This window comes from Maylandia zebra, linkage group LG4 (genome assembly GCF_041146795.1).
Source record: "Maylandia zebra isolate NMK-2024a linkage group LG4, Mzebra_GT3a, whole genome shotgun sequence".
Classification (NCBI taxonomy): Eukaryota; Metazoa; Chordata; class Actinopteri; order Cichliformes; family Cichlidae; genus Maylandia; species Maylandia zebra.
The window spans coordinates 36853800-36960803 of record NC_135170.1 but is presented as its reverse complement, the minus strand read 5'-3'; the positions used below and the strand labels follow the sequence as shown (position 1 = coordinate 36960803).

Genomic DNA, 107004 nt, shown 5'->3' with positions numbered 1-107004 from the left:
TGCTCTGACCCTTCCTGTAAAGAGCATCAGTGTTGTGGCTCCAGTCCAGTTTATTATTCAGGTGAACACCCAGGTACCTATAAGAGTCCACTATCTCAATGTCCACTCCCTGGATGTTCACCGCTGTCAGTGTGGTGGGTCTGCGTCTCCGGAAGTCCACCACCAACTCCTTGGTTTTCCCGGCGTTGATCAGCAGGTGGTTCTGCTGACACCAGTCCACAAAGTCCAGAGTCCACTGTCTGCACTCTGAGTCGTTGTTGTTTACCTGCAGTGATGTGCTCAGGGTCTACTTTAGCTAAAGTTCCTGGCATCTTTGGTCATTTCAGGATCAACAGGAGCAAATGAAAGATAAAACACATCATTTATTGTCTCTCAGCCAGCAGACCTGTTTGAAATATTTGAAGGTCAATGAGTCAGTAGATATTCATATATAGATGAGTATCAATTATTCTGACTGCAACTATTGTCCTTGGATGATTTACAGTGACGGCTTGTTTAGTTCATGAAGGCAGTATCAGCAGACTGTGACTGGCTGGCCGGTTAGTGTTTATCTTCACTGCATCACTTGGTGTACTTGATGTAATTGTACACCACACATACTCTGTGGAGGGTCACTCCCACTAGGTTATATCTAGGGATGGGTATCGTTTAGGTTTTATCCAATACCGGTGCCAAATCGGTACTTTTGAAACGGTGCCGGTGCTTAAACGGTGCTCAAACCGGTGCTTAAAGAATGGAGAACACAAAATTGGTCCAAAAACCTCTCATGTTCAGCTGGTTCACCAGGCCATCAGACTGCTGAACACGTCATAGACACCTCAGCTTCACTACTGGAACTTTAACATTATGCACTCCATACTGTACAGTAATGCCACTGTTTTGCACATGTCTCAACTCTGTATATTTTATATATTTTATTTATTGTTTACTCTATTTAATTTGTAAAATATGTGTACACACACACACACGTAGGAAAATATTTAGTATACACATCCAGAAATGCATATACTATTATATATTGTACATATATTTATTAGTTTCAGATGTAGCCATTCTTGTATTTTGCTTGTTTACATTATTGTATTTTGCACAACTCTGTTGCTTGTGAAGCTCGCACACAAGAATTTCACTCACATGTGCTGTACCAATGTACCTGCACATGTGATGTGACAATAAAAGTGATTTGATTTGGTTTTTGTAAAAAGATAATGTTAGCCTTTTCTGCAGCTATAGGGCATATATGGTATCACTCTTGGCTGGAAGCAGTGCATAAACAATGGAAAAAACACAAACTTTGTCCAAAAACCGCTCATGTTCAGCTGTTTCCCTCTTTTTCTTTGGTCATTTTAGCCTTTTTGGCCAGGGTGAAGGGAGTATCTGCCATCAAACAAGAAGACAGCCGCATGTAGCTATGATGATGTTTGCTAGTTCACCTTACATGCATTAATTTAATAACGTGGTTAGCCTACTCAACGTAAATTACTCACGCAGAGAAGAACGGCTGCTGCTGCTGCCATCATCATCCGTCATCATTTCTGCTACACTGGCAGGGCTAGGGGCCAGGACTCTCCTCTTCGTGTTTTTGGGTATGTTGCTAACTCCGGGTCCGATAACAGGCACCACACCGCAGTAGATGCGCTCGGTGTGAGGTCTCGCAGCAAGCTATCAAATACAGTGCATTTCTTGGTTTTTGGGGAAAAAAAACCGCTATGCGTCGCCAGGTGTTTCATCGGATTTGAGGTGTTACCTCCTTTGACAGTATCACAGTATCAGCTTAAAGCACTTGTTGCTGCTGAGTTTGCATCTTTTGCTGTGAAGTACAGCCAGACTTTTGACCGCTTCGCCTTGGGCATTTTTAATCTGTAGCTCTGCATAAAAGAACGTACGTACCTGGCCCCGCCTACTATCCTCGGAAACGTAAAATGATTGGCTAGAAGTGTATCACAGCTCAGGAAAAAAAAGCACCGAAATAAAGCACCGAAATGTGTGCTGCTTTTCGGTCTGGTTACTACCGTTTATGTCAGAACCGGTGCCATCATGGCACCGGACACCGGTACCCATCCCTAGTTATATCTGGGACTCTCCACCATTTGACCTTAGAACTGAAGAAGCTTCTCGGATGAGAGGTGAAACGTCTTCAAGCAACTTAAAGAAGTCCAGACGCTTTTCTTTGCAAGCTCCTTTGACTACGATGACCTGGATGACTGAGAACCTTCACAGACAATTTATTTTATCAACTTTCCTTCTGACGATGCTGTCTGTGTTGAGCGCTCAGTGGATCTGCGCTCGACAGTGCAGCCTAGGCGGAGTAGTCGAACGCAGATTCACTGAGCGCAGGGCAAGCTAGCAAGACAGAAGTTAAGCGCCTTGCAACATGGCAAATTGAACCTCCCCCACCCTCATTCAGATCTGGCGTTTGGAACTATTTTGGTTTTCATGTGACGTATGACCCTGAAGGTAAGCGCGTCATGGACTAAAGTAAAACAGTATGTCGGATGTGCCACGCAATGCTCAATTACATGGGTGGGAACTAGTGCGTTAGCGCAGTTAGCTCGTTAACGTGTTGACGCCGTCCAGCCCCACGCACGGGGCGATCCGCGGTAGCACGTTAACGGAGATTTGCCCTGTTGTGGCGTTAACGTCATTTCAGATTAACGCTGACAGCACTAGTGGGAACACAACGAATATGACTGCACATTTACTCTGACATCATCCTCGTGCAAAGACAAGTGGAAGCAGACAAAAACAACAAGCAGCATGCTACAAACTTTACCCGAGTCATTTAGACCAGCCGTCCCCAACCCCCGGGCCTCGGACTCGTACCGGTCCGTGAGTCGTTTGGTACCGGGCCGCGAGAGTTGAGGCTCAGGTGTGAAATGTTTGGTTTTCAGGGTTTTTATCGGTTTTCAGCGTTATTTTGTTATCGTTTTTATCGTCAGCTCGGTTTTCCTGGGTCTTTTCACGTGTGTTATGAATAAATCTTATTTTTTTCGGTACCGGTACTAGTTTTATTTTGTTGTATTTATCCGTGACACCTAAAAGGCCGGTCTTTGAAAATATTGTTGGGCATTGTCTGTGGCGCAAAAAAGGTTGGGGACCGCTGATTTAGACAGCCGTTAGCACAGGATTCTCCTTATGGGGACCTGATATGTTTAATATGCTGCTGAGAATATAGCCCAGAAGAAGCGTATAGTATAGCTTTTATTTTGGAAAGAGCCATTTCTCTGTAATAAACTTTCTTTTCCAAAGATGAGGGATTTCTCCATCAGATAGATTTTTTTATTATTATTATTTTGTTGTTTCAGCAACATTAAATTTAAAAACTGTACTTTTGAGTTAAAATATATATTTATAATTTTAATAAATGAGAAATTAAATTGTATCGAAAAAATATCGAACCGTGACACCAAAGTATTGAACCGAACCGTGAATTGTGTGTATCGTTGCACCTCTAATAAACATATATGGATAAAGCCAGGATTTTTTTTACATTAGTAATTCCTTTTGTACATATTTTTTATTGTTCTTGATAATAAATTAATTAAAGCAACAAAAGAACCTGAAGTGCCAGTTGGGAGCCGAAAGAGCCGGCTCTCTGAAAAGAGACGGAATTCCCATCACTACTGCCAGCACCTTTTGTTGGTGCTGAGGCTGCTAACAGCTGCCACATTTTCTGTGCTCGCTGCAACATGTTTTGCATTCAGATGATACCGTAAGGTTGAAGTGCTTCGGTGGTATGCAAACTCACTTTCTGCACAACACCACTTCTGTCGGGATAACGTTTTCTGATCAGTCCTAGCAACATAGCTCTGATGTGTGCATCAGTATAACTGGTTTATCAGGAAATCATGCAGTGGTCCCCTTTTGTCTTTGCTTGGAAAGCAAAGTGCGATTAAATGTGTTATTTCTGTCAAATCAGTTAACACATTAAATTCCCACTTTTTGAGTAGATACTTATGTTATTGTGTCTAACAACAATAACGACATATGTATAACAAGGTGCAATAATAACAGTGTGCAATACACATACACTTATTCTTTATGTTATTAAGTTTAGTTAAGTTACTGTGTGGTGTTGTGTTGACTGTCATGTAGGACCATGCAATGACAAGAGTTATTGTCAGAGTTCTCTGATGGACATCCACAAACTGAGTCAGTGCTTTTATTTATTTCACAGATCTTTTATACTAATTATTAAAAAGAATCAAACTGACACAAGAAACGACAACAACAACAAGAAAATCCAGCCTGGCGATTCAAAATAAAACCTCAAACCAAAACATAAATAATGAGGGAACGCTAAACAGCTGTGTGGAAAATCATGATTCACTGCTGCAGAGAGGGCAACACGCACAGCTGATCGGTGCTGTTTCACAGCTGTGTGTGTGCCATGAGCTTCTGGATCTCAGGATCAGTTTTCCCGTCCTCGTACAGCCGGAGCGTCGCGTCGGGGAGCGCCGTTGTTTTGTTTCTACACCTGAAAGCTTTCCTCTCAGAAACACGTCACACCCACCCACAGTCCTGATCTACGACACAGTCAGAGCCCACTCTGCATCGTCAGCCTCCTCTTCATCAGCAGGACCCTCTGTCCAGGAAAACTCGTTCACCTGACACACACACACACACACACCCCCCCCGTGTGAGGGTTTAATTAAAGGCATTAACCCCCCATACCTACCCTCCCACACACACAGTCAACAGGTGAGATTACCTGCAGGACTCCTTCAGTGTCATCAGCTAAAAACTGATCAGGGGTCTGTTTCACCTCCACCATCACTTTCCCGTTACCTGCGCACTCGCGCACACGCGCACACACACACACACACACACACACACACACACACACACACACACACACACACACACACACAGGTGAGCAGAGTCAGTGCTGCAGGTACGGCAGTATTTAAAGTATTTAGAGTACTGCAGTACCTAGAAGTATGAGCAGCACGGAGCTGAAGGCCTGAACCAGAGCCTTCTCTCTGACCAACCTCTGCAGCCTGCAGCACCTCTGCAGGAACACATCTGGACCTGAAACACACGCGCACATACACACACACGCACACACACACACACGCACACACACCTTAGACCAGAATAACCAGGCAGCAATGTTCAAAGTGTCGGGCTCTCCCTGCCCTCACCTGTGCAGGTGAAGCAGTCCTCCAGCACCGCAGCTCCTCTGCTCGTCTGTCCGTGATGAGGGAAGCGGAGCTGCAGCACGCAGCCGAACTTCAGCCTCCTCTGCCCGGCCCCTCCCCCCTCCTCCTCCTCGCCTTCTTCTTCGTTGGTGAGCTTCTTCAGCTGAAGCAGACAGACAGTGAGTCACCTGCACTCTCACTCGCTCACCTGAATACATCGATGCAGTGCTTACTGTGATGATGTCAGAGGTCCAGCCGTTGAATCCCAGGACGTGATTGGCCAGTTCCAGACAGTGTGCATGGCTCAGAACTCTGCTGCTGCCAGACAGGAAGTGAGGCGTCTGCTTGGAGCTCAACTTCACCTAAAACCCACAAATATGGCCAGGTGAGCTCCAGGAAAACACACAAAGGTCATCAAAGATGAAGAAAATGTCGTCACCTTCAGCGGCAAGTCGTCAAGCAGCGGGCGTCCGTCTGTGATGCGCTGAGCTGCAGCGGCGTGAGCCGCAGAGAAGAACTTGATGAGGGCGTAAAAACCAGGAGGGTGGAGCGGAGCGTTAGGGCTCACCTTCAACAGGTACACAGGACCGAAGGACGAGAAGACAGCATGCAGCTGGGCCTGACACACACACACACACACACACACAATATCAGGCAGCTGCTCAGATTGAGCACAGGCTGCAGGATGGTGTGTAACCGTGGTTACGGGGGATGCTGTGATGACACAGTGAAAGTTCTCAGGTTTTATATCCATGCAGTATCAGCTACTGCAACACTGAAGCCTTTTAAACGAAGTATACTGCATGTGTACACAGTATTACTGCAGTAACCTTGATAATACGGTGTGTCAGTGCTGGTACTGATGGTAACTGACGCTCCATGTTCACAGAGGACTGGTGCCATCTAGTGGACATCTCAGGACACTGCATGGGACAGTTTGTACGAAATAAAGTGCAGTGACATCAACAGAGTGATTATTAAAGTGCTCTAAAAATAAAATAGTGCAATAGAAAACAGCGATCAAGTAAGGAGGAAGACATGTGACTGTGTAGACAGATGTAATTGGTTGGAGAGCAGCAGAGGGCGGGTCCTCAGCTGGTGTTCAGTGCTGACTCTGATGACTGTTTACATTGTTCTCATAAGAGGACAGGAGAGAGCCGAGGAGGTGAAGAGTGCAGCAGGCTGGTGAAGAAGACCCGGGCGTGAAGAAGAAGATGATCAGCAGCAGTGAAAAGCAGAGGCTCTGAGGCGGAGCAGGGAACGCTGTTAAACTCGCCTACGTACCGTCAGCATCCCGTCTCACAGACGAACGCTTCATCACACTCATCTGTTACTGTAGTCATGACTGTTAAAAAGTTGCTGTTATCAAGTAAAACCCAAACATATTTCAGGGCTGGGCTAAGCCCCCAGGGCTTCAGGATCCTAGCAGCGCCCCTGTCCTGCATCTGTGTTTAGGTGGACAGTCTTCATTGGCCTTCATCATCATCATCATCATGACAAACAGGCCGCTGTTTCCTTTTGATAGATTTAGTATCAGAAGTATTCAGCGAGTAGCCAGGGTATCGCTGTTATCTTGATTCACTAATCCCAACATGGAGCTCACGTTATCACCTCGCTGTTAGCTCACAGTTTAACCAGCACGATCACGTCAAAGGGGCGGGGCAGTCTATAAAGGGGCCTTTGGTGGGTCATGTGACTTCCACAGAACTTGATTCTGAGAGTGCCACAAACCTCAGAGGTGCTATCAGACGGTGACTAGAAATCTGACAGGAAATGTTCTGAAGCAGCAGAAACTGGTTTCTGGCTTCACAGCTGCACAGTAAGGCTGTATCCATGGAAACGTGAAACTTCCTGTCCCACAGCCTGATGAAGGAGACGTGGGAATCAGAGCAGAGTGGATGGACGTGATTGGTCGAGCAGGCATGTGCTCTGCGCTCTCCGTCACTCTGACCACCACCTGTTTGACTCTGTTTCAGGATCTGAGGTTAAATATGAACACATCAATCTGATCTGGGGTCAGCATGTCCAGATATACATGCTTACAACACAACGATAATAATCCACCTGACTGTGATTACTGATGCTCAGCAGGAAAACAGAGATGTGACACACTGTTCGCACACAGCGCTCTGAGGGATGTTCAGGAATGGAGATCTGATTGGTCGGTGGGCAGTGACATCACTGAAATGCTGTGATGTGACCTGAATTCAGCACGCGCTACCTACTAACGACTCCTGCCTCACTCACCTGCAGCTCTTATGTCACATCCACTCATTTTACACCAGCAGCTCAAGACAGACCGTCACCATTTAATACAAACTGACGTCACCGTGTGTGCACTCACGTGGATGTGTGCCTCGCCGTGGGTCGGCGGGATGTCCCACACCAGCACCGTCTTATTGCTCTCCACGGGAACCCGGAAGTCCACGACCTCCGCCTCCATCCCGGCCGCACGTGTGCCGCTCCCCTGGACTGATAACGCGCTCAGCGGGGTCGCGAGAGGAGCGCGCTTCCGCTGAGAGGCGGAGCCTGCCACGGCAACCAATCAGGGGACAGAGCGACAATGTTCGACGAATCAGAGCGTTCTCCTACAAAACCAATCACTGAAGTCCACCCGCTGCCGGGCCTGACTCCTCTGAGGAATCTGGGGAAAGTTCTGGAAATCAGTTTGGCGTCATTTTAATGTTGTTCGTCACGAGTCTCACGGCTGTTATTTAACAATCCTGTCTCTGCTTTTCTATTTACGTCTGCTGTGTTGTCATAGTGATTATCGTGGAGAGATTGTTCAATGAAGCTTTTTTTGTCTGCTGAGACCGGAAGTAAGGAGTATCGGGATGAGCGCACGTGTCTGTCGCCACTCTGCTGTGTTAATAAAGTTTTATTTCCGAGTTTCTTTCTTGCCTCATCAGTGAGCTCACCTGGTGTGACGTCACTGAGAGTTTCCTGCACACCCGAAAGCGAAAACGACGATGACGTCAGCTGGGTGTTAGCAGAAAACAAAACTGCAAACCAAAATAAAAGCATGATGGTTTTCAGGTAAGGTTTGAATAAAGACTGCATGAAAAAACTCAAAAAGGAAAGCAGAAGGTTCACAACAGTAAGTGCAGAAACTTCGATTATAAAATACACAGACATCTACAAATCTTTATTTGGAAGTCCGAGCCGCAGCCTGTCTGCATCAACGGCGAGTGCGTGGAAAGGGTCTCCAGATTCAAGTTTCTGGGTGTGCACATAGACACAGACCTCCAATGGAGCTCTAACACCTCTGCGGTCTTAAAGAAGGCCCAACAGCGTCTCCACTTTCTGAGAATCCTCAGAAAAATGGACCTGAAGAAGGAGCTGCTGACCGTCTTCTACCGCTGCTCCATTGAAAGTGTGCTGACATATTGCATCAGTGTGTGGTTCTCCAGCTGCACCACAGCACACAGAAAGGCACTCCAGAGGGTCATTAATACGGCCCAAAAAATCATTGGACATCCTCTTCCCTCCCTGAAGGACCTGTACAGCACTCGCTGTCTCAAGAGGGCACGCAGCATCCTCCGGGACTGCACACACCCAGTCACCGGGTGTTTAAGCTGCTGCCGTCTGGCAGGAGGTTCAGGCTGCTGAGGTCCCGAACAAACAGACTCAAGGACAGCTGTTACAACAGGGCAACAGCCCTGATCAATGCAAATAGCTGACCTGACTGGATACCTCCCTGGACTTTTTTAGGGGGGAGGTAACAATGTTTAATACAATAACAATAATAATATTTATGTTTATAACAAGGTGCAATAATAATTAATGTGTAATAATAACAGTGTGCAATACACATACACTTCTTCTTCTTTTTTTATTACTAAGTTAATATACTGTGTTGTGTTGTTTGTGTTGCGTTGTGATGTGTCATATCGTGTTGTGTTATATGTAGTGCCGACGTAGGACAGTTTTCCAGTCTCATTGTACTACTGTACTATGTATGACTGTGCAATGACAATAAAGAGTAAAGAGTTAAAGAGTTTATTTATAGGAAACAGTGAACCGCACACACAAACAGCTTTTATTGTGAAATGCTGCTGCTTCCTGTCAGTGTGGAAAATGAAAGCGAGCGAATTCCACCCAAATGCTGTCATTCCTCTACCAATACACAGCTGATCGATCAATCAGTGATCGATCAGCCTGAGATCAATGAACTGATCACGTTAATAAGACAGAACACACACATCTGACCAATCACAGCTCACGAAGATGGACACTTCAAGACTTTCCAGGGTGCTTAAGAATATCCCAGGACTGTGAGGGTGAGGGTCCTCTAGAGGATTTCCAGGGTCCTTGAATATAAGAGCCTAAACACGCAGATTAAACACAAACTTGTATCCATGAATATAAAACCTCTGATTTAGAAACGAATAAATAAATAAACGTTACAAATAATTGATGCATTCAGTCCCCTCGGGACATTTGTAAATTACAGAGTGGGGACTTTTACCTGCAGACAGGTGTTAAAACCCGGCTCAGGTTCAGATCAAAGCAGTTGAAGTGTGTGTGACAACATTTATCCTGATTAAAGAGACGAGACTCTGAAAGCCCGCCCTTTCATATGGGCTCAAATTGTGGTCATAAATATTTTGTACTTGTAAATCGAATTTGTGTGTGTAAAAAGATTTGTGTGGGGATTTAGTCAAAAAATACGTGTGAAACTCTGCACTCAAGTTTCAAGTTACAAGTACGAATATTGACCCTGTTTTTCTTCATTTCATCTCATTGGCCAATGTCATGTCAATCACAAATTTAACTATCCAATCAAAGAACAGGTGGGTTTGGCTATTGGAGGTGTGCTTTATGGAGCTTCAGGTCCTAGAAGAGAATAAATGCCCTTATACATGCCAGCCCAGCGTCTTCCTTCATCACGAAGGAAAACAGTCTGTGGTCGTCTGAGTTTGGTGATTTATGTGTCACAGGTTTACATGCTTAATACAGGGACCTCCAAAGCCTTTTCAACAGCGCTGCGGACCTAGGGCGGGGGGCGGGGCAGTATTGTGGAAATGACAGTCTTTACTAGTGGGGATACTTACAAAGATTTCTTCATTATGAATTAGCATACATGTTTTTATTGAACATTTGAAGAACCAGCAAAAAAAAACAGAAACTCTTGTAGAGGACATAAAGTCAGAGATAGAAACGACAAGGAGCAGGTGCATCTAGTACAGGTAGAGCTGCTGCAAAAACCCACAGAGCCCAGCAGCCAGCAGCAAATTCTGGATCCTTGGCTTTTAGTTAGCAGTTAGCATTAGCAGCACATCCTGCGTCCGATGTGAAAGGACCTTTATGCTGCGCACTGTGACTCACAGCAATGGTCCCAGGTCAGCCCTGACTTTGTGTTAAATTAATCCTAAAGTAATAATGGTGTTTCTAACCACTGATATACCACAACTTTATCCTTTCAACAGCTACTGAAAGTTAGGGGACCTAGCTGCTATTTATATTTATATAGAGGTCCTCCAGCTTCAAACTGTATTACCCTTCAAGGACCTGCAGTTCAAAAAAGCGCCCCTCCGACAGCCAAACCCATCTGTTCTCTGATTGGATAGTTAAATTTGTGATTGACATGACATTGGCCAACCCGATGAAAGGAAGAAAAACAGGGTCAAAATTTATACTTGTTACTTGAAACTTGAGTGCAGAGTTTCACACGTATTTTTTGGCTAAGTCCACACACAAATTCTTTTTACACATACAAAACTGATTTACAAGTACAAACTATTTATGACCACATTATGAGCCCATACTTTCACAGCTTCTGTCTGAAAACTGAAACACGGAATTTTTGTTATGTTTTCTGTTTCCTGTTTGTAAAATAAAAGCCTGATCTCTGCTGGCAGCATGGACACGCACTCTCAGCACCGCACAGCATCTTCATCATCTTCATCATGGTCACCTGGACCGGTCTGCTCTTCATTCTCTGTGGCACCCTGACCTCTGCCCTCTGCTGTGATTGGCTCACACACTACAAAGCACCGATGGAAGAAGCCCGGGGCTTCCTCACTCGCATGGTGAGTACAGGTCCTTAAATTGGTCTTTAAAACATTCCAGGACATTAAAAACACTGCTTGGTTTTTTCAAACATGTTTCCAGGACTTTAATGATATTCCAGGACTGCATAAACATATTGTGTGAATACATAAAGAGATTCTGTATAAGAGGATTTTCAGGGTTTTTGAACTTAAGTTAGAGACTCTCAGCGCGTGTGTGAGTGGACACGCCCACTTCACTGCTTTCAGCCTACTCACAGGAGCAAACATGCACCCACACCCACTCTCCTTCACCTCCTCCCAGAGCCTCCTCTTCATCAGTGCTTCACCTCCTTTCACCTCCTCCCACACCAACACTTCACCTCCTTTCCGAGCCTCAGTCTGAACTGTTCTTTGTCTCCAGGTTTCGACCAACAGTCCAGCCAACAGCAGACTGAGGAGCTACTACAGGACTCTGGCCAACAGTACTCTGTCTTGCTCTGTAAGTACAAGTACTGTAGTACTCGTTGTATTATTGTGTGTAGTGACAGTGGTAATAAGTGTAGTACTGTGTGTACAGGGCTGCAGTACTGCGTCATGGCAGCTGCTCAGGAAGGAAACCAAACTGCGCCTGGAACAGCTGGAGCTGCTCGTGGCCTCCATCAGAGTTCCTGCTGCTGCCAGCAGGAGGCGCTCTGCAGCAACGCAACAGCAACGCAACACTGACACAATATCTGAAGACTGTCTCTGATGTTCCCCTCTCTATTTATTTATTTATTTATTTATTCAGAGTATTTATGTATTTATATATTTATGTAAACAAAGATCTTTTTTAAATTAAATGCAGTGAAAACTGGAGGATCTGCTGTGTGGCGTTTACTGACCTTCAGAAAATCACATGATGCTGATGATGATAAATATGGGATCAGAGGGCAGCTCAAATTCAAATTCAAATTCAAATTCAAATTCAAATTTTATTTGTCACACACACACAACCATACACAGTATGACATGGGGGTGAAATGCTTGTAGCTGTACAATGCCCGACCATTAAATGACAGAAGAAAAGTTCTACAATATTTACAATTTACTACAAAAATTTACAAATTAACTTAATTAACTCTCAGCTCCTGGACAAATCAATACACTGTCAATAGATATCAATAGCAAATAATATTCATCTATAATCCAGATAATCCTCTGCCCCTCCCTGATCCAGGGCCAGGGTGGGGCAGATCTGGTCCCTCAACAGAGGACGTGCTCCATCTTCAGGGATCACGCTCCATAGCCCTCCACGAGGTGTATGGCAGTGCTGTTAGCAGAGCAGCTCTGTATCCTCTCACAGAGAGGATGGGATCCTTCCCAGACGCCTTAACGCCCACTCACACCCTGTCATGTGACTTACCTCAGTAAGTCACATGACAGGATGGGACTAGGTTTCACAACATTGGCTGATAGTGACACCTGTTTTCACACCTTGGCTCATGTGATTAGGCGGAGGATCAACAGTGGGTCAGCGACCCCTTTAGAAAAACTCTCACAGGGCTTAAAACCTTGGACTCTGCACTAGTTGCTCTGAAAACTGAAGAAGCTTCTCGGACCAAACGTCTTCAAGAAACTTAAAGAAGTCCCGACGCTTTTCTTCCCAAGCTCCTTAGACTGCTTTGTGATTGGTTATCGTAAGAAAACAGCTCAGACATTTAGGACTCACTCAGCCTTTATTATCTCATCCACATGTTCACAGCTGCACAGCTCTGTGGTTTCATCTCACTGGACCACAGTAATGCAGTCGCCATGACGATTTCTGAGTGACATCATCACAAGTAAAAGTTAAGTTTGTGTCAAACATAAAGAGAAGGAAAAAAAGTTTAACATCGGGTTCAGACAACATCACAGACACACTGCTGACCAATCACAGCTCACCATTTTTTGGATGTCATCAGGAAGGAGGGGCAGGGAAAGAAATCCAAATTTCAAATAAATGTTGAGATTTAATCTGTGTTTGTGGATATAAAATGAGGAGAGAATCGAACTGACTGATGACTGATTAATTGATTGATCAATCAGCTGCAGGTCTCCTGCAGTGTGAACCCAGTGTTACTGGGTTAAGTGGGATTAATGGTGCACACTGCAGGTGCGGCTGTGGGCCTCAGTTATTGCAGATGGCGACCTTGAGGATGGGCTGGTAGGTGTCGGACATGGTGGCCCTGACAGTGATGTAGGCCCCCCTGTAGGCCAGACTCGGCCCCTTGGCTTTGCCCCTGACAAACTTTTGCTCCGACTTGTTGTACATCTCGTCGTAAAGGTGCTGGTCGCAGGCTTTGTCCATGTCGAAGACTCCCACCGCGTACCAGTTGGAGTAGAAGTTGAAGTCGTACGGCACCGAGAACATCACTGCGACCCTGCCGTTGAACTGCAGGGTGGACACGTGCTGGAGGTCGTAGGTGAAGACGGTCACAGAGCCACACGCCGTGTGAGGCTTCTTGATGAAGAGGGCGTTGCCGTTCTCGTAGGGGCTGAGCGTGGGAGGCAGGGGCGAGCTGCAGGAGCCGCTCACAATGTGCATGCTGGAGAAACAGGAAGACATCACTGCCGTTACACACACCTCACACCTGCAACACACCTGAACAACCGGCAGAGACCTGCACCCACAAGCACCGTCACGCTCAGAGACCATCCATCAGTGGCCAACTTAACCTTATCAGGGTTGCGGAGGGGCGGGAGCCTATCTGAGCTATCATAGGGCAAGAGGTGGGGCACACCTGGACAGGTCGCCAGTCTGCCACAGCTCTAACACACTCACATTCACACCTGTGGATGATTTAGAGTTACCAGTTCACCTAACCCCACTGACTGCAGGTGTCTGGACTGTGGGAGGGAGCCAGAGTACCTGGAGAGAACCCACACAGACCCGGGTACAGAAAGACTCTGGTCCGATGGTGGAGTTGAACCGAGGCAACAATGTCTTCATGTTGTGTACACACCTGAGGGGAGGATTGATTCTAAGGGCCAAACGCTGCAAAGACTCAAATCTAAAAGGCTCAAACAGAGCAGGAGGACTTTTCAGGCCGAGGTCTGAATCCTGTACACAACATCAAACATGGTGACGGATTAATTAAAGAAACTTTATCAGGAGTTTACTGTTAACGAGCTTGAGTGGAGATCTGTCGCATGAACAACAGCATCCAGCTTCATCAGCTGGTTTGCAGTGTGGAGGACCAGGCGGTCATCCACTTTAGATTGGAGATGGGTTTAAGACAGAAGGAAGTTAGGAAGGAAGTTAGGAAGTAAGGCAGGCTGTACAGGCTGCAGTGATCCGTCCGTTGTGGTGAGGACAGAGCTGAGCAAGAAGCCTGTGATTTGTGGCTTGTTCTGCGTTCCTGTCCTCGCTGATGATCATGACCTGGAGGTAGTGATCGAACGGAGCCTCAAAGAGTCTCCTCCACAGACTAGGGCATGCTGGACAGATTGCATCCCTCTGCTGGTTTGGGAAAGAGTATGGAACTGTTTTCTATATTTTAATTAGCCATTCTCAGACATTATTTAACGTATCTGACCCAAAATGGGAAATGGGTGGTGGAGCGGTGGGGAGAAGGGGTGGTGCAGGAAAAGCTAAAAGCCAAAACAAAAGGAAAAAAAATCAATTCAGAAAACAGAAGCGTTTCTGGGAACACAATAACTTAACGGACCAGATGCGGAAGTGTGTTGGTGAATACTAGCTGTGTCCCAAAACGTCGGCTGCATCCTTTGGAGGACCCGGCCTTCGCGGTCTACGTGGGCCGGGTCCTTCAAAGACCGAGAAGGCCGGAAGTGCGAGGCTGTGAAATGTGATGGTCGAGCCTTCAGATCTGCGTCACCGCTGTCTCGGTGGAGTTTAATAAACTCGGCCGTCTGCTCCTTGCTATCTAAAATATATCAGGACACTGGAGGAAACTCTCGACCGTCTCACACTTCTGTTTAATCAGTTTTCTGTTTAACGTTTATTCAGCTGTGTGAGAATCCCGGAGGAACCCACCCGATGGATTATTAAAGTTTATTTAATCTAATAATCTAATAACTTTGATTTCAGCCAAACCGATTTACTCCGGAACAAATAAAACACAGAAAAAAGGCAAACAATTACATTTTTAAGTTATCCGAGTGACTTATATCATGTTTAACCTGAGTAGCGAAAGAGCGGGGGTCTGAAAACGATGAAGCCGGGAGTCCGCTGCTCTCGCCGGCTGGAGTGACCATTGAACCCCCCGGCTTGCTATCGAGCGGGTGGGTAACAGACGTCTCCGAAAACGTCGGCACACTTTTGCAAATATGCGATGTCTTGATAAACCGAGCAGATATTTGTAATTTACACAGCTGCTTTCTCGCCTTAAAATATGTTAAAAGTTTATTTTGTGACCCAGAAAGATTAATAAGAGTAATTTTAAAACTTAGCAGCGGCCGCCATTGTTGGCAGCTGAAATTTGGCTGGCCCTGCGCTATGAATTCTGGGATATGGTGGGCCACAAAGGACACACCCGACCCATCCTTCAAATTCGGGGAAAAGGAGGACGCATTTGAAGGAGTCGACGAACTGGGACAGCCTTCGTCGCCTGGCTGTGACGTAATTGGCCTTCAAATGCGGCCTCCGGAGGATGCAGCCGACGTTTTGGGACACAGCTAATTTAAAAACAAATTGGGGGAAGACAAGCAAGTGCTGGGCTTTGTTCTCATGTATCTATTGTGACATATTTATTCTCACTTATTTAAGTAGCAATGCAAATTTTGAAGAACGTGGAAAAAGTTACTTTTGGTCAAATGTCGGCAAAGTGACGTGACATTAGCAATGTCAGTACTTAATGCGGCTCAGGTTCCACTTACTTTTAAGGCCTTTACTTTAGAAGACTGACTTTAACCCTGCAGACAGATCACGATTTTATGGATAATACATCCACAAACAGAACCAGCAAACAGGACAGGAGGACCATGCCACTGTGTGCCACTTTTACAGTCAAACATCTGGATGGAGTAACGTTCATTCAGTTATTTTGCCGCTGAAGCTGGTTGTGTTGGTGGTGTCGAGTCAAACCGACGTTTGTTTTAAGGAGAAACAAGCAGACAGTTCACTCGTTAAGTTAAAAGGATGGTGGTTCATTCTCAGGAGCCAGACATTTGGGCAGTGCACCAACTTAACCATGTCGTGGGTGAATTTAGCGCTCATCTTATATAGTACCACAGATAACTATACAAGAGCCATAAAGTAAGCTTTCAGACAAATGTAGCTGTGCCAGTACATGAAAAGAACCATATTTGTGTCTTTCATAGACAATGCATCCTTATATATGGTGTAGGAGATATTTTTCTTTGAGATGAAGAAGTTATAAAGTGATACGAAATAGAAATAATGGCACCTTGGTTGGATTGGTTTGGTCTAAAGGAAGTCTGAGGTTTGGTGAAGCAGGAAGGAACGTAGCTCAACAGAAAGATGGCAGCTTCCTGTCAGAGATCTGATCTGACTCGTGTCACATCCTGTTTGACTCTGGTCTCACTCTCAATTTACACAGTTTGATTTATACAGCGCAAATCACAACAACAGTCGCCTCAAGGTGCTTTATATTGTACAGTAGATGCAGAGAAAAACCCAACAATCATATGACCCCCTATGAGCAGCACTTTGGTGACAGTGGAAAGGAAAAACTCCCTTTTAACAGGAAGTTTTCCTTCCTACTGTCCTTCCTTGACCCCTCATGTCCCAGCATGAGTCTGAAAGGCTCGTTCGTGGGGTCGAGGGATCTCGTCAAACTTCACAATGCTTTAAAATCCTTGCAGCACACTCACGTGTGATTGATTAACTGTAATTTAATCAATCAACAACTGTGCTTTTACTTTTTCTGCTTTTGTGAACGTTCATGAATGAAAACAACAATAATTACATATATCTGGATTTAACCTCACAGAAACATCCAAGTGATTTTTCAATAACTGTCATGCAGCTGACGCGGGGACAGCTCTCTGTGGACGTGGAGTTGCAGGACTCACCGTGGGTTGCACAGGGTGAACGTCGTGGTCTTGTTCTGGATCTCGATGCTGCACTGACGGTGAGTTGGGAGACCCATGATGAACCTGTGCAGGGGAGCAGAAAACAGAGTCAGAGGAAGTCCTTTCAGTTTACTCCCTGTCCTGGATCCTGGACTCTGGGTTGTTGGTGAGCTAGCATCATCATGCAGGGGACGGTTCCAGAGACGCAGTCCAGCCCTGTCCTCAGCTTCAGATTGGCTCAGTCAGCATCACGTGATCGGGTCACGCCTGAGCTGTTATTATGTTTCTCACTTTGTTATTTCCTGTTCGCTACCACACACACACTTCCTGAGCTCTCAGCTGCTGCTCACATGATGGAAATATTTAAATGTTTATTACACCCGCAGGTCCTCTCAGCCTCATCGCCGCCTCCTCTTTTTCCTGCCTTACTGAGGGGAGGACGGGCAGGTAACGTGAGCCTGTGTCTAGCTAACCATGAAGACGAGTGATCGTGTGACTACAAGAAAAGCTGATATCTGGGAGTCACAGAGGTGCCATGAGCCTGAGGCGTCACAATGAAATCAGCATCAGAGCCCTCAAGCCAAGAAGAGCGCAGGACACCAATGACTCACATGTGACCTGACAGTAAATCCATTACATGGTTACTTCGGTGACCACAGCCTGGGCTGAGGGCTGTCCATTGTGTGTACAGGTGCGTCTGCAGAGCAGGAGTCCCGGGATAACAACAGAGACTCGGGACTTTAAAAGCACCAAAGTAAGGATGGCGTCCACGTTCCTGCAGGAGCGACGGGCAGCTCCACACACACTGACGAAGGAATTTAACCCGATGCAAACAACTTTGCAGCCTGAACGTTACACACACACGTCAAACACGTCTCAGTGATATCAGGTCATTTTCAGCAACAGACGACTTTCCCGTAACTTTGATGTTTATTGACCCGGGTGAAAACAGCGACATTAAAAATCAGTTTTGAAGAGACTGAGAGGGCAAACACAACAACAGCTCTGCAAACTCATTATAATGCATGTTCAATAACACGCACTCATAGAGACGTTATTTCATCTCCTTCATCAGTCAGAACGAACACAGAAACACCGACGGTGACCGTGTTCTCCACGTCCACGCAGTGCACTCCACACACACACACACACACACACACACACACACACACACACACACACACACACACTCTCTCTCTCTCTCTCTGTCCTCTTACCTGCTGCCTTCGAGTGCCTCACACAAATCCTCTTCTGTCTGTTTTGCTCCTGTATGACACGACCACCCCTCCCTGTCACTTCCTGTTCCACTTCCTCTTTCACTGTGATGTTTTCACTGACTGACCGCCGTCTCTCAGCCTGGCAGCAGGTTTGAAACCGCTCTGACACGAGCTGGCGGACGGTCAGAGCCACTGTGGGTCATAGGAGGCGTGTTCTTGGTCCGAGTCAATGGTGCCCCCGACGCCATCATAGTCACCTGACTTTCCACCAGCACAACCACTTTAATACTGAAGCTCTGATGAGTCTCAGTCAGAAGACAACATCTGTATGCAGCTGTTTGACAAGCAGAAACCAGCACTGGTAATCTGATGTTTGACCATTCACTACAGGAGACTTCACAAAGTGCATTCTGGGTAAATTGTGAGTCTGATTTCTTCACTTATGACTTTAAAGCCATTTCACTGGAAATCTGAAGGTGTTCAACATGATGACATGACTGAGGCATTGTGTAACAGTGTGCTGGTGGGAGGAGCCGCCGCCCAGAGCCTGATCACAGCTGGAAACAATCAGTCCTCACAGAGCTGTTTGTTTTTGACATTTCATTAGTGCTTTTCTAACCTGAATACAGGAGTTTGTATCGCTCTGCATCACAGTTTGTTTATCCTAAAAAGAGGTTTAAAACCCAAGTGTCAGAAATGACCGTGTTATTGCTACAGCCAAACACACATCCACGGATCTGCTTCACCGAACCCCCGATAGCAGCCAGGACTACACCACCATACACTTTCATGCACTGTCATACACTTTAACCTCAATGTTTCCAGTCAAATCAAAACCAGTTTGGACTCTGATCAATGCTGAAGCGTTGAAGGAGAAGCTTCACTTACTGGTTGCTGCTGCAGGTCTTTGCTGAAGTCTCTGAGCTGCTGCTGCTGCTGCTCTAATGGTCAGGCGTGGCTTCCTGAGGAAATCAGAGCCGACAGAGAAACGTCTCCAATGGAGAGAAAATAGAAAAAATGACATTCACTGATCTAATCTGAAGAGTGTAACCTGAAAACCTCAAACGTGCCAAAGTGAAACTCTAAAACTAACACTAAAGACGCTTCTGAACAAACAACCAGACTCAAAGAAACTCTGACACGTTTCCTGAACACAATCGAAAACTAGAGGATTGTTCTGGCTTATTCAGCATGATGATGAGATTAACTCAGGACAGATTGAACCTGCGAGCTCGCGTGTGGTGAAAACTCACTCAGATCAGAAATGTAAGCTCGGGGTAAAGCTTTCTTTAGCACACAGACCTGAGCCCGAGCTGCACTCCTCGCCTGCGTCCTATACACGGCACATGTACCCAGATATCTGACCCCTCCCACCACCTCGAGTTAGACTCCTTCAGTCTGCAGGGTTTTTTAATGTGCTGGAATTCTCTACACATGTTGTTTTCGTGACTTTCCAGCTTCCTCCCATCAGCGCTGCCAGTATCCAACACACACACACACACACACACACACACACACACACACACACACACACACACTCTGTGAGTGTGTATTCATGTGTTTGTGGGGACCAAGGCACCTTTGAGACTCAAAATGTGGTTTTAGTGTTAAAGTTACAATCGGTTATTGGTGTAGGTGCAGGGTAAAGGTCAGGGAAAGCATTATGTCAACAACATGTCCTCACAAGATATGAATACAGACGACGAGTGTGTGTGTTTCTCCCAGTATCCTGTAGAGGTCTGATCTTCACATTCCCACTATGATGGTTGAGATAATAGAGGAAACATCTGTGCCTGAGCTACTGTGTGAGGTTGTTTTCCCAGAATTAGGGTCAGGGTGGAGCTTACATGAAGTCTGTGGGTGGGGTTTCTTTTTTACAGCTGAACTTGTGCAGACAGCATGGAGCTGCTGCTGAGTTTGCTCCAGAACTCATCTGTCTGATGAGGTCATCTCTCAGGTACTCCTGACTCTGTTTGTGGCTTAAAGAAGATTTGATGAGCAGCAGATTGTAAAACAGAGATTCACTGTTTTTTAAAGGGCTGTAAAATGCTTTCTATTCTATTCTATTCTATTCTTTTTTTTTGCAACAATGTTTATTGAGTTTTTAGAACACACAAAATACAAGTCAAATACATCATATAGAGAAATATGAAAAAATATTCATCAAGGAAAAAGCAAAAAAAAAACCAAAAAAAACCCGGATGGACTATAATGTGAACAGAATTGGTCCTAGCACTGTAGCACTGAACCCTGTGGAACTCCATAATTAACCTCAGTGTGTGAAGAGGACTCTCCATTTACATGCACAAACTGGAGTCTATTAGATAGATATGATACAAACCACTGCAGCACAGTACCTGTAATACCTACAGCATGTTCTAATCGCTCTAATAGGATATTATGGTCGACAGTATCGAACGCTGCACTGAGGTCTAGCAGGACAAGCACAGAGATGAGTCCACTGTCAGAGGCCATAAGAAGATCATTTGTAACCTTCACTAAAGCTGTTTCTGTGCTGTGATGAGCTCTGAAACCTGACTACAGACCACTAAATGCTCCAGCGTCTCCCTTTCTGAACAAAAAGGACAACCCTCCCTAGTGCTTGGGTCCAGGTGGGCTCTGTGTCTGTTCGTGGCTATTGCTCCATGTATAATCCTCCACTGGAGGTCAGCCATCCGTTTTTCTTTTTTTTTCTTTTTTTTTTTTTTGTGTCCCGTTTGGATCTTTAGCATCAGAATTGTTGTCTTAAGGCCAAGAAAGATGCCAAGCGGATTTATTTTACCAAGTGGATCATCATGGCCTTGCCATATTGGTCCATTTGATTGACCTTTATTATAATTATGAATTTATTTTATTTTCAGTTGCTACAAACGGGACAGACATGACTGGGGGATAGGACAGGGAGAAAGAATGAAAGAAAGAGAGGGAGAGAAAGAAAACCAAAGGGGAGAAGAGACGGTGAGAAGGGGGGGAAGAAAGAAAAAAACAAACAAACAAAAAACAAAACACCTGGGTCACCTGTATGGAGAAAAAAAACAGAAGAGAAAGCAAACAACAAAGAGCAACATAATAAAAAAAAAAACAGCACCATCACAATAAACTACACTGAAAAAAATGCAATAGGGTGGTTGTTGAATTTGCATAGAATTACTTCATATATCCAGCATGCCTAATTTAAATTTCACATCTAAACATATTTTTGTCTTTTAATTTTCACATATTCTTTAAGAATATTCATTCTTTTAGAACAAATCATGTTGAAAAGAAACAAGTTAGTCGTGTTTTATCCTCAAGCTCCGCCCCCTGGAAAGGAAAAATCAGCTGCACTGTCCGCCATTTTTGTCTCTCGCTTTGGAAAATCTACTACCATCTGGAGTTTTACACTTGAAGGTAAATAAGATTTTAAAGCTAACACACCAGTGAGAAAGAGTATAGACCCTTTATATATGTGGACTTTTACTGGGTGTTGTTATTTTACAGGTATGTGGGCTGTTTATCGAAAACCATGAAAGGCCAATGTTAGCTAGCTCCAGTTAGCTAATGGTAACCGAAATTATGCGATAAGCAAATTAGTAATTAACATATATAATGTGAGTTAATATTGTTTGTATATTCTTTCAGTTTAAATTAACAGACTATTACAAACTTGCATCGGTGTCTGTAGTAAGTGGTGGTACCTGCAGTGTCTTAACCATTAAACAAGCTAATGTAGGGCCGGGATATGACTAGTTTGTTGAAACATGTCTGCTGCCAATGTGACTGCTCACACACGGTAACATTATCAGCACATAGCCACAGCCGCTAAAAACATGCTGAAAGGTCAATCTAGCTTCTGTAGTCAGCAGCTGGAAGACTCAACACAGACCCAAGATTCAGTGTAACGGTTATCTAAATGTTGTGTGTCCTGTTTGTAAGCCCAGAAAAAGAAATAAAATAAAATGACGACCTTGAGCTTCAAGCTAATGCTAGTAGCATAAAGCAACTAATGTAATGATGAGGTTGTTAAATTAGTAAAAATACAGTAAATATATCCAACATGAATCATTTATATTTTTGGTCTAAACATAATTAAGTCTCACGCCTTTCACTTGTTTTAGAAGGATGTTCAGTCTTTTAAAACCAGTCATATCAAAATAACAGAAAATAGTTATGTTTTCTGTTGAAACTCCACCCCCAGGGTGTGTTCTACGAGGGAAAATTCACTGTGGCGGTCCGCCATTTTTTGTCTTCGCTTCGTTTACGTTTGGTGCTGAGCTTTACTTTGTCGAGGTAAACTGAAAACTACATGTTTGAGAGGAAACGAAGAGAACATCCATTAGATGGGGAAGTTTTTCTCATGAATTGCTGTTGAGCAACATAATGGAAAAAACAAGTCATTCCTTAAGTTAACTAACGATAATGCTAGCTTAAGCTGCGGGACAATATTATGTGCATTAGCTTTTTTTCAGTGTGTGCCCAGTCACATCCGCTTGTTTTTTCTCAGTGAATACAGACTAACAAACTTGTGTCCATTTAGTTAACAGTTAAATAAGCTAGTTTGCCATGGGGTGGGCTCTGTGTGTGTGTTCGGGAGAGGGGGTGGGGGTCTTCACTAAAGTCGGTTTATTTAGGGCATGACACCTATGCAGTACTCATTAGGAGAGGAAGTGCATGACGTGGGGCTTTATTTCATGTTCTGGGGCAGTGAATGTAATCTACTGATAACATGTTAAAGACACACAAAAACCCAACAAATTGTTTTAACTGATTTATAGAGAGACTGAGAGGAGGGCTTAAAGAGATAAAAAATAATGACAATATAAATATGTTAAATTTATTTTTTCTGTATCGATATATGGTGCTTATCGCTGCTGAAGGGCAGATTGGTGTTGCTTCAGAACAATTCTCTAGCGCTGTTATGTAGAGGTGTTACAGTTAAGGTTTTAATAACATTGTTTTATTTACTAGTGAAGATTTGCATCTGTAAGGTAAATTTTCTGGAAAAGTCAAATTAACTAATTTAACTAAGTATTAATGAAAGACCTTGATGTGTATATGACAATAATAGATGTAGTTTCTGGGTCATTTGGCAGAACTGCAAAATGGCCAGAAGGAGGCAACTGCTGTGGTTGCAAACAGGCTTTGGGTGGTATGGAAGTAAGGGCAACTATGGAACTGCTCAGCAACATGGGACCCATAGCTAATAAATAGTAATATGACAAAAAATAACAACTTTGTGTGGATGTAACCTTGTGAGATTTGAGATTTTGACAGCCTTTTTATGTGACAACTTCTCTTTTTAGATACAGAGTTTAAGCGCATTACCACCATGCCACTGCAGTCCATATTACTCTCGCAGATAGATGTGCTATCTGACAAACTAATAAAGGTGTTCAAAAGGCGAGGAGGACAAATGGGAAGAAGACTTCAGAACATTCTGGAGCCCACGGCCCAGGTAAGAAAAAAATAATTTGTGTATACACTTTAGGGAAAATAATAATTTTAACAAAATGCTGCTTGTCACTCTATGCCAGGAGTATGTTGAAAATCACCTGGGATTTTCACAATTTACCATGGGTGCGTTTTTTTTGTTTTGTTTTGTTTTTTTTCTTTTACCTGCATTAGAACTATGTGTGGAGTTCATAGTTGAACACCTCTCTATGCTCTGACAGTATTCTGCTTCTTTGCATGGAGATTTCACTTCAGAAATGCATTACCTTTTTAAGCATTCTGAGGACTCAAATCACATGCTGTAATGAATCCATTTTTTTTTCACCTAATGTGTTAATGTTAACATTTTTTGGAATAGTGACACAGATTAAAATAAGATTTGGTATAATGTTCTTTGACCAGTGTTCTGTTTAATTAAATTTTGGAATTCTGCATTTTCTAGGCCACAGATGAAGCCATTATCCAACGATCTAATAAGGAAACAACCATGGGAATTTACATCATAAAGTCAAGAGATGCCAATGGCAGCCCTGAGGACATCGGGATAGTCCTTGAAGGCCAGAGAGTCTGGCAGGATTTGGATAACTATACCCTAGCAGCTGCAATGCTGTTTGGACTAATGTACACTTTGAACCTCACCTACCCACTGGAAAAGTATACCTTCGAGGTATTATAGAAACTGGTTATGGAGCTCAAAAGGAACAGCCTTTCAAAGAAGGCCCAGGTTTTGTATGATTGAACAGTTTTCCAGTTATGATGTGGGAACAACATGTTTACCTCTTCGAATATGTACCATCCTTTCTTTTAAGCCAGCACTGGTAAAGTTGCAGTACATAGTGAAACTTATTTTTCTGGCACTTTTCAACTTGGGGCCTTTATTACTGCAGTTTTCACTTTTCAAGCCATGGCTCTTTTAAAAAAATTCAAACTTTGAATGTCCATTTTTCTCAATGGAAATGGTGCCTTGCACCAATTTCACCAGTTTGCAATTTTATTCCCAAGGTGCACCACTACAAACAGATTGCATTGTCTAGTATTAGTGATTGTGATGTTTAGTGATAGAAGCAAGCCAATACTAATCAGTTTAGGTCTCTTGGTTGTGTGCCTGTGGGTTATGATGTCATTTTAAGTCTCTTCTTTGTGTCATTTTAATAATTACACCCCTGTTGCCATATTACCTCATGGCTCTTACATTTAAAAAACAATTTTTTACATAAGCGCGATGTCATAAGGCCCCACAATGTTGAATTCAGGTTACAGCAGATAACTTTGAGGAATGTTGTGGAATGTTTTTCAAGAGATGCATTGTACAAATATGACTCATGTATATTTTGGAATCCTGAATTGAAAGTCCATTGTTACAACTGTGTAGTATTTTCAAAAATACAGGTCATTGTTCAAAAATGTTTTGCTTATTTCTTTGATTGAAGAGAAAGTGTACAGTACATACAGTAAGATCAGCCTTAATTTAGTTTTATTTATTGAACACTCAATTATATATTAGATTATATATTATATATTAGAAATTTGTTGTAAAATAAAATAAGCTTACCATAAAATAATCTTGTCACTATAACACATAGTAGTCCAATACAATTAACACAAAAAGTTCATGTCTGATAAACAAGTGGTTTCTATAAATATTTGACCGGAATGAAAAACATAACAACAACATAAAAAAGTCATGTTCGTGTTACCAGAAAAATGTGTGCAGGTATAACATAAAAAACTAAGGTTAACCAAACATAACTTAATTTCGTGCAACCGATTACAATAATTTTTTTTATGTTTATCCCACTGATTATTTTTTTCAGTGTAGCTAGCAGTAGATATCAGTAGATACTAAATAATAAACGATATTGTGCAGCACGCAAGATAGACAGCGCACAATGTGCTTTGAGGCAGCAGCCAAGAAAGCTGTAGTCCGCGTCTGTGAATACCCGTGTGTACACCTGTGTGCATACCTGTGTGGATCAGCATGCTTGTATTCCAAAGGTTTCTCCATGTAACGATCTGCTAGGGAGTGTGGGGAGCCACAGCCCCGTCCTCCAGGGCATGAAGCAGGTATGGAGGAGATCAAAACTCCAGACATCCAGAGGCCCCCAGAACACAAGAGACCAAGGAAGACCAACAGAGGGGCAGCCGCGCCACTGTCCCAGAAAGAGCTGAGGAGAGTCCCAGATGAGGGCTCACTCAGCAGCCGCGGAGCAGAAGCCGGGGGGGTTGCAGTGACGCGCCCGTGAGCTCCGCCGGCAGCCAGCCGTGCCTGAGTGACCGAGCCCCAGGCCGAGAGGCCGGGGGCACCCCACCTCCGAAGTGGCCCGAGCGAGCCCCAGGCTCCAGGCCCCGATAAGCGGCCGCCAAGGAGTGAGCCGGTGTGTACCCGGACGCCCATCCCCAGACACAAAGAACCACCAACGCACCGACACCTGAGGGAATCCGCCACCGGCAGGGGAAGTGGTGGTGGGTGGAGATAGGCCTCCAAACCTTGGAGGGCCTGAGATGTCCCCAGAGAGGTGGCGTCTGATACCCAACCTGACATATAGACACAGACATACAGGCACACACATATACAAACATCCATTCCCACCCTCATGCTCTCATATGCACTCACTCCACACTCAACCAACGTGGAGACAGACATAAAGAGACGCTGTACACACAATCACACTCCCCAAGCGTACTCTACGAACCGGGTCTAGGTACCCTTGCCCCTGGAGGGGGGAATTGCACCCAGACCCAAGTGGTGTTACCCTTTTCCCTGCGTTGGGGAGAAGCAGACCGCCCCGACTCTGCAGCAGCAGGGAGGCCCCACACCCCAGACCGCAGTCGGACGGCCAACTCCTCCTAGCCCCCCTGCTCCAGCAGGCCGCAGAGAATGGGGGTGAGAGAAGACTCCAAACCTCCCTCCACCCGCTCATTGTAGTGTTGATGCATGTGTGTTCTAAGGTGCAATTAAAACCCAGGAGGGCATGGAGCTACCTGCCAGAGAGCAGCAGGTAAGCGCATGGTCCCTCCTGCTAGCCCTCAATGTCTACGTGTATTTAACATTGAGAGGTGGGCAACGACGCCAGGGGTGAGGTGTACACCCTGATGGTAATTTGGACTCCGTGTATCGTGCCCACCCCCAAGATCCTATATGTATGTGTAATGAGTGTGAGTAATGTGAATGTCTAAGTTGTGGGATAAAATTGAGGCAGAGGCAGCCAGAAGGGGACGGGGGGTAGCCTCCTCTGCACCCTGGTGACATACCCCTACTCCAAGGCCCTGCATGTGTGGGTGGTTGTGGTGGAGCGGGGAGAGGGAGGCAGCTTTAGATGGGGAGGGAAGGAAGGGAGGGGCAGGTGACCCCTCCCTGGGGCCAGCTCCCCCGCTGACCCCAGTAGGCACTCCCATACTCCGCGACCCGCCAGGGAAAGGGGGCCCAGGCCCATCCAGACCGGGGCCCAGCGCAGCAGCGCCCCCCGGCCCCACAGAGCCCGGGACAGTCCACCCAACCCCACCACAGAGAAAACTGCACCCACCCCACCAACCACTCATCTTCCAGACTACATGAGACAATAAACACCCAGGCTGAGATCTTCCTCCACCTCTCCTGTATCTCCCCCTCCTGCAGAGAGTTCCTGAGGAGAGGAAAGCTCCTGCAACGTGTGACAATCTTCCCCACCAGTTGAAGAGCCCCCCAGGTGGCTCGACGCACCGGCGGCACCCTGCGCCAGGGATGGGCCCCATGCACCCACCCGCCCACAACCCCGGCAACACACCAACCAGGACCCAAGGCCCCGAGGCCCGGCCAGGGCCCCAGCCCAGAGACGGAGCGCCCCCAGAACCTCACGCCCATCCCGGACCCACCCAGGGGCAGACAGGCTACCAGGTCAGTAACCCACGTCCGTCAGCACAGACCCTCCCCTAGCCCCGCTACACGCAGCCACGAGGAAACAGTCACCCGAGAGCCAAAAGAGCCCCCAACCGGACATGACCGCTACCCCGGGTTGAGCCCCCCAAGGAAGATGCCTCCGGGGAACCCCCCGACGCCCTAAGCCTGTCCCTACCCCCACACCAATCACAGCAGGGAAGGCGGGACCAAACTATGACCCCCCCACCCCCACTAGGTGATGGAGCTGATCAAAGGAGCCCAGAGCAATTGATCTGATGTGGTGGCAGAGGCTGTATCAAGACTAATGTAATCTAATAGATAATTTCTATATTGGTTAGAATTAAGATTATTTTTATTTTTCCAGTTCATGAGGACTGTTTTCTTGGCTATGCATAGGGCAGTGAAAACCATATGGGCGATATTCTTTTCTGAAGTGACATTATCTAAGCTGCCCAACAAACACACTAAAGGAGAAGTTGGAATGTTACATTTCAGACACTTTGATAAGTCTTCACATATCTCGCGCCATAACTTCTGCACTGGTGGACAGAACCAAAGAGCGTGAATGCAATTGTCTGGTGTATTGCCTTGACAGTGTGAGCAGTTGTTGAAAGATGTAAAGCCCATCTTGAACATCCGATGACCTGTATAGTGCACTCTATGTAGTATTTTGCATTGTATTAATTGCAGACTGGGATTTTTAATCAATTTAAAGGTTTTTAAGCAAATCTGAGACCAGAAGTTTTGGTCTAAGCTGACTGATAGATCTGCTTCCCACTTTGCAATAGGAAGGGATATTGATTCATCTAATTTAGAAAGTGTTCTGTATATTTTAGATAATAATTTGAGGGATTTAAGAGTAAGGAAATGTGCCAGGCACAGCTGGCTGCCGGCGGAGCTCACGGGCGCGTCACTGCAACTCCCCCTGGCTTCTGCTCCGCGGCTGCTGAGTGAGCCCTCATCTGGGACTCTCCTCAGCTCTTTCTGGAACAGTGGCGCAGCTGCCCCTCTGTTGGTCTTCCTTGGTCTCTTGTGTTCTGGGGCCTCTGGATGTCTGGAGTTTTGATCTCCTCCATACCTGCTTCATACCCTGCAGGGCGGGGCTGTGGCTCCCCACACTCCCTAGCAGATCGTTACATGGAGAAACCTTTGGAATACAAGCATGCTGATCCACACAGGTATGCACACAGGTGTACACACGGGTATTCACAGACGCGGACTACAGCTTTCTTGGCTGCTGCCTCAAAGCACATTGTGCGCTGTCTATCTTGCGTGCTGCACAATATCGTTTATTATTTAGTATCTACTGATATCTACTGCTAGCTAGTTCATTGTGATGGTGCCGTTTTTTTTATTATGTTGCTCTTTGTTGTTTGCTTTCTCTTCTGTTTTTTTTCTCCATACAGGTGACCCAGGTGTTTTGTTTGTTTTTTGTTTGTTTGTTTTTCTTTCTTTCTTCCCCCCTTCTCACCGTCTCTTCTCCCCTTTGGTTTTCTTTCTCTCCCTCTCTTTCTTTCATTCTTTCTCCCTGTCTTATCCCCCAGTCATGTCTGTCCCGTTTGTAGCAACTGAAAATAAAATAAATTCATAATTATAATAAAGGTCAATCAAATGGACCAATATGGCAAGGCCATGATGATCCACTTGGTAAAATAAATCCGCTTGGCATCTTTCTTGGCCTTAAGACAACAATTCTGATGCTAAAGATCCAAACGGGACACAAAAAAAAAAAAAAAAAAAAAAAGGAAATGTGCCGCACTTGGTGGTGTTTGTAATTCAACTTGACTGAGGTTAAATTTCTTTTTTACTATGGATTTAATTTGTTGATATTCTAAAAACCTTGTCTTGTTGATCCCATATTGTGCAACTAGTCTGTCAAATGGAATAAATTCTGTTCCCTCTAATATATGTTCTAAGTATTTAATTCCTTTACAACTCCATTCTGGGAAATTAATCATATTATTGTTTTGTAATATGTCAGGGTTATTCCAGATAGGTGTACGTTTGCATGGGATTAATGAAGACTAATGAAGACTCCGTTATTTTTAGAAACTCCCACCATGCTGTCAGAGAGAAGCTGATGTTGATACTTTTAAAGCATTCATAAATGGTAGGTCTGAAATCTCTAGATCCTTGCATAGTGCCTGTTCAACATCTAGCCAGGGCTCATCTAAGAAGGTATGTTTTGACCATTCTGAGATGAACTGAAGCCTGTTGGCTAAGAAGTATTGGTGAAAATTAGGCAGATCTAATCCTCCTCTATCCTTGGTTCTTTGTAGCGTTTTTAAGCTGATACGCGGGGGTTTATCTTTCCAAAGGAATTTGGAAATATATGAATCCAGAGATCTGAACCAATCTTGTGATGGTTTGTTAGGGATCATCAAAAATAAGTGATAGATTTTGTATTGTTGATTGTCATTTATGCTTAGAAATATTTAACTACATATGCTTAGAAGTGTATAATCAATTGTAGATTGAAAGGATGTCTCATCCTATTAACTCTGTGTAGAGGGGGGTGCATACATTCCTCTACTCAGAGTGTCCTGGCATGGATCACACTCCCTAGGAGAGTTTATCTTCTCCTTATTGATTTATGGTATAGCAAACACACGTATATCTGTTTGAGTATAAGAGCCTTTTGTTCAGACGTCCTGGCACCAGCTTTGGGGAGTCTTCACAGGGTCACATCTTGACCTCACACACACACACACACACACACACACACACACACACACACACACAGGCAAAGGTACTCTTTGTGTGTATGTAGACGTCATATGTTAATGAATTTATGCATATTCATGTAACCTCAATAAAAGAGCAGTGGTACGGGAGAACGGACGAGAGCAACTGGGGTCAGGCGAGGGAACGGCGCCTCTTCGGTTTTCTCCCGTGCACGAGTAACATGAAGAACTTTGCCTACTTGTGTCTTGCTTTGCAGTGTAATTATATTGTCTTCAACGTTCCAGCGGATGGGTTCAAGCTACAAACCTATCAATAAGTAATTTATTTTTGGCAAGATCATCATTTTTATAGTGGCGACCCTTCCCATGAGTGATATGGGTAAAGATTTCCATCTAGTCAGATCGCCTTCTACTTTCTTTAGAAGTGGGATGTGGTTTAATTTAGTTAAGTCTGAAAGCTTAGGAGAAACATTAATACCTAAATATTTAATATTTCCGGATTGCAGTGGGGCAGAGGAAGAATTATGGAAGGAGCAGTTAATGGGGAGAACTGTAGATTTTGGCCAGTTAATTGAATAATCTGAAACTCTTGAAAACCAGTTTATTAAAGTAATTACCTCAGAGAGGTTGGTTTGTGTGTTTTGCAGAAAAAGCAACACATCATCCGCATTATTTTCGTTGTGCTGACTTTTTCGTACTGCATCCTAGCTAGCATGACGGAGTTTCTGCACAGCTGGGTGGGTGTTATGATGTTACTGATGTTGAACTTAGTAGAGTTGCCAACCATCCTGTAAAAAAACGGAATCCTCTGGTATTCAGAGTTAATATTACGCGTTTCGTATTGAGGTGAAAAGGAACAGTTTGTCCCGGACTTCAGCTAGGATGGAAAAAGACACAAAGCTGGATTTATTCTGTGTCTTTGCTGCACAGCTGCCTCTTCTTCTCTCATCCTCTCCCCTCCCTCTCCTGTTTCTACTTCAATCATTAAACTGAACAATGATCAGCTGATCGGCTTTTCTCTCGTTTGTTTATCGTCCACTTTGCGCCATAAAGAGGAAACCAGCGGATGTCTCGCTAAACAACAGCAGCACGTTTGATCAGCTGTTGTTAGAATTTATTTAATATTAATTTCTAGTATCAGCTGATGTTTGCTGGAGCCACAGCTGTAAACCTGCTGGTCATGATGTCGGTTTGGATATGTGGTGAGAGGGAAACATGAAGATGAAACCAGGAGATGTCCTTACTGAATCATCAGAGCTGTGATGGAGAAACAGGTTTACCTTTTAGGTGACATGGATGAGTTGAAGTTACGAACTGTTTCTGAGAGACAAATAACACCAGGATCCTTTTTTTATGTGGCAGGATAGTGCTAACAGGTAAGCAAGCTAGAAGACTGGCAGTGTTGCTCAGTATCCAGTTACGGAAGCAACACATTAACAAGAGAATTCTGAGTAAAACCAAAGTTACTTTCCCTAGTAACTAGTTACTTTGAAAGTAACGAGTAACTTGAAGTAACTGAGTTACTTTTGATAGAAGTAACTAGTAATGTAATTAAGTTACTAATTTAAAGTAACTTCCCCAACACTGGTCAGAACAATGAGGCGACTGCTGTCTCCAGGTAGAAACAGGAGTGATAAGCCTGCTGCTGTCAGACCTGCAGGTATCAGGCTGTGATGTTCTCCTTTATAGTGGACAGAAATTACATTTTTGGAGTGGCACAAATAATTTGTTTGGCATCTTATTGAAGAACAGCTGATTATTCTGTAAATAGTTTGAAATGGTTATTTAAAAAAATCAAGGTAAAAGGTAAATGGATGCAAATAACTTTGTTTGTTTGTTGTTTGCAAAACTTGTGCAAAAGTTGTATGTATGCAAGTGTATCTATAACTTGTACATATGTTTCTTGTGTAAGTGTAAATTTATCTGTGGTATTGTGTAAATACTCACACTATTGTGTACTTCAAACACGTGGAGAGATGCCAAACTGCCTTTCATCGTTTTTGTAACAATGACAATAAAGAGTTATTCTATTCTATTCTATCTGAAAGACGAGACAAATCAGACAAAACAAGTCTGAACGCTGAAGCCCCTGAGAAACAAACAGGAAGACAGAGAGACCGAACAGTAGCAGCGCCCTCTGAAGGACAGAGGACACACTGCAGGGAGGGACACGGCTGCTGCTTTGAGAAGAAAAAACTTTATTTCATTAATCACAGGATTTGTACGAGCGCTCAAAGCGTTAATCACTCAGGTGTGGGGACACCAACCAGAAGCTAAGAACAGAGAAGTCTACCTGATCCGAGGTGTGCAACAAGTTACCCTACATTAACAATCATTCAGTGGATGCTACAGTGGGGCTGTTAAACATGAGGGGGCGGGGCTTCATTTAGCCACATGATTCGACGTAGTTTTCAGGGAAGTAGCCCTGTCTGCCGTTCAGGACGCCCTGATACCAGCCGTCCTCATGGCGCTGAGTCAGGTAGATGATGTCGCCCTCAGTGAAGGACAGCTCATCGGGCTTCACAGCCTCATAGCTGTACAGCGCCCTCACTGGACACAAAAAGGAATTGCAGTTAGACAAGCCACAGACTGTAGGAATGATGTCATCACAGCAAACTGTGATGTCACCTCAGTACCTTTCTCAATGTAATCTGGAGGGGCGTTGGTGTCGTAATCCACCGGAGGTGGGAGGGGCGGTATGTCATCAAACCTCGCCATATCATCCAATGAGAGCGGAGGAGGTGGGGCTGGGATCTCCAGATCTACGAGGGTGAGGAGGCAGGTGCGTATTAATGTTCTAATTCTACAAAAGCACTACCTCTAAGAGTACGGCATGCTGGCAGCAGAGTTCTCGTCTTACCCAGGTGTTCGAGACGAGCAGGTAAGCAGAGCCGAGATGAAGAGGAGGAAAGACGAGGCGGAGCACAGGGGGGAGGATAGGGGGGAGGTGGGGGAATCATGACTGACAGACAGAAAAAAGTATGATGAAGGCGTGATCGTCTGAGACCACAGGCAGTACCAAAGATGGACGCCGTTACAATGACATCAGCCATCAGTTAGTCAAGTCCTGCTCTGAAGCCTCAAAGGGCGGGTCTGAGTGTGAAACTGCAGCCTCATTGGTTAATGATATGTAAACTGTAATTTGTTAGCCAGTTCAGTGCCCGAACAGTCGATGACAGAAGTAAAGAAACGGTGTCGCCCCCTGATGGCCATTAAAAACAATGCAGCTATAAGGCGCTTTAGCTACGTCCATCTTTCACACTGTCGCTGATCAGGACCACGACAGATTCCTAATAAAGTTTGGATTGAAATGAATAGTGGGCAAATAAAGGCCTGGAACTCCTGGAACATTATTAAGGAACATTTATGGCCCTGAAAGATATTCAAGAACCCTTTCAAGGACCTCATGACTTCTCAGACCTGTAGCTCCCCGACTTTGTGCTTACGTGATTGGACAGTAGGCAGGAACAGAGAGCGGGTATAGCGGCAGCGAGAGGCGGGGCCTGAGCGGACCCTCAGAGAGAGAGAGCGAGTGGCTGGGGGTGAGTGACGGCGGTGACTCCTCCTGGATGGGAGGGTCACTGCAAAAGAACCACAGAAAAAGAAAAGACTGGAGAAAAACAAAGCAAAGGAAGGCTGACAAAAAGCACCACAGAAGAAGAAAGGGCTACTTAAACTGCACATTTTTGGAATGGAAGCTTTCTGGCGTCTTTTAAAATACCAGATTTGTGAATGATTCGGACTGTCCATGTATCACACAGGAAGTGTGTTCACTGATTTATTCTTCACCTGAACCTTCTCAGAGAATCTTGAGACTTATCGGTGAGTCGAGGAAAGCTGATTTTAGAAAATCAAACTGCACATGCACCAGTGGTTCATTCATCTTCACAGTAAAAGTTGTTGCATATGCATAATATCAGACTTTCAAAGGCTCCAAACTGGGTTAAACTGCACAATTGTTAAATGTTTCAGTCTCTTTATACAGGAAACGCACACACAGTTCAATATTAAAAATGCTACCGTCTATCTCCTGGTCAGGTGGGGGTGGAGGGGGTGGGGCCAGCAGGTCTGCGGTGTCACCGGGCAACGGAGGGAAGCCGTCGTCTTCAGAAAGAGGAAGAGGAGGAGGCAGAGAGGCACAAGGAAAACTGTTTTCTTCCACCACTGAGGACAGGGAGGAAACGAGATGTCATCATGATGTCACACAGTTTGATCAGGGTTACAGTGCGATGTGAATAAGAATGGTTTAACTCAGGGGTCGGCAATCCTGGGCACGTGCCACAGTTGGCACACGAAGGGTTAACTGATGGCATGACCATAGCTGGACTGGCAATCGGGCATTTGCTCGGTGGGCCGATGATTTTTTTTTTTTTGTAACGGTATAAACAATGAAAGGTGGTGGATTGGCCAGATGCTGGTCTGTGTGTAAAAATGACTCAGTTGTTTGGTGGTGGCTATGGCGGTGCTTCCACAGATTCAGTAACATTAGCAAGTGGTGGAGGCCAGCAGGTGGATGAGAGAAAGGGGAGGCAGGAGGAGAGACCTGAGGCGGCCGCCGGTCCGAGTGTCAGGTGAACTGAACATCAGGTAAGAAGTTATGACCTGCAGTCTATCTGGGTCAGATATAAACCAAGTTTAGCTGGAGTTTATTTTCGTTGTGCTGACTTTTTACAGCCAGGTGGGGCATTAACAGGGAGAGGGGGGCACAAAGAAATACTTTCTTATTCTCATTTAAAATGTCTTGCTGTTATTAAATAATTATCTGAAGCTTAAAACCAAGGTTTCTATCTGATGTAAAATGTATAGAAATCATACATATACCAACAAGACTGTACATCACTGTCACAACAGCGTTTGTTTTCATTCAAAGGCTTTATGGTTTTAATACCTGGGGGGCGGTCTCTAGTCAAAATGCCAATTTTTTGTCCCAGTCCAGCCCTGGGCACGACACGCAGTGAATTAATCTAAGAAGGTGCATCAAAAAATAAATGGCCGCGCCAGCGATGAACATCGCAAATCAGCTCGCATAGACACATTAGTTGTGCCGCTTCTTAATGACGGTATCTTAGCAACCCCAAGTACCAGATTCGTAACTGGTTAACTGGTTAACTGGTTAAAAATAACTTAGCCTACTGGTGAGAGGGACGTTATTAGCTTTCCACATTCTGACACTTCAAAAGCTTCAGGAGCTGTCGGCCCAGCACAGCATCAGCACCACGGAGATACACGGATACATCCGTAGACACAATGCATTTTTGGGACTTTCAGGTGTTTGGACCAATGTTTTCTTTTCTGATCAAACCAGAAATCTTTAATGAGCAGCTGGATTTGTCTCGCATTAACTGGCTGAGTTAATGCCAGTTAATGCAACATCGAAGCAGCTGGAATCCACAGCTGTGCGTGTTCATGGAGCTGCATGTTCACCTGCTGGACATCACCTACTCAGTTTTAGACTTCAAACTTTCCTTTTTGCTAAAGCATATAGTTAGGGCTGGACCAGGTGATCCTGAATCCTCCCTTAGTTATGCTGCAATAGACTTAGGCTGCCGGGGGATTCCCATGATGCATTGAGTTTTTCCTTTCCAGTCACCTTTCTCACTCACTATGTGTTAACAGACCTCTCTGCATTGAATCATATCTGTTATTAACCTCTGTCTCTCTTCCACAGCATGTCTTTATCCTGTCTTCCTTCTCTCACCCCAACCGGTCGCAGCAGATGGCCCCGCCCCTCCCTGAGCCTGGTTCTGCCGGAGGTTTCTTCCTGTTAAAAGGGAGTTTTTCCTTCCCACTGTCGCCAAAGTGCTGCTCATAGGGGGTCATATGATTGTTGGGTTTTTCTCTGTATCTATGAAGCGCCTTGAGGCGACTTTTGTTGTGATTTGGCGCTATATAAATAAAATTGAATTGAAGTGAATTGAACTACCTGACAAGTTTAACTGTCTTCAGAACATTGCAGAGGCCTTATTGACAGTATTTGGCTCTACATGTCTGTGTAGCAGATTTTCTCTCACATGAGTCCTCAGGTATCCGTCTGAATGCTGGACACTGGGAGACCTGTGTCTCTGAGTGGGAGACCAGAGATCACATTAACATGTGTGTCTCTGTATTAACAAACATGCCATATTGGCCCAGTTTATTTTTCTTATCATTGTTGTGAGGAGACCATAAATAGCATTTGTATTTTCTGTTGTACAGTTCATTTGCTGTTATGGATAAAAAGTCTTTTTTTGTTTCCAAATAGCTGATAACTATTCGCTGACAGCTGCCAACATCTGCAAACAAACATAATTCTATAAAGTGGTTCTATATAGTGTGTGACTGTTCAAAGAGCGTTATTAAATTTATTGTTATGGAATCATATGGCACACTGACTTCTCAGGAAATTTTAAATGGCACTCGCCATCAGAAAGGTTGGCGACCCCTGGTTTAACTAAACCAACCACACTGATACAGGGTAAAGTAGTCCAGGTTTAACTAATCCAGACATAGCTATGAATGAACCTGCTTATCAGAGATTAACTAAACCAGGATTAACTAATTGTGCATTTCTAACTGATTTGTAGTTGCTATGGCATCATCAAAAAACATTTTTCTGTTTTGTCTTCACCTGTCTCAAGGCTGAGGGGTGGAGCTGGTGGTGGAGCACTAGCACCTGAAAAGGGTGGAGGAGGGGGAGGAGGAGGGGGGGGTGGGGCTAATATATCTCCCGATGAACCAGGAAGAGGAGGTGGGGGAGGCAAGGCCAAGGCGCCATCTGGAACTGGCATCTCAATGAGAGCAGGAGGAGGAGGTGGGGCATCGTCCAGCAGCGTGGTGATGATGTCAGCCTCAGGCGGTGCCTGCCAGGTGGTGGGAATGGTGGGTGGAGCTACAGGTTTCCCAAAGCTGGAGCTGAAAAACAAATTGGAGTTGCTGTTTGATACTGTGTTTGTCCCATCAGTGGGTTTGACTTCCTTTAACCTCGGGCAGCAGCAGTCAGGTTTCAGCCCTGAGCTCGAACTGAAGGCTCTGTGATGCGGCAGTCAGAGCTCAGGGCTAAACTGAGGTCTTGACCCTAAAACCAGACCTAAAGCTGCGGAGGATTGAAGGTGTCTGGTTATTACCCGCCAGCAGGGGGCACCACAGGGCACTGGACTGCCTCTGGAGCTTTGTTGGGCCTGAAACACACAGACACACGAAAGCTCAGCTTCCTGTTGAGCATGCTGATGTGAAAGCAGAAGGAGCTCTGAATAGAAACACAGTAGAACTAAAGTAAACCTGATGGAGGCGCCGTGTTTGCGGATCGTTCCGGTTTTGTCCGACTGTTTCCCAGAGACCTGCAGGGAGGGGGGGACACACAGAAACCAATGTGAGCATCAATGGAGCCTCTCAGGCTGCTGCAGCACTAATTAGTCTCTCTGAACATTTTCCCACGCTCAACAAAGATGCCAGGCTCCCAGAGTGTGTGTGTGTGTGTGTGTGTGTGTGCGTGCGTGCGTGCGTGCGTGTGTGCGTGCGTGCGTGCGTGCGTGCGTGCGTGCGTGCGTGTGCGTGCGTGTGTGTGTGTGTGCGTGTGTGTGTGTGTGTGCGTGCACATGTGAGTGGGGACCGGGGTGGAGGGGCATCACCGCACTGTGAGGACAGTTTGGAATGGGGGGGGGGGGGGGGGGGGGGGGGGAGTTGTTTTGTCTGGGTGAATGAAACATTTGTGGATTCATGGTCAGGGGCCTGAGAAGGTGCTGTGTGCATGTGGGTCCTCACAAAGACAGAACAGCAAATGTGAGTGTGTGTGGTTAATGTGTTAAAGTTATTTTAGAAGCACTTCTTCTTCTTCTTCTTCTTCTTCTGCTGTTGCTGCTGTTTTGTGACCTGAGCAGAGCTTCGTGTTGCACAGAGAAGGCGACAGCAGACAGGAAGTGTGCGGCGCTTGCTGCAGCTGATGTGAGAAACTCTCACCCTCTTTCTGTCTTTTTTTACTCTCAAGATAAAAATGTGTTTGACAAAAAGCTGAGAGTCGGGCTGTTGCAGTGCTTTGTGTTAATACGGTCATCCTTGTTTATGTGTGTGCAGCACAGCAACATTAAAAATATCCACAAATGTGACAGTTGGTGTCGTAAGCCCCGCCTCTGTTCAAAGATGGTCGCTCACAGTGGACATAGATGCTTCTTTCACTCTTTCAAACCATCTGTCCTCTCTGTCCAAAATGTGAACATTGGCATCCTCGAAAGAGTGACCTTTGACCTTAAGATGCAGATGGACTGCTGAGTCTTGTCCTGTGGAGGTGGCTCTTCTGTGTTGTGCCATGCGCTTGTGAAGTGTCTGTTTGGTCTCTCCAATGTAGAGGTCTGAGCATTCCTCGCTGCACTGTACAGCATACACCACATTGTTAAGTTTGTGTTTTGGCGTTTTGTCTTTCGGGTGAACCAGTTTGTGTCTGAGCGTGTTGCTGGGTCTGAAATACACTGGGATGTCATGCTTGGAGAAAACTCTCCTGAGTTTCTCTGATACACCGGCTACATAGGGGATGACAATGTTGTTGCGTCTGTCCTTCTTATCCTCCCTCGCTGGTGTCTGGTCTTCTTTTCTCTGCCTCTTTGCTGACTTTATAAAGTTATAAAGCTGAACAGCTTACACGTGGTGTTTGCTGTACAGTGCAGCGAGGAATGCCCAGACCTCTACATCGGAGAGACCAAACAGCCTCTTCACAAGCGCATGGCACAACATAGAAGAGCCACCTCCACAGGACAAGACTCAGCAGTCCATCTGCATCTAAAGGTCAAAGGTCACTCTTTCAGGGATGTCAATGTTCACATTTTGGACAGAGAGGACAGATGGTTTGAAAGAGTGAAAGAAGCATCTACGTCCCCTGTGAGCGACCATCTTTTAACAGAGGCGGGGTTTACACCAACTCTCTGCCATCTATAATCCAGTTTTGAGATCCTTCCCAGATGCCTTAACGCCCACTCACATCCTGGGCCATCTGACCTCAGGAAATCACATGATAAGGTGGGGCCAGGTTTCACAATGAACACACCCGAAACTCTGGCTGATTGGGACCCACACCCAGTTTCACACCTTGGCTCATGTGATTAGAGGATCATCAGGGGTCCTTTTGTCCCTCTGTGGGGGGGAAACTCCCACTAGGTTTATATCTGGGACTCTCCACCATTTGACCTTAGAACTGAAGAAGCTTCTCGGATGAGAGGTGAAACGTCTTCAAGCAACTTAAAGAAGTCCAGACGCTTTTCTTTGCAAGCTCCTTAGACTACGATGACCTGGATGACTGAGAACCTTCACAGACATCTCGACTGTTATGGATTTGTGCTACGAGTCTCATCTTTTCCCGAACAGAAACAGAGGATGTTACAGATGAAACTAAACCTGCACGAGAACGCTGCAGCCTACAGAGGTGACCCAACATCTGAAGGAGGAAGTCTCACTGCACAGTCATTTCTGCTTCTGTGGTTCAGACACTTCCTGCTAGCATCGCGAAAGCAGCACATAGAGCAGAGCGTCACTTCTGCTTTCCCGTGTCTGATTTCACACCAGCTGCTGCAGAGCCTCCCTCTCATGTCTTCAGAGCTTCAAAGGCCACAAAGGCCTGAAATACTGAAACACTGTACCGAGAGCTCCGCCTCCCACACCGGCCACACCTGTCACTGTGCACAAGCTCACATCACCTGACCAAAGAGCAGCTCTGCTGGATTTTAGCATGTGGATAAAACAGAGCAAAGCCTGGAAGTCATCTGCTGATGTCACAGGTTGTGTTTGTGTGTGTTACCTTCATGCCGTGGCCCAGACTGTCCAGCTGCTGGTAGTTGATTGGCTTGCGGCTGTATGATGGGCGTGGCTGCATGCTGGTGGGAGGGAGGATCTTGTGGCTGCGTGGGACTCGTCTCACCACCGTGAACACGCCAATCTCCCTCCTGAAAACCTTCTCCTTGTGCATGTCCACGGTCTGACGACAAAGGTCAGAGGTTAATGGACCCGCGTCTGGACCAGGTCAGTGTGCGCAAGTCCAACATGGTGGCTCCATTTAAATTTATTGCGCTGCAGAAACCATGAGCTTCAGTGAATGTGACGGCATCATAGACAAACACAGGGAGAAACAGGTGACCTCTGACCTTTGAAGAGGTTGTAATCATACGTCATACTGCTCATACATCTCTGATGCACTGAGTCTGTAATGTGAAACACAGCTTTGTGTTGATGCTAGCTTAAATGTGTGACAGCACTGAGCAGCTCCTTCAGTGGGAGACTGCGGCACCCACGGTGTGGGACGGAGAGATTTCGCAGGTCTTTCCTCCCCACTGCTGTCAGACTCCATAATAAAGACTTTAACTGATCAAGCACACACATCTATACATATGCAATAATACTAAGTGCAATAATCCTTTCTGTCATCGTTGTATTTTTACTCAGTTGTATATAGTATTTGTATTTGTATTCTATTTTTATCTTATTGTATATTTATTTTATTTTATTCTACTGTATATAGTATTTTATTTTATTCTATTCTGTACAGTTGTGTACTGTATTTATTCTTATTGTATTCTAATTTTTGCCTCATAACTTTTGCACTGTCCACTCCTGCTGTGACAAAACAAATTTCCCACGTGTGGGACTAATAAAGGTTATCTTATCTTATCTTATCTTAAATCAGGTGTAGTGCTGCTGGAGGACAGCGACCAATCACCTTCAGTCTGTTAGAACCTCCCACTCTGTTACACTTACTGCATTACACTGTTTATATGCACTCGACATTTCCTACTTCTTTTTCAAATTCAAAGCTTCTAACATTTCATGGGTGACACCCGCCCGTCCACCCATCGTTTCTAAATGTGAATAATTCAGCCTACTGTGGTATATAATTAATGCTATCCGGTCGTTCAGTCTGACGTCACTAGCCGTGTCTGGGCCTAAACTCCGCTGCAAGTCCATATATCAAACGATCACTATGGCATTACTGAGAGTTGAAAAACTGTCTAAAGTCTTTCATCTTTAATAAAATGATCAGCGTTCTGCTCTACCAGGTGTAACAATTGAGTTTAACATCCAGGCATCCATGAAAACGGAATTTATGACATTTAACGGAGTTAGAAGTTAGCAGGGAGTTAGCTCGCTAGCTTCTATCTAAATACAATATAGCACGTCCTGACTGCGGGGTTTTGGAAACAAATTAAAACGTACAGCTCTGTTATCACTTCCAACATAAATGAAGACAGAAAACTAAACAGCAGTGACGTTTGTAGGGTTACTGAAGTTGGGCTAGCTGGTATATAATGATGTGCTACGTGACCGCTAGCGACACAGCTATGTTAGCATAATATAAACAAGCTAACTTTTTTTCCACTCGATAAAAGTTAACGTGAGTGTTCTCGGTGGTCAGGAACAAATGTAATCGCATGGCAGGATGCTGTAAAAGGACCAAACTTCAGCCAGGAGAACAACTGAGATAATCCATCCACAATACGAGGTTAGTCATTCATATACTGCTGCATGGGCTGGGCTGTAGTTACATCCTAAGGTTTTAAAAACTGAGCTTAAATAAATGATTAGTGGTAATAAAAGCCGAGGGAGGTCAACAGTGATCACTGACTGTTTTAGGAGCTTTTTGAGATTAAATAGAAGAAAATACAAAACATTAAACATGTTAACAACACAAAAGCCATATTAAACGCAGACTACTTTAGACCCGGAAGTAGGATTCGTCACGTCATCACTTAACAGCCGGATACTATTAGCCTCTACCCATCCCAGGGTGAGAGGCAGGATGGGTAGAGGTCTCCGGTGCTCTGCTACCGTGGGATCTGACTCTTCGAAAAACCGGCATTTACAACATGGACTTCACGTTTATTCTGAAGGACCTGAAACGTGAAACAGTTCACTGAGCTCAGAATCAGGTGAGGCTCACTTTCCCATATACTTCTATGAAAGCAGACTTCAGAGTAGTGGTCCCCTGCTGGACATTAGAGAAAATGCAGGTGTAAGACACTCACATAGAGTACAACATACAGTGAAATGCGTCATGTCCGAGCTGCGGAAAGGCTGCATACGTAGCCACGCAATTTCAGGGATTGGTGTTTGGCATGGGGAGCCTAGACAGGGCCCTTACTGGATACTAGAAGGGAATCGAACTTGCAACTTCTTCTCCAAAGGTGTGTGGTCTCGCCCCGATACACTATCCAGCTGCTTCAGCATCGGCTTGTTTTTACAGACACAGAAGAGCCGTCCATAACTTATACCGACTGTGACTCTGACCCCGAGCTCAGTAATTTGTTCAGAGGGTAAATGATCAGGTTTAGCTTTTTCTTTTAAAACTTTTCCAGGTTTTCATAAACGATAGTTTGTGATATGATAGTTTCAATATTGTCATTTGCCTGACCACTTTGGCTACGTTCACACTGCAGGCGAAAGCGCATCAAATCCGATTTTTTTGACCCTCTGCGACCCAAATCCGATCGTGCTATGACAGTGTGAACGGCACAAATCCAATATTTTCAAATCCGATCTGGGTCACTTTTGTATGTGGTGCTGAATCCGATACATATCCGATGTTTTAGAAAGCGACTGCTGTTTGATGGTCATGTCGCATTAAATCCGTCTTTTACGTCACTGACACAAGACAGACGCCAATTATCAGCGCCGGAGAAGACATCGCGAACGCTTCCTGGCCATCCAGTGTAGATGTCAGTGAAACTGTTGGGAACAACGTTGGAGAAACGTGAACATTTTATTTGTACTGTATAATCTGCAGATTCTGACAGAAATCTGCAACTAGACGCACCGCTCCTCTAAAACAGCAATAAGGATCATTATTAGGTTATTTACATTGTTATGTAAATAACAAAATAACTTAAAGCAAAAATTGGGAAACGTTAAGTCCGAAACAAGTCTTTATATTAAGGCCATCAGTCAAACAATACTGTTGGTCTGGGTCTAAACAGAGCGCGTTGTGTGTGACGTCTTCTTTTGCGCATGCGGCCGCTTTGAGCGTTCACACTAGAGCGCGTTTGCTGTCGCATTTTATTTGTAGTGTGAACAAGCAGACAAAAAAATCAGATTTGATCAAAAAATCGTAATTGAGCATCAAGACCTGCAGAGTGAACGTAGCCTTTGTTCCAAAATAGAAAACCAAACTCTCTGTTTGAAAAAAAAAACAAAACAGCCCCTCCTCCCTGCAGCGCCCCCTGCGGAGTAGACTTTGTGTTTTCTGCCTAAGGTGAAAACCACAGCACTGCGAGGGTCAAAGGTCAGGAGCTTCAGACTCTAATCAGGACCTTTACATCATGCTTACACTCTTATCCTGAAAGGAAAACAGGATCTCTCATTTCAGGGGTCTTGAACTCCAGGCCTCGAGGGCCGGTGTCCTGCAGGTTTTAGATCTCACCCTGGGTCAACACACCTGAATCAAATGATTGGTTCATTACCAGGCCTCTGCAGAGCTTTATACATGTGAGGTCATTTAGCCATTTAAATCAGCTGTGATGGATCAAGGACACATCTAAAACCTGCAGGACACCGGCCCTCAAGGCCTGGAGTCCAAGACCCCTGTCTTATTTTAACCATCAATCAGCACCATGGACTGGGTGGGGCCTACCTGACCAATCAGGTTGATAGACGACTCCATGTGGCGAAGCTGATTGGTCTGGGCATCGAGTAGACTCAGGACGCCACTGGCCAGAGTGCTTATCTGGTAAGCGACGCTGGCCAGTGATTGGGTGGTGAACTTTTTTGTTTCTTCCAATGCCTTCACACTGCCCTCACCAGCCTGATAGAGACACATCATGGTTAGCCTAACTTGGCAAAAGGGCTGGAGGCAAAGGGAAACTGTTAGCTTAGCTTAGAACAAAGACTAGCTCCTGATTAGTACCTGTATGTAGTTGTTGTAGCAGTAGTCGGCCACATTGAGCAGATTGTCGTAGTTTTCCCTCAGAGCTTTTCTGGCATTAGGAGCTTCTTCCAGGATCTTCATCACATCCTCGTTTAAGTTCTGATCCTTCATGATTCCAAGCTCAGCTTCTACAAACTAATCCTTAAGAGCAGCACAAACATGCAGAAGAAACCAGAGAGCAATAAGAACCAACCAGAACCAGGGATCAAACAAAGTGACTAAACTGGGCCATTTCAGTGAGAGATAGTCAGAAAATTGCTGTTAGAGTCCAATAGAAAAGTGCTGTTAATCAGAGTAGAGTGCAATAGAAACATGCTGTAAGCAAGAGTAAATGGACTGATTCTTATATAGCGCTTTTCTGCTCTCCTGGAGTACTGAAAGCGTTGTATACAACATGCCTCATTCACCCATTCATATAAGCACTTCTAACCTCAAGTGCAATCTCACCAACATTTACAGTCACGCACCGTGGGCCAACTTGGGGTTACTATCTAGCCCAAGGATATTTAGCATGCAGACTGGGAAAGCCAAGGATTGAACCACCAACGTTCGATCAGTAGCTGCTCTGCTCGACCATCTGAGCCAAACAGCGTGCTGTTAATCAGAGTGCAGTGGAAAAACGTCTTTCCTTTGACGTGCTGTGACTGTAGGTGTGAGGGACAGTCACTCTAAAACATAAATCAGTTTGAGTCTGATGAAGGCACGCTGATCAATATATTAGAATATTGATCTGAATAACACACAGAAAGCAGCAGATTTATATCTCACAACCATAGAGGAAGAACCGTACCTGAAGAAAAGTGCAGAAAGTCACCAGCAGCCGTCTGATGAGCCGGAGCTGTGATGAAGCCTCCTCCCATGTGATTCTGTGAAACTTCACCGTGCAGCTCCAACTTTCATGTTTGCTGCAGCGCTGAGCACACAGAGATCCTGTGTGACAGCGCGAGGGCTCACTCCTCTGCTGTACCGGGCCACCAACAACAGCCGTCACCCAGACCGGCCCCACTTCAGTTTCCACATATGGGTGAGAGGCAGCACTCCTGCGCCCATCTGCACCTCTGTGTGCAGACCTGCTCAGTATAAACCACTTCCCGTTTCACATCAGCGTGAGGACATAAGTTACAATTTAGGAAAAACTAAGCTGGGCAAGATGTTTCAAAAGCTATGAAACAAAGTGAAAGTATTAATAACAGTAACAGACTGTAGCAGGGTTATCAGAGTGCATTAGAAAAAACGATCCACAGTAAAAAAGATCAGACACCAACTATGGAGAAACAAAACATCATCGTGATCACTGACTGAGGTTTATCAGAGACACTCAGGGGAGTCTTCTCCAAGCACGACATGCCAGTGTACTTCAGACCCAGCAACACACAAAGACATAAACTGGTTCATCACAAAGACAAACTCAACAACGTAGCTGTGCAGAGCAGCGAGGAGTGCTCAGACTACACTGGAGACACCAAACAGCCACAACATAGAAGAGCCACCTCCACGGGACAAGACTCAGCAGTCCATCTGCATCTAAAGGTCAAAGGTCACTCTTTGAGGATGCCAATGTTCACCTGTTGGACAGAGAGGACAGATGGTCTGAAAGAGGAGTGAAGGAAGCATCTATGTCTACCAGAGATGGGCAGTAATGCAAGTAACGCGTTACTGTAATCTGATTACTTTTTTCAAGTACCGAGTAAAGTAAGGGATTACTATTGCAAAAACGGTCATTAGATTACCGTTACTTTCCCGTAGGAACGCTGCGTTACTAAAACCGTGATATTTTTTGCGAGAATGTCTCATGACAGTGACGTAAGCGAGTGTGACGTTCGTGACAACAGCTGTGTGCAGATCAACAATGGATCACATATCGAGTGCAGAGAGAGTATGAGCGTGCAGCGTTTAAAGCGTGGAAGTACTGACCTTACTTTGAGTTTGATTCCATAAAAAGTGACAAAAACATTAGTGTCCGCTGTGCGTGGGAAGAAAACTTCTTTTTACAGCGGAAAAACCCCTAAACTTCCAACAAGCACCGAGTAGCTACGACGTAATGGGAAACTCACAGAGAAACTCGCGGATTCTTCCACTGACCGCTGCACACCTGCACCAGGGTAAACCTCCGCCTACCCCACTCCTGCTTTACAGGTGAAAATAGAGCAACAGGACCGCTGAGTCTTTGACTTTATTTATTTTCTGCTGTGTTTTACTTGCATCTATTTGAAAGACTGAGTGTAAACACAAAAAATATTTTATTTTATGTGCTGGAATGTGCAGAAAATAGGTTTAAATGTTAAACTAATTTCTTCCAGTCAGAGAATGTTGCAGATAATTAAATTTTTGCTTGATGCATAAAGTTAAAAGATTAAAACTAATAAAACAAGTTTTAAAAAGAGACTTTTCCATTTGATTACATTTTGTATGATGGATTATGCAGAAAAAGTAGAATTGGGCTGAAAGATCTATCGCTTTATCACCTCTTCAGGTTGTAAATCCTGTTTTTAAAAGTAACTAAGTAACTAAGTAATTAATTACTTTTGAAAATAAGTAATCAGTAAAGTAACGGGATTACTTTTTTGGGGAAGTAATCAGTAATTAGTTACTGATTACTTTTTTCAAGTAACTTGACCAACACTGATGTCTACTACACAGCAAAATCTCCAGTGTTAAATTAACACTGGAATATTTCTAACATTTTGAGTTATTTTCCAGTGTTAGAAAATCAGCACTGCTCAGTGTTAGCCATTGTTAATCTTCAAAACTGACTAAGTTGCTTTTAAACATATAACACTGTCAAAAGTGTTAATTTAACACTCAACAGTGTTGTATTTAACACTCAGAGGTGTGGACCCATATAGACACTCTCCAGTGTTAATTTAACACTGGAGATTTTGCTGTGTAGGGATGCACCGATACCAATGCCGGTATCTGGTATTGGCCTCGATACCACATTTTCTGAAGTACTCGTACTCGTTTCCAAAAAAGTGGTATCGGTCATCCCTAATGTCTACTGTGAGCGACCATCTTTGGACACCAAATGTCTGCCATCTATAATCCAGTTTGAGACCCTTCACAGACACCTTAACACCCACTCACATCTTCTACTGACCTCTACTGAGGTCAGTGAGTCATGACCCACTGTTGATCATTTGCTTTTGGTACTGAAGAAGCTTGTCGGATACATAATTTCCTTTGGAATTATCAAAGTGTCCTGATTGTGAAGAAATGTCTGCACAAGCTTAAAGATGTCCAGTCGCGTTTCTTCCAAGCTCCTTAGATCAGCGGTCTCCAACCTTTTTTGCGCCACGGACCGGTTTATGCCCGACAATATTTTCATGGACCGGCCTTTAAGGTGTCGTGGATAAATACCACAAAATAAAACTGGTACCCGCACAAAAAAAAGAAAGAAAATTTATTCATAACACACGTGAAAAGACCCAGGACAAACGAGTATAACGATAAAAACGATAACAAAATAACGCTGAAAACCGATAAAACCCCTGAAAACTATACATTTCACATCTGAGCTTCAACTCTCGCGGCCCGGTACCAAACGACTCACGGACCGGTACCGGTCCGAGGCCTGGGGGTTGGGGACCGCTGCCTTAGATCACCGCGACCTGGATGACTGAGAGCCTTCACAGACAGAACATGAGCTGATATCACAGAGTCTGTTGTATTTATAGTGACTTACTTTTCATTTTTCACTTCCTGTAATAAAAACTCATCTCAGTGTCTTTCACAGTTGGTCACATGTGAGCGGTTTCGCTCTGTCACGCTTGTTAGTGCTCAGCCTTCATCCAGAGATGAAGCTGAGCGGTGGGTCTGGAGCGCCCCCTGCTGCTCAGTGTGAGAATCTGAAATCAGAGGAGTGAGGACAGAAGAAACACAGAACTGCACACCTGTCCACACCTGATCTGCTACTGTTACGCTCTCAGGGTGGGGCTACCTGCACGACTACCTGATGACCTCTGACCTCAGTGTTGGGTCAGTAAATGATAAATGGCCTGTATTTCTATAGTGCTTTACTAGTCCTAAGGACCCCAAAGCGCTTTACACAACCAGTCATCCACCCATTCATCCACACATCCACACACTGGTGATGGCAGCTACATTGTAGCCACAGCCACCCTGGGGCGCACTGACAGAGGCGAGGCTGCCGGACACAGGCGCCACCGGGCTGTTGGGTCAGTACAGTGAAAGACGTCCACAGCTCACAGGTGAGTGGACAGGTGTAGGAGTCAGTGATGCTGGGAGAATGGTTCACGTTCTTCAGGTTTATTAGAAATGATGAATTGTTACATCTGATCTCTTTTCCTGTTTACAGCTTTCATCATGTGTCACATGTTCTGACATCACAGCAGGACTATAAAAGACTCTGTGGGCTACAGCGTGTCAGTCCACGCTGGTCCAGGTGAGTGGACATCACTTGTTGCTCGGGGCGACGGGGTTCCAGGGCTGTTTCCGCAGTGCGCCGTCTTTATCTTTCTTCTCCAGAGGCTTCATGTGGCAGGCCAGGACCAGGTCTCTGAGGGGCATATAAACCACACCCAGCTGTGAGAAAAACCTTTAAAGCATCACTGACCAGGGCCCTGCTGGACTCAGCAGGCCTCGCCAACCAAAGCTCAAAATCTCCTGGAACTCATCCAAAGACCCTGGAAATGCTTTGAAAGAGGTCCAGGCCTCTCCAGGAGCCGCCTACCTGAACTGGTCGTAGGACGCTCTCTGGCAGACGGCTCTCAGCTTGGCGTCGTTCTCACGCTGATGTCGCCGCTCAGACTCGACTGCCACCTGCAGCTCTCTCTCCAATGCAGAGAAGTCGATGATGTCACACTGTGACATTGCCATCTCCTGATGATGTCTCACAGCTTCTTGACTTCCTGTAAGTCACGGACTGAACTTCCTGTTTAAGTACTGAGATCATCAGAAATGCAGAAAAATAAAAGTGAGCCTAAGATCACTTCTGATGGAATTCTAATAAGAAAGCAGATAGGTCACATAAAGCCCTCCTCCCTCTGCTGCAGCTCACACCACGGTGCAAACAGCGGTGACATCACAACGTGGCATCACATCAGCTACACCGATCTAATAGTGTACACGGTTATTGGTCACGTGACCTCACAGCTGCTAACTAAAGCAGCTTTGATCCAGCGGAAGTTGAAAACACGACCGGGTCCTGAACGCAGCTCGAGTCTGTCGTCAGTGCTCACCTGTAACAGCCTGAATCCTCTCTGTGTTCACTTAAACTCAGGCGCTCTCACTCCCTCCGTGAACTCTCTCGTCTCTGATCGAAAACAAACCGTTTCCATGACGACGCGCCGCTCGTGTCTTCTTCTCCTCTTCTCTGAGCGATGTCAGCTCGCTGCTGCCGCCTGTGGCCGCTGGCGGAACTGCAGGGCTGGGATCCGCCTGTACAAAACAGAACAGAATAGCGCGCCACACCATCTGTGCTGGAATAAAATATAAATATTAAACAGGAGAAATATTTAAAAAAATAAATAAGAGAAAGACATGATGATTGTGATCCGGACGAATCTGGACAGGATCAGGATCACCGTGATCACACAGTGACTTATAAACCAAACAGGAAGCCATAACGAAGCCTCCACTGTTTCCACACTTTCTACTTCAGTAATATTAGCTGATAAGGTAATATTTCTATACAACATCTCATAGGTTTATGTATTTTATATGTCATATATAGTGTATATGTAGCACACAATCGTAAAGAAATGAAACATGCAGTCAACTGAGCCTTGTGGCACAATTCATTGTAAGAAGTTACGAACTAAGAATGTTAAAGGCGATCACATTAGACAAGATGAAGGTGTTCGCGTTGCAGGTCGAGCTCAGTGCCGTGAACAGGAAGAGAAATGCTGGTGTTTGCTTATTCTGCAGCTTCTCTCGTCTCTGGTTTTTGTGGTGGTGCAGTTTTCATTTCAGGCAGTATGTTATGAGGAAGGAGCTGATGAAGTATTCCATTAATCACAGTTAACATCACACCTGAAATATTTCATTAAGAATCTTTTATTGTGTGTGAAGTTTGGCGCCCCCTGCAGCCCAGATAAATCCACTGCACCTGGATCAGAACGATAGCATAGAATAACTTTATTTTCCATATCGATGGAAATTTGTTTCCAGTTCATCAACGGATCAATCGAGTCACTTCATATCAACCCATATTTACACATGTATGTACATATGTACATATACAAAACTTCAGCGCAACAATACACATCCCAGCATCTCGTTATTCAGCACACTGACTGATGTTGGCACAAAGAACCTTTTTACTAACTAGAGTCGTCCTAACGCTGTCCTGAGCAGAGGTGGACAGTAACAGCTCTGATGCTCTGCAGGTGGACAAGTCTGTGCTGGAGAAGGTGGGGAGGCACGACCTAGTTGAGAGTCTGGAATGCATGAGCAACAACACAGGTGAACCCACAGCACAGGAGCAGCTCAGCTCTTCCTGGCCTGATTTAATCTGATAATTTAAATCTGAAAGTTTCTTTGTTTTCAGAGAGTTTTCCACTGCAGGAAGCAGGAAGTCTTTTATATCCTGGGTGGGATGTTATCGGGTCAGCACTTTAAGCTGATGCCTTCTTAACGAAGACTGAGATCTGAATGAGATGACTCCTTCCTTAAATTGTTCCTATGAAGTAAAACAGGTCAAAGATTTGATATCCACCTTTGTTGTTGATGCACTAACATGAACAAACATTTGTACTCAAGAGTTTTTTAGTGAATATTTTCCTGAAAAGTAAAATCTGCTGCAGACTGATCAGGATTCACAGCTCAGGTGTTTTGTGTCGTTTTTGTAAGCGCTCAGAGAAGAAGAAGAACCTGTTCACATATTTCTGAAGCACAAGAATGAAGCAGCTGCTGATCATGATGTGAAAGCTTCTGACGAGTCTTATTTTACACCCTCAGGTCCAATGCAGCTCGACAATCCACATCACCGTCTCAGCTGAAACCGCAGAAGATGAGCATCGTCCGACGAGCAGCTGGTACCATGGTAACAGTTTACCATGATCACATCTCCCAAATAACACAAAGAGGCGATACATCATGTATGACACACAGTTTCACAACAAAGGATCTGAAAACCTGAGATTTCTAACTGCTCTTGTCTTTTATTCGTGTTTATTCAGCGGCTGTTAGCCAATGAAATCACATTATGCAAATAAACTGGGACAGCGGCTACTGACTACGGACAACACAATGCGAACAAAGTTACTAACAGGCAGCTAGCTGGGCTAATGCAACTTGCTGATGGAAGCTTTGCTAGCTTGCACTGTGATTGGTCATTTTTGTTATGATGCCAGGAACGCCAGTAACCAAGCGTGGAGCAGCACATCTGTGAGTCCTCCCACCAAAGCTTCAGCTCTTTGTTGACCTTTGATGATTCACACTTTGGCTTGTCGAGGCTTTAGCAGCCATCTTTGCAGGTTATATTTCTGTCTGGGGTTGTGGTTTTAGTCCTTTGGTGAATTTGTGTTAAATAAAGAGTTTGATGTGTTTGATTTCTGGGTGTGTTGAAGAGAAGCAGACCCAGCAGGACACCGTCATACACGACAGTTTATTTCAAACTAAAGTCAGGAAAATGCCCTCTTGTACAGAAAGGAATATGAAAGGAATATCTTCCCTAACAAAGTAACTTAGTTCTGCATCTGTAGTGCATAGAAACTCACTGCTATAAAAACATACATAACTATTTACAACAGTAAGAACTGTCCTGTAAAATCCACCCCTGGCCGTCATGTAGTTTTAAATCCTTTGTTCTGTGTTCAGTGGAGCCTCCCTTCACTCAGATCTACAGTTTAACAGTCGATAAAGCTTCTGCCTCTCGTTCGGAGTCGAGCATTTCACATGCGTTTTCTATAATGTTCCATCTGCTGATGAAGCTCCATATTTATGATCATCACATCATAAAGTCTAGAGTTTGATCCAGTGTTTAATACGTTGCATGTTTTATTTAACTTAAACATACTCATGGTATCAACACTGATGTAGAAAATTATTTTGCCGTGTGAATCTGTTTCCCAGCATCAGTGAATGCAGCGCAGTGGTGGCTGCTCTGGTAGATATACCTGAACAGGTGGATGGAGATTCTCAGGATCACATGTGCAGCTGCTCTCCACAGTCTGCCAGGGAGACTCTGTACACCCTCTTTGGGTTGGTGTGACTTTCTGTGAACCAGAAAGTCACACCAAGTCATAGCTTGAAGGTAAATTTCCAGTCATCTGCAGAGGAGGGTCTGAAAATTTAAAAATACTTCGAAGGATCGTGTCTGTACAGTGAAGAAGCACAGGATCCTGAGACGGTGCCATTCAATCAGGATACTGTTTGTTCTGCTGTGTTCATTTAAGGCGTGATGCTGAGATGCCGACATGATATACTCAGCATTTACATTTTATATATATGAAATTTATAAAAAGGGTTTTTGGGTCTAGGCAACACAGCCAGCAGGTCCCGGGTCAAAGTTTAACATCCACAGAGTGAAAAAACAAAACAAAAAGGCAACAGAAGATGAGTTCAGAGTTCCACGAGTTTCTCAAAGGGTCCTGAACCAGTCTGGTTTACTGTGAGGCATTCAGAGGTTTAACAGGACATTCACCACTTTGGTATTTTGTCTTGAAGGAGAAACAAACATGCTGGTTTCAAACCTGTCCTGGAGGTTTACCCAGGATCAGTTCCTGTGTTTCGGTCCAGAGAGCTACAAGTCTGGCAAAAGATGTCGTTGTCACATGTTTGATGGTTTTAAGGTGCCAATAAAACGTCAGGTTGGGTCTGCTCCTTTTAAAGAGGAGTGAAGAGGTTTCAGAGCCAACCCTCGGTATCAGGTGGTCCTCTCAGATTCCCACATTTGGCTCCTGGGTCAGAGAGGAGGGGGTGTGTAGGTCCAATGTCCTCGAGGGTGTTGGAAGACTCGCGTCCTCTGAGGGTTCTCGCAGGACGCAGAGTAAATTCCAGGAGTTTCCTTTTAGCTCTCTGAGAAAACAGTCGGGAACTCGTTGAGCAAGAGCTCCACAATCTGGCTCTGGAACACCATATGAATCGTCATATTTGCCGACTCAGTCTCGGGGCGAAGCAGTGTGGGTCCGAACACGATGGCGATACTCTGAACCGACATCCTGTTAGAGTCCTTGTGTTCGATCACCCTGGAGAGGCACAGACAGATACACGTTGTTTCCAAAGCAGACCTAATCACCTTCATGCTCTGCCGCTTCGTTTTTACTTGCAGACTAATTTTATTTTAGCTGACTGATTATTTGGGAGTTACAGATCTATTTCACCATTGCCATGATCCAGTGCATTCTACACCCTTACCCAGTGTGTAACTGGGACTGTTAGGGGTTATCTGGCAGAGAGCAGGCTGGCCGAGTTAGCAGTGTTTTGGGCACTGCTCACTCCGCTGTCTGTCTGCACTGGTTCATAAAGCCTCGGAGCAAACTCACTTTCGCAGGTGTCTGAACAGCAGCTCCATGGTGTTGTGGTTCGGTAGAGGAAGAGTCTGCACCAGATCCTTCATGTAGGACACCCTCAGGCTGTAGTCTGGGACTTCTGCAAACACACACACAGCTAAGGTTCTGTACTACAACAGTTTAGAGGCATGACGGCACTTTTCGGTGTATCGCTCATCACAAACGTGTGCTGGGATTATTGCGATCTCGTTACTTTGTGTTTCTCTGTGGTCACCGTGACACCAGGAGACCTGACTGGAAGAGTCGACTGCTCGGTCAACCTCTGCACATTTACAACTTATCAGATGTAGTCGTGCAGAAGAATTATGGAAGGAGCAATTCATCGGAAGGACTGTAGATTTTGACCAGTAAATTGAGTAATCTGATATTCTTGCAAAAGAGTTTATCAATGCAATGACCCCAGAGAGATCGGATTGTGAGTTTTGGAGAAAAAGTAACACATCATAAGATAAGATAAGATAACCTTTATTAGTCCCACACGAGCTGATGTTCCGGGAGTGTCATTATAGTCTAAATATAGAGTCCACTCTTTTAAAAAATATTTAATAAAGTCTTCATCTTTAAGCAGTGATGTATTAAATCTCCAGATGTGTTCAGCTGTTCGAGTTTGCAAATATTTAATGCAGGCTAATGTTATTAGTGCTGGAAAGCCAAGAGTTTGCACAAAAACGTAAGTGAACATGAGAAAATTGTTAATGATAATCTAAGAATGCTGTCTGCTTCATTCAAAGGAATATGAGCTTCAGCACAACGAGCTGTAAGAGTAAGAAAAGTTTACTAACTGGAGTCAGAACATTGTCTCCAGTTCTCTTCTGTTTGTGTCCTGATGTCATGTTAAATGACTGTGTGGGTGATGTTCTTAATCATTACTTAGAGTTTGTGCTGTTATGGAGCCCAGTGTGATATTTTGTTTAACCCTAAAAAGAGTTATTGCGATTGCTTTAACTACAGAGGATCTTTTTATTTAGCAGACCTGGAGTGGTGAGATCCTTGGGTCATATCTAGAAAAGTGATCTTGGCGATGATGATGATGATGATGATGATGATGTGATGCGCAGTGCTGTAAGTTGTGTCGGTTCTTAACTTTGACTTGTGTTCAGATGATGTTAAAGTGGCCCTTTTTCCAGCCTGCTGTACGTCCGGCTACGCTTGTGGTGTCGTTAGAGTAAAATCATAATGTAAAAACTGCAGGATTGTCAGGATGCATGTAGAGATGGAGATCTGCAAGTAATGTCCCAGGTTTTCCTGCTTCACTGAGGAACTGTGTGTGTGCAAATGTATGCGCTGTTCCAATGAGTCTAGAAAGAGTGAAAACAGTTGGATTTACATTGTTGCTCAATCACAGCTGCCTGATGTTTGATGTTCGATGATCGATGTGAGTCTGTGTGAGTGAAAGACAGAGCGAGCGACAGATTTTGTGTTATAAGCTTCATGTTATGGACGCACAGTGTGAGCACTCAGGTCGCATCAGAGCATCGGGCCGTATAGTGTGAGACCTGCATCGTGACCTACGAACTTCTCACCCCTGCGAGTCAATCGTGCAGTTTGAGCAGGAGCTGAATAACGCGACTGAAAAAAAAAGTGTATGCCCAGCTTTACCCTCCTTCAGGTAAGAGCTGGGTTAAAGACATAAGATAAAAACACGAGTAGACCAGGGCTACTGCAGGTCTGGTACAGTGTGTGACATTTCCTTTGCTGTGTATTAACATGTATGTGTCAAACAGCGTGTGTACTGACGGATGGCGGCGATGAACTTTTCGAAGACGCTGAAGGGAAACAGCGGCTCTGGAAGCTCCCGCAGGAAAAGCTTGAGAGCGCCGGTGATCACGTGAATCTCCTCCCACTGTCCGTCCTCCAGGTCCAAGTGCTCCTCTGCAGAAACAGAGGACAGCTTCAGTCTTCTGAAACCAAACTTTAGATCAAACAGACTTTGGGTTCAGATCCATCTGTTAGACGCGAACAGCTTCGTGTTGCCGCCGCAAGTCTGAACGATCCATCAGACCGTTTGAATCCAGGGAGAAATCACGTGACCGTTACCGAACATGAACTGAGTCAGCGACGCATTACCGTGGTCGGCTTTGTGTCGTAGTTTCTGGATCACGGCTAGGTTTCCGCTCACTCTGTAGATCCCGTCCACGTCCAGACCTGAACACAGCGAGTGAAGCCAGTTAGTAGACAAACACCTCTGTCCAGTTCATCAGTCGCTGGGTTACACCTTTAAGAATTGTTTCATTTCCACCTTAGACAAAAACAACATCTGAATTCTGTTGCACAACACTTCACCATAAATCCCTGTTTCAGTGCTGTATGGCTGCAACATCATGTTAGATTCAGTACGACTACAAATCCAAGCTAATGAGCGAAATTTACCCACCTTCAACCATTAAATCACAACACGATGTGAGCCTTAACACACACACACACACACACACACACACTTTGAGCTCGCTAATCCGGTTCTCCGAACACACCTGTTGTTGACGATTAGTACAGCTGGATGAAGTAATGTGAGATCACTGGGTGGCTTAACAGGGGCTACGCATCGATAGTAGAAACATTGATCGGCAACCCTCTGATTGGTCGGCGAAAATGTCGAAGGAGCGCGCTCGGTATTTTTCGGCAGCAGAGGAAGAACTCTTGAGTGAGGGATTTCAGGAGTTTCATCAGAACGCAAGGGAACACTGCAAAGGCTGCAAAAGCAAGGAGAGAGGGCTGGCAGAAAGTTGCTGACAAATTAAACTCGTAAGTGATTTAATAATAACAATAATAATGGAGTGGATTTATATAGCGCTTTACAATGCCACAATGCCTCCACCAGTGTGTGAATGTGAGAGTGAATGAATAGTGGCATTGTAAAGCGCTTTGGGTGCCTTGAAAAGCGCTATATAAATCCACTCCATTATTATTATTATTCAGTCACTCTCGCATTCAGACACTGGTGGAGGCAGCTACGGTTGTAGCCACAGCTGCCCTGGGGCAGACTGACAGAAGCGAGGCTGCCATATCGCGCCATCGGCCCCTCTGGCCAACACCAGTAGGCGGTAGGGTAAATCTATTATATTATATTACATTATATTATCCAATATTATATTACATTATATTATATTATATTACATTATATCCTCTTTCACATTAGAGCCACAACAGGACCCACTAGAACATGGGAACAAGTAAAAGTGAAATATAAGAATATTCTACAGAATGGTAATATTTATCACTTATGTTGCTTTTAGTCTCTTGGAAAGAGACCCTGAAATAATCTGTTTGTTTATAACAGCAACCAAGAAAAGGGCAGAGCAAACAAAGACAGGTGGTGGTCCTGCACCCCCTCGTCAACAAGTTGGTTAAGTGAATAATACCCTCACGGGAAAATCGATATCTCTCTATGAGCACACTGTCGCGCTGAGCTAAAGGATCCTGTCTATCCCGCAATATACGCTGGATTCTGAAAACTCTCCTTATCAATCTTGCACCTTCCGCAATGGGTGGCTCGCGTAAACGGACAGGACATGGCTGCGACAGACTTCCCAAATCCACCTTCGCTTTTATAGCCGTGGTCTCTCATCTTGATTACACAAAGTAATTTACTATTACTACTCTGAAATATGAATTACATCTGAAATAATCAAATACATGGAATAGAATGATTAATAGTACATTTCCCTTTTTTTAGGAAATGACCTGTATGTATCTGTGTGAAATCAATAAAAGAATCAGGTGCTGCATTATCTTTAGTTACACTGTAAAAAAATATTCCGTAGAAAAACAGAGAATGTCCTGGTAATTTTCTGCCAGTACATTTTCTGTTTTTTTACGGAGGTTTGACGGACCTTCCTGTAAATGATAAAACGGAAAATTCTGTAGATTTACAGTATACTCTCTGTACTATTTACGGACATTTCCTTCAGCTATAAAACAGAAAATTCCGTTTATTCACAGTATATTTTCTGTATCATTAACTGATATTTTCCGTTAATAGAAAAATTGAAATTTCTGTTTATATTACTATTTCCAAGCACTTCTTTTCACTGTAACTCATTAAATATAGTTCTTTATATCCTTAAACGTACATTTCTATGCAATTACAACCTAGTACACCATGTACTCAAAAATTCATAAATTAAAACTTAAATTAATTTGTGCTTCGTACACAACAACATTGGTACAATTAATGTTAAATATTCTTTTATTCTCCTTAACTCAAACACTATACTTAAATATCATGACAGCATCCATCTTGTCATAAAACTACTAAACAGCTGATACATAAACAAAATAACTCACAAGCTTTCAAATTTGAGCATTTTTATTTCCTTGAAATCAGGTTGCCCTCATGTAAATGTGTTTATTTACATTCATTCAAGTGGCTACCAAGTGTTTTCTTCAAACAGGACACCTGACAAACAAAAAATGTCATATTTAACGACATGTTCACATTTAATAATATCCAGAGTACCTTTTAGTTAGAATCACTGCCTTGTGGTAGTTTTGCCTCAGCCAAATGGTTAAGGTGTGGTTTACATCCATCTCTGTCCACTTATGATACAGTATACACATGTAGTCAGTTATAGCCAAACTTGCATTCACTTCATTAATGAAGTGAATGCAATTCACATTTGTGTGAACATTTGTCTGAGATTAACTCTTTGGGCTCTTTACCTTACAATATAACATACTTGAGTCAAAATTTGTTGACTGTTTAAGTGGTGCCACATGAATACAACTGAACAGATCTAAAGAAGATGTTCCTGAACTTTGGGTTTATTCGAACAGGACTGATGGATAACCACAGGACTTTTCCCCATATGATAACTACAACACATAATAAATTAAGACAGATTACTGTCCCAAACTTAAAGATAAAAGTGTATTTACGGGACTTGTTTTGTCAGTGAGGAGCAAAGTATAATTAGAAGTGCTTGTTCTGATGAAAAGTTAAACTGTAAACAGCAGCATAGTGAATAAGGATCTGTGTCCACGAATCCTCAGTAGTGACAACACTTAAACATCATAGTTCAAAATCCTTAATGCACACCTTTTTCTCCACGGTGTTCAAATTCTCTAAGCTGGTTAAGTAGAGGAAAAAGTCTGACATATTTCATGACCATTAAATGTTAGACAAGGCTCTGAAAACGAGGTTACAGTTACAAACAAAAACCTCTGCTTGTGCGCACAGACTCTAAATCACAACAAATAAGACAATAGTAAGACAAATTACTACAAAGTCTTGTTACCGCTCTTCATATAACAGTGTGACAAAGTCCTGAATGCAGCCTGCATGTTAGTACATCAAGGTCCATCTGAGCTTTAAGTAAAATACACACAGCTTTTCCTTGGATTTTAAGAGTTGCTCAGTTCATACAGGAACTGCAGCAGTCGGAGTTAACGTGTCGCTGTGTTGCTCCTCCGTGTCAGCCATTGAGACTAGTCGCAATTTATTCTGAGGAAAAAAAGAGAAACAACAAGACATTTTTAAAAAGTTTGTATTTTTATATATTTTTTTTTACCTAGAGCATAAACAACATAAACAAAAAAAGGATTAGGGCTGTGCGATATGACGATATATATCAGATTACGATATAAAAATGTCTATCGTTTCATATTATACACTATTCTTTGTTTTGTGGTGTTGCAAAATAAACTGTTTACGGCAATATTTTTTTCATGGTTTTGATGGTCACTGTAGTTGCTATATTATTTCTTAAAGTTCTCTCCTTCTCTTATACTTAAAATAACCACACTATGGACGGACAAGTGACTGTTTTTACGCGTACTTTCGTTACCAACAATGAGGATAAAACCATCGTGTGGCTCCGCCGTCCGCTTGTTTATTTTCCACATAAACCTTTCACAATAAAGCTCAAGTTTCTGTTGAGACTTTTCAAACTAAACTGAAATGATATACATTATTCTCAAACATAAAATTTCAGAATATGCATCAAACAAATGACCTCAAATAAAAACATCAAGTAACTATAAATGGCGCTTACAGTCACCACGCAGATGAAGGCACAGAGAATACCAGCATGGCCAGCAAGGATGAGGCAGAACCAGAAGGACCAGTCAAAAGAAATCGAGGACCTTATTGTTAAATGAGGGGCTACCTCTGTAGCATGGACATGGTTTGGTTATGAAAAGTCTGACACGCCCCAGAAAACTGTACTATGCAAATTATGCCACAAACTGGTCCCCCCCACCACTCGAACACGACAAACCTCTTTAACCACCTACACAAGAATCACATGAAAGAGTTTCGAGAGAGTTTACGAATGAAAAGCAAAAAAAAGAGTCGTCAGGTGCTCAAAATAATCCTTAGACTCAAACGTTAGAACAGGCTTTTCCTTGCAGCACGCCGTCTAATAAATACTCAGAAAGAAAATGGCGGCCATTTAAACTCATGTCTAAAAATGTATAGTTTCATGCATCGGTCAAAACACTCGACTCCAGGTACACGACGCCCAACTGAAAACATTTCACATAAGTCGAGTTGCCCGAGAATCACAGAATTTACAGAAAATGCACTATTTTATGATATATATCGTTATCAGGAGAGATACGTCTTATATTGGGATATGAGACTTTGGTCATATCACACAGCCCTACAAAGGATTATAATTCACGTAGAGTTGCATACACATAACACCATTCTGTTGCAACAAAAGCAGTTTATAATTAAAGTAACATACATACCTTGAAAAACTAAATCAACCACAACATTAAACTCACCTTGTGTTTGTAGAGAAGGTGATCAGGGTTTTTCTTCATTTCCTGAGACCAGCTGCTCTGGATCATCACCAGCTTGTATCTTCATCTTTTTTTTCCACTCGGGGAAGTCTTTCCTTTTCTTGGCCATTGCTCTGCACTGGAAAACCAAAGTGTGTGATCAAAGGTGAAATAAGGGATATTTTTCCACTGCAGGACTTAAAGTGCTTCAAGTAGTGATAGCTGTTGATCCATTTCTCAAATAATCTGTAAGGATCTGGATTTTTAAGAAAGATACAAATATCTCTGCTTATATTTGGCTAAAAGCTTGATATAGACAAGGCATATAGAGCCCCTGCACACCAGCACTGCGCTTACATTATAGTTCAATCAAGAAATAGTTATTATTGATTTATTATTGAATTTTTTTAGTAATAATTTTTAGTATTTAATCACATTAGCACAGTGGGGTGACAAAAATATTCCACATACAAGAAATGCTGCTCAGCATTTCATAAATTACATTTTCAACAAATGTTGGAGTAAAAACACAGTTACAGGGAAAATGTGTCTGTCTGCAAATATTAACTAAACATTTCTATGCGCTACAAAATAGACATACTGTAATTGTAAATGTGCTGAGGTGAAACTATACTTTAAATAATTTTACCACTACAGTCTGTTAACCACCGAAATAATCTATGCTGGTCAGCTAGCTAAAAGTCTTTACTTTAGCAGCCCAAATCAGAGGCCAACATTAGCATTTGCTAGCGTCAGCCAGGAAGGTCTGAGGCTTAAACTAGGGTTAGTGTAACTTTGCCTGAAACCCTTTAAAGTGTACAGTAGAGCCAACTGTAAAACACAGGTATTGATACAGTACTTAGAGTCCTAGAATAATTTCTAGAACCATGAAGTTCTCACTTTCCCAGTTATCCACATCGCTGACTTTCGCTAATTAGCTAGTTAGCAGTCACAGCTGTGTAATACCCAGAGAGACACAGACAGCTAACTATAATATTTATGAAAACTGGTTCAGCCACTGAAGGGCAAAACTGGTGGTATCACAGTAAAAATTATTTTAACATTAATTAAAATAAAGCTTAAGTCATGTTAAACCTAAATAACAATTATTTTAAAAAATGAGTCAGCAAAATATTCCTGACTTGTCTGGAGACAGCCGAAACCAGTTAACAAATAAATTAACAATTCTTTCTAAATAAAAACACGGAGTCTTTTGAAAAACATTCTTTTAATAAAACGAAACATGAGTTTTAATACTTACCACAGAAATTTGAAGGCAGTTTCTCCAACTTCAGAATCCAAAATCCAGATGAAGCCTGAAAGAAGCCTAATGGCTGCTCTTGCGCTTACTTTTCCCTCCTTTTCAGGTTCTTTTTCCCACAATGCATTGCAGTAGTTGAGAAATACAGAAAAATACCTGTAAATGACTAATACGGAAAATTCCTTCACGTTTATACAGTAGATTGTACTGTATTTTTACGGATTTTTTTTACAGTGTACATTGATGTTATTTATTTATGGTGAAACAGTGGTGGAATATTGTTGTTGCTTTCGTATGAATGAAGCAGACATACCTGCGTGGCCGCGATCTAATCCTGGTTACATAAAGTAAACCTGCTCCCGAGCAGGTTTACGCTTACGGCTCTGTTGCTATGACAGCAAGTCCCGGATGAGCTTCGGGGAACCGAACGATCCAAGATCAGGCGAAAACGTCAACAATCTAATCCAGCTAACTTACTTAGCGAGGTACGAAGAACGGGCCCCAGGTCTACAATACTTTTCCTGGTGTCCTTCGAAAGCTCTTTGGTCTTGGCCATGGCGGAGTTTGGAGTCTGACTGTTTGAGGCTGTGGACAGGTGTCTTTTATACAGATGATGAGTTCAAACAGGTGCCATTCATACAGGTAACGAGTGGGGGACAGAAAAGCTTCTTACAGAAGACGTTACAGGTCTGTGAGAGCCAGAGATTTTCCTTGTTTGAGGTGACCAAATACTTATTTTCCACCCTGATTTACCAATAAATTCTTTACAAATCCTACCATGTGGATTCATGGATTTTTTTTTCACATTCTGTCTCTCACAGTTGAAGTGTACCTCTGGTGCAAATTACTGACCTCTGTCATCATTTTAGGTGGGGGAACTTGCACAATCGGTGGCTGACTAAATACTTTTTTGCCCCACTGTAAACACACGTTTTGATGTGCCTTGATGCATGCTCAATCATCCAGGTAAGTCAATCCCAAATAGGGATGGGTACCGGTATCCGGTGCCATGATGGCACCTAATCCCAAAAGGTTGATTGTTCATCTGAATGTTTCTCACACTGAAAACGTTACGTCCAGATGAACAGTTAACCTTTTGGGATGTTTTGTTGTGCGTTTCCTGTAGCGCGTGGGTAACATGTGTGCCTCCGTCACCTCTCCGCTCCACTGTCCTGATGCACTTCTCCACAAACTTGGGGATGGTGCTGTGTTCTCGGTGGCACAGAGTGTCCAGGTGGCAGCCAAAGACGTTGTCTGGAAGACATTTCCAGTCTGATCAACGAGCTGCATGTTTCTGTGTCATCAGGCTTAGCATCATTTTACAGTTTTCATATCGTCTACATCGTGATTCACTCTTGATAAACTCATATTCGGATGCATTACTGTTTTACTATGTTTTTCTGTTCATCTCTGGATCTTGTATTTACCCGTGCGCTGTGCACATGTTGATGTAAATGGGTTAACTCAGCTGCTAATTTCACTCATTAAACTAACACCAAATGAATATACAGGTGAGTCTGTTGTTGTAGCGAGTTAGCTTTGGATCACTGAGCGGGTTCATGCAGGTAAACATCTGCATCTGATAGAAAAGTCAATGATATTCACAGTTTGTAGCATTTAAAGGTCGGTGCATGTGATCGGGAGGCCTTTTTACCTCTGATGTATCCTCGCTCTTTGACGCTCTGCAGAGTCGGCCTTCGCTGCAGGAAGCGTCGCAGTTTGGACCGAACTCGCGTCTGCTCCGTGTCAGCTCCTGATGGGATCCTGCTCGCTGAAGATGCAGCAGAAGAAGAAAGTGTTCAGTGTTACTATGACAACCACTGTGCAATACCTGCCAATAAAACGTTCTTATTAATAAACTTATTCCATCACTCTGTGGGTCATTTTGAAAAGACATCAGAAACACCAGCTGGTAACATGTTTCCGCTCAGGGCCATCCTGTGCTCCTTTCCTGAGCTTTTAATGCTTCAGACCTTCATCAGGCCGAGTCTGCACAGATGTTGGAGATGGTTAAAGTTCAAAGACTCACATATCGATCTCCTGTCTTTGTCCTCTTTGTCTGAAGAACCATCGTCTTCACTGTCTGATAGGTGCTCCTGGTCCTGAAAGCAGACTTCACTGTAAGCCAGTTCGCTCTGAAACAAAGAGCCTGAACGAGGCACGAGGCTTCGAAGGATTACCGGTCTGTGTGCTCCGTCTGGCACCAGCTGTCCGATGGTGTCCTGGATCACTTTGAGCCAGTCGCTGATGATGCTCTCCTTGTCGTACTGCATCAGATACTCGCAGCCCTGACGTGTCTTCAGCTGCACACAAACACCACAGTGGTCTTCATCAAGCAGGTAAGAAGGGAAGCTGATGTAACTGGGGTAAAAAGTACCTCCAGAACGTTCTTCTTGGATGACTTGTCTTTGCAGGCCCAGCTCACCGAAGCTCCTCTGAGTTCAACGGTGTATTCTGGAACAATCTGTGACGCTTTGCTCTGAGGGAAAACAAGTCATCATCATCATCCTCCTCATGGCCGTCATAATTATAAGTTATAATAAGTTATATAGTCATGTGGTTCGTGTATTTTGACTTTTGTTGCCATGATGCCAGGTCTCTCTTGGAAATGAGATTTTTAATCTCAATGAGATTTTTTTCACCTGGATAAGGACTAATAATAAAAGTAATCATCATCCTCATCCTTCTCATCATCATCATCCTCATTCTCCTCCTCCTCATTGCCGTCATAATCATCATCTTCATCATAACCTCCCTCCTAATGTTCGTTCCTCCGAGTCCACCCAGTCTTTTAAATTGCGTCTTAAAACTTTAGTCTGGCTTTTGATTCAAACTACTTTGTTACTTCGTGTCTAGTTTTTGTTTCAAACAGTTGTATATTGTTTCCTTTTAACTCTTTCTTTTCATTCTGTCTTGTGCTTTTGCTCTGACCGACTCTGAAGCACTTTGGTCAACTTTGTTGTATTTTTATTTGCAATAGAAATAAAGTTGATTTTTTATTTTTTATTAACTTCCTCCTCCTCCTCATCATCACCATAGTTTAATAGCACAATAGGATCAATGATTCATGGATGGAAATCTAAAGTTTCTATATCGTAGCCATTTATTAATGCTGGCGGTATTGTTTGTGTTTAATAACTCATTGAATTCCTTCTCACAAGTTAGTTTTTCTCTGTTTGCCTTGTTCATTTATTAGATCAATCTAAGTCTTCCACATATGAAATCCAAACATTTCTCAGGTATTTAGTCCTGAGAAATGTTATTACTACAGAGAGTAGAAAACACAAGTAATGGTTCGAGGCAGAAGGTGCATTAGGGTGTTTGTCCTTTGTCACGTGGTGTGAGCAGAATCATGTGCAGCTCAACGTGGCAAAGACCAAGGAACTGATCGTGGACTTCAGGAAGACCAGGAAACACTTGACCCCTGTTTCAATCCAGGGGGTCAGTGTTGACATTGTGGAGGACTATAAATACCTTGGAGTACACATTGACAATAAACTGGACTGGGCTAAAAACACCACAGCACTTTACAGGAAGGGCCAGAGTCGTCTCTATTTTTTGAGGCGACTGAGGTCCTTCAACATCTGCCAGAAAATGCTGAGGATTTTCTATGAGTCTGTGGTGGCCAGTGCGATCCTCTATGCTGTTGCATGCTGGGGGAGCAGGCTGAGGGTCGCAGATGCCAACAGACTTAATAAACTGATCCGTAAGGCCAGCAATGTTGTGGGGATGGAGCTGGACTCCCTCAAGGTGGTGTCGGAGAGGCGGATGCTGTCCAAGATAAAGACAATGTTGGATAACACCTCCCACCCACTCCATGACATGCTGGTCAGTCACAGGAGCTCGTTCAGTGAGAGACTGAGATTACCCATGATGCACCACTGAACGACACAGGAAATCATTCCTGCCTGTGGCCATCTCCCTGTACAACGCATCCACTTAACACACTGTTTGCTGCTACAGCTACACATGTTTCTTTTCCAAATATTTATTTATAAGTGACTTATGTATGTATGTATGTATATATATGTATATATTGTACTATTCTTAGTTAGCGTATTGTCTGTCTTGTCTTAATGTTGGTTTAAAATGGAGCACTGTAACAAAAAATAATTTCCCCCAGGGATCAATAAAGTATTCTGATTCTGATTCTGATTGAGCTCCTGTTGGACTCTGTAAACTGATTCTTACTGCATTCCCGGCTGGTCGGGGGTCTTTATGGAATGTGAGGATCCCTCCATGCAGGACAGTCCACGACTGGCTCCAGTTCTTCCTGTCCAAAAATCAGCAGACACAGTTACCTCCGACAAAACCCACAGAACAGATACGAGCACACACCTTACCTTTACAATTGTTGTGCTCTCACCTGATCTTTTTTCCATTTTCAGCCACTTTAGTCTTGTTGAGAATCCCTGCTTTCTCCAGCAGGTGTCCCTGTAGGAATGCAGACACACAGCTGAGTCCTCAGGTTACCTGCTTTGAAATGTGACTCCTGTGCAAACACGGGAGTGGTGAGGGTCTAATGAAAGGCCTTTTATCAGCCTGTCTCATTTCATCCATCAGTCTGATCAGTGCTGGAAACATTTTTAAATACCTGAAAATCTTTCCAGGAACCAAACTCAAGGATTTATGTGATTATTCAAGGACACCTAAAACATTCTCGGCGGACAGAGGACCTCCTCACGGACACAAACAAGGCCTCGAGAGACCTCTTTGCATCCCTAATTAAAACATGACTGAACTTTTCATCTGACAAAGGAGGAGTTTGCTTTCAGGAAACACAGGAGGGACTTTACTACCACGTGAACCAAAGCTTCTCCACAGCAGCCATTTTCACAATCCACTGTGTTACTCATGCATTAATCAAGGTTGAGCCTTGAAACTCCCACTGCCCTCGTGCTGCTGATGCTCTCCTCTCTGCGAGGCGGTCAGCTGATGCAGCACACCTGTACCTTCAACTTGATAAAAGCTGGCCCAGGTGTGGTGACTTTTATTCATTCAGCAGAACTTACTGTGAGTTTGTTTTTAATAAATTCTACTTCATGTAATGTTGTCATGCACACACTTCTTGTTGTTTAGCTTGAGGCAGTAACACATGGAGTGGTGTCTGGGAGGGTAAACTCCTTTGGTAAGCTTACCGCTTGAGTCATAGTTAATGGCCAGCTTGCTTTGAAGTCTGCAACTATTAAACTTAGCGTTTGTTGATTTTAGCATTGGGTCCAAGATTTCTGGGAGTGTTTGGTTTTGGTCCTTGGCTCGTCATCAGAGACGATCTGCACATCTGCACATGGGGTGTTCACGGACACTGGGATGCACACAGCAGCATCTTCTTTTCATCTGCTCTCAGTTTTTATGTCTTAAACCATTTTCCTCATGAACTCTGGACAATGTGCACATGTTTCCTTTGCAGGTGGTTTCCTGTTTTATTTGTTGGTGCTCCTTTGAACATTGCACAGAGTGAGTGAAGCAGCAGGTCAAAGACCAGCTACGTTCGTGTATAGAATCAGGCCAGGAATGTCTGCTGAGGCTACAGGAGAAGTAGGAGGACCACCAAAGTGTGGTGTGAACCTGTGGACAAAGTCTGATTCCGTGTGCACACCAGCCTCCAGTGTGGACACAGTCAGAGATGCTGGAGTTACCAGAACTAACAGCAGGGCCATAGAAAGAGACCAATCAGACCCTCAGACCCGTTAATGTGTGATGGATCGGTGTTATTGAGCGATTTAAGGGTTAGTGGAGAAACACTGAGCAACTTTCTGGGCAAATTCAGCCTTACAGTAAAAATCTAAACACCGATAAACACACTTGAACTTCATGGTGTCAGGAAAAATCTTTCTAAATGTTTAACACGTAATACTGAGGAAGCACAGCAGGTGGCGCTGTCAGTCTGAACTGCCCAAAAAGTTCCCGTCAGGCAGTGGTTAGTAAGATGTTAATGTGATGAGTTAGTGGAACCACATCTACTGGAAACCTTCACTAATCTTCCCAACAGCCAATCAGGTGCCAAGACCTACATGCTGTGAGCTGGACCCTGTGCTCTGATTGGACAGATTCCTCTTCAGTCTGCACCTATTAGAGAGCTTGATGGGGGAGAACAGGATGACATCAGATCGACAAATGAACGAATGGATGAGCGGGAACGAGCGAGTCAATGCGAATGAATGGAGCCGTGATAGTGACACAGGTAAGTGTCTACCTGTGGACTGTCGGGGGAGGCGTGTCTGCTTATCATGTCAGTGTGATCGGAGAAGTTCCTCCGGTGGCCATGGGAACACGTCTGAAACCCAGAAACCAGTTAAAGTCTGTGTGACGCAGGCCTAAAAAGGTTGTTGCTGTACCGTAAAGTTTTCACTCACGTCTTCTCCCATGCTGACTCTCAGCTTCCTGGCCTGCAGCGATGCTCCATCCTCACAAACTCCATTTCCCATCAGACTTTGGGGCACTGAGGGAATCTGTAACAGTCAGCAAACCAATGGATTAATGCAAATAAAAAGCAGACACACAGATGGCGCTGACCAACTGATTACCTGAGGATCCTTCAGGTCCAGGTGAGCTCTGGGTATCAGGCCCAAGCTCTGCTGAGGATGCTGTGGAGAGAAAAAGGCACAAATGTGGGAGAATATTCGGAACAATCCAAGGACTGTCATTGATGGGTGGCAATGAACCGTGTGCTCAGTCTGTGTGTGTGGTACCGTTCTAAAGTTGGCGTTGTTGTCTTTATGGTCGCCTACAGGATAGTCTTCCTCTGGCAGGGGAGGCTTTCAGTAATCAGAGTAAGAGGAGTCATTGGAGGAAGTTCACCATTTTAATCAAACAACCCTGAATCCTCATTAACACAAAGACCACCTGTTCACTAAGCATCACCTGATACAGCTGATAAAATATCAGATGGATTTCAGTTTTTCAGCTGTTGAAGTGACATTTTGACATATTTCACAATTTAAAAAATGACTAAGTTTGTTGTTCTAGTTTCTGTTCTGACTTTGAACCTGGTCATTGTTTTAAACTGGGTCGTACCGGGCCGCCCTCGTGCTTCCTGTGGGTTGCAGATCCAGGTGGGGGTGACGGGGAGGATGGCTCAGGTAAATTCCAGGATGTGGTTCGTGTGCTGCGGTTGAAGTAGTAAGGTCTCCCTGAGACTTCATCAAACACCTTCTCCCAGCCACCAGAGCCCTGACGGGAAGCACGACGACATCACTTTGAGGACCTGATAATGGACTGGGGGGTTATGAAGGCAGTGATTCAAACCTGAGAGGAGGCGGGGGAGATGGAGGTCAGCTGACCCCCTTCTTTTCCCTTGGACCGGTCCAGGTCTCTAACCGGCACGGGTGGAGGATTGCGAGAGTTGTTCATGTGGTTGGTTCCAGGCTGCCTCCCGCTGTCCTGCTCAGTGTGGCCCTGCACAGAGGTCAGCACAGCAGGACTGTCTGCTTTGGTTCTGTCATCAGATTTGTTGTTGTCACTGCATTTATACTTCCTGCTTTCCTCCTTCACACTCTTACATGTTCTGTGTTGTACTCTGATCTTCATTGTAATCACATTTTTGTATTTTTAATGAAATTGTACATTTTTCCTGCTTTACTTTATTCCTCTGCTAAACTTACAAATCCTTCATTTCAAGTCAAGTCAAGTTGGCTTTATAGTCACTTCAACCATATACAGTCAGTACACAGTGAGGCAAAACAACATTCCTCCAGGACCAAGGTGCTACATGCAACATAAATTTACAACATAAATTAACAGAAAACACTAAACTAGCTAACTAAGAGGCCTAGTTAGCTGCTAGCAGAGACAAGACAGACTGACCTAACATAAATTACAGCATAAATTAACAAAAACTAACTATCTAAGGAAGCCTTTTTTTTTTTTGTTAACAGACAGCAGACAACAAAGTGCACGTGCAAATGTGCAAACATGAGCAGCAAAGTGACAGTGTGACAAAAAAACACAACGTAACATAATAAAAAGGTTTTGTGATGATGAGTTGAGGCAGTGGAGGAACAGTAAACATTCCTTAGTGTAGCAGCAAAAATTAGGAAGTAAAGAAGTTAGTGCAGAAAGTCCAGTAATAATATTGTGCAAAAGAGCATTTACAGGTTGGTGTGTACGATGGTTTGGTGGTGTAGGTCAGTGTGTTTGCGCTTGTGTTGATTAGTCAGTCCAGTCTCAATGTTTTGAGGTAGTTGAGTTAAGCTGAGTGATAATGTTTGTGTGTGTGTGTTTATCAGTCCATTTGTTTATAGATTTAATTTTATATACAGTTCTTTGGGTGTAATTCCTACCCTTTGGTTTATTTATTCCACTGTTTAATATTACTTATACAAACTTTAAGTAGTTCGTGCTCTGTACAATGATGATCAGGCCTGTCTTCTGCTGTTTGCACACTAGAAGTTAAAACTTGTCTGTGGCTGTGGACCAAATTCACTAATCCAGCGGTCCCCAACCGTGTTTTGCCCCACGGACAGTTTAATGTCAGACAATATTTTCATGGACCGGCCTTTAAGGTGTTGCGGATAAATACAACAAAATAAAAGGATACGACCAAGACAAAAACTGGTATTTTGTAAATATAATAATAAACGTGAATTCACTGTGTGATTGTGTAACTTTATTAGCAGCGTCCTCCTGAAATGCACCAACAACAGAGTAACATCCTCTCTGCCCCTTAATGCTCTGGTCACTATGGTAACGTGTAAATATTTTTTTTCTGGGAAGACCCAGGCAAACCGAGTTAACGATAAAATATGGTAAATGGCCTGTTTTTGTATAGCGCTTTACTAGTCCCTAAGGACCCCAAAGCGCTTTACACATCCAGTCATCCACACATTCACACACACATTCACACACACATTCACACACACATTCATACATTCACACACTGAAAACCATAAATTTCACACCCGAGTCTACGCTCTCATGGTCCGGTAGCGGGCCGTGGCCCGGGGGTCGGGACCGCTGCACTAATTCACAGAAAAATACTGACGACATAAAATATATAAAACCTCTTAGACTCATATGTGACACCTGAAACAATCTCATCAGGCTACAGTGATAGTTGGCTACAGACATGAGAGAAAGGGGCACAGGGCTCATGGATGCCTGCTCAACCAGTAAGACAAACTGGTGTCCAGTAACTGGTCACCGGATCCCTGTGGAACAGACGCCACATGCTCATATTACAGCTGATAAAACTTTAAGTACCTCTGAGCTGCACACAGCGGTGAGTTTGGAGTGGAACACAATGGAAGGTCAGAGTGACGATGGCAGAGAAATCCAACGAGCCATTCGTACAAATGTTCTCCAGATACGCTTTGTTTGTAACGCTGCCATCACTAAACTTTGTTGACCACTTACATTGGTGTGTAATCTGTCGCTACAGCATGATGAAGCGCACTACCTCAGCTGTGCATCATCAGCCTTCAGCCCTTCTTCTGTCTGGACCGTCGTCTCCTGTCACGTCACTCCCAGCAATCATCGTTTTAGGAAACGAGCGTACACATCATCTACGTCTCGCTCAAAATGGATTTTTCTGATTTCGTCCGATTCTGAAATCTTAGATTTCTGCTCTTCCTTAGTGTGTTTAATGCTAGCTTAGCTGAGCTTTTATGTGTTATCCAGTGCTGCTCTTTTAATGCCGCCGTGGTGTCTGACCTGTCGTTTACCTTCGAGTTCATTTAGATTTCAGTCACTTCCTGTGCTGTCACACTGCTTTGAATCCAGTGTTTTAGTAACTCCAGGGCTGCTGCCCGATGGCAGCTTTAACTCAGTAAATGCAATTACTTTCTTTTCTTTTTGTAATCCTGATGCACTGTTAAGAAAAGAACCAGATGTTGTTCCTGCAGCCTCAGCTGCCCGTCCTGCGCCCCCGCCTTCTCTACCACACCTGCAGTGTCGCTTATGGACGTGGCGTCCTGCAGCTGCTGGACTATCAGCGTCACCTGAAAGGACGTCTCATGCAGGACACGAGCAAAGTGTTGGAAGGAGAGAGTAAGGCTGAGGATGGGCAACTCTCAGTCTGTGCCTGGATTGAAATAACTTTTTTATCCACAAGTCCAAACGCCTACTGCAGATGTGTCCTCGTGTTCAGTAAGACTTTAAGTGTAGCGTTCAGTTTGTGTTGTTTGTCCGGCTCCTGAAAAGCTCGGAGAACTTTCACTTTTATCACAAGATGTTGGAAACTGCACAGAAGGTAAACATTATTTCGTGATGCCAGGCTCATGATACAGCTGAGGCATGTTGTCTGTACAGAAACAGTCGCGTGTGCAGAGCGAGGCGTCTGAAACAGAAGTGAGCAGCTGCTCGTGGATGTGGGGCAGAAATGTCACAGAAATGTGCACGTAGACCGTGGAGCAGATAGTCCATCCATGAACACTGGCACAAACTTCTGTCAGAGCACGCTACCGATCACAACCACATTCACTTCCTCTTACAAAGCTCTTCACAATAAAACAGGAAACCTGTGAAAATGAACCATATATCATGCAAACACTCTTTTCAATATTTTAAACCCATTTTACTCCTTTTAGAAGGAATTCCTGCATTTTTCTAAATATCGATTTGAACCTGTAAGCGTATGGGTTCACCATGTGAACCGCACTCATCATCTCTGTTCTTGCACTTCTTTTCCTCAGCTGCACGTCAGCTTCTTTCATCTGTCCTGATAGTTTAGCTCTCGTCTACATTCACATTCCTTTCATGCAGAGTCTTTTGGCGCTGCTGCTTCATCTCCGTTTGGTGTTTAAGTGACCCGAACACAAACATGAACTCAAAACACACCTGGAAAGGTCAAAGGTCGCCTTACCTGCAATCTGTCCTGTGCGCTGACTGGGCAGTTGGGGCTGGTCATGCCCAAGGAGGTAGAAGATGATGGGCTGTGGTCTGATGTTGAGAGGGAGTGGTCTGTGGGAGGTGGAGAGGAGAGGGAGGAGCCAGAAGGGCCCTGAGGCGGAGCCAATTTCTTCAGAGATGGGATGTTGGCGTAGATGGGCGACAGAGGGTCGGGCAAGCTTTGGTCCTACAGAGAGAGAGAGGATTTCTTCAACCACACCGTCAGACACAAAACAACACACTCTGAGTCGAAGCTGTGACATGTTCACGGCGTGGATTCGTCACAGTGTTTAGACCTCCTGCATGTGACATAACCCGACGACCGGCCGTGTCCTTCCTTCTTCATCTGGACGACAGAGCGCTCTGTGCTGCACGCCTCAGAGCCTCAAGTCATAAAACTACAGAACATAGACAACTAGGAGCCCATTTAAAGCCCACCCCCAACCATCACCCACACACGGCAGCATGGCGGTGATGTTATCATCCTGATGGAGATCCAGCTTCATCCGCCTAACTTTCTCCTCAGAGTGAAAAGAATCATTGCAGAAAGCCGAAAATCTGTTTTTAATAAAGTTTACGGGGTTCCCACACCTCTGCAAGTTAGAGGAGCACAGAGAAGACCACGGGTCCAAAGAGCGAGCGTTAGCAAAGAGCGAGCGTTAGCAGGGCTGCAGAGCGAGTCCTTACAGAGACGCTCAGAGCACGGCGACACACCGAGGACGAGGTCCCCGCTAAACAAGCAGGAACCTGCTGGAGCGTCGGCCTCATTTACGGCAATCATCTGCTGCTGTACAGGAAGAGCTCCCCCCAGGGTTTATAAACAAACACACACACAGTGACTTGCAGTCATTTCCTGCAGACTTTCACTAAGCCTCACGTCTGATCGAGGAAGAAGATCTGGATGTTTTCAGTCTTCAGGGAGTCGAGTCCTCGTGGTGATGAAGACGTTTCACATCTCCACAACACCACAGATACACCGAGTTCTGATAAAACTCATCATCATCCTGAAGATGTTGGAGGTGATTCACCTTTGCCAAGATTTCCTCCTCTGAGCAGGGAGCAGACAGCTTCCTGTCACACTGAGGAGGCGAGTGTGGCCACAGGGAAACAAAGAAAGTGTTACATTTCACTTCAGGTCACTTCCATTAAAGCCGCCGGGTACGACTCCGGTGAGGCTCCACTGCTCAGCAGGCATTCTCGTTATCATTAACTAAACTTTACTCATCATTAATGCTTGCAGACCGACCGGTCAGTGTGCTGGGCTTCGATGTTAAACACTGACTCATTATTACTGATGCATAGACTCACAGTTACATCCTGGCACTGATTTGACTCATTATACAAAATCCTTTTTACAGCTGTAAGAATATTTACGCACGAACTTGAGATGTGACGAGAAGAAGAAGACTTCCTGATGTAAATAGTCAAAGTACATCCTACTTGTGCTTGCACACAGCACGGCACAGGTGGAGCAGGAATACTCCACAGGAGGATTACTCCACGGGAGTAACCTGCACATTTAGTCATCACCACCGGTGACTGGGGCAGCCCTGCAGCCCTGCAGTGTTTATCGACTGCAGCGTCACGTTAACCTGAACAAATCTGCTCTCCTGCTTTACTGCGACACGCTCCGTCTGCTCTGAACCTGCAGCTGCACGCAGGGAAACAATGACAACATCTCTATCCAGCATCAAAGTTTAATGCAGCATGTCTGGACTTACCCATAATGCATCTGTGGTTGTTTCAGTATCACCTAAGTGTGTCCTGCATCAAACCTCACCAGGAACAAGTCAGAAAGTCTTCTACTGTCACGGTCCCCGTGTCTCTCTGGTTGGCCCACGCTGGCTACAGGTTTTGTTGTTGTTAGTTTTAGTTTTTTGTCTCTCCTCCTCCTCTCTGCCTGGGTGGAGCTCATTACGGGCTCTCACTCTTGGCCCACGCACCCCTGTGGATGGTGTCCACCTGCGGCTGATCTGGCTGATTTCCCCAGCTGCTATTTAAGGCAGTGGCACAGAGCAGCTCACCGCTGGAACGTCGAACCACCTGAGTTCGTGCTCGCGGCATATTCAAAGAAGAATCGCTTACACGTGTTTTAGGTTGTGGAACTAACCTTTGACCTTCTGTCTGTAGATTCTGGACCGAATCACCGGACCTGTCCAAGTGGGGCAGTGTGTGGAGTGTTGGAGCGAGTGCGGCTGAAGAGGAGTGCGTGTGTGCGGAGGAGCGGTGGCGGTGACTGAGTGGAAGAGGAAGCGTGTGTGTGGATTCCCCCCCCCTTCTCTCCCTGGAGCCCTGGACCCCCTCCCAACTCACTGTACATATATTTTGCACTAAGGTGATCCCTATTGTAAATAAATCCCCTTTTTGTTTCCTTGAAAGAACTGTCTGCGCGTGGGTCCGTTCAGTAGCCATGACATCTAGACTCCGTTTGTGTTTAGACTGCACAGGCTGTAGCCCCACCCCCTCTGATTCAGTAGCCCCACCCCCTGTGAAGGGCAGTGTGATCAGGAGTCAACGCTGTTGAGCCAGATCACTGTTCACCGACGTCATGAAACATTTTGTGACTCCATAGATCAACTTTGACGACCACCTAATTTTCTTTCTGAGTCCTGGAATCACCTGGAATTCATCAAACTTCCTCAAGTTTCCTGGAATCTTCTAATGGACATTTCCCTGAAGTCCCTGGACTCTTATCACACTTCATAAATAAGTCTTGGAGTTTTTCTAAAGCTTCAATAAATCCAACGGCCAAATCTTCTAAAAGGATTCAGCAAACACTCCAAAAACACAGCTCAAACGTCCAAACCAGCAACGTTAAACGTTCTCCGGGACTCGAACAGCTGGAGCCTCTGCTTGGACTCCCCGTTTGTCCTGGGAGCGCTGTAACACTGCAGGTCCACAGGCAGCTGCAAATGGGCATTTGCTGCCTGCAGGAAGCAGCCTGCAGCTGTCTCAAACTGCAGGAAACATGCAACTCAGAGTGTTGCAGTCCAGCAGAAGCTGTAAGCACACACACACTACACACACACACAAACACACACAAACACACTACACACATAAAAACACGCACGCACACACACAAACACACACAAACACACTACACACACACACAAACACACACAAACACACTACACACAAACACACGCACACACGCACAAACACACGCACGCACACACACACGCACGCACACACACAAACACACACAAACACACAACACACAAACACACGCACACATTACAAACACACACACACAAAAACACTATACACACTACACACACGCACACATGCACAAACACACTACCCACACACACAAACACACGCACGCACACACACAAACAAGCTACACACACACAAAAACACTATACACACTACACACATGCACAAACACACTACACAAACACACGCACACACACACACAAAAACACTATACATACTACACACACGCACAAACACACTACACAAACACACACACACACACACAAAAACACTATACATACTACACACACGCACAAACACACTACACAAACACACGCACAAACACAACCACATTACACACACACACACACACACAAACACACTACACAAACACACGCACAAACACACACAAACACACTACACACACACACAAACACACAAACACACTACACAAACACACGCACGCACACACACACCCACACACACACACTACACACACACACACAAACACACTACACACACACACAAACACACAAACACACTACACACACACACAAACACACAAACACACTACACACACACACACACTACACACACACTACACACACACACACAAACACACACACACACAAACACACTACACACACACACTACACACACACACAAACACACTACACACACACACACACTACACACACACACAAACACACTACACACACACACAAACACACAAACACACTACACACACAAACACACTACACACACACACACAAACACACACAAACACACTACACACACACACACAAACACACTACACACACAAACACACAACCACACTACACACACACACACAAACACACTACACACACAAACACACTACACACACACACACACACACACACACACACACACTACACACACACACACACAAACACACTACACACACACACACAAACACACTACACACACAAACACACTACACACACAAACAAACACACTACACACACAAACACACTACACACACAAACACACTACACACACACACAAACACACTACACACACACAAACACACTACACACACAAACACACTACACACACACACACACACACACACAAACACACTACACACACACACAAACACACTACACACACACACACAAACACACGCACGCACACACACAAACACACTACACACACACACAAACTACACACAAACACACAAACACACAAACACACTACACACACACACACAAACACACGCACGCACACACACAAACACACTACACACACACACACAAACACACTACACACACAAACACACTACACACACACACAAACACACGCACGCACACACAAAAACACTACACGCACACACACAAACACACTACACACACAAACACACTACACACACACACACACTACACACACAAACACACTACACGCACACACACAAACACACTACACACACACACACAAACACACTACACGCACACACACAAACACACTACACACACAAACACACTACACACACACACAAACACACGCACGCACACACACAAACACACTACACACACACACAAACACACGTACGCACACACAAAAACACTATACACACTACACACACGCACACACGCACACACACCTAGTAAAAGCAGCCAATCAGGAGAGGCTGACTTTATGACTGCCCTTTAACCAGGATGCAGAGCTTTTATTTCTGCGACTGACAGGAAGCTGGCTGACTGATGACCACAGGAGCCGGTAAAGTCCTAACAGTGCAGTGTCACAGCAAAACATCCGGCTGCAGCTCATTTAGTGCAAACACAGCAGCGCGCTCAGCCGGCCACCTCACCTGGGACACACCTGGCTTCAGGACAGCCTATGAGGAGGAAACAGCTTCAAACACGAGATGACTCAATCTGTTCCACCCTCTGGGTAAACAAACCACCTGCTGAACAACATGAAAGCAAGACATCAACTGCTAAAGGTCAAAGGTCACCCAGAAAAGAGCAGAGCTGCATTCTCGATGCTCCACCAGTCAGATAAGGAAGTCCCAGAGAGCTGATCATGTGGACCCTGAGTTTCACTGAGAGTCGTCAGACCGAAGACGCTGAAAACCTTTGAGTTCTGAAAGGAGCTGAAGGTCAGAAACACTCTGGCTGAACCCGTTCCATCTCCACGCACCAACAGCTGATTTACGGCCTGCTGCCACCCACCTTTACTGAGGCTACGTCCTCCCGCCCACACTGAGACGGCATTTTGGGTCAAGGAAAACGCAGCGTGGTGAAAACGCTCCTGAAAGCAGAAACATTTGAAAACGCCGTTTTCGCAGTGTGGACAGCGAACCCGGAGACTTTTCGAAAACGATGACACATTTCAGTCATATGATGCAGTCATGTGACCAATTAAACCAAGATAGCGGAGGGCAGTACAGCAGTTGTTTTGTTTGCAGTTTTGACAGCCCTGTTAAAGATTACAGTTGTTGCCCGTTGCTTGAACACTATAAACCCATGCTTAGACTAAAGTAACACAACTTGAAGCTTTTGTTACCAGACCTCAAACACATGTACCCATACCTTAAACAAAAGCACTGCTTTGCACCCTGGTTGCAATTATGCAACACACATGGTCCTGCATACTACACTCTATTTCATAGATAAGACACTTCGTTCACAAAATGAAATTTCAGGGTGCCATTTGGAAAACACATGTATCCAAAATACAAAACACATCGGGTAATTGCAACCACTCAATACACACCTGAAGGCACTTACTTGCAAAACTGAACACCAATTAGACAACTACAAAAAGCCCTCAGTTTAGCCAATTCAAGAACTTTGCAAGCATGGATGGAGGGAGAGCAAGAGGAAGAGGAGGAGGAGGTCAAAGAGGCCATGCACGGACCCATATTTCTGATGATATAAGAGCAACTTTGGTGGACCATGTCATCAACCACGGCCTGACTATGAGGGAAGCTGGGCAGAGAGTCCACCCACATCTAAGCCGCTTCACAGTGGCATCTGTAATAAGAACATTCAGACTAGAAAGCAGGTCTGTCTTCACCTCTCTGCCTTCTACTCTACTCAGATGGTTTCATAGTACTGTTCTACAGTATATCATCATATCAAGTGTACAGGGTACTGCAGGGTGCTAACGCTGCTTTTGCAGCCAAAGTGGTAGTTTCTGTGAAACATAGCATGATTACTTATATTGAAGTACAGTGTTGTACAGTGGATGATACACTATATACAGTAAAGTACTGTAAGAAAAATAAGCAAACCGATGACAATATGTGGTTGTATTTCTCCAGAATGACTCGAAGACCTGGGGAGGACGCCAACGCCTGTTCACACAACGGCAGGAACTTGCTGTTGTGGACCTAGTGAGGGCAGACAATGCCATCTGTCTCCACCAGCTACGAAAGCAAATACTTGCAGACAGGCGAGTGTTCAGCAACATAGACCATGTGAGCATCACCACCATCAGACGCATCTTGGGAAAACTCAGCATCACCATGAAGCAGCTCTACAGAGTCCCATTTGAGAGAACCAGTGACAGGGTCAAAGGACTTCGAGCTGAATATGTACGGGTACGTGTAACTGTCCTTTACATGACAATACAGTATTGGTGAAATCCAGCAGCAGCTGAATATGTACCATATCAGTACCACATGGATCCATCCTGAGAGCTACACAGGTACCTGTGTGATGGGGTGAGGGTTCTGTATGTGTAGCACTGTAGTGCAGTAATATGTTCTCTTTGTTTTACAGAGAATCTCGGCCATGGATGGAGCTGCACAGCCTCATGAATTCATTTTCATTGATGAAGCTGGATTCGACCTGTGCGAAACAAGATGACGGGGTCGTAATGTAACTGGCCAAAGGGCAGTTGTGCACGTCCCAGGGCAGCGCGGGGGAACACATTGTGTGCCGCCATAAGCCTTGGAGGGCTTCTGCATCATCATGCAAAACTAGGTCCATACAATAGCCAACACATACTCACATTTCTAGATGCTCTCCATGATATAGTTGTACAGAACAGAGCAGATCAGCCCAGGTTTGTGGTGATCTGGGATCATGTCAGTTTCCATCAGGCTGCTCTGGTCCAGGCCTGGTTCTCCAACCACAGTCAACTTGAAGTGGTATGCTTGCCCCCTTACTCACCATTTTTAAACCCTATAGAGGATTTTTTTAGGCTTGGAGATGGCGAGTATATGACCGCCAACCACATGCCCGCATGCCTCTTCTGCAGGCAATGGAACAGGCCTGCAGCGACATTCAGGTGACAGCAATCCATGGATGGTTTCGACATGCAAGAGGATATTTTCCCCGGTGCCCAGCGGGAGAAGACACTGCTTGCGATGTCGGTGAGGTCCTGTGGCCAGACCCCAACAGACGGCGGGATCCATGAGCCCACATATGCACAATTGTCATGATTTTTTGTGTGTACAGTATAGTGTTTTTTCTATTACTGTATTATGTTTTGTTTTTTTTGCTTGATCTGAATTCATGGTGCTGCAGTGGACAATACTGAGTAGGCCTATTTGCTTTTTTGGTTGTTTGTGTCTCCTGAAAATGTGCCTTCTGCATAAACAATGAAAATCGAAGACTGCAGTGTTTTATATGAAGTAGACTAGTGTGTCCCCTGATCTGTAAGTGTTTGCATGTGATGCAGGTATGTGTCATTTTGTCAACAGAGTTACATTTTGACAGAGGAATGTTAGGTTTTGAGAGCAGGGTTTCCATTTGGCACAGATGTGAATGGTATATTTCCCAGTGTTGTGTCATGTTTACTTGTGTTTAGAGTTTTGGCACAATGAGCGAAGTTTTGCAAAATGTGTTCAAGCAAAGGGCAAAAACTGTAATATCAGTTGAGCCGCCAGCTCATCTTTAAACCCAAGCAGCAGAAAAAAGTTCAAACTCTGAAAACTCAAAACGTTTGCTTTAAAGGCGACGCCCACACTTGATCTTCATCGTTACCTGCTGACATCAGAAAGCAATGCGAGGAGTCGGATGGTCACAGAGGTAAGAAGCAGCTGCTGCTCATCAAACACAGAAACTGACGGCGCTAACGTGACGTTGAACATGATTTGAACTCCCCTGAGGGTAATGACTAGGAGTGGGTATTGATTATCGATTTATCGATTAAAATCGATTCTAGCTTGGATTACGTGATACGATTCATTAAAATCCTGAATCGATTTTTACATATAATTTTATTTTGCCCGAAACGCCAGAATCTCAGGTTAAACCTCACAAAATTTCAACAACCACCAAACATTTAAAACAGTAAATGAGAGCAGGAACAGGCTTCTGCACAGAGACGTAAACACAAAGCTCGACCCGCCGACGCATCAGGATCATGTGACTTTCTCACCGACGATCTACTGCAGAATATTCTTATAAAATCTCAGGCCAGGAAAATCTTTTTCTGTTTTAACCTCACGTACTTTGACACAAAGGCCTCTGCTGTGATGCTCACACCGTTGATAAAGTCTCACAAGCGTCAGCTTTCTTTTAATAGATATAAAAAATGGAAATGCACTGATGCATGATCTGAATTATAATATTTCTGACTGAGGCAAAATTTCCCCGATTCAAATTGAATCGATTCTAGAAATAAGTGACGATACTCAGCCCTGGTTAAAACCTCAGAATCACTTCTTTTATTCCAGTATTTCCACCTTAAACCCGTCTCTGCATCTAATTTATTTATCTAATTTTTCTAATTTAAACCCTGAGTGTCCACAGCTCGTGTGCTCAGATCACAGCAGCTGGTCTACCTGCTCCATGACTGAAGAGCAGACACACCCACTTCACCACACACTCACTGTTGTAATTACACGTCAGCGAGGAGCTCACAGCCGGAGCGAGTGTCACGATAAGGAATGTTATTTTACTGTCACTGTGTTATCATTCATATGCACTGTCATTACAGAGCAAGCAGACTTTTACTAAGTAAAGCAGCTGAGCGATGCTGCAGCGTTCAGCGCTGTCGCCTCACAGCACCAAAGTCCGGGGTTCAACTCCAGTATCTGGGCGGTTTCCTCCAAACACGTGCAGTCAGTGTCTATGTGTTAGACTGGAGACCTGTCCAGGTGTACCTCTCACCCTGTGACAGCTGGGAGAGGCTCCACCCCCCTATCACTGAACTGGATAACCAAAAGAAAACGCATGGACGGATGATTAAAGCAGCTGAACGGCATGCTGGGTAGGAGGTGCTCTGTCTGCTGTAATGCAGCGTGATTTAACCTTGACTGAAGACTGTTTTCACCTGCAGGTGTCGCTGCAGCGTCATCCTCTCGCAGTTTCCTGTCCGACCCTGAACACATCCTGCCAGCTGTGACATCACTACAGACCCTGAACCGTGGAAAAGCTCCCCTCAGTAACCCTGCCCGCACAAATGTCTGCTCTCTGTAGGTTTTAAGCAACTTGAGTTCAATGAAATTATTTTATACAAATAATACAAAGTTAAACTACACAAATATTTAAAAAACAGTAAATTATTAAATTTAAAACCAAAAGAAAGAAACATTAAGATCACAACTAACAAAAGCAGTAAACAAAAAATAGTTTTAAACTAAATCTTTAAACTAAGTTTTCTTAAGCTTCAGTGGGTCTGGAGGTCAAAGGTCAGCAGTTTGTTTCTGGTATGCTGAGAATTAAAAGAGGAACTGGCCTTTTCTTTTCCTCCAAAACTTGTTTCCTGTGTGGAAACTGCAGGAAATGACACGCTGCACAGGACTTTTATTTTGGAGGACTCTGTAACATGTTGTTCTTTAACCGTTCCTGAACACTTATTTTTGCCTTTGTGCCATTTTACCAATCATTTCAATAAAAGTAAAGTCCAGGTGTTGTAAAAAGATATTTGATTACATTAAAGTCAACAATCAGAGACTTTATCAAAGGGTCATTTTCATAGTCTGGGGACTTACCTGTGTGGGAGGTGGGGCTGGTGCAGCCTCAGGTGTTGCAGGCTCGACCTGTGCTGCAGGGCTCGCTCTCGCTCCGACCAGAGCCTCCAGGTCCAGGTTCAGGTCCTGGATGGACTCGTAGATGTGGTGTGAATCCTCGCCCTTCCCTGAGTCCCGCCCCTCCTCATCGCTCTCCTCCACGCTCTCCTCCACGTTTGCTTCTTCCTCTGCCAGCTCCTCCTCATCTGGCTCTATTGGAGACTCGTGGCCATCCGGACGTCCTGCTGGGGATGAGGACATGTTGTGGAGGCTGCTGTGGGGCGGGATCACTGGTGTCTCCACCCGGATGGGCTGGGCTTGGGGCCGGGGCACTGAGAGGGGGTCTGCCGGACTGAAGCTGGGAACGCGAGGTTTCCCGGCGTCCCTGGCGTCCTCCACGTAGCCTGACAGGTGGGGCGGCTTCTTGCCATCGGCAGAGTTTGCAGTTCTGTTGTTTGCTGTTGACCCGGGCTCTGCAGGACCAGCAGGGGCCCCAGGTAGCCGAGGTGCCACATCTTGGAAGTCCAGCGGGACGCCAAATGTAGACATCCGATTTTCATTTTTGTGGTGCCTTTTGACCGCATCGGGTGTGAGTCTGATGGTCATGTCATCACTTGGTTTGGTTCTGGACTCTTCTAGAGGCTTTGGGATGAGGACAGGCACCGCCACAGGGATTGGAGCCACGACAGGCAGCACCAGTTCGGGACTGGGAGGATCAGCAAAGTCCAGAGGAGACGGTAACTCCAACGGCAGCTCTTTGACGTACTTGGCCGGAATGTAAAAGGGCTTGGAGCTGCGATCCTCCTGGACCTGCCACCAGTGGTTGTTGGTCTTCGCCAGGAGGATGTAGCGCTCATTGGGTTTGATTGTGACCAGCGCCCCATCCCGACCCTCGTACTCGTACCCAAATTCCACCAGAACCAGACCCAGACCTGAAAGAAAGGATCAGACAGAGGAACAGAAAAGTTTCAAGAAGCTGAATGTGATGACACAACGGGCCACAGATTTTAACCCAACCTTCTCAAAGCTGCTGTGTTCAGTTTTTGAGGTCAAAATGAGGTCCAGTTCACTTCCTTCTGAAGCTATATGTAGTTTTAAAGAAGGCAGACGAGCTGGTCACGAGCAGGGAGATGGCAGTAATGTGAAGCACATGTGCTCATGAGCTGTGACTGTAAACATGCAGACGCGCCAGAGCAGCGCCATCGAACGCTCCTCTACAGCTTCATCAGGTCTTAATGTGGTGATTTCATCCAATCAGAGTCTAAATAAGCTGGAGTTCACCTGCAACAGTAGGGTGACTCACCTTTGCTCTGCAAGGAGGATGTTGCTGCCATTTTGACAACCCTGGGCTTTTCAGGCCCCGCCCCCTCGGGAAGATCTAATCTGAAGGTAACTGGTCAAAGATCACTCCTGATCCTACACCCCCGTCCTAAAGGAAAAAATAAACAAACACACAAAATAAAAACAATGCCTAGCAAACAGACAAAAATACAAACACACCTACACGAGTATTTTTGAACACGCAGCTGTTTCGTCTACGTAAACGGCGTTTCAAATCACTGAAAACAGAGTTTTTTTTAAACTCCTTTTTTGCGTTTACATGTGAACGAGGAATACAGAGTTGGTCACGCAGCGTCAAAGGTATGCGCCTTTTTTCACGTCACGCTGTGGCCACGTTATTGTTTACATGAGATGAATTGCAGAATGACAGAGAGAGACAAAATACTGTTAATCTGACTGTCTGCAGGCTTTACACGCAGTTACTGTCCCTCCATTTACAAAGGCAGAGGCGTCACGGTGTCATTATTTTACCTGCAGTTGTTTTTTTCCTGTGTAATAATGTTCAACATTGCTGTCATACATTTTTCAAAAAATGCCTCTCTGTGCAAAATGGGTTTAAAAACATAAACAGCTGTGGGATCCTGTTTGTCTCTGATTCTGCAGGGAGACATACCTCAGCACCTGTGCAGGTGAAACCAAAGGGAAGATTTGCTTCACCATATTTTCTAGTCTCTAGTCAGTGATGCTTCAGCTCCTGCTTTGCGTTTGTGTGGGAGCCCGTGCTAGCAGTGCGTAAGTGCCCTTCCCCCTAACCCTTTTCCTTTTTTTCCTTTTCATACTGCAGCGCCCCCCCTGCAAAGGCTCTGCGCCTAGGGGGCGGGCCCCACACTTTGGGAAGCTCTGCATTAACACGTTTAACAGGAATTAATTATGATCACCAGAGCTTCCCAAAGTGTGGGGCCCGCCGCCTAGGGGGACGCAGAGCCATTGCCGGGGGGGGTATGAAAAGGAAAAAATAAATAAGTAAACGCTTGGACACTGCTAGCACGGGGCTCCCACACAAACGCAAAGCAGGAGCTGAAGCATCGCTGAATATGTTTCCAAACCAACTTCATTTTAAGCCTAGAGAAGACTAGAAAATATGGTGAAGCAAATCTGCCCTTTGGTTTCACCTGCACAAGTGCCGAGGTAGGTCTCCCTGCAGGATTGGTTTTCCCTGCGTTGGGAGCAGCGCTGGGCTGTTTAAATCACGGACAAACAGGAGCCCACATTCTTGATTTTTAGTTCACAAACACTTGTTGTAATGACTAACTACTCCTGACATTTTGGAGATGTTTGCTCTTTATACAGTAAAGTTTCATTCATTTCATTTCATTTATTTGTTCATTTTCAGGCACAACAAATACCTATATTGAACATAAAATACACAAAACAAAAAACAAAAATTGCCTGAAAAAGGAGTGGGACGAAGAAAACTTATTAAATCCCACCCCTATACTCACTCATCAACAAAAAAAACAATAAACTTCCCGCAGCTACGCCCATCATTGCATACAGACCCATCAACAGCCCCGGGCAGATACAAGCATCTAAGCGGCAGCTCGCAACCAACAATTAGAGCCTTCATAACTGAATACAGAATATATAAATTATAAATTGCATTACCACAGGTAACAGGCAGTAATAACTACAAGTAACAAACACACATACATATACATACATATATATCTACACACACAAGTACATATATGTACATACATACGCACACTTTTTTATTTTTTTTATTTTGGAATCCATACCAGCAATGGTAAGAGGACAGACATTACAGAGCACACTAAAACCCATCATTGAGTATACTGTGACCAGACCAACTGTTTGTAGAGAAATTTAAATCTATGAATATTTTTGCATTGTTTCAATTGTAAACTCAGACTGTTCCAGATTTTCACACCACATGCCTTTGTAAATGGAGGGACAGTAACTGCGTGTAAAGCCTGCAGACAGTCAGATTAACAGTATTTTGTCTCTCTGTCATTCTGCAATTCATCTCATGTAAACAATAACGTGGCCACAGCGTGACGTGAAAAAAGGCACATACCTTTGACGTTGCGTGATGAACTCTGTATTACTCGTCCACACGTAAACGCAAAAAAGGAGTTTAAAAAAATTTCGGTGATTGGAAACACCGTTTACGTGTGGAAGAAAGGTCCAAACGCATAGAAACAGCTGCGTTTTCAAAAATACATGTGTAGGTGCGGACGTAGCATAAAAGAGTTACTAGTTTATTTTATTACTGCCTGTAATTTATTGCAGTTTACTTGTATTTGCTTAATTGTTTACTAAATGTTTGAGGTGTGAAATAAACTGCAATGGAGCAAAATATGGGTGTGTGTGGTTGGAGGATGTTTTGTGCGTGCGCGGGGGGGGGGGACCATTTTTCTTGTAAAACAAAGCAAAAAAAGTTTGGGAACCACTGTGTTAGTGGATGAGAGCGGTGCAGAAACCAGGAGGCGTGCTGATTCAGTTGGTGTTCCTACTCAAAGCCTCTGTCTGATGATACCATCAGGTAGATGCTGGCGAGCTCGTGGAAACACCTGTATAACCCGTCTGTGGGCGTTTCTGTCTGATGAGCTGTGAGAGCTGAGCCAACTGTAGCACATCTACAAACCACAGTTTTGGGCGCCACCGCATTATATCAACATAGAACCGTAAGCTAACCCAGCAGACCTGCCTTTTCACTGCAGGCACAGCGAGAACATGGCCGCTGCTCACAGTCTTTGTCTTCTTAAGCACCCGAGGCTCACTTACACATTTCACGCTTTCCATCCAACATTCACACTGAAAAATGCATCAGAGAGCAACTTGGGTTCGTACCTTGCCCAAGGCTATCTGTCTTTCCTCCATGTCTGTAAGATTCTAGTTTCCCTGACTCACGTTTCTAACAGCTGTAGAACGAACGTCTCTGAATGAATGAAAGTCTCTAACACTGAGGAAAGGACAGACTGTCTTCATGGACTGAAAGCAGAGGAATGACAGTTATCAGCTCCTCTGCTTTCATGTCAGAACAGGTCAAAGTGAGGTCTGAACTCCTCCCACAGCCCCGAAGCAAAAACACTTCAGTCCACTTAACAAACATCACATTTATCTCCCAGCGCAGTGAAGGAGTTAACGCTGCTGTGTTTCATTAACCAAAGACAAACAGTTGGAACAAATCAATGGCTAAAATAGGTTAGCTCTGTTTCACACAGAGAGTCCGAGGAAGCAGACTGCAGGCTGAAGCCCGTCTGCTTTCAGTTTTTCAGTCCTTTGTGTGAAACCCTCACTGAACATTCAAGGTTTATTTTTCCTCATATCCGTGTAAACTACATAAAACTAACACACGAGGACAAAAACAGTGATGAAATGTATCGACACTTCAGTTAAAACGAGACGAAAACATTCTGGACAGATGAGATCCAATCAGAACTAATTAGGTTAACTAACATTAACTGATTAGGTTTATTTACTTTTCCGGCTCTTTGAAACGTCGGCAATAAGGTTTTTAAATGGACTCACAATGAGGTGGAGTTGTTGCTGCGAGTAACACAAAAGTACAAAGTTGCAAAAGCGAGTGAGAATTAAAGAATTTGAAGAAAAGCTCTCTGAAGCGCGTACAGACTGATATTAATCTTTAACAGGGCAGTCAAACAAAACAACTGCTGTATAATGTCCTCCGCTATCTTAGTTTAATTGGTCACATGACTGCATCACATGACTAAAATGTGAGACTCAGATTTAGCCATTCTTATATTTGCTTGTTCTTATGTTTTTGTATTTTTCCACACCTCCGTTGCTTGTGAAGCTCGCACACAAGAATTTCACTCGCGTGTTCTGTACCCGTGTACCTGCACATATGATGTGAAAATAAAAGTGATCTGATGTGTCATTGTTTTCAAAAAGTCTGCGGTTGCGCTGTCCGCACTGCGACACAAAAGAACAAACAGTTTTCAAATGTATGTGTTTTCGAGTGTGTTTTTCTTGAATGAAAAGGCCGTCTCGGTGTGGACGGGAGGGCAAAACAGAGAGAAAATTATGCGTTTTCAAACGAGAACGTATTAGTGCGGATGTAGCCTAAGTGTGCTGCAGTATCCTGATGTTTAGTCGACAAGAAACCTGCTGTCAGAATTAACACTGCTTGAAAACTCGAGTCTATGCGGGCTGAACCCTCTGCTGAAGCCTCTGGTGGACAGTAGAGGGACTGCAGGGTTTGGTCAGTGCTCATTTTTCAACCTTGGGGTGGGGGGTGGTAGGTGCGACTAGAATGTACTGCACCAATAGGAGGAACAAAACTCAGGTGTGAAGCACATGCAAAGGCATTTGAGGTGATTGTGACTGAAATGATGAACCTGGACCTGCATCCTCAGCATCAAACATCGCCACACGCAGACAGAGCTGTGAATATTTGGACATACAGGACGTAGTTTTGTCCGTCCTGAAATCTGAGTCTGAGCTGAGGAGCACGCGCTGCATCACTACCCTGGTTTGAAGTTTGGCAGTTCACGTGCTCCCTGCCTGTTCCTTGAAGGGTGTCTGCACTCGAGCAGCACCTGAGTCTGTGTTTTGATTTAATTGGACAGAGAGAAGCAGGTGAACTGCAATGCAGCAGAGGTTATGTTGACTTGGACGCCTGTCCGAGATGTAACATGCCTCGTTCAGCCACTCAGAGGGAGTGCGAGGGATCTCCTGAGCTACAGCCACCCTGTCTGCAGTACGGGGCTATTTCCCTCCCAGCAGCCTCTGAGCCAGGCATTCGCTTAGAACAATAGCAGGAGGCTGATCTCAGGGCAGCTCTGTTTACACAGGGAAGCGCCTGCACTTCCTGTCTGCTGCAAGCCCCGCCCACACAGCGGCATTGACCTCACCCCTCAATGACATCACATAGCGGTGTGTTTCCTGTCTTTGTGAAGGAACAACAGTGTGTGTGTGCTCACAGAGCAGCGGGACAGCCAAACATTTTCTCTGGCCCAGAGCTTTCAGCAAACATCCAATCAGCTGCTCTTTCGTCAATGGACCTGGAAGCGACTGGCCTCAAACCTGTGAACTCTGGGCTCCTGTTACCCTCCTGCTACCCCACTCGTTACCCTGCTGCTACTCCACTCGTTACCCTGCTGCTACCCCACTCTTTAGCCTGCTGCTACCCCACTAGGGTTGCCAACTCCCTGAAAAATAAATAAGGGACACCTCGTGGCCAGGGCCGGGCAACCCAGTTGTCTTCACCCTTCCCAATGTGGTAGCTCTTTTTTTTGTGTGTGAAATTATTTTTTTAACCATTTGACTTGAATTTGATTTAAGCAGATGCATATTCTTTGTGATATGACCATATGGGAAACAAATGATCATTTAGCCATTTATTTTTAGCTCAAAATGACAACATTAACACAGTAAAACAGGTCTCTTTCTTAAACAGAAGCCTGTCATGCTTAACTTTTGAGAATATAAGTAAATCTTTCTTTAAAAGAACTCTGTCCTGCTTAACTTAAAATTATATAAATTAATAGAAAGCAATACAACAAAAATATTCTTGTAACAGTGCACATATAGTGCATTTAGTACAGTTGGCTTCAGCTGAGGTATTATTTCAGCTTTTCTGATGCTAATCAGCTGCTCCTGTTTGTAAACCCGCTTGTTCCCATGATTACGCATCTTAACTCATCATCATTATTCATCTATGTATTACTTTTATGTATTAGTGATCTATTTGTTGTAATCATCTATCCTTGCAGTTGTTTATTACACAAAATAAATTATATTATCACACTTCTGGCCACATAGCGCTGATATTCACCGCACATGCCCATATTAACCTTAACCAGAGGGTTTAAAAAATAAACCAGTGTTTACATACCATATCTGCTTCTGCCGTGGCCTGGTGGACAAAAAATTGGTTAAGGGTTCCCCGAGCTTTCACGCCCCTCATGTTCTTCATGTGCCCACCACTAGAAGCATGCCTATGGAAAAAGTGCGCCGGCACACAGTGCAGTGCGCTTTATAGGTGTTATCGTGCATGTTCCCAGCCAGGTGGTTTCCTTTTCCCATTCCTCCCTGTATTTATTCTTATTGTATTCTAATTTTTGCGTCATAACTTTTGCACTGTCCACTTCCTGCTGTGACAAAACAAATTTCCCACGTGTGGGACTAATAAAGGTTATCTTATCTTATCTTATCTTATCTTTCGCAGCCTTTTTTTCTTTCTCTGGGCGAACAAACATTGCAGCTCTAATGCTGGGCTCACATTGTGCGATTTTTGGCCCATTTTGAGACGATTTATGAGTCGTGCGACCGATTTGGTGATCGGCCCGATTTTGGCCTTCATCGTGCGTCGTGTAGTATACGTGGGGTAACGAGAAGCGATTAACACCTCGAGCAGCTCCCGATCATCAATCGCTCGTGAGCCGCTCACACTGCTCATGCGCAAACAGGTAAACGTCGGTGAAAAAGATGGTGCAGCTCGGCTGTGCGGCGTGTGATCTGGACACAAGCGATGGAGGCACAACTTGTAGAACTTTGGAAAGCTCATCCGAGCCTTTTCGATGTGGCCTCACAAAATGATCACGACCACAACAACCGTGAAAACAGTTGGATTTACATTGCTGCTCATTCACAGCTGCCTGATCAATGTTTTTCATTAGCAATTTAGCAAAGTTGATGGTGGTGGTGTGTCTGTGTGAGTGAAAGACAGAGAGAGAGCGCGACAGATTTTCTGTTATAACCTTCATGTTATGGAGGCACAGTGTGAGCACTCAGGTCGCATCAGAGCATCGGGCGGTATAGTGTGAGACCTGCATCGTGACCTACCAACTTCTAACCCCTGCGAGTCAATCGTGCAGTTTGAGCAGGAGCTGAATAACGCGACTGAAAAAATCGCACAGTGTTTGCCCAGCTTTAGGTGTACTGTCGTCCGAGACTTGCACCGCAGTGTCGGCGTTTGTTTCCCTGTTGGCCATGCTTCTTGTTGTGGTCATCTGTTGTCTTCCGGTATTTTCTCCGTAAGCGACCTTTCCTCGACCAATGAGATGAGCGGTAATCTGAATTGTCATACTCGAATTGTCATAAGTGTGCTGTCAGCTCATTGGTCACAAAGCAGGAGAGGGGCTGGGAATTATGTTTTCAAACAAAGCGTTAATTCCATTAAAAGTTATAGACTACTTTTGATTCTCACTGGATTACGGGACAAAGTGCGTCCCTTATTAGCTCAATACGGGACGTGTACTTTTGTTTCTAAATACAGGACGATTCCGTTTTTCAAGGGACGGTTGGCAACCCTATACCCCACTCGTTACCCTGCTGCTACCCCACTCTTTACCCTGCTGCTACCCCACTCTTTACCCTCCTGCTACCCCACTCTTTACCCTGCTGCTACCCCACTCTTTACCCTCCTGCTACCCCACTCTTTAGCCTGCTGCTACCCCACTCTTTACCCTCCTGCTACCGACTCTTTACCCTCCTGCTACCCCACTCTTTACCCTGCTGCTACCCCACTCTTTACCCTGCTGCTACCCAACTCTTTACCCTCCTGCTACCCCACTCTTTAGCCTGCTGCTACCCCACTCTTTACCCTCCTGCTACCGACTCTTTACCCTCCTGCTACCCCACTCTTTACCCTGCTGCTACCCAACTCTTTACCCTGCTGCTACCCCACTCTTTAGCCTGCTGCTATCCCACTCTTTACCCTCCTGCTACCCCACTCTTTACCCTCCTGCTACCCCACTCTTTACCCTGCTGCTACCCCACTCTTTACCCTCCTGCTACCCCACTCTTTACCCTCCTGCTACCCCACTGTTTACCCTCCTGCTACCCCACTCTTTACCCTGCTGCTACCCCACTCTTTACCCTCCTGCTACCCCACTCTTTACCCTGCTGCTACCCCACTCTTTACCCTCCTGCTACCCACTCTTTACCCTCCTGCTACCCCACTCTTTACCCTGCTGCTACCCCACTCTTTACCCTCCTGCTACCCCACTCTTTAGCCTGCTGCTACCCCACTCTTTAGGCTGCTGCTACCCCACTCTTTACCCTGCTGCTACCCCACTCTTTACCCTCCTGCTACCCCACTCTTTACCCTGCTGCTACCCCACTCTTTACCCTCCTGCTACCCACTCTTTACCCTCCTGCTACCCCACTCTTTACCCTGCTGCTACCCCACTCTTTACCCTCCTGCTACCCCACTCTTTAGCCTGCTGCTACCCCACTCTTTAGGCTGCTGCTACCCCACTCTTTACCCTGCTGCTACCCCACTCTTTACCCTCCTGCTAACCCACTCTTTGTACAGCAGTGGAGTATGTGACTGATGTCGTGCTGTTTTCAGTGGACCGTGTTGATTTCTAGAAGAAAATCATGATTACTGATTATTATTCCTCGTGAATCGTTAGTCCGTCCTTCTGGTTTTCAGTGATCTGAGGTTTTTTGCTGTACAAAAACCATGAAGGAATTCACTCATTTATAAACAGGACCTTAAGAATCTTACTGTAATTTTGTTCATTTATTTATGACTTCAGTCATTTTTAATAATTATTATTGTTGTTTTTTCTCCTGCTGTTTGTTTGTTGCCGTTGCAAAGACAAATAAAGTTTTATTTTTGAAATCCATTGTTTTCTATTTAAACACCTGGGACAGGTGAGTTTCAGAGACGCTGGTATGTTGGAATGCTGCTGCCCCTCCCCCTCCTCATGCACTGTGATTGTGTCTCTGCGGCACCAGCAGGCTGGTATGTGACACACACACACACACACACACACACACACACACACACACACACACACACACACTGCTCTGTGTGACCACAGGAGCGAAGCATGTGAAAAAATAAACTGGAGGGTTTGTGGCGGGACACACCCTGTCCACCAATCAGAAAAGATAAAACATTTAAAGGAGAATCTGTGAGGGCCTCGTCAGCCATCCGTCAAGTGACATCATACACCCAGCAGCCAATCCCAGCTCGCTTAATCTAAAAACCGTTCAACCTTTACCCCATGTGAGAGCGGGTGTGGTCACAGCACACAGAAATAAACGAGTCCAGGTCATAAATCTGTCTGCTGGCTCCGCCCACACGAGGCTGGAACCAAACCGACGCTGACAGGAATGCACAGAGTCACACACATAAGCATCGCACACTCTCAGCACAAACACACGGCTCTGACTGGCTGGCACCTGCCGCGCTCTCCTCGCACGCTGTTTCAAACCTTTCAAACTTCCTCTGTAACCTGATGCTCAGTGAGCCCGGTGAAAACAAATAGTCCCCACACACTAAAACACTGTGAGTGAGGGTTCAGGTTGAGCCCGGTTTATGCAGTTTGTGGAGAATACAGCACACAGCCCTGTGTCCAAACACAAACTAAACACATTTATCACTTATTATAACATTATTATAAACACATACTACAGTGGTAGGTTTATCTTATTATTGAGCTCTTATCTGTTCATGCAGATGTTCAGCTTCTGTTGTTTTCTGAAACATCTTAATGTAATAAACTGTATAAAAGCGAAATGCGTTCGCACCTTGTTAGCATACAGAATTATAACGTGCAGAGTTTTTACCTGATGAGGAACTCCAGCCTGCGGCGTGGAGTCATGTGACCCGCCTCTAAAAACTTCAGTGGAAGCAAATTCTTTTTTCTCTTATTCAAGTTCTTCTCGACGTCGCACAAAACACACGATGAACATGTGTGATTTAAATATTTTAGCATTATTAAACATACAGAACACTGTTACATGTGGTTCTGTATGTTTCGTGTAAGATGTGTCCCTGTGTAATAACACAAAACGTGTCTAATAAGATTCAGATATAAAACATGTGCTGTGTTTCTGTCTGTGTGTGAGGAATGCAAGAGCACGTATCCAAACCCGGGTGAACCTTCTGCATGTTTACAGCCTGTCGAGGACTTTGACCACAACTTTGTAAAATGTGTTTAGCAGGTTGTTTTCAGAATAAAAGGCCTGGCTCCATTTCAGTGATGAAGGCCCTTCTTTCCTGTACCGAGCTCTTCCTTTGACTCTTTCTGTCTTTAGCTCTTCACTTGTGATTTGTGGCGATAAAACAGTCAAAAGGGAATATTTCTGAGGCCTGTGAATGTTTACCTCCAGGTTTGAGGTGTGCGTCGAACGACAACTTTTGGACCGTCCCATTTCTAAGTGTAACCACCACCAACAACAGAGTTTGCAGTTACAGTAAAACCTGTTCTTATGCCCGGCGGGTTTTCAGACACACTCTCACTACAGTTCTGTCATTTCTACAGATTTTTAATGAAGAGCGAAAAAAAAAACCCTCAGTCTGAAATCAGGACACTGTGTCACACCCGGTCACACATACCAGCAACTGACACACACACACACACCCACACACACCCACACACACACACACACACACACACACACACACACACATGCACTGAATCTAAAAACAGACTCATATTCCCCATAATGCAGGTGTGGGACCAGGACCCCGTGACATAGGGTTTACAAGTCCACTGGAAACGCTTTTATCTAGACAGACACAACAATACACAAAAATGTAACAAAGCAAATGTCTTCAACTACAACTGGGTACACACACACTCACTCACACGCACACACAGACACACACACACAGATAAATTGAGGGTTTGTTGTGTTTTACCTGCAGTAAAAGTCAGATCCAACCATCCTACTTCACTTTTTTCTCTTCTGATCTTGGAGGGGCGAGCCCCGATCACTCAAACAGGTTTCTCTCTCTCTCTCTCTTTAGCTCCGCCCTCTCTGACCTGCCAGTCCTGGCTTGTCTTCTTTCCCCTCCTTTCCTGAGATTACATCCTGTCTGCCAAAGAAGCCACAGTCAGACCCTCAGTCCTCTCTGGGCAGACCAACAGCGCCCTCTGGTGGCCCTCGCCGGTGGCCCTCGCCGGTGGTTCATTATTACCCGTGCAGTGGGTACATATGTAATTATGTGATTTAAAAAAAAATGGGCACAAACAAACTGCACGCTCTTAAACTTAATCGAAAGTTCAAAATGTAAAATAACATGGACTTTCAGTGCTTTTACTCCATTTAAAACATGACGTCATGTTTCATTTCCAGTGTTACCAAATTAACCTGGAGTAAAGAAATATTTCTGCCTGCTTACAGAGGCTGCTGCAGCCTCCAGGTGTTACTGAGCTCACTGAGCTTAAACGCCGGACTGTGAGCTCAGGTAGGTGACGACCGTCTGCAGGCTTCTCTGAAGCTTGATCAGGAGATCACGTTAACACCCAGAAGCAGGACATGGGTGAACCGTCAGGGTTTTGTTTTTAGTGGCGTGCCAAACAGACTGTTGTGTGCCCTGCCCCTGATGTTAGCCAGGTAGCTGGTGACCTGGTGGAGGTTCTGAGATTAATTAGTAAACGATTCATTCGGGAATGATTTGGTTTGATGGGCACACCTACGCCCGCTGGTAAATCACTGTGTACAACTCATGCTTCAGATGGAGGCTGTGCTGGACCTGTAAGTGTAACCGGTGTGTTCCTGCATTGTCTCCGACAGAAGGGTAGAAGGAAACACTTCCAAGTAAACAACTTTCCAGCTCCTCTCCCACAGGGGAACTGTAGAAAAGGGGCTGCATTTATTTTTACATTAAACATGAAGTACAAACTTACATGGAAAAAAAACACCTGACATACCTGACAATGAAAGAAAGACCTCCAAGTAACATATAAACAGTGTGGACGAGCGTGAACCAGACTCACTACACTTTCATGCTAGCATTAACAATGCCTCTACACACGAGACACACACGTACTACACACAGCATTTAGTAAAGACAGTCGTAATGACGACAATAACGAACTAAAACACACAATGACAAACATCAAGGTGGATAAAGATATAATTTGGAATAATTCCCCCACAGGAAATTATAGGAAAGGAGAGAGGCCAAAGGGGTAGCCCAAATTTACAGGGTTGCACCAAAGAAGAAGAAAAGGATGCAGAGGCGCTCTAACTGATAATAAAGATGACTACAAACTTGGAGGTCCTAAAGGTCGGGTATACCAGGGACAAATGTGGGTTTTAGAACATATTTTGTGTAATTATAACTATATGTAATTAATGACCCAGTTGCATAAGGGTGGAGCTGATGGTGGAGCTGTAATACAGAGTTTGGGTCTCAGAGGCGGAGATCATGTAAAACAAGTTTATTGATTATTTATCAATAAACAAACATGGATTTGTATTTCGTGCTGATGAACGTGATGCTTCTGGAGCTTCAGGCGAAGACCCGTCATCTCAGATCTGAAACAGAGAAACAGTCGAATAATCACAGAGTCACATGATCACTCTGTCATGCTGGTTCTGGCGTGTTTCACAAGTTCACACACCACTCCTCACCATCGTCATGAAAAAGTAAAAGTTTTACCAAATAAAGGTAATTTTTTAAATGTTCTCTTAAAAAAATAACGAAATCATTCTTCTTGCTTCAGCTCGTGCTCTGCTGCTGTCTCAGTGCGAATAAAGTGAGGACATTTCTACAGCTTCATTTGGAAAGAGCAGGTTCATCACCTCCCATGTTGATATCGGCCAGACGCTCAGTCAGATGCTCAGCGAGATCGTTCCTGGCGATGGCCCCAAAAATCTCAGTGGTAATGACCACGGCCTGATGGGGGCGATGCTGCATCATCAGATCCACAGTTTCATGTCGGTCTGCCCTCTCCTGCTGGTATGCAGGTATATCCCGCATCCTGAGTCCCAGTTGCCACTTGAAACTCTTAAACTGCTCCTCAGTCAGTCTATTCAGCTCTTCCAGGAGCAGTATCTTGACCTGTGCCCTGTTAAAAATCACACAACTTTAGATTCCTGCAGAAGAAAACTGGAAAAGCATTAAAATAATTCTGCTTTCCTCTAAGACAGACACTTCCTCACAGCCAATCACAGAGCAGCGATCAGGAACGCCCGGCAAGAAGTGAAACAGGAATGGCCTGCAGCGCTCTACAAAGGTGGATGGTCGTCTTATAGAGATAAGGGTGATTTCAGAAAGCATGAATGTAAACTGAGTTGCACGCACACAACAACATAACCACGAACACCCTCCCCCGCCCAATTTTCCAACGACTTCTTCCTCCTAAAAACGCCGAAGAGTGCGAATAGTTTAAGGGTTCATACAGGAAGTTTCACTGGCACATGTTTATCCTAATCACATCCATAAGGAGGTCGACAGTCAAGCAGAAGTCTCATTAAAAGTTCTTTAAACTTTAAACACTCACTGATTTTCTTCCATCGTGCTGTGTCCGCTCGCTCTGAAGAAGACTTCCTTCTTCCTCCTAGCTCTGTGACGTCAACACGCAAGGACTCCTGGGAATTTGCCACGTATGCCTAGAGCCGTAGAGCTGTACAGTATATTAATAAATACGGGAAGCCAGACAGAAAAGAGAAACTTTGCCATATAAGCAATGTTTGTATTGAAACTGTGACGTGTAAAGTACCAAAATAAAACCTATATGAGTTTATAATTCTAATGTTAGAGATCCTGCAACTGGCATTTGGGCTGTGCAGAGGTCTCTGTCTTCTGGAAGATGATTGAATAAAAAGAAATATAAATGTTTTAACACTATGAGTCGGTTTTCTCTGTTCTATCATGGGGACAAAAGAATCGGGGTTAATAAAATGAAACCAGAACACAACAACTGCAGAGGTTTACCTGAACACAGGTGTACTCTCAGTCTGTGTCACGGTTCTGGATCTTTGACCCAGGGTTTTGTGTTTATGGACTTTTCCATCTCATTTCCTGGTTTTGTTTTCTTGTGCTTATGTTGTTTGGTGGTTATTTGAGGTTGTTGAGTTTCCTTTCTGTGTTGTTTCCATGTTTATTCACCTCTTACGTTCTTAGTCTAGGCGTGTAGTGAATCTCCAGTTTTTTCTTGGCGTAGTATTATTCTTGTGCATTAGTGTTAAAGATACAGGAGCATGATCGCTGACAGCTATAGGGTGAATCTCAGTGTCTGAAATCTCGCTCAGCAGTGAGCTGCTGACCAGAAAATAATCCAGACGAGAGTAGGAGTGATGGACATGTGAGAAAAAAGTATATTCCTTACTGGTGGGGTGAAGGGAGCGCCATGCATCGCAAAGACCAAAGTCGCTCATATACTGTTTGATTATATTTGTGGACTGCCAATTACGCTGAGTTCCAGCTGTATTGAGCCTATCCATGTCTTCATTTAGTCCCAGGTTGAGGTCGCCTCCAAGAACAAGTGTGCCATCTAAGTGTTCAGAGCGTGCACTGAAAAAAGAGCGAAAGAATGAGGGATCATCAACATTTGGACCATATACACTTGCAATACATAGCTTTTTATCACGTATAGATAGTTTAATGATTAAGAATCTGCCCTCTGGATCTATAACTGTATCGAGTACTGTGAAATTAATATTTTTATGTATTAAAATTGCTGCTCCCCTTTGTCTAGAATTATAACAAGCTGAGAACACATTAGGAAACTCAGGTGTTTTAAGTTCATTCGAACCTCTAAGAGGTCTGTGGGTCTCTTGTAAAAGGACAACATCTGCCTGTAGTTTTTTGAGTTGGTTAAATATTTTTAACCTCTTTTCTCTGGAGCCAGCTCCATTTATATTCCATGTAATGAACCTCAGTGTACCCATAGATGTTTGTGTATAACTAGGGGTGTACGCTGTGTGCGTCGCTTAGCCAGGTGGAGAGAATACATCACCTGTTCATAAATAAAGAGAAGGAGAGAGAGAGAAAAAAAATGTGTGGCGAGATGCTCCCTGAGTTTGACTATGTGTGTGCATATTTACTAATATGAGTAGGCTTGGCTTAAGTGTGTGTATCCTATACGACTGTGTGCGCTGTCTGACTGACGCAAATGTGCTGCCGTTGAACGCATGACTGTGCATGATCGTGCTGTGCGTATGTGTAGAAATAAAGGATGCTGTTTGTGGATGAGTGTGGAAGCAGGTGATCGAGGCAGTGAAAGGAATAAATAAAGAAACCAAGGACAAGGGTGAGCAGCATAAAAACAAGAGGGGGGAAAAGAGAGAAGAAAAAAAAACCCGGAAACATTCCAATTAAATCACTGACGGAGAGTGACGGTGTTAATTCTGCTATCATATCACACTTAAGATGCGATTTGATACTGGTAAGTTAAAACAGATGTTAATGTTAAGTTAATGCAAGTTAGTGTGAGTGGATAGGGAAAGGGTGTAGCGGATTCTTATCTGGTGTGAAGCTAATACAGCCACGGAGTGATGTCGGGGTCGCGGTGAAGCTGTCCATCCACGTACAGCCGGTCCACAGCGATGACAGCGCGGGAGCCCTTCTGGATGAAGCCGCGTCGGATTGGGAAGAGGACCCTGCGTCGTTCCAAGATCTCTTTGGGGAACTGGTCGTTCACGCTGAAGTCAGTTCCTTTTAATTCCCTGCCGCGGCTTTTCACCTGTTCCTTTTGTTAGAAGTGGCTGAATTTGGCCACAATAGGACGTGGTCTCCCGGCCGGCGACCTCACGGCCCCCATGCGATGCACTCTGTCGAAGGCGATGTTCTTTACGGTGGATTTTAATGAAGCTTTTCACAGTTGCCTCCGCGTCCTCTCCGGCAGATTCTGGAATACCAGAAAACACAAGGTTGTCTCGCATGCTACAGGCTTGTAGATCGATAACGGACTCTTTTATTTTTTTATTTTCTATGTTTAGCTGGGTCACGTTATCGGTGAGAGATCTGACCGACTCCCGTAGCGTGGCATTTTCAGCGGCAAGCGTTTCCACCTGCTGCTGGCTGAACTCCAGGGGTTCTCGCAGAGATTTAAATTTCCGGTGTAAAATCTCCACCAGGGACAGCCTCGCATCGAAACTGGACAATCGCTTGTCGATTGACTCCAGCAGTTCTGCGATGTCTTTGCCGGCAGGCGATGTTGTGCCGGGGGAGTCTGCCGGGCGACATCTCTTCGATGACGGTGTCTCAATTTTGGCCGGGGAAGATGCACTCTGAGCTTTCTTCATGACTAAATCTTGGAAACAGCGGTCGATGTAATCTTGGAGAGCGTCTAAACTCTCCCCGTTGTCCTCCAGGTTGTTAGAGATGATAGGACAGATGTTGTTAGTTATATAATAATAATAAACTTTATTTATAATGCACACTTAAAAACCAAGGGTGCTTAACAAGTAAGACAGAGAATAGGAAGAGGATAATAGAAATAGGACCAAAGCAAGTACTAAGTATGCAAGCAGGTAGCTGTCACTGATACATAGGAAAGCAACAGGTACAGAGCAAACAAGAATTTAAATGAGCATAAAAGTGCATGATATAAAATCATAAAAGAAATATTAACTAGAGGGAAAGGCAAGATTGAATAAGTGGGTTTTTAGTCGTGATTTGAACAGTGCAATGGCATCAGATGCGAGGAGGTCGAGAGGAAGGGTCATCCACAGTACCGGGGCAGCCGGAGCAAACGCACGGTCACCCCGGGACTTCAGCCGAGATCTGGGTTGGGTCAGAAGTAGTTGAGTGGCAGTTTACTTTATGGGCAGCCAATGCAAGCTAGCTAGAACAGGAATAATAGGGCAAAATTTCCTGGTACCAGTCAAGAGGTGGGCTGCTGCATTTTGGACTGTTTGCAGTGTAAGAAGAAGAGAAGAGGGAAGACCATAGTACAAAGAGTTACAATAATCCAACCTGGAGGTCACAAAAGCGTGAATAAGCCTCTCCAGGTCCTCATGCGGAACATAATGCCTAGCCTTAGAGATAAGGCGCAGTTGGTGGAAGCTAGATCTCACTACAGCAGACACTTGCTTATCGAGTTTGAGCGAGCTATCCAGCAGTGCACCCAAGTTACTGACATAGTCACAGGAAAAACTAGCAAAGGAACCCAGGGCAGCACAGAGTTAGGCACGAGGGATTTTACTGTTGAACACCACAGTCTCAGTCTTCTTATCGTTTAAAACGAGGGAATTACTCAGGAACCATTCTTTGACCTCCTGCATGCATTCTTGAAAGTAGTGCAGGGACACAGCAAGGTCGTCAGTAAGTTCAAAATAGATCTGTATGTCATCAGCATAACAGTGGAAGGCGATATTGTATTTTTCAAAGATTGCACCTAGAGGGAGCAAATACAATGAGAAGAGAATAGGGCCTAAAACTGATCCTTGAGGCACACCACAACAGACCGGAGCAGAGGAAGAGGAGAAGGTGTCCAAGTTAACTGATAAGGATCTATCAGCGAGATATGATTTAAACCAGTCGAGGGCAGTGCCTCTAATACCCACAGTGTGCTCAAGTCTTAGTAATAAAATGTTATGGTCCACCATATCAAATGATATGACAATTGATTAGTATATTTGGTAATACTGAGGCTTAAAGGAACTTTGTTCCATTCTAAACTACCATTCGCTTTAATTTTCCGCCAAAATCTCAGGCGTCTGACGTCAGTTACAACATGAGTCGCTTACCTTGTCCGTCACTTCCATCACTTAGCTCGGTGTTAACCATCACACTTCCAGCGCGTATCACCCGAAGAGTCAGGGTGCCTTAGGGTTCCACCAAACTCTGAAAAACATGCTTTGCAAATTCTGCACTGAGTCAAGCCATGAGTGGGATGAGGGGTTGTCACTACTGACTACCGTCAGGGAGACATGCCAGGAGTCTTTGGGGTTCAGTCCTACGCTACGTCTTTTGAAAGAGAACTTTCTCTCAGATAGGCATCGTCCAAGAGAAAGCATTCTGGACTATGTTAGTTCGTTAAGAGAGAGGCTACATAATGCCTGCAATTTTGCTCGTGATGCTTTAGCAAAGGCTCAGGTCAGAATGAAAGCAAATTTTGATAAAAAGTCTGTAGCACGGATGTTCCAGTCAGGTGATCGCGTGTTGGTTTTCTTGCCTGTCGTTGGTTCTCCCCTGCAGGCAAAGTTTTAGTTTTAGCAGGCAACATGCTGAAGGAGTATGTTGGTCGTGAACGCTGTACTTTGTCACCTGCTGTGTCACCTATTGTGTCGGTGCCCATCGCTCAACCCTTATATAGTCCCTGCAATGATGGGTTGGGTGATAGGCACCGCTCTGTTTCCAGTGCGCATCTGAGGAACTCAGAAATCTTGGGTGACTTGGATGTCTATTTAGCACATCAGTCTGATCCTGCCAAATCTGATGCCTGTGAGCTCATTAACAATTACCCAAATCTTTTCGGTGATATACCCACTCAAACGCACGTGCTAAGTCACGATATTGATGTGGGTGATCACAAACCAATAAAGCAATATGCCTACAGAGTAAATCCCACTAAGCGTGCCATAATGCAGCAAGAAGTCCAGTATGTTCTTGACCATGGTTTTGCCCGTTCCAGTAATAGTTCTTGGAACTCACCATCACTGCTCGTTCCAAAACCCGATCAAACCTCCCGTTTCTGTAACGACTACCGAAAGGTAAACGCTGCTACAAAACCAGACTCTTTCCCACTCCCACGCATGGATGACTTGTTCGGCCGTGTGGGCTTGGCAAACTTTGTGACCAAACTTGACCTCCTAAAAGGATACTGGCAAGTCCCATTAACCAATCAGTGCCTTTGTGACACCCGACCACTTTTTGCAATACACATCATGCCGTTCGGGTTAAGAAATGCTCCCGCCACATTCCAACGACTGATGAACACTGTGTTACATGGAGTCATAAACTGCGAAGTGTATCTGGGTGATATAGTGGCCTATTCATCCACCTGCACTGAACACCTCAAAACCCTCAGTGAAATATTTGACGGCTTGCATGATGCTTCACTGACACTAAACTTGGCTAAATGTGAGTTCGGAAAGGCTGTTGTAAGCTACCTAGGGAAACAAGTAGGACAGGGTCAAGTCCTCCCTGTTGCCGTGAAAGTGCAGGCAATATTAAACTTCCCAGCTCCGCAGACGCGTCGGGAGCTGCGTCGTTTTCTAGGCATGGCAGGTTATTATCGTGTGTTCTGCAAAAACTTCTCCGAGGTAGTAGCCCCATTAACCAGTCTTGCCAGTCCAAAATCACCATTTGTGTGGTCAGAGACATGTCAGTTTGCTTTCGAAGCTGCCAAAGCTCTGCTTTGCAGTCCTCCTGTGCTGGCCGCCCCTGATTTCACACGTCCGTTCAAGCTTGAGGTGGATGTCAGTGCTTTGGGGGCTGGTGCAGTGCTTTTGCAGGAGGATGAACATGGCATTGACCATCCAGTCTGTTTCTTTTCCAAAAAATTCCTAAAACACCAATTACATTACAGCACGATTGAAAAGGAAGCCTTAGCCTTATTGCTAGCCTTGCAACACTTTGAAGTGTACCTTGGGTCCAGTCCCCTTCCAATCGTCGTGTTTTCTGACCACAACCCTCTCCAGTTCCTAACTCGGATGCAGAACAGCAACCAGCGCCTTATGCGCTGGTCCTTACTCCTCCAGGACTTCAACATTGAAATCCGGTACAAAAAGGGCTTAGAGAATGTCATGGCTGATGCCCTCTCTAGGTCATGAATCAAACATTTCATTTGGGGTTAAATGTTTGATTTTTGGGTGGGAGGAAATGTTATGATCCAATGTTATCAGTGTTTGTTTTGTGTGTGACTCCTCCCACCAGACAATGGCTGTGGGTGTTTTCCCCTTTTCTTTCTTAGCAGATGGACACTTGGGCGTGCCTGTTGAGTAGTTGGCTGGAGTCTCTTCCTGTCCTCGGATTGGATAATTGGTTTATCACCTCCAGTATTTAACCACCAGATGACAGCCACCTGGCCCCCCTCTCTCCTAGCCTCCACCATCCAACAAAGAGCCTGTGGTTTTGATTCGTTGTTTCGTAGAGTGTCTTTGCCCATTGTTTTGCAAGTATGACCTTGTGTGTGTGTGTCTGGTGTTAGTACCTTAATCTTGTAAATAGCTGTCAGTGTTTCCTCTGCTCTTCGTCAGACTGTTAATCTACCCTTGTGGTTCTCCATGTTCCGTGTTCTCTGTTCCTTGCGTTTGTCAGCTTAGGTTTCCTGTTTTAGTTCTCTGTTCTGTTTTGGTTTTTAGTTCTGTGTTTTCTGCCAATCAGCATTAATAAATCAATAGCTCAGCTTCAGTTAACTCCTTCCTGCCTATAATCATCTGCATTTGGGTCCTCGCTTCGCATGATCTCGGTCTCATGGATCTTATTTGAAGTTTGGTGGTTCGATCCCCGGCTCCTTGTAATGAGAGACAGAGGGAAGACTGCCAAGTCATAGGACACAGAAGACCAAGGTTAAAGTTCAAAATGCAAATATTCAATCCAACTGGACATCAGCCAGAGAAGCAAATAATTCCGGTAAGGGGTAAAATCCAACTTCCCAAAAGTGACAGACGAGGAGATAAAACAGACTGAAGTACAGCGTGACCACTGATAGACAAATAAATGATTGAATCAGAACCAACACACTGCTCGGCCTACAGATCAATGACATCAACATCAACGTCCATGAACTACAGGACTCCTGGCCTGACCAGGTAGCTCTTCTGTGTTGTGCCGTCCTCTTAGCCAGAGGTTGTTTGGTTTCCCCGATGTATAAATCCTGCCAATCCTCCTGCACTTAACAGCGTACACTATGTTACTCTGTTTGTGTCGGGGGACCCGATCCTTGGGGTGGACCTATTTTTGGCACAGCGGGTTTTGGGGTTTAAAAGCCACAGAGACGCAGTGTTCAGAGAAAACTAGTCTCAACTGCTCCTGACATGTACGGGATCACTACAGGTTTTCACTTAGTCAGAGGTTGTCCTTCTGTCCTGGATCAGCTGGAGCTTTCTTTTGGTGCCTTCCCAGCTTTGACAAAAGTCCAGCTGGGAAGGCTAACCTGCCACTTTTCATATCCTCCCTGGTGAATTTGATGTGTCAGTCCACTGAGTTAATGTGATCCGTGAAATGTGAAACGTCCTGAGATTTGATTTTCACCCAGGTGTCATCCATATATCTGAACCAATGACACACATCAACACAATAAGCACAATGTGCCACACCCTCCGTGAGGTGTCATCTCCACATCACTACTTGCAAAACATAACAAAACATGAGGCAGGAACAACTATCCAAAATCAAATGCTCAAACACAAAATCCATCAACAAATTAACATTGAGACCTATGAAACATGATCACAAACATTTAAGGCTCAAAACCATGTTGTCTCTCATGCTTCTCGTTTATATGTCAAGGACAGTTTTTCTGGGGACTTATTCACTTTTATTGTTGTGACAGAACGTCTGAGTTCTGTGTTGCCGTTCTGGAGATAAACTCTCTGATCTCCTGATGGAGCATCCCTAGGATATCCAGCTTTGTGTTTATGGACTCTAAATCAGCGGTCTCCAACCTTTTTTGCACCACGGACCGGTTTATGCCCGACAATATTTTCACGGACCGGCCTTTAAGGTGTCGCGGATAAATACAACAAAATAAAACTGGTACCGGTACCGAAAAAAAGAAGATTTATTCATAACACAGTGAAAAGACCCAGGAAAACCGAGTAAACGACAAAAACGATAACAAAATAACGCTGAAAACCGATAAAAACCCTGAAAACTATACATTTCACACCTGAGCCTCGACTCTCGTGGCCCGGTACCAAACGACTCACGGACTGGTACGAGTCCGAGGCCCGGGGGTTGGGGACCGCTGCTCTAAAACACTTACCCCAGGTCAGTTGTGAGTAGGTCTTCCTCTTTTTGTCGGTCCGCTTGGTCGGGTTGTCCGGATGTTTGTTGGATTCCTCCATGACACACTGCTCAAAATATAGGTTCCTCCACCCTGGATGCCGATGCCACTCGTGGTCGTATGGTTGTTAAATGTAAAGTGGAAGTTTGATCTCGTTTACTGAGAGCTGCACAAAGTCTGCCCTGTTCTGTGTGTGCTGATCTTGATCAGCTCTGCAGAGGTTTCAGCTGTTCGGACACGACTGACCCAGCTGGCAATTAAGATGCAAACTGCACCGATTATTCTCACAGGAAAGTATGCTTATTGAGTTTTTTCATAGATTAATTTTATACTTTTATTTGAAAGCAAACTGAATCTTGTCTTTGTGCAAAAGTGCAAAGTTTCCCTGACCTGAGTGGACAGACTCAGTAAAGTAATGTTAAAGTACACCTGCATTAGTTAAAGAATGAACAGCCATGTTCATGTCAGTACAGACGCTGGCGCTGCAGCTCTCACTGCAGTGAGATATTATCGGGTTTATGTGGTGACTGCTGCTGATCTTAACAAAATCTTTTAAAAAAATATTCAGCTTTGGAGCAGAGTTTGTTTTTAACCCTGTCATGCATGAATTATGACAACCTCAATCAGGATCAGGCCTGAAAAGATAAATAAAAATACCTAAGAAAAAAAATCCTGATTGAGGTTGTCATAATTCATGCATGACAGGGTTAAATGACAATGATTACAATGAAACACATCAAAAATCTGCAGTAACATTTAACAACCACCAGGTGGCAGGGTATGGAGCGACACATCAGTGTCCAATGTACTGGTTTATGTGCAAGTATACCATCAACACCAATACAAGTGCACACAAATACCAGCAAACAGCCTTTGAATAGCTGTAGTGACCACTGTGTGTGAAAGGGTTAATGTGGAGGTTACAAAGCAGTCTCAATCAGTGTTAATGAGTAACATCTGTCACACAGACACACTCTGTGCAGCTCACACCCAGTGAGAGAAATTAACTGAAATGCAATGAACACTTAACTTTTTTTTTACAGTTTTCCTGCGAGTGACTGAAGCAGAACTGCAGGACTGCAGGACTGCGCTGTCCTCTCACGTTTGCAGCTCTAACGACTCATTTGTCCCGGTGTTGTCCCCAGCTGCCCTCAGATTCACAGCTCAGCACCCCCGACATGAAACAGTCATGCATGTCTGCACTTAATGCCGATCACACTTTAAGTATATCTGTAGCCAAATCTAAAGCCACGGAGGAAAAAGTCCAAAGGCTGAGCCACCGTGTTACCTGTACGTGTGTCGTTGCATGTTTCCTCCTCGGCATCCTCCTTACAGCTGATCGTAGACCTGCACAGCTTCTGTTTCACACTGACTGTTATCAGCTGCATGAAGAGGACATGATGTCTTTTATTTGACAGCATTAGTTT

At 44.6% G+C, this 107004-nt stretch overlaps 7 protein-coding genes and 1 long non-coding RNA gene across 17 annotated transcripts; 2 read left to right on the top strand and 6 right to left on the bottom strand.

Moving 5' to 3' along the window:
• Window positions 1-4148: 4148 nt before the first annotated feature.
• Window positions 4149-7662, bottom strand: rdm1 (RAD52 motif containing 1). The gene is made up of 7 exons (XM_004556545.4): window positions 7486-7662; window positions 5581-5760; window positions 5375-5503; window positions 5145-5304; window positions 4933-5031; window positions 4712-4788; window positions 4149-4607 (listed from the first exon to the last, which is right to left on the bottom strand). The coding sequence occupies exons 1-7, from the start codon at window positions 7582-7584 to the stop codon at window positions 4527-4529; spliced, it is 825 nt and encodes a 274-aa protein (XP_004556602.2). The 5' UTR covers window positions 7585-7662; the 3' UTR covers window positions 4149-4526.
• A 3388-nt stretch (window positions 7663-11050) lies between these two features.
• LOC112434791 (uncharacterized) lies at window positions 11051-11974 on the top strand. The gene is made up of 3 exons (XM_076883541.1): window positions 11051-11173; window positions 11556-11633; window positions 11712-11974. The coding sequence occupies exons 1-3, from the start codon at window positions 11051-11053 to the stop codon at window positions 11880-11882; spliced, it is 372 nt and encodes a 123-aa protein (XP_076739656.1). The 3' UTR covers window positions 11883-11974.
• Window positions 11975-12830: 856 nt separating this feature from the next.
• Window positions 12831-19811, bottom strand: LOC106675524 (DELTA-sagatoxin-Srs1a). Of its 4 annotated transcripts, none has more exons than XM_076883526.1 (4): window positions 19666-19811; window positions 19252-19325; window positions 17147-17230; window positions 12831-13698 (listed from the first exon to the last, which is right to left on the bottom strand). In XM_076883526.1, the coding sequence occupies exons 3-4, from the start codon at window positions 17221-17223 to the stop codon at window positions 13281-13283; spliced, it is 495 nt and encodes a 164-aa protein (XP_076739641.1). In that variant the 5' UTR covers window positions 17224-17230; window positions 19252-19325; window positions 19666-19811; the 3' UTR covers window positions 12831-13280. The 4 variants fall into 4 exon arrangements, with proteins under 4 accessions (XP_076739641.1, XP_076739639.1, XP_076739640.1 ...); XM_076883524.1 differs by having other exon boundaries at window positions 19617-19742; XM_076883525.1 differs by having other exon boundaries at window positions 19252-19355; window positions 19617-19739.
• A 1720-nt stretch (window positions 19812-21531) lies between these two features.
• Window positions 21532-25199, top strand: LOC143418427 (uncharacterized). Its single transcript, XM_076883523.1, has 3 exons — window positions 21532-21753; window positions 23646-23797; window positions 24236-25199. The coding sequence occupies exons 1-3, from the start codon at window positions 21618-21620 to the stop codon at window positions 24467-24469; spliced, it is 522 nt and encodes a 173-aa protein (XP_076739638.1). The 5' UTR covers window positions 21532-21617; the 3' UTR covers window positions 24470-25199.
• Window positions 25200-32535: 7336 nt separating this feature from the next.
• Window positions 32536-45605, bottom strand: abi3a (ABI family, member 3a). Of its 3 annotated transcripts, XM_004556543.6 has the most exons (12): window positions 45018-45605; window positions 44207-44368; window positions 43934-44104; window positions 40115-40291; window positions 37612-37670; window positions 37458-37511; window positions 36962-37245; window positions 34375-34518; window positions 33801-33935; window positions 33215-33316; window positions 32991-33116; window positions 32536-32904 (listed from the first exon to the last, which is right to left on the bottom strand). In XM_004556543.6, exons 2-12 carry the CDS (start codon window positions 44336-44338, stop codon window positions 32741-32743), a joined length of 1548 nt encoding a protein of 515 aa, XP_004556600.1. In that variant the 5' UTR covers window positions 44339-44368; window positions 45018-45605; the 3' UTR covers window positions 32536-32740. The 3 variants fall into 3 exon arrangements, with proteins under 3 accessions (XP_004556600.1, XP_076739637.1, XP_004556601.1); XM_076883522.1 differs by lacking the exon at window positions 33801-33935 and having other exon boundaries at window positions 45018-45546; XM_004556544.6 differs by lacking the exons at window positions 33215-33316; window positions 33801-33935 and having other exon boundaries at window positions 45018-45537.
• A 2872-nt stretch (window positions 45606-48477) lies between these two features.
• Window positions 48478-49572, bottom strand: dnaaf19 (dynein axonemal assembly factor 19). 2 transcript variants are annotated; one of them, XM_004556541.5, is made up of 3 exons: window positions 49426-49572; window positions 48918-49129; window positions 48478-48743 (listed from the first exon to the last, which is right to left on the bottom strand). In XM_004556541.5, the coding sequence occupies exons 2-3, from the start codon at window positions 49061-49063 to the stop codon at window positions 48641-48643; spliced, it is 249 nt and encodes an 82-aa protein (XP_004556598.3). In that variant the 5' UTR covers window positions 49064-49129; window positions 49426-49572; the 3' UTR covers window positions 48478-48640. The 2 variants fall into 2 exon arrangements, with proteins under 2 accessions (XP_004556598.3, XP_004556599.3); XM_004556542.5 differs by having other exon boundaries at window positions 48918-49118; window positions 49426-49566.
• Window positions 49573-51775: 2203 nt separating this feature from the next.
• On the bottom strand, window positions 51776-94678 carry LOC101479073 (rho GTPase-activating protein 27). 3 transcript variants are annotated; one of them, XM_014410335.3, is made up of 22 exons: window positions 94588-94678; window positions 83959-84084; window positions 82638-83587; window positions 72486-72698; window positions 68933-69082; window positions 68702-68857; window positions 68377-68442; window positions 68212-68271; window positions 68041-68136; window positions 67881-67961; window positions 67699-67764; window positions 66051-66118; window positions 65876-65957; window positions 64062-64163; window positions 63865-63987; window positions 63714-63786; window positions 63339-63455; window positions 62840-62938; window positions 55768-55845; window positions 55438-55572; window positions 53674-53779; window positions 51776-53376 (listed from the first exon to the last, which is right to left on the bottom strand). In XM_014410335.3, exons 2-22 carry the CDS (start codon window positions 83987-83989, stop codon window positions 53199-53201), a joined length of 3030 nt encoding a protein of 1009 aa, XP_014265821.3. In that variant the 5' UTR covers window positions 83990-84084; window positions 94588-94678; the 3' UTR covers window positions 51776-53198. The 3 variants fall into 3 exon arrangements, with proteins under 3 accessions (XP_014265821.3, XP_076739635.1, XP_014265822.3); XM_076883520.1 differs by lacking the exon at window positions 94588-94678 and adding an exon at window positions 89821-89984; XM_014410336.3 differs by lacking the exon at window positions 67699-67764.
• Window positions 94679-95490: 812 nt separating this feature from the next.
• On the bottom strand, window positions 95491-104322 carry LOC143418426 (uncharacterized). Of its 2 annotated transcripts, none has more exons than XR_013098444.1 (4): window positions 97615-104322; window positions 97181-97303; window positions 96480-96745; window positions 95491-96212 (listed from the first exon to the last, which is right to left on the bottom strand). It is a non-coding gene; the product is annotated as an uncharacterized LOC143418426 (long non-coding RNA). The 2 variants fall into 2 exon arrangements; XR_013098445.1 differs by having other exon boundaries at window positions 98009-104322.
• Window positions 104323-107004: the final 2682 nt, after the last annotated feature.

Excerpts from the sequence above, each read along its gene's own strand:
- rdm1 (XM_004556545.4), bottom strand. The coding sequence starts at position 7,584 with ATGGAGGCGGAGGTCGTGGACTTCCGGGTTCCCGTGGAGAGCAATAAG. Across the intron at positions 5,761-7,485 it reads ACGGCGAGGCACACATCCAC|GCCCAGCTGCATGCTGTCTT; the intron begins GTGAGTGCACAC and ends TGTGTGTGTCAG. Across the intron at positions 5,504-5,580 it reads TTGACGACTTGCCGCTGAAG|GTGAAGTTGAGCTCCAAGCA; the intron begins GTGACGACATTT and ends TGTGGGTTTTAG.
- LOC112434791 (XM_076883541.1), top strand. The coding sequence starts at position 11,051 with ATGGTCACCTGGACCGGTCTGCTCTTCATTCTCTGTGGCACCCTGACC. Across the intron at positions 11,174-11,555 it reads GGGGCTTCCTCACTCGCATG|GTTTCGACCAACAGTCCAGC; the intron begins GTGAGTACAGGT and ends CTTTGTCTCCAG. Across the intron at positions 11,634-11,711 it reads ACAGTACTCTGTCTTGCTCT|GGCTGCAGTACTGCGTCATG; the intron begins GTAAGTACAAGT and ends CTGTGTGTACAG.
- LOC106675524 (XM_076883526.1), bottom strand. The coding sequence starts at position 17,223 with ATGGGTCTCCCAACTCACCGTCAGTGCAGCATCGAGATCCAGAACAAG. Across the intron at positions 13,699-17,146 it reads TTCACCCTGTGCAACCCACG|CATGCACATTGTGAGCGGCT; the intron begins GTGAGTCCTGCA and ends CTGTTTCTCCAG.
- LOC143418427 (XM_076883523.1), top strand. The coding sequence starts at position 21,618 with ATGTTGAAAAGAAACAAGTTAGTCGTGTTTTATCCTCAAGCTCCGCCC. Across the intron at positions 21,754-23,645 it reads CTGGAGTTTTACACTTGAAG|ATACAGAGTTTAAGCGCATT; the intron begins GTAAATAAGATT and ends TTCTCTTTTTAG. Across the intron at positions 23,798-24,235 it reads TTCTGGAGCCCACGGCCCAG|GCCACAGATGAAGCCATTAT; the intron begins GTAAGAAAAAAA and ends TGCATTTTCTAG.
- abi3a (XM_004556543.6), bottom strand. The coding sequence starts at position 44,338 with ATGAAGGATCAGAACTTAAACGAGGATGTGATGAAGATCCTGGAAGAA. Across the intron at positions 37,671-40,114 it reads GTCTGGGCCACGGCATGAAG|GTCTCTGGGAAACAGTCGGA; the intron begins GTAACACACACA and ends CCCTCCCTGCAG. Across the intron at positions 34,519-36,961 it reads ACCCCTCAGCCTTGAGACAG|TGGTGGAAGAAAACAGTTTT; the intron begins GTGAAGACAAAA and ends CCCTGTCCTCAG.
- dnaaf19 (XM_004556541.5), bottom strand. The coding sequence starts at position 49,063 with ATGGCAATGTCACAGTGTGACATCATCGACTTCTCTGCATTGGAGAGA. Across the intron at positions 48,744-48,917 it reads GCGTCCTACGACCAGTTCAG|AGACCTGGTCCTGGCCTGCC; the intron begins GTAGGCGGCTCC and ends TATGCCCCTCAG.
- LOC101479073 (XM_014410335.3), bottom strand. The coding sequence starts at position 83,989 with ATGGCAGCAACATCCTCCTTGCAGAGCAAAG. Across the intron at positions 83,588-83,958 it reads ATCCTCCTTGCAGAGCAAAG|GTCTGGGTCTGGTTCTGGTG; the intron begins GTGAGTCACCCT and ends CCTTTCTTTCAG. Across the intron at positions 72,699-82,637 it reads CAGCCCCACCTCCCACACAG|GACCAAAGCTTGCCCGACCC; the intron begins GTAAGTCCCCAG and ends CTCTCTCTGTAG.